Genomic DNA, 121,896 nt, shown 5'->3' on the forward strand with positions numbered 1-121,896 from the left:
AGCCAACAAATGCTCAGCATATCTGGAACTCCTTCAAGACTGTTGGAAAAGCCTTCCAGGTGAAGCTGGTTAAGAGAATGCCAAGCATGTGCAAAGCTGTTATTAAGGCAAAGGGTGGCTACTTTGAATGTAAAATATATTTTGATTTATTTCACACTTTTTTGGTTACTACATGATTCCATGTGTTATTTTATAGTTCTGATGTTTTTACTATTATTCTACAATGTAGGAAATAGTTCAAATAAAGAAAAACTCTTGAATAAATAGATGTGTCCAAACTTTTGACTGGTACTGTGTGTGATGTGTATATATATATATATATATATATATATATATATATATATATATATATATATACACATCTTGTTTGCCTATAATATTACTAGCCACCTAACAATTTCATGAAGTTGGCTTTAGCTAGCCCAGCTAGGTTCCCAATCTCCCAACTTCATAACTAGCTATGAAGAAGCCATTTCAGGCTAGCAATCAAGTTAGAGTAGCTGGCTTGTCAAACGATCTTAGCTGGCATGCCCGCTGGCAAGATTGGTAGACGTAAGAAAAACAGGCACTAACTAAAAGTACTAAATAAGACTCATTTCTTTACCCCGATTTTAGCAGAGATGCATATTTCGTTTCTTAAAAAAATTAAAAAGAACCAACAGTCAGGAGTATACAGACAGCTCAAGACGTATTTGTAGATATGCAGAAAAACAGTTTTTACATAGAATGACGCATAATGATTATGGTTGTAGATTGCAGGAAAAAGCTTTTTCAGGTGTTATAAAAATGACCCCCTCCGGACCACCCTCACATACTTTGTGCCCCGTCAGATTTTTGGGGTGCATGATGAGACATGACACATTTATGAAACATAAAAGTTAGGAAAGGTTAAAATATTACTTGTATAAGCACTATATGATAATTACTACAAATAACAGCCTTATAGGAATAATAATAATATCAGTCAATTGTTTGTGTGGTGTCTAGAAATAATTGGCAATCATTTTGTATAAAATAACATTTATTTCCAGTAATTTCACGTGACACTACAGCTTGTGACAGTGGAGCAATAGACCTGCAAACAAATGCAATTTCACAAAATAGAGAAGTGTTGTAGTGTAGTTGATAAATGCTGGATAAAGTACACAGCTAAAGTCAATTATAATATAATCAATCTCATATAATCAAATGCAATATACAATGTACTGTTGGACAAAAAGTCAGAAAAGGAATGCCAATACATAATTCGTTTTTACAATTAAGCTTTCGATTGTAATGTTCAACGTCAGTAACCTAAACGTTATGGAAATAACTTGATCCCACTTGAACGTTTTTTTTAAAGCTTGGCTGTCCTAAAAAATAAAAATACAAAATAAAAAGTGAGCAATAATTCATAATTCCTTAGTAACTAAGGTTACCTCCAGATTTATTTTTTTACTATATATTTTTTTTTAAGTAAGAATTGCACCAGGTTCACCAAACACAACAACCCAAATATTTCAAAAAGTGAAATTGGGTTGCACCACTTTTTTTCAATCTCACAAAACCCTACAATTTACATGAACCATATCGAAGTTATAATTTGGATGTGCTCCATATATGCACTTCAGTATTATGCTACTGCATACATTATGGTGTGATGAATAATTTGCCTGTCCGTTTTTCTGGAATTGCAACCCCTTTAGTAATGTTCCAGACAAAATACTTTAATTGTCGAGATATTTTCAGGTTACACACTATGATTGGCGGGGGACTTAAAGCAACAATTGTGTATATGCCCATGGAATAATAGGCTATCTCTGAGAAAAAGTTATATAAGTGAGCTTGGGTTCTGATGCCATTTTGGGCAAGTAAACGGACTAAAAACAAAGCATTATGTACAGCACTGGAGCATCAAACATTACTGATCTCTCCATAACATTCAACACTTGTGGCTACAAATACATTGTTCCTCTCTGAATGTGTCCACTTGAATCCTAGTCCCCACACGACTGAGTTAATGAAGCATTGCACATTCTCAGTCTAACGGTTTGTCTGGGTTATTGTTGACGAGGGGCCCGTACAGGCCATTGGTGTACCCTTGGTCTTTGTGCAAGAGTGTCCTGTCCCGTATGAGGTCACTGAATGAGTAGTCCATTGGTGGCCTGAAGCCCAGAGTTGGCATCAACCCCGTGGTGGAGTAGGGTGTCATGAAGGTGAGCCCTCTGCTGTGGGCCGAGTAGGCCAGCCGCAAGGGGTTTAGTCCCAGATGGGTGCTCAGGGGGTAGGTGCTGGGATCCGCACCAAAATGTGGCGCATTTGGCTGCAGAGGGGAGAAGGCGGAGCGGTTGCTCAGCGTCATTGCGCCGGGTAACATGGGCCTTGGAGTGGAGGAAAGGGGCGGCTGTGCGCTCTGGAGCATGCGTTCTGCTGTCCATACCTGCTCCGGGGCCTTGGCTTGTCCACTGTTGTTGAGAATTTGCTCGATGGCCTGCACCACGTCTTTCCCGCAGCCCTGTAGAACCAGTTCGAGAACACTTCGCTTGTGGCTGGGGAACACTCTGGTCAATATGTCGATGGGGTTCATTTGCCTGGAGGCGGCCGAGGAGGGGGATGGTTCTTGATCATCTTTGTCGGTCTCCGAACCCGAATCAGATCCTAAGGGGCTAATCGAACCCGGGGTGTCCTCTCCGTCTTTCAGTGCCTTGGAGACAGGAGAGCTAATGAACGACTCTCCGTCTCCATTCTCGGAGCCCGAGCCATGACGCCCGTCTGGTGATGAGATCCCTGGTTCGCTGTCAGTGGAAACCGATTTGCCCACCGTCTGCTGCTGGGTCACTGATACTGACATTTGGGACTTCGGAAACAATTCAAACTTCTGCATGCTTGAATCTGTGAAATAGATACATCAAAAAACGATGAGATGTCAGTCAAATAACAAAGAAGCCCAATACGCTCCGTTTGATTATTTTACCAAGATGGTCAGTGTCACTTGACAGTTCGGTAAATTAAAATGCCAACTTGTCATCTTGAAATATGCGTCACGTCAAACATTTCTCCATCAGGGTCCTTTACGTTACTCTTCAAAGTTGCGGAAAACACGCTTATGCACAAAACAATCTGACCTACATTGTGCCAATATCATTATGTCGGCCTATCAGTGTTTATGAGCAGGCTACTCTGAGCAGGATAATATATAAATCCACTTACCGGAGTTACTTTCGTTGTTGACAGAACCGAAGACCTCATAATTCTGACGAGGTGGTATGATGCCGTTGGCGGCCGCCAGAGCTAGCCCTTCTGCTGTCCCGTACAGGAGCTGCAGCTCCCGGGCTTCGTTCTCCTCCTGAGCTTGTTGTCGACGGAGAGCCACTTGTGCGGCCATTACGCGCTGCCTCTCAGCGATTAGGGTGCATTTGGCGCACATGCAGTCCTTCCAGCGGCAATAGCGTTTATGGCCCTTCAGCGCAGATACCACGCCATGATTCCTGCAGCGGGCACACTTCGGGGTGCGAGGATACTTCTCCGTTGCGCGATATAGCATTGGACCCCTCAGGAGGCTACTGGCCATGGAGACGGGGATGTTGACAGACGCTCCGGCTCCAGGGTGGACCTGGGAACCTGACGGCGCGGTGGAGAGCTCTGGTCTCAGATCCATGTCCTATTGCTGATCAATATCTACTATCAATTGGAAAAAGTAACGTGATGATGCAGCGTGTATTGATGCTGAGGAGTAAATTGTTCAACCGTTCACACCAGTCGAACAGTTGTCAACATCTCTGCACAACTTCTAAAGTAGGTTCATCTACTGGTGTTCTGTCCATTGAAGATAACGATACGTAGCCCCACCAAGATAAAGGACCGGTTGTCAACTTGCGCGAGTAAGGTATAAAAACGCCATGCAACCTGTCAAGAGTTGATTAACTCTGCAACAATCTGTACTGAAAAACGAACTTTAAACGTGTTATGTACGAGGAGAAATCCAAGAAACTTGCAGAAATTAGTGCCCTGTTTTAACTTAATATCACCAAAAAGGAGCCGAGGTTGTTATACTCGCACCAGCGTGAGACACTAACTTACTCAAGAGATTGCCACTAGATACAGATCCTCCTCTCTCTATTGTTACTCCTACGTTTTCATTAGACAAATTTGACAACAATGTGGCGCCTGTCATTGGCCAAAGGGGGAAGGTGCAATCTGATTGGCCTGTCACTTTTTCAACTGTGTCCATCTGAGTTCTTTCTCAAATAACAAGTGTTTAGAATCTGAAGGGGATCTGAAGAGCTAAAATACATAATTTTTTCAACTTGAATTCAAAAGCAAATAGAAAACTACGCATCAAGTAATATTTATAAAAATGGTAAATATTATGGAAACAGATTCCAAAGCTCAAATTAAATGTAATTATCGAGACATTCAGGGAATAATTTGATTTCTGAAGTTGATCTGTATTGCTTTACTTGATTATATTGCTTGATGTATCGTTACGTGTCTTTCCTATATAAAACTCCTTTATTGATCCTTTCATTTACGCTTTTTTTATTAAGACAATGTTTAAAGGCTCACTTACGTCACTGCCCTTTAATTCCGTCAAAGCACAAGGTAAGTACATTTACATATTGATTCAAATAGACTAGCTTATGCAGCGCAAGAGCTGGTAGAATGTTGTGCATGGAGTTGGGAAAAAAACGTCTGTAAGATAAATTAAAATACATAACTTTTTATCATAATAGTAATTAACGTGTTTTTATTGTACAATGATAGCACCATTACTACACGATTTTAATGCTACTCATGGACATTAATTATGCGATTTAATTGAGCCAAGCCGGACCCGTTGATACATAGGCTACTTATCTTATGTAGACTATTGTGCACTGACAATAATAAAAACGTTTCAGTGCGGTTAAGTTTAGGAATACAATTGACGTATCGAAGACCATGTCGAAAAGTAGCCTACATATTATTTACGTTGTCAGCAAACAGTGAGCCAACAACTATCCTTCCATTCTAATTTTTTTGGTACAATATTTTAATTCAAGCACATAGCTACCAAATACCTTCAACGTGCATAAATCAAATGGTAAAAAACGAGTAACCTTATGAGTTGATAGGCTATAACCTAAACAAATAATTTACTGTGAGTGAGACAGAAATTTAAAGACCGCATGTTTTGCAATTACAGTAACAGCATTTGAGGTCGTGAGAAAATATAAAATCCAACAACCTCGTACTTGACGGATTGGTCTTTTGCTTGGAATTATTTTTGAGAATAACCATCTTGAAATAATTGCTGCTTGTCACGTTGGCTTTTGTCAGTAGGCAATACCTCAAGTGAAGTGCAAACAGTAGTCAAAGCCTGTATGCAGCACCCCAAGAAAAAGACAATAGGCAAAATTCTTACATTAGTTCATAGACTACGTCTATATTTTCCTGCAATCAAGCTAATTGTTTTATTTGCTATTAATAATCCATGTGTTTTTATGGTTTAGCCTAATCTATTTCCTCTTTAGATGTAATCATTTAAAAAGGCATTGACTGCCAACGTGAGAATAAGTAAGTCGTGATTTACACAAATTAACAATTATATTACTAGCAAATGTTGAAATAGTTGTATATTGAATTATGACATATACATTCCAACTTAGCCTGTATATGAACCATTATTCAACTTGCAGCCTAAGTGTACATTGAATTGTTAAAAAAAAAAAATCACAACATACCAAGATATTAAATGTGTACTTTTGGACGACCAGATTGCAGGTGATACTAACTTGAAGGTTGCTGGCCCGCCATGGACACCAGAGGATGATGTTGCAATCGTTCATGTCACTCCAAGATGAACTTGGGATCCTGATGGTGTCTTGGATCTCTGCCCTCGATGACCTATGCCTACAATCAAATTGTAAACGATGTGGGTATGGTTGATAAATTGGATGAAACTTCGCCGATGCTACACTGGGTACATTTTCAACCGCAGAACTTCATTTTAACTTTGTACAAACCATTTAAATAATGAGGCAAATATCTAACGATAATGATCTATTATAAAATATAAAGGGGTGAGATTAAATGTCAATTCGAGTTGATCAATTCAATAAGAATATTTTATTGATTAATTTAGTCGACTCCAATAACCATTTTAAGTGGCACAACACTACTGGTAAACAAACACATAAATCAAGAGAAAATGGGTCTGTAGGCCATCATGTTTCGATCCTGGTGGATCATGCAATGTTGAGTGTTACGTTTTACTTGCACCAAATTAACTAACATAGGGCCTACAATTCTGTAATTTCACAGTGATATTGATGGACCGCAGAAAACCCAACATTATCCATGTCCCCTCTCTAGTAACCTTTAGTAATAATCCTCATAATTGACTAATACAGGTCGGCTAAACATTTCAGTTGTAGGCCTACATGGGACACTGCAATAATTGTATTTTAATGAATGTGGGTTTAGGCTATATTGACTGGATAGGGCTGCATGAGTAACTTCACAAAAGCAAACCAAAACATCATAACCTGTACCTCTATAACCCTGAGCACCTTTCCACATTTGGTCTAGGCTTTTCTGGTCGCCTCCACTGGAGGTGTATGCCCCACTCTGTTCCGCGCGCTGCGTTTCCCAGCACGCGGAACTGCCACTCATTGATTACCTACAGAATCACAGTAAGCAAATGACACCTGTTTCCCATGCAGCTGTCATCTGCACCTTTAATTAGCCTACCTAATAGAGAAGATATTAAATACATATTTTTTTTACATTAAGTAATTATGTCGGCAGTGATCTCACACGCATGAAAGAGGGGTTCATTGCGTTCACTATAAATCACGGTGTGGGTTAATATGTGATGTTTTATAAAAAGGTGGAGTTTGTAACCTGTAGTAAATGTTGAACACATTTGTTGATTAATATATTGACGATAAACATCAACATGCTAATTAACACAGGCACACAAATCCTTTTGGAGGGCTGTGTGGAACTAAGCATTCATCTAACAATATCGGTTAAAGTTGAAAATATAATAGCCTTGATAGAGTCCACCCAGAAACTATATTTTGCGATTTCATTAGTCCATTGCAGATATACTCCCAAAATGTTTTGCATGTCAGCAATCAAGTTTTAAAGATATAACTTACAAAATACATTAGGTATGATGCATTTTGCATCATACTGACTATATTTCTGTATTTTTAAAGTTCTACTCTTTAAAACTTAATTGCTGACATGCTAAATATTTTTGGGACTATATCAACAATGGATTAATGAAAGAAATACCAAAATATAGTTTTGGGGTGGCATTTTCCTTTAAAATAGTTTAATAAAAATCTTACTCATAAGAATTCAATAGGCCTACTACCATAAAACATTCTTATCTGGGTTCTCTCATGGTTTCCAATGAAATGCCCCAGCGCAAATAAGTGACTGTGGGCACTTAAGAAATTCAACATTCTATGAACTGTTCATTAGGCCTATGCATAAAAAAACATGTGAGGCTTTCATTTCTTTACGAAAGACTAGGTAACTGAGTTTTTACACCTTTTTATACAGCCACAAAATGAATGCTTGACAACATATGTAGCAGCATGTTTCTGCTACCGCAGAACCCTGGTGAAGTATTCGAGCGACCTCTTTCGCTGCTCCCGCCCTGCCTGAGCACTGCTGAACCAGGATTGCCTCCTGGGGTCTTCCGCTGAAATAGCGTAGTTTATTAAACGAGACCGAGGTGAGAGTAGCAGTTATACAAAGTGTAAGCGGTACCGGGTTTGGTGGAAAAACCACTGCGCATTTACACGCTTCATCTGTTCACCAAGTGCTCATTAGGTTGTTAACCTCTAGTTCAAATGAGGCTCTGGCGATGTTGAGTTTAAGCGAATGGTGGCATTTCCCTTAAGACATTTTAGATCAAAACCTTAAAATAACTGCATAAAAATTGCCCTTTGTTGCTGTGACCCACAATATAGGCCCTGAAATAGTTTAGCTATATCGAACCTCACAGGCCACCCCAGTAAAAATTGACTACGCTTGGTCGTACTTAGGCCTACCTTACTCTACCTATAACTCATGGATTACTCTTCAAATAATGAGTCCCATGGGCTCAATGAGAGACACTGGCATTGCTGTACATTTCTCTGAGAATAAGTGGAAGGTCGCAGTCCCTCAAAAAAACACTTGACAGCCCTTCTTCCCCACTCTTGACCGATGGAACACGCATTTCTAAATGGGGGATAACCCCGACATCACATAATTTTTATTGGTCTTTTTGCCAAACCTTTTGCCCACCTTTCAGTTGCAGTACACGCACCACGCACACACTCTCTGAAGCCCGGCCGTTTCTTCTGCCCAAGAGGCAGCGCGGCAGAGGTCATCATCAAATTCAAATTCAAATTAATTTATCCATAAGGAGATTAATTTGATAATGTCATACTGTATTAGGCTACTTAGCCTTATATACACCCATACAATAATGACAACAGTGTGCATATAACTACGTCAACAAAAGTAATCAAGCTATTAATATACAGTCATTCCACGCCTCCAATTCTAAAATGTTAAACAGTTTTAGAGTAGCCTAAATGTGTGTGTGTGTTACTTACGTCCGCACAGCCAATTAAAATGCAGACGTTATCCTTCCACATCTGTCTCCTTTGCAAACGAATGGCACAGAAAAGATAGCCCATGAATGGGCGTTCATTGAGATCACAGATGGAGTATGGGTTTTTGCTCGAAATTTGAGAAACACCATTGTCCCCAATCAAAACTCAATGTGTTGTCCTACAATGGGCTGGGCTTTGAGCTCTGCCGCTTCAATTGGCCTTGTTTTTTAAACTTGAAGTGTTCAGTACAAAGGCTTGCCTCCTAAATGTCACCTCCTGAATGCTCGCCTCAAGACCGTGCTCAAAAAGAAAAATAACACAATTATGAAGCAATAATTAGGCTACTCTGCTTCACTTCGCACGCCACTGCTCCCATTCAACTCCCTTTAGCTCTGCTTAATGCTTTATTCCAGGGCATGATAATCCGAAAGCAACAGATTTCATTTATTTGGGGTATATTTTTTTTGCATATAAATTGATTTGGGACTCGTTAAATAAATTAATGTTCTATGTCGTTGCAATACCAGCCTGTTGAATTATATAGCTTTTCGCTCAGTCCTAACGTTTAGCCGGATGTTAGGCCCATAATAAAAACAACTACAGTCAATTAAGCGTCAATTTGAGTTTAATCGATTACCAATTTACTACAATTACAAAACAGTAAACATCACCAATAGGCATGATGGTGAGTGTGCATTGATAATATTTATTCCTTATGTTTTTACAAGAGCTGAAATTACTGACACGAGTTCACAATTGTGTCAGATCTTGTAATAACTGAACCGCTATGTCACACAACATTTATATTGTCATGGAATTTACGTGAGGGTGGGGAAACAAACCTATTGGCTTGGTTTTTATGCGCCTTTAGTTTATTTTGGTGGTTGGCTATTCATGCATTCAGAAATAGGTTTATAAAAATCGCAATCTGCATATCAACTCACTATCTCATGCTTTTAGTGAGGAATAAAAAAAACCCAGAAAAATAACAAATCGTAAAAGCTACAACTAAGTAGGGCAACGAATGAGGAAAAGTTAAACAATTTCATAAATGGAAAAAAATATATATTTTTGTATGCTAATTGCTCCTCTAAGCACGCAGCGAAACGTAAATGCATCCGCGTTTGCCCTGATTAGCCTCATAATAGCTGTTGATTAAAATGCTGTTCACATGACATCATTTATAAGTGTAGGCCTACGGAGGCTGTAATTATTATATTCTATCAAAAATAAAAACGGCCTAAGAATAGAACATATTGCAAAGTTTTTCTTATATTCTGTTATTGACTGTACGTTTGTTTATTCCATGTGTAACTCGGTGTTGTTGTTTTGTGTCGCACTGCTTTACTTCATCTTGGCCAGGTCGCACTCGTAAATGAGAACTTGTTCTCAACTGGCCTACCTGGTTTAATAAAGGTGAAATAAATAAAAATGGCCTACAGTCCCTATAAACTACATGAAAAACATACTGTAGCTGTGCCAATGTTTGTGACCAATTGCATTTAAAATGGTCTATGCGTTATCCTAAATAGTTCTTATTCCTTTTGAATTTACATAAAGGATAAAATTCTATGAAAAGGCATTTATTTTTGTAGGCGTCAAGAGGTTTAATTAAGTTCTGAACTTTATTTACTTCTACAAATTGAATAAAAGACAGACCAACAATAATGCGAGAAAGACCTAAAAACAGAAATTATACATTTTTCATATGCTATAAGTCCTCCTAATTTCAATCGACAAACAGTTGAGTTTTATTACTAGGGGGACTCACTGTAATCAGTATTTAACGGTCCAATGTACAGTATACTTGTAAGCCTATAGATATACACCATATAAAATAAATATGCATGTCACTGATTAGTGTTCTACATAGTTACTTTACCCATAGAGAGTGTGTGTACATTCGTTTATTTTTTCTACTAAATAATACTTTTACTACCACAACCTTTATATTTGCATCATCCAAATCTATATTGACTTTAGGGGTGGGGTATTAGGCAATAATGATAGGCTTATCATAAGGCTGTTAAACCTAATGAATCATATATCTTCTGACGCTATAAAGGGAGGTACAATTAATATGCATTCATAAGGAAAAAGTTGTCCTTTCAGATTAACGTTTTTGACTCTTCCACCTCCCCTACTCACTGTCCATCGACCATGCACACATCCAGACTCTCCCTTGCTCTACCCCCCCTCCCAACCACACTCCCTCTTATTGAACAAGAACCCCAGAGAGAAATGAGCCCCCTTTTGTGCCCAACAGTTTAAGCTGCATAGATTCTGTTTCTTTGAGTGCCAACATCTCTGAGAAAGTAAACTTTGAGTGACCCTCCAGGTTAGTTTAGTCTGGGATCCCTCCATCACTTGGTGAGTGGATTTAAAAAGCAGGATGCTGTGGGATCACAACTTACTTCAAAAGGAGAGATCACTTGCATCAGGAATTCTGTTCCCTCACCAGGGGCCAACATTCTTGACCCTGGAAGACTGGTTAAACATTATTGAACACTTCCCTTTTGTTAGGGAAGAATAAAGTCACCACCTGATGTTGCCACCAGTGAATCTGTGTCATAGGAAACCAGAGAATAAGTCCATTGTCACTCTGCCACATTCTCAAAATGTGGGATTTAACGGTGGCGACATTACAAGATCAGACCCTGAGTGACAGCCACCGTCTTTAAGACACACTGACATCCAAAGGTTGACCAAGACGCCAAAGAAAAATTGGTGTCCTGGGAGTTCAAGCTGACATCACCAAATAGTCAAGCCATATTGACTTGATTTGTACATGCATTCCAATATCCATGGGCCAACACTTACCTTGTTATAATTATGGTACGGTCCAGTCTAAGAGAGATGGTGGAAAATCTCACACAGTCAACAACATAAAACAATATTTCTACTAAACATCATATCCATACATGGAAGTGGGACAGTGAAGTCAAATATTGTTGGAAGAAAGCAAGTTTTACAATTCTGAATGATCAACTCATTGACACTCACCTCACCCACTGTTTACTGCAACATTATGCTTGAGAACAGTTATCCTGGGGAATATGACTCCTACAAACTTCAACAATATTGTAAAAATAGGCCTTTACGGACTAATTATTTAGGGATAAAGTGGTTTTGATTAACCGTGTAGACATCAATACACAACCAATTCTCTGGAAGAGAAATCTTTAACAGGACAAATTGCAATTCTAGTACAGTCAAATGTTGTTTTAGCATGGCACAGTTAACATATACTGGCCTTCAATTTATTTATTTTTCAAAATCAGGTGACAAGTTGGATCAAGTTGAGAGAAATATCATAATATCCAATAGGCATTTCTGACTGAATCATCATCATTAGTTGCTGCTGTACAAAAGAGATGCCCAAGTGCATTAGTGAACCATTCAATGATTGAAACTGTAATATCACACACCAGAGAGTTGCACAATCCACATAGTTCCCTGGGGAAGAATGCCTGACAAGGATTATGCACCTGTCTCTTGATTAAGTGCACCTAGTATATGTTCAATGAAATCCTGACCTTCCAGTGACCTCTCCTCTGCCTTAAGCTCTGTTCAGGATTCCATACTTTTACAACCATGATGTCAACTCTGGGCCAAAACAGGTAGCTCTGTAACTGGACGTGCCCTCTGACACGCAGCAAGCTCCTTACATTTAAAATGATCATCTTACCTATTTAAACAAGTCAGTGTTGTGGGACCTTAAAATGGGAAAGCATGAGGGAAGTTTGTCAGTGACAGTTATTAGTTTCGCCAGGATATCAGGAACAGTTTTCCTATCTATGTATAATCCTCGATAATTCAAATGAGGATTTAAACGCTGTGAGCAGTATGTTACTGACAGGGTGTGTCAGGTCAGGTTGTGAAGGGGACCGACTGACGCATGCTCTGCTCGGTCTCACCAGGCACACACACAGCAGCCTGGGGAAGTCTGACTGAATGAACACATTAAACAATCAAATTCCTTGCGTGAGAACCAAGAAAGCGGTGGGTATGTTGCAGAGGGATGAATTCGCCTCCAGGATGGAGAGATTCTTCCCTCTCCACTTAAACAGAGGTCATATGAACACAATCTGACAAGAAGATAAAGATTTTCTAGATTTTCTTATTTGCTCACCACCTGTTTTAACCAATTAACATTCTCCTGCTCTGAAACACACTGCATGTTCCAAGTTAATGACTGACCCTCCACCCAAAGAATAAATAAGAATGCCAGAAATAACAAAATCTATTCTGGACATTTCATTAGAGGCATGCATTGAGAGTACTAATCCTGATTCCCAAAACCTGCCTCTTTGAGAAAAGGAAAAGTCCTCAGTGAACAGGAGGGCTCTACTGTTGGGCCCACTGTGCCGGCTCAAACGTTGCTTTTTGCTGTTAAAAGAACGCCATTTCAGATGGAGAGATAAGCCTATAAGCTTGTCGCGGAAGTGAGAAAATGCTTTTTGCCTTTGAGGCAGATAATATCAGTAGATGTCTGGAAAATATTGCTCTAAACCAAGACAATAAGGCAAATTACTTTTTTAGGAAAAGCAAACTAGTCTCTACCATGATACACGACATGACCAAAAGTATGTGGACACCTACTTGTCGAACATATCATTCCAAAATCATGGCCATTAATATGGAGTTAGTCCCCCCTTTGCTGATATAACAGCCTCCACTCTTTCCTATAGATATTGGAACATTGCTGCAAGGACTTGCTTCCATTCAGCCACAAGAGCATTCGTGAGGTCGGGCACTGATGTTTGGCGATTAAGCCTGGCTCACAGTCAGCATTCCAATTCATCTCAAAGGAGGTCAAGGCTCTGTGCAGTCTAGTCCTTCCACATAGATCTCGACAAACCATTTCTGTATGGACCTCACTTTGTGCAAGGTGGTATTGTCATGCTGAAACAGGAAAGGGACTTCCCAAAACTGTTGCCACAAAGTTGGAAGCACATAATCGTCTAAAATGTCATTGTATGCTGAAGAACTCCCTTCACTGGAACTAAGGGGCCTAGCCCGAACCATGAAAAACATCCCCAGGCCATTATTCCTCCTCCACTAAAAACTTTACAGTTGTCACTATGCATTCGGGCAAGGTAGCGTTCTCCTGGCATCCGCCAAACACAGACTCGTCCGTCGGACTATCAGATGGTGAAGCGTGATTCATCATTCCAGAAAAACAAGTTTCCACTGCTTCAGAGTCCAATGGCGGTGAGCTTTACACCACTCCAGCCGACGCCTGGCATTGCGCATGGTGATCTTAGGCTTGTGTGCGGCTGCTCGGCCATGGAAACCCATTTCATGAAGCTCCCGACGAACAGTTCTTGTGCTGACGTTGCTTCCAGAGGCACTTTGGAACTTGGTAGTGACTGTTGCAACTGAGGACAGACAATTTTTACACGCTACACGCTTCAGCACTCGGCGGTCACATTCTTTGAGTTTGTGTGGCCTACCACTTTGTGGCTGAGCCATTGTTGCGCCTAGACCTTCCCACCTCACAATAACAGCACTTACAGTTGATCGGGGCAGCTCTAGCAGGGCAGAAATTTGACCAAATGACTTGTTGGAAAGGTGGCATCCTATGATGATGCCAAGTTGAGTCACTGAGCAAGGACATTCTACTGCCAATGTTTGTCTATGGAGATTGCATGGCTATGTGCTTTTATACACCCGTCAGCAACGGGTGTCGTTGAAATAGCCGAATCCACTAATTTGAAGGGGTATCCACAAACTTTTGTATATATAGTTTATGTAGACTTCCTGACTGATGTCTTCAGATGTTGCTTCAATATATTCACATAATTTCCCTTCATGATGCCATCTATTTTGTGAAGTGCACCAGTCCCTCCTGCAGCAAAGCACCCCCACAACATGATGCTACCACCCCCGTGCTTCACAGTTGAGATGGTGTTCTTCGGCTTGCAAGCCTCCCCCTTTTTCCTCCAAACATAACGATGGTCATTATGGCCAAACAGTTCTATTTTTTTGTCATCAGACCAGAGGACATTTCTCCAAAAAGTACAATCTTTTTCCCCATGTGCAGTTGCAAACTGTAGTCTGGCTTTTTTATGGCGGTTTTGGAGCAGTGGCTTCTTCTTTGCTGAGCGACCTTTCAGGTTATGTCAATATAGGATTAGTTTTTACTGTGGATATAGATACTTTTGTACCTGTTTCCTCCAGCATCTTCACAAGGTCCTTTGCTGTTGTTCTGTGATTGATTTGCACTTCTCTCACTAAAGTACGTTCATCTCTAGGAGACAGAACGCGTCTCCTTCCTGAGCGGTATGACGGCTGCGTGGTCCCATGGTGTTTATACTTGCGTACTATTGTTTGTACAGATGAACGTGGTACCTTCAGGCGTTTGGAAATTGCTCCCAAGGATGAACCAGACTTGTGGCGGTCCACAATTTTCTTTCTGAGGTCTTGGCTGATTTCTTTTGATTTTCCCATGATGTCAAGCAGAGGCACAGAGTTCGAAGGTAGGCCTTAAAATACATCCACAGGTACACCTCCAATTGACTCAAATGATGTCAATTAGCCTATCAGATGCTTCTAAAGCCATTACATAATTTTTTGAAGTTTTCCAAGCTGTTTAAAGGCACAGTCAACTTAGTGTATGTAAACTTCTGACCCACTGGAATTGTGACACAGTGAACTATAAAAGTGAAATCATCCAAACAATTGTTGGAAAATTTACTTGTGTCATGCACAAAGTAGATGTCCAGACCGACTTGCCAAAACTATAGTTTGTCAACAAGAAATGTGTGGAGTGGTTGAAAAACTAGTTGTAATGACTCCAACCTAAGTGTATGTAAACTTCCGACTTCAACTGCTGTTCCTATGAAGTCCACATACTTTTGTATGTATAGTGTATATTGTTACTGAAAAGCAAATACTGACGCATGATCATACACTGATCACTAGTCACATAATATTTTTTATATTAGATAATAGAACTGGTTGTCCATCAGGAATTCAGTCACTCAGTACACTGAAGTTCATCCAAACAAATTGCTTTTAAAAATGTCTCAAATGTCTAAAGCAAACTCAGCTTGCATAGAGACATGTAGTCTTCACAGCTACTCCAGAGAGCCAATCACTGACCAGATGTGGTGTATTTTCCCCATGCCTGGCTTGCTGAGTTCAGCATGCTGACGTACACACTTCAGAGTCAAACACAAAAACTCCTATTCAGATCCTTCATACAAGGACAGCCCATAGCCTACTGGCCAAATAGACAATAAAAGGTTTAAATAATATAATAGCTTTAATGTTTTGTAGAAAGTTTGCTGAGGTTTCAATGACAGAAACCCTGAAATAATGACTTAGAAGGTGACAATTAAGGAATAAACCAAATTTAAATAAAACCTAATAGCCACTTAAAATACTAAATGTTCCAAGTCAGATTTACAAAATGAATAGCCTACCAATCTCTCCACTACAGCTCAAAACACTCACGGTCAAATCTGTATTAACGATACCACTTAAATTAGAAAAAAAAAAAAAATGAAAAAAAAAAATCACAAAAGGCCACAATAATACAAAATTCATATGACGTGTATGTGTGTGTGCGCGCGTTTCAAGAGAGTGCTGGCTCAGACGGATGCATGTTCATATATATTTTATATAATGTATATCAAACTAAAACTAATACAGCATCAAACTTAAAAAGGATCAAGAAAAATAAAGTAGTAACAGTTGGTTGTGGAGCATTTTGAAATTAAAACCAGACTGGTCGGAGCAGAGCAGGAGGGGTGCAGATCAGGAACATTGAGCCTCTCTGGCTGCGGGTGGGAAGGGGGTAGGAAGGGGTCCATTCCTGGTTGGGTGCATGAAGGAGCAGGAGGGAGCAATGGGGGTACGACCAATTGCAGGTGGAGATTAGATAGTCCAGCGTTCTCCAGGAAATGTCTCCTTGCTTATCTTATTCAAACAAAACATGAAAAAAAAAAAAAAGCAGCTGTACTGTAGTGGGAAGTCCTTGTCCGTGATGCTGTTCTTCTACTCAAAAGTGTCTTATTAATATCCTTTATCATACTGTAAGTGTGGACAGAGAAAACCATGACACTGCAATTAAGTGAGGGGCGAGTGTGTTTGGCTGTGTGCTTGTGGTAGCTTCTCTGTGCATACGTGTACACTAGGCATTCATGTACGATGCACAGGCCGAGAGCAGGGACGCTTACGCGGGGGTTTTGTGAGTGTGAATAGTGTACTGTATATGTTGTGTATTGTGTGTGTTTGAGAGTTCACCTCCATGTGAGAGGGTGGTCTGTCTCTGTAGACCCACTAAAACCATGCTAGAACTCTTCACTACTCTTCCAGCCAGTCCCACCACCACATGGCCAGGCTGTCCTACTCTTTAGCTTCCAGGAACAGGGTCTCCTGCGGGAAAAGCTTGGCCTCCAGTAAAGACGAGGCTGGGTCTAGCTGGGTGATCTGCAGAGAAAGAGAACAAGAGAAGCATGAGAAGAGGACACATTCATACAGGATACATGACAGTCATTACACAAGTCCTTGTTCTAGCTCCAGTTGGAAGTGACATTTAACCACATGTGCATACATGGAAAGTAGAGGTCGACCGATAAATTGGAATGGCCGATTAACTATGGCCAATTTCAAGTTTTCATATCAATCGGAAATCTGTATTTTTGGAAACCGATTTGGCCGTTTTTTTTACACCTTTATTTAACTAGGCAAGTCAGTTAAGAACACATTCTTATTTCCAATGACGGCCTAGTAACAGTGGGTTAACTGCCTTGTTCAGGGGCAGAACGACAGATTTTTACCTTGTCAGTTCGGGGATTCGTTTTTGCAACTTTCCGGTTACTAGTCCAACGCTCTAACCACCTGCCTTACATTGCACTCCACGAGGAGCCTGCGTGGCAGGCTGACTACCTGTTACGCGAGGGCAGCAAGAAGCCAAGGTAAGTTGCTAGCTAGCATTAAACTTATAAAAATCAATCAAGCTTCACAATCACTAGTTAACTACACATGGTTGATGATATTACTAATTTATCTAGCGTGTCCTGCGTTGCATATAATCGATGCGGTGCCTGTTAATTTCTCATCGAATCACAGCCAACTTCCCCAAACGGGTGATGATTTAGCACAGTCGTTGCACCAAACCTAACCATAAACATCAATGCCTTTCTTTAAAATCAATACACAAGTATATATTTTTAAATCTGCATATTTAGTTAATATTGTCTGCTAACATGAATTTCTTATAATTAGGGAAATTGTGTCACTTCTCTTGCGTTCCGTGCAAGCAGTCAGGGTATATGCAGCAGTTTGGGCCGCCTGGCTCGTTGCGAACTGTGTGAAGTCCATTTAATCCTAACAAAGACCGTAATTAATTTGCCAGAATTGTACATAATTATGACATAACATTGAAGGTTGTACAATGTAACAGCAATATTTAGACTTAGGGATGCCACCCGTTAGATAAAATACGGAACGGTTCCGTATTTCACTGAAAGAATAAACGTTTTGTTTTTGAAATGATAGTTTCCAGATTTGACCATATTAATGACCAAAGGCTCGTATTTCTGTGTGTTATTATGGTAATAATTAAGTCTATGATTTGATAGAGCAGTCTGACTGAGCGATGGTAGGCAGCAGCAGGCTCGTAAGCATTCATTCAAACAGCACTTTTGTGCGTTTGCCAGCAGTTCTTCGCAATGCTTCAAGCATTGCGCTGTTTAAGACTTCAAGCCTATCAACTCCCAAGATTAAGCTGGTGTAACCGATGTGAAATGGCTAGCTAGTTAGCGGGGTGCACGCTAATAGCGTTTCAAACGTCACTCGCTCTGAGACTTGGCGTAGTTGTTCCCCTTGCTCTGCAAGGGCCACGGCTTTTGTGGAGCGATGGATAACGATGCTTCGAGGGTGGCTGTTGTCGATGTGTTCCTGGTTCGAGCCCAGGTAGGGGCGAGGAGAGGGACGGAAGCTATACTGTTACACTGGCAATACTAAAGTGCCTATGAGAACATCCAATAGTCAAAGGTATATGAAATACAAATGGTATAGAGAGAAATAGTCCTATAATTCCTATAATAACTACAACCTAAAACGTCTTACCTGGGAATATTGAAGACTCATGTTAAATGAACCACCAGCTTTCTCATGTTCTGAGCAAGGAACTTAAACGTTAGCTTTTTTACATGGCACATATTGCACTTTTACTTTCTTCTCTAACACTTTGTTTTTGCATTAATTAAACCAAATTGAACATGTTTCATAATTTATTTGAGGCTAAATTGATTTGATTGATGTATTATATTAAGTTAAAATAAGTGTTCATTCAGTATTGTTGTAATTGTCATTATTACAACCAAAAAAATAATAATAATAAAAATAATAATAATAATAATTATTCGCCCGATTAATCGGTATCGGCCTTTTTTTTTGGGGCCTCCAATAATCGGTATCGGCATTGAGAAATCATAATCGGTCGACCTCTAATGGAAAGTATTAAGTTGCAATGTGCCTGGTAAAAAGTACAAACGATCAACTAGTCCAATTCTTAATCTTTATATGATTGAACACTTTTGTGTACCTTGGGACATGTACACAAATGTGAACGTACCAAAGTACGCCATGCTAACAGATGTACTGGAAAGGTGTTAACTTGGCCTCTGGTTGGGGTATGTCTCTAAGCTACATCATCAAGTGGAAAAGCTGTTGACGGTGAGGCAGTAATCTGATCATCTCTGTTGGTGGCCAGCGTTGCGTTTCCCAGAGAGATTGATCATTTCTGTTTTTCTAAGGCTTCCATCCAAACTAAACGGCTGTGGTTTCTACAAGGACCTGTCTTGAACTATGAGTGTTACGACCATAAACTAACCACCTTTACCTAGTGAATGAATGACCAAACAAAAAGACATAAGGTAGATGCTAATATTAAAAAAGACATACAGTATCAATAAGTGTCAAAATATTCATCATTCAGGTTGAGGGCATAGGCAGAGCATGATGGTAATAATGCATTGCCACCCATAATGCAGCTAATTTCATCAGCCATGTTGACACACGGGTAACCTATGCTGTTTAACACGAGACAACCCAGCCTGCTAGCTTATGAGGGTTAATCACCGTGAGTCTCCTGTTACATAGGCCCCCGTCATCCCCTTCCCCACACCTGGGCCCTCTGTCTACTGTGACGTGGGGGCCAGGCCAGGGCAGGGCTTATCTGTTGCCTGTGGTGACAGCCTCTGATTAGACTGCCTATTATGATCACTGGGGTGGTAATTAACAAGCAGGCATCAGACGACCAGCGCAAGAAGGTCCGAGTTCACCTCACACTGATGAGACCATCCTCACAACGACATTAGGTGGAGAAACAGTGCTGGATGATGTGATGGCTGGAAGACCTTTGAGGCTGAAACCAAGTTAAACACCCACCTCACCTCTCCTTTCACCATGGAGTCAGAGTTTTCTCTTTAACTATCCTGACAGATCTGTCCCTCTCAATCTCTGCTCTGGCTGGGGAAGTAATCCCTGCAGTTGTCAGTTGTCCTGCCCGGTTCGCTGTTGAATTTGGATGCATTGTGCCTGTTATGCCGCCAACAGGCTGATCCTACTCCCTGATATGACATCTCATGTTCTTCTGTTCTACCACACACATGGTAATAAACTAAATCTTCCATCAATATAAATAATGAGTCATATTCCCAATGATCATTGAATCATCAAAACCTAACCTTCAACAGAGCTACATAATTTCAACGGTATGATGCCGGGAGGTCAAAGAGGAGGAAGAATTCATCAGCAAACACAGCTATTCCCGGAGGAAAAGGGAAATGTCACACCAATGGAGGCTCTTTGACATCACGTTCTCATACTCATTTCTCCTGTCATTAGGGCTCCTCGCTCCCCAGCATGACCTGAGCTCATAAGGCAGCACAGGGAGGGGTGTCACGTCAACCTACACAACGCACCGCAGCCAGGGGAAAGCAAGATGGTGTGCTGCTAACAGATTACGTCCCAACGGGTGAACTGAACACCTTTCTTCCCCACCTTTTGCTCAGTATTTCACAAATGCCAGCTATGCTAATGAACCTGACAGGCTGTTATGACACCACAGCATCAGGTATGAGTAAATGAGGGTTTAGGGAGGATCAGGTGCGGCTGTGTGTGTGTTGGGGGGAGGGGAGAGCATCTGACTAAAAAGAAAGTAGAGAAACAAGATGCCACACTGACACAGGAGACAAGCGCCATCAGTGATTGTTTACATTGTTATCCAATTAAGAGACCATAAGCATTGAGGCATCTGTCAACAAACAAAGCTGTTGTTTTTCTCTCCACTCTGCGTCGCGATACCCTCTCTATATTTTCACTGTCTGGCTCTCCCTATATCCGATGAATTCTCTTCTCCCCTGACTGACACATACAGCAGCCGGGCAGAGCCTGACACACAAACATACACAGGCCTACATTATTCATGATATGGCCAACAAAGCAATCTTATCAACGAACAGCTCTATGATAAAGGCAATACACAAGCATTTAAACTGTACTGTATGACTTGTAATTACATTTTAGTGTAGTAGATAAACCAACTAGATGTCTGGCACACAACATGAAACTCTAGCATCAGTCTATGGAGGGCCATTTTAAGTGTTTTGAAGGTTCCGGTTTAATCCGTAGCAGCGGTGTTTTCTCAAGTGCTTGACAATGTTGGTGGATAATCATCTAACCCTATCACACTCATCCTGACAGGCCTCACACAGTTGCCAAACAAACAGAGCAGAACAAGATGCCACCTTCCTTGAGACACACTACTACTGACAAAATAGTCTAATTCCTCTGAAGATCTAAAACTGTTTTCCATCAAATTAAAACTAAATGGCAAATGTTGGTCTAAAATAGGCTCATTCACGTACACTACTTATGCAACTTACCCAAGGACTACGGAGGTTTCAGTGTGTGAACATCAATGTGGGTTGTATCAAGAAAATAATGCACAAGAAATGTTATGCCTACTATCGGCTGTTCCACCCTCCCACTAAGTAGAATTTCTAGATTTTATTTGAGATAATGTTGGATCTTTACTTCCAAGCTCTAGTGAAGGACTAGTAGGAACATTTCTTTATATCGGTTTGAGAACCTGCTATCACATCTCACAAAATAATGTATTAACTCCATGTCATTGTCTTCAGTGTTATGATTATCGTGCTTAACATAATTAACACTTAAGTTGAAGTAAAAATAAATATTGCAAATCACTTCATTAGTATGAATAAAACATTTGATAACTTGAGGCGAGTGAAAAAATAAACACCCGTCTCAAGATGTCAGTTTCCAACATAATCAAACGTGCAGCTGAAATAACATTTATTTATGAAGCCATTTAGGTTCTATGTTAATTCAAACCATATAGCTTGTCTGTTTTAAACTTGTGTTGTCAAGTGTTTATTTGGCCAATTACAAAAGCAGTGGGAGATCATTATGTGCTTCCAGGAACGATGACAACACGTAGAGCCAGGGCGTGAACAACACACTTCAAAGTGGGCCGCCGCCCGGCCTGGAGAGGGGGAGGAGGGTGAAAAGGGGGGCTGCCGTTCCCCAGGGGAACAGGCCCTGAGCTTTTAACTTCTCTGGAACAGGGAAGCAATCTGCTCTCAGAAGTCCCCTATATGCTGTCTAGAGCAGAGCCAACACAAACACCAGTCCCACACACACAGTGCATAAAGTGTGAGACTGAGTACAGTATGCATGTACAGGAGTGTGGGGGGCAGCTAGCCTAGCGGTTAAGAACATTGAGTCAGAACCGAAAGGTCGCTGGTTCAAATTCCCAAGCTGACTAGGTGAAAAATCTGTTGATGTGTCCTTGAGCAAGACACTAAACCCTAATTGCTCCTGTAAGTCGCTCTGAATAAGAGCGTCTGGAATCAGAGCTATAACCTACATGGAGCTATATCCCACATGCAGTCATACAGGTGGGAGAGGATATTGTGGAAAGACTTTTGGGGAAGGAGTATGAATTTTGGGACTATATCAATAAACTGCAATTGTTCTTCCTGTGCGTTTCACTGTTTCAGACTTGAAATGAACCAAGTTGTGCAGATGTGATGTCTAGTTCAGTTGGACACGAGGATCATTTCATAGCACTGTTTATTTTTCCTAAATCTAGAGTTTTGTCTAAATCATTCGACACATTGGTACTGTTCAAACATTTCATTTTCAGAAACCTGGAACATCAATTAGGGTAAGGTTAAACTCAGCACAAAGTACAGTATCACAACGTGAAGAAAAATATCCTGTGAAGACAATGTTTGGGGGTCTAAAACCTAGACTGAGCTAAGTTAACTCACGACTGGAACAACTAAGTATCTAGACCACATACACAGTACATACTGGTTCTGGTGAGTGTGAAGAGGCATGTTGACGCAAAGAGCAAAACATGTAACTTCCTCCAATAACTAACAAGCAGCCAAATAAACAAAAGTATAAAGTCAGCGATGCATTTTATTTCTGTTAAATCATCTTCCACTTAATTGCTTTCTTACTGCTGGCAATTATCTTGAGTTGTCATGCAGGGGAAGAAAGGAGAGAAGAAGTTTAAACATTTGCGGTGTATTACAAATGCAATAGTGGTACATCCGCTAATCCGAGCAGAGCAACAGTGGAAGCGTCTGGAGGAGATTGAGGCTCCTTTTAATTAGAGAGGAGAGCTGCAGGATTAGACGGACTGGGCACTGTTCAGATGCACAAACACACTGGCACACACTGCTTGGCGATGTCCACAATGGCACCCTGTTTTCTATATAGTGCACTACTTTTGACCAGGGCCTACAGGGTTGTGCAGTACTTTTGACCAGGGCCTACAGTGTAGTGCACTACTTTTGACCAGGGCCTACGGGGTAGTGCACTACTTTTGACCAGGGCCTACAGGGTAGTGCACGACATAGAGAACAGGGTACCATTTGGGACATACCATAAACTCTGTTCTCTCTTTCTCCTGTCCTCTGCGCCACGTTTCTACTGGAACTTCATTGAGATTAAGACATTTTTATCTTGGCCTAAAACACATGGATTTTAAAGTGTATTTAAGAAGATGTGAATAAGGCATGGATATGCTTCAATAGATGAAGGCATGTGTGCCCACCTGAGTGTGTGAGCATTTGTATGTGCGTCAATCTTTGTGTACTGTATGTGTCTAGTGTGCGCATGTGTATTAGTGTGGGTGTGCGGTGTGAGTTAGCTAGAGTGAAGTGTTTGTACCCCCATGTTCCCTACAGACTGGGATGGCAGGCTGTCTGGGCAGGCCTGCACACACACACACACACTCCCCTTGATTAATGGAAATCCCATTTTGTTTCCACCACTCCAATTAAGCAGGTAGTTAAAATGGTGCTCATTAGCTACCTGCCACAGCACAGAGCAGAGCGTGGCCAACAGCTCTAATTACTGGGAGGAGAACTCCAGTCGGTGCGGCACCGTGCACCGCGGCTGCAGAGGAACCAACCGAGGAGAATACTGTTGACTGTATCCTAAGTAGCCAGCGCTCTTCTGTGTATACGTACTGGCTAATTAATATTCAACACATTATAAATGCACTTGTGGATAGAAGTCACACACACTCACGCAAGCACATGAAAAAACACATTTCTCATTAGCCCACCATGGCTTTTAATTATACAGAAATCCTCTAACTATCTGAACAGTCACACTCTCTGGACACTGGGGATTGAGATGAGCAACAAACTGGAGCCACATGCAGGGGTGAGCCAATTATGACTGTGGACTTCTCCTGCAGAGATGTTACATTACAGGCTGCTGTGTTGATCACTGCTTAGTACCTGTAGTTAGCCAACCAGAGTTACTGAGCAAATAAAGATAAACATACTGTAGAGTTAAATAATGGTCATTAGTTACACTTTGGTTCCACCTTGTTTAAAGTAGGTATGCGTTCAAGACGATTCGATACATATCTAATTACACAGGCTCCATTACGATACAGGAACGATATGTTTTAGTTAGAAATGATTTGGTGCGATTAGAGAACAAATCGATGCGATTCGGTTCAACGCAATCCGATGCACTAACATTTGTTGCTGCTGATTGAGCTCATGACCTGGGCCTCTGAGCTTGATCTGTCTGAGCTGACTTCTGTGTTTGGTGTGTGTAAATGATTGTGCACTGAGTATACCAAATAATAGGAACACCTTCCTAATATTGAGTTGCGCACAACTCTCAGAACAGCCTCAATTTGTTGGGGCATGACTGTGTCAAAACATTCCCATATGTCAACTCCAATGCTTCCCACAGTTGTGTCAAGTTGGTTGATGTCCTTTGAGTGGTGGACTATTCTTGATACACATGGGAAACGGAGCTTGAAAAACCCAGCAGCGCTGCAGTTCTTGACACAAACTGGTGAGCCTGGCACCTACTATCATACCTGTCCAAAAGAACTTCAATCTTTTGTTTTGCCCATTGACCCTCTGAATGGCACACATACACAATCCATGTCTGAATTGCCTAAACATCTCCTCCCCCTTCATCTACACTGATTGTAGTGGATTTAACAGGTGACATCAATAAGGGATCATAGCTTTCATCTGGATTCACCTGGTCAGTCTAGGTCATGGACAGAACAGGTGTTAATGTTTTGTATAATCCGTGTAGGTCCATGTACTATGTAGGCACCTGAGTTGAGCCATAATAGCGTTGGGCCAGTAACCAATAGGTCGCTGGTTCGAATCCCCGAGCCGACTAGGTGAAAAATCAGTCAATGTACCCTTCAGCAAGGCACTTAAGCCTAATTGCTCCAGGGTCGCCGTCAATAATGGCTGATCCCTGGCCCCACTCTCCGAGGGTGTCTCAGGGAGAGTGGGATATGCAAAAAAAGAACATGTCCAATTCACACTAATATGTGAAATAGGACAAATGTAAGCACCCACCTAATAATAATAATTATTAGGGAGACCAGGCTTCTACCACCATCAGATTAGGGGTGTGCAATGGAGCCTGTTTTTTGTCTCCAGTATCTTACTTTTAATCCCGTAAAACACGCTTTTCAACAGCACATAGATAACCTATGTAATTTGCTCGGTTGTTACTCAACTAATAAAGCCTAATATCACGCAAGCCATTTTAGCATTTGAATGCTGAATGTGCCGCGCAGATGAGCAAGATCAGGAACAGACCGTCTACCTCGCGTTGGTCAGTGAGCGAAGCTGGCCACAGTGCTCAGTTTGACTAGGCTACTGACATTGCCTGGAGTTGTTCTGCATGCAAAATGACTTTTAGATCAATGACTGTCAACACAGTTAAGCCTACATGCAGTTCCACACTAAAGGAGAGGATGCATCAGTTGTCACAATAGAGGAGTTAATTTTTTGGAAGTTAGAAAGAACATAATATAAAATATTTTCTGATCGACGCATGCTACATTTCAATTGGTTTGTGGCTCGATGTACTTGTATCTTAAATATTTGTATTGGGGACCGATGCTCATCGGTGAATTGCTACATTCCTAATAGAAACACACTGTGGTCCCGTGTGGCTCAGTTGGTAGAGCATGGCGCTTGCAATGCCAGGGTTGTGAGAACGATTCCCACCGGGGGACCAGTACGAAAAAAGTATGAAAATGTATGCATTCCACTACTATAAGTCACTTTGGATAAGACAAAAAATGTAAATACTCACGTTTCTGCGGGGGAAGGTAGTGAGCAGTTTGAAGTCATCCCAGGGGTAGCCCTTGGAGGCCACAAAGTCAAAGAGGACCTGCAGCTTGGTGCTGCCCAGGAAGCGTCGCACCAGAAACTCACCACTGGGAGTTCGTATACGCAGCTTGCTAATTGGCTCGCCTCCCTCCTCCGCAGGCTCTGGCGGCAGGGCATGTTCCAATGAGAGACGGATGGCCTGAACAAAGGGGAGGGACAAAGCAATCATAGAGTAAGGTAGGGAAGGGGGTGATTATTCACAGTTGGACAATGACTTTTAAGTGTGATTAATTTGCTTACACTGACATAAATAACATGGATTCACTTTGTTTCATGGAACAAACTGTGGTAGAAAGGGGAACTTTAAAACGACTATTTATGAGGCAACATATAAATTACACTGAATCCACAAGGCATCAAATCCTCTGGCCTCTTCTTCCAAAACGTGTAGGCTAGTCTTTGCGTCTCATTAATAAAGACATGCAGTACAACGCTAACTCGTGCCGGGGTAGATTAGATAACTGCCCAGAACAAATAGGATCGCCTCATCAACAGCAGAGAAAATTAATCAGGTCTCCAGTGTCACAGAGCAGGACCTGCTGCTCCCACGGGGCTCTTTCCCTCCAGCTTGTTGTTCCTGTTTTGACAGAGGGTAGCATATGCTGTGACAACACACGGCAGCTTTATTTACCAACCATAATGCAATTATATTTCATAAAAGTGAACAACAGTAGCTCATTAGCAGCTCCAGGCTTTGAGTGGGAGCGTGCCAGAGGCGCTCCCCAGGTAGGTGCCTGGTAAAGGGCCCCCCAGCAGCACACTGCACTGTGGCGTCTGTAAAGCCACAGAGCACACGCCTCACTTACTTAGGGCCTGCTTCGCACAAAGAACACACAGGAGCATAACCACTCAACGCAAAAAACAAACACCACCACAGGAGGGGCGGGAGGGGGCAGGGGGGCAGTGTGCACACCTGACAGGAGCACCATGAGGCCACTAGTACCAGTAAATAATGACATCACCACTCCCCCCTCTGCCTCTCTTCCTTTCATCTCCCTCTCCACACAAAGACAAAATCACAGAAAGCATTTCCCCTTGTACTCATGGGTCTACTGAGCGGTTTGTTTCCCTGCGGGGCATTGTGACGGGTGGTGCAGGGCAGACAGCCGGAGACGTGATGCAGACTTGAGGTCTGGTCTGTGGGTACAGACAGTGTGTAGTCCTGGGCGGCTGAGTGGGTGGGTGTTTGGCTGGGCTCCAGGTGTGGGACACCATGCTGCCTTGTTTACACACACACACAATGTCAGAGAAATTAGGCATTGGAACAGCCAGGGATAAGCAGCACAACTCAATGGTTGGGACAGCTGTTGTCCTTCCTCTACACACCATACAGACACACTGGCTCTGCTTATTATCTCCCAACCTTCTACCTGATGACCGATAGCAGTAGTAGTGGGTGATCGAGCGAAACAATCTGGAACTAGGTCTGAGGTTAGAACTCTAGCCTTGTTTAAATACAGTTGAAGTCAGAAGTTTGCATACACCTTAGCCAAATACATTTAAACTTAGTTTTTCACAATTCCTGACATTTAATCCTAGTAAAAATTCCCTGTCTTACTAGGATCACCACTTCATTTTAAGAATGTGAAATGTCAGAATAATAGTAAAGAGAATGATTTATTTCAGCTTTAATTTATTTAATCACATTCCAGTGGGTCAGAAGTTTACATACACTCAATTAGTATTTGGTAGTATTGCCTTTAAATTGTTTAACTTGGGTCAAACGTTTTGGGTAGCCTTCCACAAGCTTCCCACAATACATTGGGTGACTTTTGGCCCATTCGTCCTGACAGAGCTGGTGTAACTGAGTCAGGTTTGTAGGCCTCCTTGCTCGCACACGCTTTTTCAGTTCTGCCCACACATTATCTATAGGATTGAGGTCAGGGCTTTGTGATGGTCACTCCAATACCTTGACTTTGTTGTCCTTAAGCCATTTTGCCACAACTTTGGAAGTATGCTTATAGTCAATGTCCATTTGGAAGACCCATTTGCGACCAAGCTTTGACTTCCTGACTGATGTCTTGAGATGTTGCTTCAATATATCCACATAACTTTCCCCCCTCATGATGCCATCTATTTTGTGAAGTGCACCAGTCACTCCTGCAGCAAAGCACCCCCACAACATGATGCTGCAACCCCCGTGCTTCACGGTTGAGATGGTGTTCTTCGGCTTGCAAACCTCCCCCTTTTCCCTCCAAACATAACGATGGTCAAACAGTTCTATTTTTGTTTCATCAGACCAGAGGACATTTCTCCAAAAAGTACGATCTTTGTCCCCATGTGCAGTTGCAAACCCGTAGCCTGGCTTTTTTATGGCGGTTTTGGAGCAGTGGCTTCTTCCTTGACGAGCGACCTTTCAGGTTATGTTGATATAGGATTTGTTTTTACTGTGGATATAGATACTTTTGTACCTGTTTCTTCCAGCATCTTCACAAGGTCCTTTGCTGTTGTTCTGGGATTGATTTGCACTTTTTGCACCAAAGTACGTTCATCTCTAGGAGACAGAACGCGTCTCCTTCCTAAGCGGTATGACAGCTGCGTGGTCCCATGGTGTTTATACTTGCGTACTATTGTTTGTACAGATGAACATGGTACCTTCAGGCGTTTGGAAATTACTCCCAAGGATGAACCAGACTTGGAGGTCTACAAATGTTTTTCTGAGGTCTTCGCTGATTTCTTGCGATTTTCCCATGATGTCAAGGAAAGAGGCACTGAGTTTGAAGGTAGGCCTTGAAATACATCCACAGGTACACCTCCAATTGACTCAAATGATGTCAATAAGCCTATCAGAAGCTTCTAAAGCCATGACATTTTCTGGAATTTTCCAAGCTGTTTAAAGGCACAGTCAACTTAGTGTATGTAAACTTCTGACCCACTGGAATTGTGATACAGTGAATTATAAGTGCAATAATCTGTCTGTAAACAATTGTTGGAAAAATTACTTGTGTCATACACAAAGTAGATGTCCTAACCGACTTGCCAAAACTATAGTTTAACTTGTTATGGATAGGGGGCAGTATTTTCACAGCCGGATAAAAAAACGTACCCGATTTAATCTGGTTATTACTCCTGCCCAGAAACTAGAATATGCATATAATTAGTAGCTTTGGATAGAAAACACTCCAAAGTTTCTAAAACTGTTTGAATGGTGTCTGTGAGTATAACAGAACTCAAATGGCAGGCCAAAACCTGAGAAGAGTCTGTACAGGAAGTACCCTGTCTGACCATTTCTTGGCCTTCTTTGTCATCTCTATCCAAAACAAAGGATCTCTGCTGTAACGTGACACTTTCTAAGGCTCCCATAGGCTCTCAGAAGGCGCCAGAACGTTGAATGATGACTCTGCAGTTACTGGCTGAAAAACAGTAGCGCATTTGGTAAGTGGTCGATCTGAGAACAATGAGACGGGTGCGCGCGTGCACGTGAAGAGTCCATTTTACTTTTTCAGTCTTTGAACGAAAACAACGACTCCCGGTCGGAATATTATCGCTATTTTACGAGAAAAATCGCATAAAAATTGATTTTAAACAGCGTTTGACATACTTCGAAGTACGGTAATGGAATATTTTGTATTTTTTTGTCACGATACGCGTCCGCGCGTCACCCTTCGGATAGTGTCTTGAACGCACGAACAAAACGCCGCTATTTGGATATAACTATGGATTATTTGGAACCAAACCAACATTTATTGTTGAAGTAGAAGTCCTGGGAGTGCATTCTGACGAAGAACAGCAAAGGTAATCCAATTTTTCTTATAGTAAATCTGAGTTTGGTGAGTACCAAACTTGGTGGGTGTCAAATTAGCTAGCCCGTGATGGCGAGCTATCTACTCAGAATATTGCAAAATGTGCTTTCACCAAAAAGCTATTTTAAAATCGGACACCGCGATTGCATAAATGAGTTCTGTATCTATAATTCTTAAAATAATTGTTATGTTTTTTGTGAACGTTTATCGTGAGTAATTTAGTAAATTCACCGGTGGGAATTCAAGTGTTCGGTGGGAATACTAGTTCTGAACGTCACATGCTAATGTAAAAAGTTGGTTTTTGATATAAATATGTTCTTGATAGAACAAAACATGCATGTATTGTATAACATAATGTCCTAGGAGTGTCATCTGATGAAGATCATCAAAGGTTAGTGCTGCATTTAGCTGTGGTTTTGGTTTTTGTGACATTATATGCTAGCTTGAAAAATGGGTGTCTGATTATTTCTGGCTGGGTACTCTGCTGACATAATCTAATGTTTTGCTTTCGTTGTAAAGCCTTTTTGAAATCAGACAGTGTGGTTAGATTAACGAGAGTCTTGTCTTTAAAATGGTGTAAAATAGTCATATGTTTGAGAAATTGAAGTAATAGCATTTCTAAGGTATTTGAATAACGCGCCACGGGATTCAACTGGCTGTTGAGTAGGTGGAACGATTTCGTCCCGCCGACCCTAGAGAGGTTAACAATTTCTGCTAGTTAGTTTTTGCTACCGTTTGGGGTTTAGCTTGCTTAAGCCTGCTAACTGAGGAGTGTTAATTCACCTGTTCCCATACATGTTTCATTTAAAAAAAAATCTTACAAAGGAGTTGTTTAATCTAACTGCTTAACTATTTATCTGTACATGGAATTGTATTTGCTTTTCTTTTACTCATTTTTTCCCTACTCTACAGGAAAATGCCACGGAAGTGGGAGTCCTGGGAGTGCATTCCGACGAAGATCAGCAAAGGTAAGGGAAGATTTATAATACTAATTCTGAGTTTAGTTGACTCCAGAACTTGGCGGGTAACTGTATAGCTTGCTTTGATGGCTGAGCTCTGTACTCAGAATATTGAAAAATGTGCTTTCGCCGTAAAGCTATTTTAAAATCGGACACAGCGGTTGCATTAAGGAGAAGTGTATCTATAATTATTTCAATAACTGTTGTACATTTTATCAACATTTATGATGAGTATTTTTGTAAATTGATGTGCTCATTTACCGAGAGTTTTGGTGGGAAAACATTTTCTGAACATCACGCGCCAATGTAAAATGGGGTTTATAGATATAAATATGAACTTTATCGAACAAAACATACATGTATTTTGTAACATTGAGTCCTGGGAGTGTCATCTGATGAAGATCAAAGGTTAGTGATTAATTTTAGCTGTATTTCTGGTTTTTGTGACGCCTCTCCTTGCTTGGAAAATGGCTGTGTGGTTTTTCATGTTTAGGCGCTGTCCTAACATAATCTAATATTCTGCTTTCGCTGTAAAGCCTTTTTGAAATCGGACACTGTGGTTGGATTAAGGAGCATCTTATCTTTAAAATGGTGTAGAATACTTGTGTGTTTGAGAAATTTGAATTATGAGATTTTTGTTGTTTGAATTTGCTAGCGTCCCACATGTCCCAGAGAGGTTAACCAGTATTCTACAAGAGGACAGACGCAAGGGACAACAAACACACTGGTCTCTACATTGCAGATGAGCTGAAGGAAGTCATCAATGACCTTAGACCATAGAAAGTATTTACATTGGTGACAGACAATGCTGCAAACATGAAGGCTACTTGGTCTAAAGTGGAGGAGTCCTACCCTCACATCACACCCATTGGCTGTGCTGCTCATGCATTGAGTCTGCTCCTCAAGGACATCATGGCACTGAAAACAATGGATACACACTACAAGAGAGCCAAGGAAATGGTTAGGTATGTGAAGGGTCATCAAGTTATAGCAGCAATCTACCTCACCAAGCAAAGTGAGAAGAATAAGAGCACCACATTGAAGCTGCCCAGCAACACCCGTTGGGGGTGGTGTTGTCATCATGTTTGACAGTCTCCTGGAGGGGAAGGAGTCTCTCCAAGAAATTGCCATATCACAGTCTGCCGATATGGACAGCCCCATCAAGAGGATCCTCCTGGATGATGTATTTTGGGAGAGAGTGGTAAGCAGCCTGAAACCTATAGCAGTAGCCATTCAACAGATTGAGGGAGACAACTCCATCCTGTCTGATATTCAGACTGCTTGCAGATGTAAGAAGAAATCCGTACTGCCCTGCCCACTTCTCTGTTGCTTCAAGCAGAGGAAACTGCAGATCTGAAATAGATCAAAAAGTATGGGCTTCTGCCTGCAGCCCATACACGCCGCAGCGTACATGTTGGACCCCAAGTATGCTAGCAAGAGCATCCTGTCTGGTGCAGAGATCAACAAGACCTATGGTGTCATCACTACCGTGTCTCGCCACCTTGGCCTGGATGAGGGCAAGGTTCTTGGCAGTCTGGCAAAGTACACTTTCAAGCAAGGGCTTTGGGATGGAGATGCAATATGGCAGTCGTGCCAGCATATCTCATCAGTCACCTGGTGGAAGGGACTTTGTGGATCTGAGGCTCTTTCCCCTCATCCTCCAAATTCCACCAACATCAGCCGCCTCAGAGCGCAACTGGTCATTGTTTGGGAACACAAACACGCAACAGACTGACAATACAAGGGTTGAAAAATTGGTGGCCATCCGGGCAAATTATAGGGTTTTTGAGCCTGACAACGAGTCATCCTCAAGGCTGGAAAGTGACAGTGAAGATGAGGCCTCAGAGTCTGATGTTCAAGAGGTGGACTTTGAGGTCCAGGGAGATGACATGGAAGCCTGAGAGGAAGACAACCAAAGCTTTAGTTTCTAGACTATCATTTTACAGATGTAACATTGAGAAAAGTTTGAGATGCGATGGATAATTGGGGACCATTCAATATTCCATTTTGTTGTTCAATGAAATCATCCCATGTGAAGAGTCAAATCAATTAAAGTTCAATTTGTAACTAAATTGTTTTTTTATTTGTATTGGAAGGATTTAATCATTTGCAATTACGTCTACTTATGATAAGGTAAAAGGTTTATGTTTGTCTCCATATAAGGTAAATATATCCAATGCAAAAAACATCTACATTTAAATGGTATTAATATTAAATTGAAAGTATTTCCATTAATTCCCATATATTCCCTGTTAATTCCCATGGAGAGTTTCCACCTCTGAATATTCCCCAAAATGTGAAACCCTATTAAACACACCACATGCCCTCCTGCCTGCCTCACACTTGACTAGGCAGACACACAACCAGACAGGTGAAACACAGTTGACCAGGTGAAAATACACCTGATACAGTCACACACAGGTCAGGATAAATGACTAGATTGTGTTTTCCCCTGCTTTAGACTTTAGGGCCACAATAAGGTAAGCCTGTCTGAGGTAAAGGATGTGGTATAGACTGCATGTAAACAACAGAGGGGCCATTGTTGGGTATCATGTTTCTGAATATCTACACTGTTGCATACAAGCAGGGTCGGTTGGTGGAGAGGAAACCATGGCAACAGGCTAGAGGACTACAGTGATATAATTAAGACTGGACAGAAAGGGCTTTTGTTTGGGGCTGTTTAACTAATGTGACAAATCATCTCAGCTAGCTGGTTCACCTGATCCCTGCCGTCTGTGGAGTTTGCTGCTGAGTAAATAGCCAATCAGCTAGCTAAAAGGAGCTATATGTACAGCATCCACCACTGCCATAATTGTTTTTCTTTGTCCCACCGTGCTTTGTGCTGCACCTTTTGTTCACTTGGTTTCAATATGAGCTTGTGTGTTGTAGGGAATTCAAACAGGACAATAACATCTCTGTATGACAAGCTTAACAGGGATAGGGCTTACTGTACACACAAGAGATTAGTACATGTCCCTCTGTCCCTCTGTCTCCACCATGGGGATCACATGTTAGCATACACTCCACAAACAACATATATGGACATGCAGCACGAAACAGACTCAAATACTATACAAAAGTATGTGGATACCCCTTCAAATTAGCGGATTTGGCTATTTCAGCCACACCCGTTGCCGAGAGGTGTATAAAATTGAGCACACAGCCTTGCAATCTCCACAGACAAACATTGGCAGGAGAATGGCCTTACTAAAGAGCTTAGTGACTTTCAACGTGGCACTGCCATAGGATGGTTTGTCAAACTTCTGCCCTGCTAGAGCTGCCCCGGTCCACTGTAAGTGTTGTTTTTGTGAAGTGGAAACGTCTAGGAGCAACAACGGCTCAGCCGCGAAGTGGTAGCCACACAAACTCACAGAACGGGACTGCCAAGTGCTTTAGCGTGTAAAACAACCCTGTCCTCGGTTGCAACACTCACTACCAAGTTCCAAACTGCCTCTGGAAGCAACGTCAGCACAATAACTGTTTGTTGGGAGCTTCATGAAATGGGTTTCCATGGCCGAGCAGCCGCACACAAGCCTAAGATCACCATGCGCAATGCCAGGCGTCGGCTGGAGTGGTGTAAAGCTCGCCGCCATTGGACTCTGGAGCAGTGGAAACGCATTCTCTGGAGTGATGGATCACGCTTCACCATCTGGCAGTCTGACGGATGAATTTGGGTTTGGCGGATGCCAGGAGAACGCTACCTGCCCCAATGCATAGAGCCAACAGTAAAGTTTGGTGGAGGAATAATGGTCTGGGGCTGTTTTTCATGGTTCGGGCTAGGCCCCTTAGTTCCAGTGAAGGGAAATCTTAACGCTATAGCCTACAACAACATTCTAGACGATTCTGTGCTTCCAACTTCGTGGCAACAATTTGGGGAAGGCCCTTTCCTGTTTCAGCATGACAATGCCCCGTACATAAAGCAAGGTCCATACAGAAATGGTTTGATGAGATCGGTGTGGAAGAACTTGACTGGCCAGCTCAGAGCCCTGACCTCAACCCCATCGAACACCTTCGGAATTAATTGGAACACCAACTATGAGCCAGGCCTAATCGCCCAACATCAGCGCCGACCTCACTACTGCTCGTGGCTGAATGGAAGTAAGTACCCGCAGCAATGTTCCAACAACTCGTGGAAAGCCTTCCCAGTCAAGTGGAGGCTGTTATAGCAACAAAGATGGAACCAACTCCATATTAATGCCCATGATTTTGGAATGAGATGTTTGACGGGTATGTGTCCACATACTTTTGGTCATGTACTGTATAAATGATGTATATTTTTTAAATCTAACAAAGTGACCATGTGTTTTCAGTTATCTAAGTAGGAAATGATTGTTTAACTCTAAACATTAACCATAATGTTCTCACCTCTTTCTCATCATCTGCTTCTTTCTGGATCTGTTGCAGGCGAAGCTGTTCTGCCTGCTCTCTCTCCTGTGCTTCTCTCTGAAACAGATATATTTTTATTCATCCATCCATCCGACATCAAACCATTACGAATAGTGATCAAACAATCAACCATGTGACTGTTAACAGGTTTACTGGGTGGTTTCACAATAACCATTAACGACACATAGTAATGGCCACAATCATAAGATGATTATAGAAGGGTATCCTATTTAAAGTTGTGCTCTGTATAATGTTTCACTTGAGTTGAATGCTCAAATGCATGCTAAAAACCCTCTAACATTTATCTGATGAGAATGGATCCATGCCATTGTGTTGTAGTTGATGCCAAACCTTTTTACGGTCAGCCTCTAATGACAGTTGGTATGCCTCATCCTGCTCCCTCTTCACCATTTCCCTGGCTTCACGTTCATCCTGGATAGAGATCGAGACCACGTTAGAAGAGAAGACAAATACCCTCAAGTTATGAGGCAACCAATAACAACAGAAGTAGTTAAAACAAAGTTGCTTTCTTCCACTGCCACATGTTATATTGTTCTGTGTTGAATAGCTGTGATACCTGGCAGCTGAGCAGCAGGAAGTAGAATGAGAGAACTGAATGCTTTGTGTGGTTTAGCCAGACAAGGCTTGAAAGAGTATCATGTGGGAGAAGGGAATCCATCCGGGCCTCGACTTCCTTAACAGACCTGAGGGCTCTTTTCTTTTCCCTCAGAGTTCCTGTTTGTACAGCGGCAGACGACTGCCTTTCTACGGGCTGTGTGTAAGAGGCTTTCTAAAGCAGGGAGAAAGAACTGTTTCCATTGTGTCAGCAATGGCATTTGTTTTGGAGCCTGGGAGACTACCTTTTATTTTCTGAACCCTGGACTTTGTGCCAATGAAGTGAAAAAGTTGAGCTATTGTGATTTGTGGGGTTTGTGCACAGGGCAGGCAGGGGGAGTGGTCAATTCTTGCAAGCCTGAGAATCAAAAGGATACATTTTTCTGTTGTCCTAAATCATATTGGTCGCTGAACAGACACTGTAGTTAGTAGCATGGTTGAGGACAAAAGAATAAAGGGTCACTTATCGTAAGTGCATTTGTCCAGCACTCACGCAATAACAGTTACTGTAAAGTATAATGTTCTGTATTGTGTGCATTCCCTTTGATAAAATATCATGAAACAAACAAACGTTGCTTTTACTACCCATAACACACATTATGGACAGGTACCTTTCTTCATTTACTGGGTATTGAGGTGATACAATACAGTTTCCAACTACTTATGTAGCCTTTATCTGGTATTAAAATAGATCAAAGGAATAAACAAAAAAGTATGGAACAGATTCTAACAGCCAGGTATTTCCTGCTGTTGATGCGCAGTCCATAACTAACTAAACAGACAATCCAGGTGTGTTTGGTGAAGTCAAGTTCGTTCAAATCTATGTGAAAGTAACTTTTTGGCTCTGCTGCAGTCTGTCCACCTCCCAGGCATGTCAGTCAGTTAGTGAGGAATGCGAGTGTGATGTTGGCAGATGTCTGGGTCTGTCCTCAGAAGAATGGGCCAGCAGAGCAGGACAGCCTCAGACAGTGAGTAGGTGTGAGCTCAGAGCAGTCTGGGATAGCGGGGGCTGTGGCAATGGGAGAACATCAGGTCGGAATATAGGGACTGAGGTTTCAATTTTTTTTGGGATCCCCATTAGCCGACGCCAATGGCGACAGCTAGTCTTCCTGGGGTGAACCTGAATTCTTCTGAGTGACCTGTACTGAAGGGTGACTCAGAGTACACCAACACCCCTAGCCTTAGGAGTCCTCTGCTTGAACTCTCAAGTCCAAATGATGACTGATTACTGACATGCTGTACATAAATCTGACCCAAGGCAATCGACTGATAAGGGGGCCAAGGGGCCAAACAATTGTATTTAAATATCTATGACTGTACACGTAGTGAGGAGATTTAGCTAATATGATAACTCTTTCCAATGATTGAAAGGCGGTCGGTGAGCTCAAGGAGTGACAAGTTCACTTCACAGCGAAGATGTATATGGTCTGGCATTTACAGGATGTGGTTGCAGATTCCTGTGGTTATTAATCACTCTGGTACATTACCCACTCATGATCATTTGTTCTCCTGATTTGTGACATTATCACTTCACATTTCCATCAATACTGACAGGCCTGTGTAATTAACACAACCAGTGACCTTTATGGAGCCAGATTGCTTGTCAAGGTGCCAGAAAATAATATACTACTTGTCATGAACAGAAACATTCTAAATGTGTCAAATTGAAAAGTCATTAACAACCAAATTGCATGGTATGTTAAGTGAATAACAGTATTTATGTAGATATCAAAAGCTGTCATATTCGCTTTGCATCTATGAAGACAATAGCAACGCAACCACCCAAGCTTCTACCCATGAAAACCTGTCCCTCAACTTCTCTAAACGGTGCTGTATCCTCCAGCCTGCTCACACAGGACATACAGCTTGGTGCTGTATCCTCCAGCCTGGTCACACAGGACATACAGCTTGGTGCTGTATCCTCCAGCCTGGTCACACAGGACATACAGCTTGGTGCTGTATCCTCCAGCCTGGTCACACAGGACATACAGCTTGGTGCTGTATCCTCCAGCCTGGTCACACAGGACATACAACTTGGTGCTGTATCCTCCAGCCTGGTCACACAGGACATACAACTTGGTGCTGTATCCTCCAGCCTGCTCACACAGGACATACAGCTTGGTGCTGTATCATCCAGCCTGCTCACACAGCTTGATGCCACACAGGACATACAGCTTGGTGCTGTATCCTCCAGCCTGGTCACACAGGACATACAGCTTGGTGCTGTATCATCCAGCCTGCTCACACAGGACATAAAGCTTGGTGCTGTATCATCCAGCCTGCTCACACAGGACATACAGCTTGGTGCTGTATCATCCAGCCTGCTCACACAGGACATACAGCTTGGTGCTGTATCATCCAGCCTGCTCACACAGGACATACATCTTGGTGCTGTATCATCCAGCCTGCTCACACAGCTTGATGCCACACAGGACATACAGCTTGGTGCTGTATCATCCAGCCTGGTCACACAGGACATACAGCTTAGTGACAAGTGCACAGTGTACACACTTCTTGTTGCTTATTGGTCTTAATGATTTTTTCTGAAAGGGTATGCATCCAATAAGAACCTAATGGGAACCCCAGTTGCAGACACTCATTGGCTCACCTACAGTTAACCCTCCGGCTATGCGCAAAACAACACTGTCTCACAATTCCCATGACGACATGCTGTAACTAAACTAATCAAACACTGAAAGGTCACTAAACTAGTATTGTTACGTAAACACAGTGGGAGTCTAACACATTCCTCATATGATGTGACTGAGAAAGACAGGCAACCAGCCAGGCCTAGTGCTGAGGAACATGAGACAATCTCAGGTTTTAATCTACTACAACACGCTGCTGCAGATGCCTTTCATCTCAGAGACAGTAACCACTTTGTGACCATTTCTTTCTTTAAATCTCTATCCCATCAACAAGAGTGAAAGGTCTAAAGATAAGTTGGTGAGAGAGAATGTGTACTGGTAGTCAGTCATCGCCCACTGACAAGTTGACACTAAGTATTGAGCACATTGGTCTGAGCCTGATGGCACGTCTTCCCACTTCATCTCTTCCAGACTGCTGATTAATGAGAGGTTTAAACAGTACAAAGAAACAGGGCATTGAGTCACGGGTATTCACTAACAACAAGAACTGTATGCCAAAGACATCATGGTCTAGTGTAGTCAGCTGAGGGGAACTACCTGTTTAAAGGGTCAGACCAAACTGGAATGCCCGTTCTTTGTTTATTTGATGTTGAGTAAATATCTGCTAGTGCGGGAGAATGATTAAATCCATCCATTTCGACACATAAAAGACAGCATTCATGAGGTCAGGTAAATGTCTGACACAGAGGGACCCCAGCCATACTGTTGCAAGATTCCTGTCCTCACATGAAAGAATACCGCTTCTGTTTCGCTGCTTTCTTCTCAGAGTGGAGCTTGGAATTTGTTTGTCGAGTTTCTATTGGATTAAAGCGGCAATGGACAGAGAATGGTGAAAAAGAGAACAATTTGTATCCTGCTCCCATTGTGAAGACCATAGGCACAGTTAACTAAAACCAAATGGGAGGGAAATTGATTGTGCTTTGCCCCCCCTACCCCAGACAATGGGCCTCTCAGATGTGTGTTCCTAGCCTTGGCCCTAAGTGGAGCTGGTGGCAGTCACAATGCCTTCCGATTTGTCTCCGCATATCCCCACTTAGCTCCGAGACAAACTATGGCATAATTCTATGAGAACGGCTCAATTGGCACAATAATTGGCTCACTCTTGGCCTCCTGTGATTAAACAAATCATAGTATATTTCAGTGGCCATGGCCTAATCATGGCTTACATTTCAAACATCTACTCCCCTTTAAAGACTCTGTTCTTCTGTGTGCTTTCAGAGTTCCTCTCATCTGTACCTCATCCTTGATGTCCTCTTGCTGCTGAGCTGAGAAGATTTCCATCGCACCCATTAGCCTCATCATCAACTCATCCACTGTTGTATTGCCTTCAAAGAATAATAAAAAACATGGGATAAAAAAAGGTGTTTTTCTCCTCCCCCATTCGCACAAATACTTACTATTTTATCATTATAGAAGGGTCATAGAGTAAATTGCTAAATTATAGCTACAGTTAAGTATAGCATTATAAACCCCTCCTTTTATCCAGAACATTACAAATATTCAACCCATCAATATCGTTGACATTCATTACCTTGAATAACATTTAAAACTTCATTTGATGTCCTCTTTCCCATGACAGTAAGGAGCAGGGGGAACTGATCGGTCTTGTATGTCCGAATCGTCTGTGCCACCACACTGCCAAAATGCCTCGTGCAAATGGTGAGTAGTCTAGGAAAGGAAAAGACAGGACGGACATTTTTCACATGAACAGCACTTGAGAGGTACACCGCTCATACCATTAAGGACTTTAAAACCAATTCTGCCTTTTCTTCCAGGAGACGTCCCTGTCTAAATAGGCCTAGTAGACAAATTAGTATTCCCCACCGCATGTGATGAATTGATAGGGCAGAGAGGATTTCTTATTCCATTACAAAGATAGAACTTTAAATTAACATTTCACTAGAAGGAAAAGGGTAGCAGGCAGGCCCTCGGAGCTCACTGTAAATGTCATAATATTAATGAATTGCTATAGAGTGAATGCAAATACAGATTATATTTTTTGCTCGCCTTTTAATAAGATCCACTTTAATAACTGGCTGGTAAAATATAGGAGTAATGAAATGGATGGAGGATGAGGTCAGAGGGGAGAGGGATGGAGTGATTGGTCTGGGCAGGGGTGCTACTCATTAATCATGAATTCAAAGTTGAGAGTGCTAGTTGCATTACTTTTCAAACTTTGAGATGGAACAGCATCAACTCAACGCTTAACCATGGGAAGCATTAGCTCCAATCTCCAATCAGGATTCCAGGAGAAACAAGGTCATTTCAACCACAACATTACTATTTTATTTGACCTTTATTTAACCAGGTAGGCCAGTTGAGAACAAGTACTCATTTACAACTGCGACCTGGCCACAACAAAGCAGTGCGACGAAAACAGAGTTACACATGGGATAAACATACGTACAGTCAATTACACAATAGAAAAAGTCTATGTACAGTGTGTGCAAATGTAGTAAGATTAGGGAGGTAAGGCAATAAATAGGCCATAGAGAATAAATAATTACAATTTAGCATTAACAAGGAGTGACAGATGTGCAAGTAGAGATACTGGGGGTGCAAAAGAGAAAGAATATATATATAATATGGGGAAGAGGTAGTTGGGTGTGCTATTTACAGATGGGCTGTGTACATGTACAGTGATCGGTAAGCTGCTCTGACAGCCGATGCTTAAATCAGCTCTTACCCTAAATCTACACCAAATAGCTCATGTACAGTTGAAGTCAGAAGTTTACATACACCTTAGTCAAATACATTTAAACTCAGTTTTTCACAAATCCTGACATTTAATCCTAGTAAAAATTCCCTGTCATAGGTCAGTGAGGATCACCACTTTATTATAAGAACGTGAAATGTCAGAATAATAGTAAAGAGAATGATTTCAGCTTTATATTTCTTTCATCACATTCCCAGTGGGTCAGAAGTTTACATACTCAATTAGTATTAGGTAGCATTACCTTTAAATTGTTTAACTTGGGTCAAACATTTTAGGTAGCCTTCCACAAGCTTCCCACAATAAGTTGGGTGAATTTTGGCCCATTCCTCGTGACAGAGCTGGTGTAACAGAGTCAGGTTTGTAGGCCTCCTTGCTCGCACACTCTTTTTCAGTTCTGCCCACAAATTTTCTATGGGATTGAGGTCAGGGCTTTGTGATGGCCACTCCAATACCTTGACTTTGTTGTCCTTAAGCAATTTTGCCACAACTTTGGAAGTACACTTGGTGTCATTGTCCATTTGGAAGACCATTTGTGACCAAGCTTTAACTTCCTGACTGATGTCTTGAGATGTTGCTTCAATATATCCACAATTTTTCTCCCTCATGATGCCATCTATTTTGTGAAGTGCACCAGTCCCTCCTGCAGCAAAGCACCCCCACAACATGATGCCGCCACCCCTGTGCTTCACGGTTGGGATGGTGTTCTTCGGCTTGCAAGCCTCCCCCTTTTTCCTCCAAACATTACGATGGCCATTATGGCCAAACAGTTCTATTTTTGTTTCATCAGACCAGAGGACATTTCTCCAAAAAGTACAATCTTTTTCCCCATGTGCAGTAGTCTGGCTTTTTTTATGGCAGTTTTGGAGCAGTGACTTCTTCCTTGCTGAGCGACCTTTCAGGTTATGTCAATACAGGATTTGTTTTACTGTGGATATAGATACTTTTGTACCCGTTTCCTCCAGCATCTTCACAAGGTCCTCTGCTGTTGTTCTGGGATTGATTTGCACTTCTCACACCAAAGTACGTTCATCTCTAGGAGACAGAACGCGTCTCCTTCCTGAGCGGTATTACGGCTGCGTGGTCCCATGGTGTTTAAACTTGCGTACTATTGTTTGTATAGATGAACGTTGTACCTTCATGCGTTTGGAAATTGCTCCCAAGGATGAACCAGACTTGGAGGTCTACAATTTTGTTCCTGAGGTCTTGACTGATTTCTTGTGATTTTCCCATGATGTCAAGCAAAGAGGCACTGAGTTTGAAGGTAGGCCTTGAAATACATCCACAGGTTTACCTCTAATTGACTGAAATTATGTCAATTAGCCTATCAGAAGCTTCTAAAGCCATGACATCATTTTCTGGAATTTTACAAGCTGTTTAAAAGGCACAGTCAACTTAGAATTATAAGTGAAATAATCTGTCTGTAAACAATTGTTGGGAAAATTACTTGTGTCATGCACATAGTAGATGTCCTAACCGACTTAAACTATAGTTTGTTAATAAGAAATTTGAGGAGTGGATGAAAAACTAGTTTTAATGACTCCAACCTAAGTGTATGTAAACTTGTGACTTCAACTGAGGTTGATCATGGGTTCTGACAATGTGGCTGACCAGTCTTTTGACCATCCAGCTGTGGTTAAGGAGGGGTTCTCCCCATGACACAATGAGGTTAAGAGGATGTCCAAGCCCTGTCCTTGTCCCTGCTCTAGGGGGCCCTGAAAAGGCCTCAACACAGCCAGGCCAAAACAATGGACAGAGGTAATTCTAACCTGTCACCAAGGTCTTGGGAACAATCACCACAGCCTTCAGAGAAACCCAATCTTAATTCCCATATTAAACACAACCTCCTTTGGTTCCAATCAAACACCTTAGGAGTCAACCCAACTACCATACATAGTAAAAAGATTAAGCAGAAGTACACTAACACAGGAGTAACCCTAAAGAGCAGAAATGTTTCTATATATGGCGCGCAGGTCGGCATTTATTGGGATGACTCATACTGGAGGCTGCTCTGCATAGTGGTCACTAGCTGGCACAGCTACAAAGTCAGTCAATCTGGTTTTAAACCTAACCACATTGCTACAGTAACCCTAATGCCTAACACTAACCTTAAATTAATTTGCACACATTTTTACGATAAACAATTTTGACATTGCATCTGGGCTATCTTGCGGAAATCACTCAGTTCTGCCTCCAGGGCAAGATTCATGACAATAAACATCAAACTGTATATGGTGCACAATAACAAGTACTGACACAGCATCACAAATGAAGGGTGAAAATCGTGTCTGAAGCGCAGGAAGTAGAAATTAAACCAAGGAATAAGGTCAATAAGGTGAGCGGTTCACTGCAGTCTCTTTCAGCCATAACATATCTTATAGAATGTATAGCTTTGCTTCTCACAAAATCCTTAAGGGAGTTATTTTTTTCTAACTACTGGAAACACCTGGTCCTTGAATATCAGGTCATGGTTGGTTTGGTAATGAGAGTGACAGCTTCTAATTCAGCTCGCTCTCTTCCTCTCCACATGGCAAAGTGTTAATGTTTCCCTGGACTGTCAGGTTCACTTATTTACATCAAAGTCATGCATGAGATGTTGAGAGACTGCTGCAACTTTACATACACTCCAGTGAGCATACAACAAACTCTCAGGTGTGCTTTAGTCAATCACGTGGAATAGGAACCGGATGCTACACAGAAAACACAGATACTCTGCGCAGACATGTTTTGAATGGAAAATAGCATTTCTCAGGCGATTCTCACGTTTTGAATACAGTGCTTCTGAACAAGTCAGATGAGTGCATGACACTTTCACTGGTAATGTGCTCAATTACAAGGAGTTCAATACCATTATTGAGCGGTACAGAACCGTATGATAAATAGATGACAAGTGGTATGAAAGTAGGCAGTCAAATGCAAAATCATGGAATCAAAAGCTAACAACTATCTGAAAGATGTAGTGTTTTGAGTATATTTATTCATAATGAAGTTCAATACTAGCTGTGCATGAGGCTCAGTGTCTGTGGTATTTCAGAGACATTTTGCCATGGGCAACAATTACATTGGCACGTATTCAACAGGTCTGGTTTTATGCATAATATTTCACTTAACTAAAGGATACGCTATGAGGCCCTATGAGTTAGAATACCTTCTTAATAGCCACTGTGACTCATGCAAATCACCAGTCACTCAGGATCAACCTAAGAGCGTGAGAATGTGGGAAAAACGTGTGTGTACGTACGTACGTTAGAGCAAGTAGCAGTGCACATTATGAAAAGCTCCAGATGTTGCCTGCCTTTAATCTGCAATAAAAAGGCTCAGCTGGGGTAAAAAGCAAGAACCAAAAGGGAGAAAGGGTGCGGAATGAGGGAAGGTCAGTGTCTGAGCCTTTCCCCCGTCTTTCTTAAAACGCCTCCTACCAGGGGGTGGCCTTAGCCCTGAAGTCTAGTGGAAGGAAAAGCTGGGGCCTGCCCCGGAGCAAGAGGCTGCTGCTGGGCCCCAATCAAACCTCCATCTGGTTACCGGCCCTCTCTCCTCCTCCCCACAGTAGAGACATCACACCTGGGACGCTGCCCCATTCTTGCCCTTGGCTAGGGGAGGAGAGCATGGCCAGGGAGGGTCAAGCCTGGCTTTGGGGTCAGGAGTTGAAGGCTTGAGAGTGTTGTTGGGTATTGCTAGCGCAGGGAGTCACATACTGAGACAGGCAGGACATTGGTGGAAATAATGGAATTGGGTTGAGAATTGTTATGGAGGAAATATGAAGTTGGGTTGATAAGGCTGCCATGTCATGAGTGCCCTCAGCCTTTGGGAAATAGAGATGTACTCCCAGGCAATGCAGCCTTCATGGGACCTTCATTCTAACTGACCCTCCATTGAGGCAGATTAGTGAAGATTTGGGGCCCAATTGGGGCCTCATACTGCAAACACAACTACTTTTGTTAGCACACATCCCCCCCCCCCACAATGAAGAGGGGCTTGAGTTAAAGAGAAACAGTGGTGCGGAGCAGGGGACTGGGGATGAATCTCAGCTATTAAGATAGCATCCACTTGTCAGACAATCTCTGATATTCATTTTGTTTTCAGGGCTACAGCGGTGGATTCCAGAGATGTGATGAGGGCATAGAGTACTCATACATACCTGGCTTTGTTAGCTTCTTTAGTGACATCCCATGCCCATGTGATGAAGTTTTGGCTCAGATAGGCCACTATGGAGTCTGCACACATCATCTGGGAGCAGAAGACGTTGCTGAGCACACTCTCGTCATTGTGGAGGTAGATGGCTAGCAGTTTTCTCTGTGGAAATGGACAGCAGAGAGGTTTTCATTAGCAGAGGTGTGAGGATTGAGAAGCTAATGACCAGCCAGACCCTGAAATACAGGGTGAGAAAAGTGTCCTTGCTCAGAGTCTGGTCCTTGCTCAGAATTTAATCATTGAAGGGAGAGGTTTTATACAGCTTTCACGCGTCGCTCAACAGGAGACCGTGAGTAAAGCGATTGCTTTCACCGACAGCAAGGCCAAACCAATGAAAAGCAAACACACAAAATCAAATGAACAGGGAGTAAATAAAAACTTCCTTTGAGAGGGCCGATGAGAAAACAAAAAGACAAATCACTTCATTTATTTTACACCAAATGCCACTGGCCTTCTCCTGCCTGCTCAGGTTAGCAGCAGGGGTGGGAAATATTGACGAAGCTCTAAAATACAAGGATATTGACGCCATCATATGAGCGACAGATTCTCAGGACTCACTGACAACTAATTTATAAAAAAAAACACTCACAAACATAAAAGGTTCTCTTGGATGGTGTAGGAAATAAAGCCCTCGAAATTAAATAACTCTAAATAAATTCCGACCCCTTACGTTCCTTACAAAACTCAAGGGGGTGATTTCTCAGGAGCTGTAGCTCCATACCAAAAGCAAAATAAGCACAGGCAGAAAAGTGAGGGAAAGTTAAAAGAAAGTTGTGCTATATTGTGGCCTGTGTAGAAAAGGAGTGGGAGAGCACTGCTGTGTTTGCTCAGCGATTAGAGGTTTAGAATAAGCTCCCCGGTTCCTAGCGGGAAGGAGCTTGGGGCTCATTCAGTGGCCCAATTGAACGCCCTGAAAAGATTAAACACTCATGCTGAGAAGACAAGCAAATGCAGCATTGAGAGTTTTTTTTCCCCTTCTCAAAAAAGATGAAATAAGACACACGCACACACCCTTGCACTCATTATCTTATACATACATGCACGTAGACGCACACACATTCGTTCCTCTGCAACTTGTTTTAAGTCTCCAAAAGGACATTTTCACAAACAGTAGGTTCAAAAACATACATCTTGTAAAGAGTGAACAACCCCTCTCCTTTAATAACACCCAATCACCAACTCCCTCACTTAAACTGTCTTTCCCTCTCTTCTCCAACTGTTCCCTATCTTCTTTCACCTTTTGTAATGCTTTCCTTAGCAGGGACAAATCGCCTGTGAAACCAAATTACTAGGTTCAACCTGGGCTAGAAAGTGACCCAAAAGGCCCTCTTTCTGGTGTGAATCCTCCCACCTGTTCACCATACAGAGGGGAGGAGAGAGTAAAGAAACTAGAGAAAACCGATCTGTTCTGTGAGCCAGACTGTAGTGATTTTCACACAGCACCCTGTCAGTGTTCACTTCTCAGTCACTCCGTCTGTCCATCTCCTAATGTAGACTAGAGCCATGTGAACCAGGTAGCCGTTGGCCAGGAGCTGGGGAAGCAGAATGGGCTCAGCTCACATCCGGATGGTCTTTGTGTCCAGCCTGGACCGTATGATTATCTGCAACATGAGCAGGAATTCTTCTACACAGGTGTGCCACTGGGGGATGAATAGAATGACAACCGAAAGATGCAGTAGACCAGTCAGAATAAAACGACTCGCAAAGTCGGTGAAATGTTGAACTCATCTCATCTTTAACCACACTACCGAGACACAGATTGTGAAATGCAGCACGACTCCAGTGAAAAATACAAGCATTTGTTTTGTTCTACAAAAAGTTTGTTGTACGGGTCATTATAGGACAATGTGAAAATACACCAGCTTGATAACCGTGGCCCCTGATAAACACACTGCCATATGACATTTGTGCCAGCCATCCGTTTTCATTAGTCTCATTCAGTTTATGTATTTGTGTTGTGGGAGAATGTTTTTAATTATAGCCAGTGTTGGGGAGCAGAGAAGCCAGGGGAAAGTGATCATCCACAGTAGCCCGAAGAAAAACAAACACTTCAAAATGAAGACCTCAAATTACTGCTCCCCTGCCACACACACACACACACACACACACACACACGGAGAACACACATTCGGATCAATGCTTTAACAGATGGTAGGTACATGATTGAAAAACACATTTTGTATTAATAGTAACCAGTTCTGATTTCATTTTTTTGAGGTGCCATAACCTAGTCAAAATACGTTGTGAAGACAAAATAGCACACAATTGTCAAATTGAATTTAAAGCTACAATACGTCACTTTGTGGGCGACCTAACCAAATGTACATATAAATGTGAGTTATAGACGTGAGTCTAAGACGCGGTAAATCTTCTCTAGGTATGCTATTCTATGTTCCCTGTTCTTCAGTTAAGTTCTTGCATCTTTTACTTTTGTACATCAGCTTCAAAACAGCTGAAAATAAAATATATTTCACAGTGGTTTAGTTGGTACAACGATTCTCAACACTATACATTGTTTTGTCACATAAGCTGAAATTAGGTGAACTATTTGAATTGTTGCAACCAAAGATCTATACATATTGCACCTTAACATAATAAACCTCAGTCTTTATAGTCATGAAACTATAGTCAAAAATATTCAGCTGGGCTTCAGTTCACCTGACTGGAACTGTTCTAGTAGAAACAAATAAAAACATTAAGACATTAAAATGAGATCACTTTCACTAGAGCAGGGAGAGATGGATGAAAATGTGTTTATCCATTCCCTACCCGTGGTATCGATTTCTCCTCTCTCCCTCTCATTGCTCTTTTGCTGAACTACGGGGGATTTAAGCGGATACTCGAGTGTGATAAAACCCTCACCCCGGCACTGCTATGAATTTTGATGTGTGTCTTTGTGTGAGTGAGAGAGCAGGGTTACTCCGATTAACCGCACCGTTAAGGGGATTTGAGGGGAGCCTTGGCAGTGATGGGTGGCCTGTCTGAAGGGCCTTACTGCTGATCCTCTGGAGGGCTCAGGGGCCCAAAGCATTTTCATTAAGGCTGGATTGAGGCGCATCTCTCCCTCCAGAAACGCTTCATCAAATGTAGTGTTTTACTTAGTGATTAGCCCATCAGACATTGAGTGAGACAGATTCCTCTGCAAAATCTCTCCCTGGTCCCTCCTTCCCCTGAAACCTGCATCATACCAATATCCACTAAATGAACAGCTAGTTGCGATGACAAGAGAGGAGAGATTTAGACCAATTTCTTCAAGAGGGAAGAGGGAGGTGGTGCTGGTTGCAGAGGGGTGTTTCGGAAGTTGACACCCAATGGTCACATCAGTGAGTCAGATGTGTGTTTCGCCAGTCTCATCTCCTCCAGGGCTACAGAGAGAGAGTAGGGGGTCAGCTGCATGTGTCCCTTCATATTGGTTTATTTTCATTGACACAATGTACAGTCTCCAGCTGCACCACAGAGAGATCAACGGAGAGGGGGCCATACTGAGCTGGCTTAGGGAAGAGGATATCAGCTGGGAGGCAAGCCGAGCCTCTGCCTCATGGTCTAAAACCCCCCAAACATCTTGCTGTATTCTCCCATTCTAATAAGACAGTAATCCACACAAGCTGTCAGTTGATACAACCCTCCTTAAAAGGACAAAGCAGAAAAATGAAGAAGAATTGTGGGCTAAAAATAAAAGCGGCAGCTGTCATGACGAAAATGTAATGAGGTTTATGAGAGGAATCAAATGGTGTCTCCTTTTGAACAAGCACTCCCACCTTTAGATGTAAAAAAAATAAAAAATAAAAAATAAAAAAAAATGGGACAATGGTCATTTACAGTGCCTTCAAAAAGTATTCCCACTCCTTGACTTATTCCACTTTGTTGGGTTGCAACCCGAATTCAACACACACAATACCCCATAATGACAAAGTGAAAAACTGTTTTTATAAATGTTAGTACATTTATTGAAAATGAAATGCATCATTTACAGAAGTATTCATATCCCTTTGCTATGACACTCCAAATTGTGCATCCATTTTCCTTGATCATTCTTGAGATGTCACTACAACTTGATTGGAGTCCACCTGTGGCCAATTCAATTGTTTGGACACGATTTAGAAAGAAACACCTGTCTATATAAGGTCCCACATTTGACAGTACATTTCAGAGCAGAAACTATACCATGAAATCCAGGGATGTCTGTAGATTTCAGAGATAGAATTGTGCTTAGGCATACAATACAAGTCAAAAGTTTGGACACACCTACTCATTGAAGGGTTTTTCTTTATTTTTACTATATTGTACAATAATAGCGAAGACATCAAAACTATGAAATAACACATTATCAATCATGTTGTAACCAAAAAAAAGTGTTAAACAAATCAAAATATTATTTCAAAGTAGCCACGCTTTGCACACTTGGCATTCTCTCAACCAGCTTCACCTGGAATGATTTCCACCAGTCTAATGTTCATCGCTGGTGTTTCTTGGCCCAAGTCTCTTTTTCTTATTTGGGTCCTTTAGTGGTTTCTTTGCAGCAATTCAACCATGAAAGTGCTCCTGAATGGCACAGCGGTCTAAGGCACAGCATCTCTGTGCTTGAGGCCTAACTACAGACGCCCTGGTTCGAATCCAGGCTGTATCGCAACCGGCCAGGATTGGGAGTCCCATAGGGCAGCGTCGTCTGGGTTTGGCCAGTGTAGGCCGTCATTGTAAATAATTTGTTCTTAACGGACTTGCCTAGTTAAATTAAGGTTAAATAAAAAATAAAAAATTTAAAAAAATTAAAAAATGAAGGCCTGATTCACGCAGTCTCCTCTGAACAGTTGATGTTGAAATGTGTCTGTTACTTTAACCCTGTGAAGCATTTATTTGGGCTCCAATTTCTGAGGCTGGTAACTAAGAAATTGTTAGCTCTGCAACAGAGCTCTGGGTCTTCCTTTCCTGTGGCGGTCCTCATGAGAGCCAGTTTCATCAGAGGGCTTGATGGTTTTTGTGACTGGAATGCAGCCAATAACTTTGAAAGTTTCTTCAAGTGGAAACACTTAAGACACACCCTATTCCCTCAGCCCACCAAATTAAGTGGACACTTTTGATGACACATCATGACGTCTGACGAGTTCACACTTGCAGGGCGAGAGAGGAAGGATTTTTTTTTTTTTTTTTTTAAGTGCTAACTGGCGTTAGCCTGCCTAGCTACATCTGAAGGAAAATGTTTTATTTCTACAATTTCACAAAAGCCAATCAAACAAAAACATTATTACTTTTACGAGACGTGTTTGTGCATTAGTAGCACAATTTCCAACTTACTTACATTCGTTTTACTTACACTTGTATGTTGGCTCCATATTGACGGTTTAAGTTTTGGCAGACTTTTCTTAGCGCATGTACAATCATCGCGAATTGAATTATGGGGAGTTTCAGGCCCTGAAGTTAACATAAATTGTACACTCGCAAACTCCATTACAAAAGAGGGCTGAGGGGCTCACGTTTCAAACTTCCCTTGCTTGGCTAATCATTTGGACCAATGACAAATATGGCCGCGGGGATTCCCCCAAGGGCATAAGGCGAGGGTAAGTGGACGAGGGTGTGTCTTGAGTTTGAAATGCAGCTATTGAAATTTTCACGACTGACTGACCTTCATGTCTTAAAGTAATGAACCTTCGTTTCTCTTTGCTTATTTGAGCTGTTCTTGTCCATACTGTAGTATGGACTTGGTCTTTTACCAAATAAGGCCATCTTCTGTATACCACCCCAACCTTGTCACAACAAGTGATTGGCTGAAATGCATTAAGGAAATCAATTCCACAAATGAACTTTTAACAAGGCACACCTGTTAATTGAAATGCATTCCAGGTGACTACCTCATGAAGCTGGTTGAGAGAATGCCAAGAGTGTGCAAAGCTGTCAAGGCAAAGGGTGGCTACTTTGAAGAATCTCAAATATATTTTGATTTGTTTAAACACTTGTGGTTACTACATGATTCCATGTGTGTTATTTCAGTTTTGATGTCTTCACTATTATTCTACAATGTAGAAAATACTAAAAATAAAGAAAAACCATTGAATGAGCAGGTGTGTCCATACTTTTGACTGATACTGTATATCTGGGGAAGGAGTGTTGAAAAGTGGCCCCCACCATTGTGAAATAAATTTACAAAACATGGAACTATCCAGACTCTGCCTAGAGCTGGCCGTCCGACCAAACTGAGCAACCGGGCAAGAAGGACCTTGGTCAGGGAGGTGACCAAGATGGAAGCCACTGCTGAGAAAAAAGGCACATGACAGCACGCTTGGCATTTCCAAAAATGCATGTGAAAGACTCAGATCATAAGGAAAAAGATTTTGTGGTCTGATGAGACAAACTGAACTCTTTGGCCTGAACAAAAAGCGCTGTCTAGAGAAAATCAGGCACAGCTCATCACCCGTCTAACAACATTCCTACCGTAAAGCACGGTGGTGGCAGCATCATGCTATGGGGATGCTTTTCAGCAGCAGAGAGGTAAGGATAGAGGGAACAATCAATGGAGCCAAATACAGGAAAATCCTTGATGAGAACCTGCTTCAGAGTGCAAACAACTTAGACTGGGGAGACAACAGGACAATGCATACAGCCAAAGCAATGCTGGAATGGCTTCAGAACAAGGATGTGAAGGTTCTTGAGTGTCCCAACCAAAGCCCAGACTTAAATCCCATTGAAAATCTGTGGAAAGACTTGAATATTGCTGTTCACCGGCACTCACCATCTAACTTAACAGAGCTTGAGAAAATCTGCAAGGAAGAATGGGAGAAAATCCCCAAATCCAGATGTGCAAAGCTGATTCAGAAATACTAAAGACGACTCAAAGCTGTAATCGCAGCCTCCCAAGTGGCGCAGCGGTCTAAGGCACTGCATCGCAGTGCTTGAGGCGTCACTACAGACCCAGGTTCGATTCCAGGCTGTGTCGCAGCCGGCCGTGACCGGGAGACCCATGAGGTGGCACACAATTGCCCCAGCGTCATCCAGGTTAGGGGAGGGTTTGGCCGGCCGGGATGTCCTTGTCCCATCGCGCTCTAGCATCTCCTTGTGGCAGGCCGGGCGCAGCACGCCGACTTCATTCGCCAGTTGTACGGGGTTTCCTCCGACATATTAGTGCGGCTGGCTTCCGGGCTAAGCAAGCAGTGCGGCTTGGCAGGGTCGTGTTTTGGAGGTCGCATGGCTCTCGACCTTCGCCTCTACTAGCCCGTACGGGAGTTGCAGCGATGGGACAAGACTAACTACCAATTGGATATCACGAAATTGGTGAGAAAAAAGGGGTAAAAAAAAAAACTAAAACCACCAAAAGTATTGACTCGGGTGTGAATATTTATGTAAATGCTATATTTCGGTATTTCATTTTCAATAAATTTGCAAAATTGTCTAAAAACATGTTTTCACTTTTATTATGGGGTAGTGTGTGTAGATGGGTGATAAAAAAATATTGAATACATTTGAATTCAGGCTGTGACAACAAAATGTGGAATAAGTCAAGGGGTATGAACACTTTCTGAAGGCACCTAGTATCATGTCCTGTTAACCTGTAAATTATACTACTGAGACCAGCTCCTCTACTGTTACTTACATCTCTGGCTTTGCCATAGAAGGCCTCTTGAGATGCTGCCTCCAAAGTACCAATGAAGAACACTGGATGACATTCTCCATACCTGCAACACACACACAAAGGAGATTGACCCGTAAAAAAGAATGCAAGGATCTTCCACATCATTGAGAAGCACAGGCCCCTTAAAACAATACTTAATACGTACCTTGTTGAAAATTCAGCAGTAAAGTGCAGTAAGGCATCACTTTCATTCTCACTATTCTCTGGCACTGCAGAGAAAAACGCATTAGCTTGATAACAATTAAATACCAAATCAACCTTTTTGAATCGAGTGGTAACATCATGCTAAGTGAGGTACGTACTCAAGGCAGCTTTCCGACAGCCTGTAGAAGACCCCATACCGAACATCTCTGATTCGTCCACTCCAAATTCAGACGCATCCTCAAAGTCATCCCCCTCGCTGTCGCTTACCATGTGGACATCTGCGCACTGTTCAAACATATTCGCTTCAGTATTGTTGACCTATCAAACACAATGAAAAATGTAAAACAAAGCCAAATGTACTGTGTGTTGCTCTACCTCTTCTGTGGGCTCCTGGTTGTTGGCTGGTGAGGACCTTCGACACACACTGAGGTGATGGCAGGGGTAGCTGATTCCAGAGGCAGCTAGTGTCATCTGGGGACAGAAACATTTTTTATTTTTTTTATTTTTACACAATACAATAAAATCTGAATAAGCTTACAATGCATTAACCTTCTATAAGGAGGCGTAAAGGCAGAAACAGATCCAAGTTGGAACGCCTTACAAAATACTCTTAAACTGGAAGAACTTGTCCAGATTGGCATTTTTAAATCACTGATGAATGATCTTGAGACTGATTCCCTGACATGTCAATGTTTTTAATTAGCTGTTTTTGATTTTGTTATGCTCTTGTGAATTCTATGGTTTTTACTAGATTATTTGTAGTTTTTCATGTTTGTCTGTAATTTTTGTAATGACTTGGTGCTGCCCATCTTGGCCAGGACGCTCTTGAAAAATAGATTTTAAATCTCAATGAGTCCTTCCTGGTTAAATAAAGGTTAAAAAAATAAAATAAAAAGGTTTAGCATTCACAGATAAACCATTCCGATTTACTGATAGGATTAGAACAAAACATTTATGAGGAAGGCCAGAATAAAATGTACAGGCATGGTTTATGGACAACCTTCTAATTAAAGACTGGAAATGTCACCAACCGCAGCACTGGAGGGACTCATTAAAGACTTTCTATATGGCTGAACCCAATGGGATAGGGTAAATATAGAGGCAGGGGCCATGGAAAATGATGGGGCCCCAGCACCCATCTTTCTACCTGTGCTACTCACTAACCTGCTCTCCCTGAGAGTGTAAGGGATGATCAGTGTTAAATCGATACTGCATGTCTTAAAAGGCTTTCATTTTAAGTATGACAGTCTAGGGGCAGATGATCTGAACCTGACCACAACATCCTACATTGCCCACTGAAGCCAAGCGGCAAATGAATAAAAGCATTATTGTCAAAACCTAGCAGAAATAATCTATACTTAACAATACTGTATTTTAGTCCGTTCATAATCAACGTTAGCAAGCCAACTCGTCCACTACAGTTCAAATAATACAGTAAAAATGTAATTTACCTACTGGTTCATCATTTGAGAAAACAACCTTATGTTTATTGCAAACAAGTGCTATAGTCGCATTAACTGGAGGTTTAACCCTAATGCCGTGATTGACACGGACAGACAAAAGGGAAAGTCCCTGGCCGTCAACAGCAGGGGGTGGCAATCTTTGCTATTGTCAGGTCCTCTAGCCAACAAAACCAGTTGGTAATTGTTGAATCAGGACCCGATTACATGTAATGGCAATTGAGTTTCAAAAGCAGAGTGACTGCTGGAGTTTTCCACATCTCTTTTAAAGTAATTCAGCCAGAGAATAGCGTAACCGCTAGTCCTCGTTGGGCACATGATTTGCTGGCTGATAAAAACATAACATATCCAAATATAGAGAGCCTTCATTCTCATTTGAGTCCATTGTTAAATTACTGCTGGTGCTAGAAATAAGGTTGTATCTTGACCATTGTAAGTCAAATTCCCACTTGCTCAACAGTTGAGGAAAAACAGCAGAAAAACAGTATTCCCTGGACAAATAAAGCATGAGCAATATCCTGCTGTGGCCCATAGCTATTTCCCTGCTGTGCAGCACAGGGCCAGGGGAAGATGCAGGAAAGCCGTGCAGCAGAAGCAGCAGAGTCCGTGAAGTCATGTTACCATCCTCTTGTCATGGTCTTCCCATTTGGCCTCGTTAGTTCCGCTGCCCACACAGACACGACAGATTGTGTTTGTCTTTCACAACTAACTTAAAGCAAATGTACTTCAAAAGAAAAAAATATTCATAAAAAGAGGCAGGACTAGGCTGCCATGGCTGGGACAGCTAAATGCAAGTGTTAATTAAAAGCATTAACACTTGCACTGAATAACACTGCAACGCCTAGGAAGAACACTTAGCAGAATTGCCTGACATTGTTCATGTAACAAAAATACTCCCACACTAATTCTTTAGCGGGTTAAGTATTATTGTATAATGGTACAATTACTATTTTCTCATTAGCCAAGTTGATCTTATTAAACCAAATGGAAATATCCTTGACTATAAATTGAGTCAGGTTGCCACACTGTTGGTTTGAAAGAGCATTTCTAAACAGTGCTCCATAGAAAGCCAAGTGCTGTTAAAAAATTATCGACACAGAGGTTTGAGAGGCTGACCCCTTGAGCAGGACAGAGATGAGGGCTTTGAGATGTGAAGGAATGTCTTGCTCTTTTCTCTTGCCTCTCCAATCGAGTGGCAATCAAACGTGAGAATCTTAATGGCGGCTGAGTGGACCCCCTTGACAATAAGAGGTTTTCTCCAAGGCCCTAATATGTGTATAAATAAAGTTGATCACTTCCCTTGTCAATGGGGGACATTGAGGGGAGGGCCAACATGTGCTGAAAATCAGAAATATAAAGTTGAGCGGTCATCCAAGCCAAGCTTTAACCCTGTGCCTTCCACTGATGCTGCGGGACAAGTGCAGCTTCCCGGCTCTGTGGCGGAACGCTGCGGGGCACAGGGGAGAGGTTAACCCCCCCACTGACCTTCTCCTCCATCCCAACACAAAGAACAAGCTCCTCTTTTTTGGATTCTTTTAATTAACACTTGCACTGAAGCTTCTAAGCATTGGGGAGCGATGCCAGGAAAGAATTCTCTCTCTGCCCCCCTTTGCCGCCTCTCTCTTTCCCGCTCTCCCTGTTTCTTTTTTGTCTGGGCAGTGTTTGGATTAGGTCGCTGGCTGTGAGTGTGAGATAATTATCACTGACAGCTGCACTGACAGTACCCAGAGCCCCAATACCACCTTGTTCAACAACTCTTTGATAAAGGGGGACAACGGAGCCTGAGAAAGAGAAAATAAAGACAGAAGAAAGAAGCCCCACCCTAAACACCTGTTGGTCTCTTATAGGTTCCTCCTTGCCTGTTTACAGTATGTCACTCCTGATTAAGATCAGGGGTCCTGCACCAAGTGTTTGAAGTTCACACAGGCTTCTCCACAGAGAGTCATAGTGTTGAAGGGAAATGCATGCCTGTCTGCTGCTGAAATCAACAGCGGGGCGTTTTACTACTATGCTCACAGAGCAGGGGATCCAAGAAGTGACCGAGCTAATGAGGAACATTCTGGAGATGGGGGGGAGACGACTTATGCATTAAAGCCCTCAAAGTAACAAATGCATTTGGTCAGAGGGAGATGGATAGAGGCTGAGCCTACACAGTCTCTCTTTCATGCAGCGCATGTCCTCCTCACTGAGTCTGGCCCCACTGAATGTTACCTGAAGACAGCAATCACACAGGGGGCTCTTTCTCGGCTTATCACTGAGCCCTGTCGCTACGGCAACCAGCAGGCCCCAATAAGCCTGCAAGGGGCTGTCAACCAGAGAATCCATTAAAAGCCGGGAGAGGAGCCGGGCTCAGAGCCCTCAGAGTGACTGCATTAATACATTAGCAAACACCATGAAACACTGGATAAATGTCAGCAATTATGGCGGAAGAGAAAAAAGCAGAGTCTAATAAGGATGTCTCACTGTCTGTCAATCACTCCCACAGGTGCAGGATCGCTCTGTCAATCAGAATGGCCAGAATACTTGCCGCCTGGCTCAGCTTGTTTCCTCAAAGGAGTACACAAAAGTGGTGGTAATAAGAAAGTCTCACAACAGATCAATCACCAAGGGAGTCAGTCAATGGCCCATTACCTCAAGCAACAACTGTTTCTCCACAATGTGCCTTTTGTTTTTTCAACCCAGCTAACCCCAAACTTTTGACTGCACTGCCCCTCTTTAATGATATTTCCAGAGGTCGGAAAAAACTCAAATTGTGACATTATGATAATGCCCTTTTTGTGTAAGAGTCGTTTGAAAAAAAAAAAAAAAAGGACAGGAATTTCAGTCTGTTCAGGTGAGATGTTTTTGGCCCAGATCATCAAAATATGATAGAATTATTCTGACCAATGACCAGTTATCTTTTATTTGCATATATATCCTCCAACTTTCAAGGGGTACGCTCTAGAGCAGGGGTCTCCAACATCAGGTGTGGAAGATTAGGGTTGGCGTTAAAACCTACAGGACTGTAGCTCTCCAGGAACAGGGTTGGAGAGCCCTGCTCTAGATTCTAGACAATCCTATCCGCCATTCAGGGATGTTAATGTAAACACATGATGACACTGGAGGGGCTCCCGAGTGGCACAGCGGTCTAAGGCACTGCATCTCAGTACTAAAAGCTTCACAACAGACCCTGGTTCGATTCCAGGCTGTATCACAACCTGGAAGTGGGAGTCTCATAGTGGGAGTGGGAGTCTCATAGGGCGGAGGCGTCACACAATTGGCCCAGAGTCGTCCGGGTTTGGACGGGGTAGGCCGTCATTGTAAATAAGAAATTGTTAACTGACTTGCCTAGTTTAACCTTTATTTAACATTTCAAATAGCAAAAGGAGGCTCACGGAAATAAATTAGAAAAAGTTATTATTTTCAAAACACACACAGTGATGACAGTGATTTAAAAACAATAATTTCAAGACTGCATGGGGACTTTAAAGCGTCAGCTTCATCATAATCTAAGGCATCATGGATATAGGCTTACACAGCCAAATGAGCATTACCCTCTTGTTTCTGTGGCCAGGTTGCTTGCATTTCCCTTTATCACCTTTTATATTTTCACATCCTTTTAATTTTTAGTATCAAATTACCTCACTGAATCACATTGCCAACCAAAACAAGAGGTGTTTCTTCCTGCTCCGATTTAAATTTGATGTAGGCTAACACTTTGTAGAGCAGTACACAATGAAGGCACGGAATCAGGGAGGTGAAGTACCAAAACAAAAAAACTCGTTTCTCCACTGGTAAGCGCCTACCACATTTCACTTGTTGTACAAAAACAAAAACAACCTAAAACTCTTTGAAGATGACGATTTCTGAGTGTAAAGCACAATTATAAAATAAGCAGTAGGTAAATAAGTTAATCAATTAGCTCATCTCTAATTAGACAAATCTAAGCCTTGGATGTGAAAACTGTATTTTCAACCTCTGCAAGGCTTTAAATAAAAATGAGTCTAGGTAATTGGTTGCCAAAAGGCAGTGGGTGTTGGAGTGGCTGGCACAAGTGGTGCCCAGCTGAGCTTGTGAACTGATCTTTAACTCCAGAGATGCTCCAGCAGTGTACAAAACTGTGCACCACCAATACAAGGCCTGTTATCTAACAGTATGCATGTTTGTGTCGTTTACCTGTGTCTGAAATTTGTAATTTTTTTTCCCATTCACTTGAATGTAGACAATCATTTCTGACATAGCTTAAGTTGGGTATTTAATTATAAAACAGCCTGGTGACAATAAAACCTCAAAGTTGGAACAATATTGATCCCTAAATTGAACAACAAAGATTACACTGTAAAAAAGATTTCTGACTTTCCCCCCACTAAATATTAAGTGAGTGCATTGAATGAAAAAATGCTGAGACTAATGAAAACAGAGCTAATTAGTCATCGATTCTGACTCCTTCAATTTAATTTTAAACCCTAGCTGCCATGTTTATTGGTACAAATCCCCAGAGATGAGGCGGGGTTAATGAGATATGCAACGGAACAGCCAGGCTGGCATGCAAGGGCTTTCTCTGTAATGCTCAGAGACATTTCAATAAGGGTTTGGGCTGGAGAGGGCTAATATTGCAGTCAATGCTTTTAATATCTCCTCCCAGGAAACATGGGAGCAGTGAGCCACCTTAGCCAGGCTATGGCCAGGCACATGGCTATGACCTAAAGCCACTTTCTATTCATCCCCAAGCCACCTTAGAGCTTTGGTCGAGCCAAGACTCATTGACAAGCAGCCCACCTCATATTCCGGAATATTGTGGGTTCCAAAGGGCTGTGGGTGAGAAGTGATAATGTACACATTACTGTGGTTTCAGGTTGGACTTGATCTCTGGGCTAGATTGCCTGTCTAAGGAAAGAGATGGATAACAATTAAATAGATCCATATCAGTGCTGTATAGGGTGTGTGGTTTGAGAGGCTGCCTTTGGCCACTGCACTTTACATTAAAGCACACAAAGAGCAAACAATTTAGAACAAAAAAGAAGTAGAACCTTTTGTCTCAGTCTTTCAGGAAAATAAACGGTTGCAATGTACGTATTTGCTTTGACAAGAGAGCAACCAAGCGAGACATAAAAGCTCCACTTAAAAACAAAACAAAAGATGCCGTGATTGTTAATTCAATTTTGCCAAAGTGAATATTTGAATGTAGATGGTAGATGGGAAAAGAGAGGGTTGCCATATGAACCACACAACATTTAGAGAACAGGTTCTCACCAGGTGACCACACCCTGTCCTACCACATCTAAAATAGAAATGTCATTGTAGATTTTAATCATGATCAAAGCAACAAAAAAAAAAAAAACAGTTCAGGGTAGTAAAGAGGATGCCACCAAATAATGTAATAAGAGGTAATACTTTAAAACAACAGCAAAGATAAAAGTTGAAGAGTCAACAGAATGTGTACGGAACAACCCAGTTGCACAATCATCCATAAAATTAGCATGGGAACATACAAGCTGTCAAAAGAAATTTGGGGGGGGGGGGGGGGGGGGGGGGTTTGGGGTCGGAGTTCCTCAGGGCTTCGTGTGAGGACCGCTTCTGATCACTTTGACTAAATTTAGCTGAATGGCTGAACCGTGACCCCGGGCGGGAGAGGTCAGTGACACTCAATGATTTGAGCTTTAATGTCCACAGATAGAAGGACCCTGCAGACTGTCCTGACATCTTAATTAGTTTCTACATCTTACTTTTAGACTGGACAGATGGTTTCAGCAGTGAAAACATTTAACAGTTTCTCTCAAACCGAGATTCACTACATATTGTAAAGTAATAGGCTTTTGTCAAGCCTTCATGGAATAAACTTTAACCCGGGCCTTTAACCTTCTTAAATCAAAATATATTCAGTAAATGAAAACATGGGTAACATATTTTCCTAATTTATCTAAAACTGCTGGTGAACAGCAGCTATAAGGGCCAAAGACAACATGGAAATGGAGTGGTGTTCCCAAGTCCAAGCCTGAGAGACATGTGTTTTTGTTCCTTACCGAATCGTCAGATGCTGCAGCAGGCCAGCCCTCCCATTGTTGGTGTCGCACTGGGATGTTTGTCAGGTCTGAAACATTCCTTTTCACCTGGAAAGACAAATGGCAAATAGATTTAATAATTACCATTTCAGATTAAAACATGAACACTTTTAATGGAAATCCTGAAGAAAATAACTGCAAATATCAGTAAGTAGCCTATACCGAACTATAACAGTAAACACATCATGAGAGACATTGGTGGGTCGGCATAGCTTTGAATGTCTCCTGTGGAGGTGTGGAAAGGAACTGAGAGATAGCCAGCCACACACACTATAGCACCACAGGGAATAACAAAGATGGAGGGAGGGCACAGGGCATTGGACAGAGAGAAAAAGCCCTGTGTTATCTGCATTCCACAGATGCCTTGCTTAATACACAGAAACAACAGAACCACACTCTCAAATGAACAGTATTTCTCTTCTCCCATTCATGACCGGTGTATCTGCACTTAACATTCCGTGCTTTTAAACAGTTAGCAGCGTCCCACGAGCACCAGGCTCCACCATCCCTGCCCTGTTAGTTTAAAGCCCAATGCCAGCCTGATGTGCGCAAGGTGAGGGTGATCAAAGCAGGTGTCGCCTGAGTGCTGGATTCTAGCGCATTACCCCTGCAGAATGCACTACCCTGCGGGGGTAGATACTGATGCTGAGCAAACTGGCCATTGTGGTGGAAAGCTCCCTCCACACACAGCCAAATCCTCCCTCCAACACTCAGAGGGAGAGATGTATCCTTGCCGAGACGGTGGTCTCGTGCCCATAGATGGAGTGCTTTTTTTATGTTGAATAAATGTCTACAATTATGCAGACGAGAGTGTCTGTGTTGAGGTCTGTGTCACTTGGTAAGAAGCAGACCAGCCTGAAAATGCCTTGGTAAAAGTTTAGACAATGCGTGGCTGACATGGGATCATGATATTCAAACCTCATTCTCTCCTCTCTGAAGCAGGACGCCAGTCCCAAACACACACATGCACAGTGCCTTTCTTTATGAAGTGGAGTGGGGTCAGGCCCGGGTGGCCAGTGTTATTACAGAGTGTAATATCTGTGTTTGACCAGAGGGCTACAGGGATTTCTCCTCCGAACGCTGACCGACAGGCAGGCATAAACACTAGCGCCCAGCTGTAATTAAGCGTCTCCAGTCAGAGGTTAAGGCAGCCTTAGAGAAACAACAAACTAATGCCCATAAAGGAGGTCCTGATGGCTGCAAGCTAGAAACAGCACCTTAACCAAAACCTATTCTATCAGAGCAGCTATACGTTTATTAGCTCAGATTTTACTAGACGCATTAAAATCTCCTGCTTTAATGAAGGGTTTCCCTACCACAACGTATCCACATCCTCTAACATGTGCATAGTAGACAGAACAGGAAGGCGAGCCTCAAAACCAACAAAAAAGTTGACAGAACTGTGACATGCAAAGAAAATGGCTTCAACAAAGTTTCTAAAATGAAGATACACAACGTGACCAAAGGTATGTGAAAACCTGCTCGTTGAACATCCCAAAGGTGTTCGATGGGTTGAATTCAGAGCTCTGTGCAGGCCAGTCAAGTTCTTACACACCGATTTCGACAATTAGAACCCCGACCTCACTAATGTTCGTGGCTGAATGGAAGCAAGTCCCCGCAGCAATGTTCCAACATCTAGTGGAAAGCCTTCACAGAAGAGTGGAGGCTGTTATAGCAGCAAAGGGGAGACCAACTCCATATTTATGCCCATGATATTTAAATGCGATGTTAGATGAGTAGGTGTCCACATACTTTTGGTCATGTAGTGTATACACGTCAGTCGATAAAAAAGTGCCATAAAATTAATTTATTGAAACCATAATATCAACTGGTTAAATAAGATGGCGCAACGCAATCTTCAAAAAGGCAGTAACCTCAGCAGTGGCGCTTGCTTGTAGAAGCCTAGGGATGTGCAACGGCATAACAAAATAAGGCTAATTTAGCAGACAAGACACCCATATTTCCTCAGCTCTCACAGTCAAGACAATTATTTTATAGTAAAAAAAAAAATTAAACCCCATAAAAAGAACTGAATATTTTTCCAAATGAAAAAAGAAAAGTTGTGATGCACATTTTACATCTGGACCAGTTAAACTCTAAAAGAATGATCAGATGTTCAATTTAGAAAATTCTGCCTGTTCTTTGACATTTTCTTTGGCCTATGCTTAATAAATCTAATGAAAATACGATCTGTCTTTATCAAACCAATGTTTTTGGCGGATTTTCAGTGTGGTACCGGTGTATGTTTAGGGGGGGTTATAGCCTAGGATAACCAATTCTAAATGGCTCTAGCAGTTAGCAAAGTAGCCGCAGCGGAAAATGGACAGGACACAATTATTCCAAAACTGCAACTCGTTGTCGGAACACATTTTCCTACTTCAACCAACCAGTCCATTTAGAATGTGATAAAACTGTCATTTGTCAAGGAATGTAGCTTGTGTGTACCATTAGTTATGCGTTTTGATAGGCATTTATTTCTGTAGGCCTAACTGGAGCTTGTGGGCACACTCCGCACACGCGTGTGTAGGGAGCAGTTGGAAGGCAATTGAGTGAATATGAGACTGAGGGGGGAAAGTAATTTAGGAAGAAGAACTGTGTGATGCTTGGCTTGGTTTCTTGTTTTTGTGACCCGCAAATGCACATGTACAAATGGAATGCTAGTCAAAGCAAATTAACTAGGTCTTCAAGACAAAATTTCATTTGCCTGTTCGGGCAGCCACACAACGCACATCCACCAAAAATGTTAACAGTATTTCTGGTGAAAGATGGAAATTTGACATCCGTTCAAGTACTCATGCCCATCCCTAATTAGGAAAGAACTGAATGAGCAATTAGGCTAATTATGTTTGCTTGTAACAACCATCTTGACCAATTCTCTCTGAAGCTGCCCTAAAATCAATATCAACATAAGAGGGATTCCTTTTTTATCAATATCTGGCTAAATAGAACCAGCATTAACTATTCATGATGATTTTATGCAATCTCTATGTACTACAGCCTTTTGCTGGGCATTCCAATTACAAATCTCATTAAAACTCAAAATCACCAAGCTCAGCTTTCACCAAAGCAACCTACCATTACCACTGCTGACCAAAGCGATATTACAATTCACTTTTTTAAAAAGCCCATCACATTACTAGTAAGGCCAGTTAGACACATACTCTGATAACAGTGCTGTCTAATGCTGCCCCCTGTGTGCCAGAGAACTGTATTCACTTTGAGAGCAGCTTGATTAGGGTCTCACTTCACCAGATACTACATTACATAAAAATCACACACAACTTGTACCATTTCTTAACATGTAGCCCAATCCCCTTTATGTAGAATGTTTATAATGGTACATGTTAAGAAACGGTACAAGTTCTCAGATTATTATATTATACATAAATATCTGGGCATATGGATTGATGAAAAGTTATTTTAAAAAGCATTTGGATAAATTAGTTAAATTGAGAATAAAAATGGGCTTCTTTAGAAATAGACTATGCCTCTCCATGAACAGGAGAAAACAGATAATTCAGTCAACTTTCCTGCCAGTGCTAGGCTACAGTGACACCATTTATATGAATGCAGCTGCCACTACACTGAAACCATTAGATGCAGTTTACCACAGCACATTTCCCTTTATTACAGGGGACAGGTTGAGTACACATCATTGCATCCTATATCAGAAAGCAGGCTGGCCCTCTCTTAAGTCTCGTAGATTGATACACTGCTCTCTTTGTTTATAAAGCCCTCTTGCAAACTTCCGCCGTAAACTTAGTTCATTGTTAAATTCCAGATACACGAGTCACCAAACCAGATCCCATGGATAGCAAACTATAAATATACTGAACAAAAATATAAAAAACCCAACATGTGACAATTTCAAAGATTTTACTGAGTTACAGTTCATATAAGGCAATCAGTCAGTTGAATAAAATGAATGAGGCCATAATCACGACTGGGAATACAGATATGCATCTGTTGGTCACAGATACCTTAAAACAAAAAGGGTGTGGATCAGAAAACCAGTCAGTATCTAGTGTGACCATTTGCCTCATGCTGCACGACACATCTCCTTCGCATAAAGTTGATCAGGCTGTTGATTGTGACCTGTGGAATGTTGTCGCATTCCTTGTCAATGGCTGTGCGAAGTTGCTGGGAACTGGAACACGCTGTCGTACACATCGATCCAGAGCATGAAACATGCTCAATGGGTGACATGTCTGGTGAGTACACAGGCCATGGAAGAACTGGGACATTTTCAGCTTCCAGGAATTGTGTACAGATCCTTCCAACATAGGGCCATGCATTATCATGCTGAAACATGGGGTGATGGCGGCAGGTGAAAGGCACGACAAGGGGCCTCAAGATCTTGTCACGGTACCTCTGTGCATTCAAATTGCCATCGATGAAATTCAATTGTGTTTGTTGCCCGTAGCTTATGCCGGCCCATACCATAACCCCAGCATGGGGCAATGTTGACATGAGCAAACCGCTCGCACACATGCCATACATGTGGTCTGCGGTTGTGAAGCCAGTTGGACTTACTGACAAATTCTCTAAAACGATGTTTGAGGCGGTTTATGGAAGAGAAATTAACATTCAATTCTCTGGAAACATCTCTAGTGGACATTCCTGCACTCAGCATGCCAATTGCACACTCCATCAAAACTTAGTAGGCCTAGGGTAAACTAGGCGTACTTTGGTTACACAAAACAAAAAGGACAACGTTGTCATAACCTAGAGCATTACATTCAAATAAACATTTTCTATTGCTCGATCATTAGCCAGCTTTTGACATTCTTTTTAAATTAAGTTATGGTCGGCATGGCTTGGAGTTGCTGTGGTAGTTTGTTGCGTGAAACAGTACCCATATATAAAAAGGTCTTCTTACCAGATACAATTAAATAAAAAAAATGTTAACAGGCAATAGTCATTGGCTTTAGTGTTGTATTGGTGGACATATCTAATAAGTCAAATAATTTGAAAGGTACCTTGGTCTGGTCCAAAATTACATGGACCAAACCAAGTTGAATTAATATTACACTTCTGTACAGAGAGCCAACCTAGCTGATTAAAATGCTTGACCTCCAGATGAGTACGAGGGGACAGTTGAAGTACAACTCACAAGCATGTTTTGTAGCTGGTCTATAGCTTATTCTTTAAATGTTTAGGCATGTGCACGCATAATCAAAGTGTCACTGAACTAGCGCACCTGCCAGAGTCTTTAGTTTGTCACTATCAAGATATTTTGAGGTTTGAGCTAGGATTGAAATGCTTTGGTTTATCTTTGTTAAAACCTTTAGGGGCATAGTTTCACCAGTCAGGTACTTATCCAATTCACACCCAAGGTCACTGACTGAAGTTTTTGGTGTAACCACCGAGTTGCCCACTTTGGCACTAAAATCAGGGGATCATGCAAGCTTTACTCTGGAACCAAATAAGATGGATTCTGTTTTTCCAAGATGCAGAGAAAGTTTGTTATCTGAAAGACATTTACTGATATTGGATAGCTCTGCACTAAGGAGCTCTTTGACCGAGGCTTTGTTCTTATGGGACACTAGTAGAGTAGTTACCCGCATAAAAATAAAAAAAATTACGAGAGCAGGCTGATTTTATCGTTAAATGTACAGTAGGAAGAGAAGTGGACCATGGATGCTCCTCTGCGGGACTCCACAGCTGATCCCTTTCGCACTAGAATGTTTTCCATTAACATCCACCATTTGGTCCTGCGGTTAAAACCAAGGGCTTTTATCTTGTAGCGCATGACACTATGCTCAACCGTGTCAAACGCCTTGTGCAAATCCACATTCCACAGAAATTTCCCCGGTCAACATCTTTCTAGAGGTCCCGTTGAGCTCTATGGAATTAGGTAAATCTGCATTCAGTTATTTTTTTGCACCCGTGGATAGAATGATCTGCAGAGCTCTCTGCACCTTGATGCTCTGGAGTGGGGAAGTTGTTAATGGAGGACCTCCTTGTTGAAGAATGGGATTGCATTTCTTAAATTGCTTGCAAATATTGGATGTTAATATTACATTGTATTTGTAAATGTGAATTTTGTATACATGCATGGCTCCCTATGCAAAAGATGCCTTGGTCTCAATGGGATTTCCCTGTTAAAATGTAAATGTTTAAGTAATAACAAAAGGGCTGTGACTAAAGGTAATAGCAGTTTAAGAGACGCAGACAATGAAAAAAAATTGTTTAATGTGACAAATGCTTTGAGGTGGTGTCATTTGACGCAAGGACATAGATTGAAAATGAATTATCCACTGTAATAACACATTTTAATAACTTAACAGAATTTATAAAACACAGAATGCCCTTCCCTGCTGTTAAGGCTGAGACCAGCATGCACTCGATATCACAGTACTTGGGCAACATACACAGAAACATTAATGATCAAATCATTCTAAATGCCAAGTACTAGTAATCCTTGGCTGGATCGAAATCAAAGAGAAGAAAAGGTTGCCGTTAAACAGTCACAAGCTCTCCAGCACCAGATGCTGTTCATTCAGTCACTCTCCCCCTTTCTTTTCTGTTCTCCGTTCCTCTCTCCAGCTGCAGAGTAGAAACGGCAAGGGCTGGAGAAATCCCCCGGACAACTCTTCTGATCACAGACACTCCAGACCCATCGGCCATCACTATTCTACCCGCCACTTTCCTGGCAAACATTTGCGCTCCAGCTTAGCATACCCCCACATTTTGGCTGTGAATGACAATCAGAGCCCCCGAGGCCGAACTGTGGCGAGCGAGGAGAGCAGGGAGCTGTTCCCTGGGAGCCACAAGGCAAAGCCAGAGCTTTTGGCAAAGACAAACAAGAGGACAGGACTCTCTCCCCATTGATATGCATAAGCAGAGACCATCGGCTGGTCTTCAACTAAGACAAAAGAGGATGAGAAAGATGGTTTGCACTGGGCTCCCTATGTGGCGGTGTTGTGGACAGAATGGACGAAAGGGGGCTGCATCTTTGAATATGGTGTTGCTTCTTTGTTGCGTTCTTATTTGATCATTCAGATCACCATCATGACTGCAATACAATCCCTTACATTACAACTTTTACTTGGCAAGTCAATTAATAGACAGCCAACTACATATTTCCCCACACTACTTATTCTAAGAATTTCATTGAGTTTTATGAAGTATTCCAAAACCCTTTGATGTTCTTTAGGCCTGGAACTTGACGATACAAATAGCAGTTTTCCACCTGTTAGTTTATGAAACATCACCTGCATCTTTCATTATGTTCTACACGTTTTGGTGCAAAAAATAAAATACTAAATAAAACTGTCAATGACCAAACAGTAAATATGTGCCCAACACGCAGTGAACCACAGATCGATGTACGGTGGTAAAGGTGCTGGGCCTCATATTCTCTTTTGGGGAACAGAATGCCTAAAAGACAAGCATGTGGGAGGACATGGAGGCCCGTTTGATTCTGCTTTGTCCCCTTGCCTGCTCCCCCACCAAGCTACCAGCCCTCTTCCTCTCCCCCTCTTCACAACAGGGACCCCTCCCCAGTGTTTGTAATCCCAGCAGAAACACTTAAGGTTCACAGTGGGTGCTCATCAAAACCATCTGCCTGAGGAAGGGGAGAGGACACCCTCACTCCGCTGCTGCTGTATTAATCTCTTCAATTAGCACCATTACAAACCCGTAAAGTAGGCTGATTACAGTAATGGTCACCAGCGCCATACAGGCAGCAACACCAAGAGCAGGGGACGCTGGGGCCCAGGAAACCAATCTAAGCGATGCACCAGCAAAACAGAATAATATGGTCTGTCTGCAGTCTGACTAATTATGAGACAGAAACAATAACCACTGGCGCTTTGGCGTCGCTAGAGTCACCAGTAGTGGAAATGCTGCCTTTGACATGAGCAGAATAGAATGAAAACAACTTTACCACAAAGGTGATACATTTGTACTTGAATATCATCTTGCAGAATGTTTTGTGCCTTGGGACTGTCAGAGGTCATTGCCGACTCAACATACTTACTTGGTTCCAACAAACTTTTGATTCAAACTTCAAAACGGAGCCTACTCCCCCCGAGTGCGTTACGTACCCCAGTGTCGCTCTCATTGAAGAGAGGGATTTCAGCGACACTGTCAGTCCATGGGGAGCTTATTACACTTAACGTGGACCAGACTACCTGCTGTGAATAAATAATGGAGCCATTTCAGATTGCTCTGCATATGCTATTAAAACAAGAGAAAGAGGATGAGGTGTGTCCTTATAATAGAACATTTTGTTTTAGTCCTCTGAGCTAACTAAGTGGAAACACTAGAGGCTAAAGCTTCAACGGATGAAAAGAGAGCAACTGCATTGATTCCCCTATTTTTTCAGCAGTGGCGGTAATGGTGGCCATCCTATTTGTATTTATCAAGGGTCGCCAAGCAGAAGCTACTCTTCCTGGGGTCCAGCAAAATTGAGACAGTTATAATGTTATGTAATATTTTATATAACACTTTTCCTAACACATTAAGTGTTGTCCTCTCTAGCATTAAGTGCTAGAGAGCAAGCTATGGAAAATACGTTTTGTTAGAGCTCTGCTCAATTTTGAAATAATTCCTATTAATTTCTCACCACCTATAATTTCAAACATTGTGGCAATATGACAAAAGGGAAAAGGCACCAAAAAAAAGGGGTCCCTAAACAAGAATTTGGATGAGACAGACAATGAACCGATTTCAACATGGTCGACCCACGAGGAGTTAGCTGAAGATGCTAGCTCCCAATAGCTCCCAACAGAACCTACTCCAATTGACCTACCGGCTGCTATAAACTCACTAAGCAAGAAGGTGGACACATGGTTGGCTGATATCTCAAAGAGTATTGGGACTTTGACTGAAACTGAAGGCAACCAAGGGCAGGGTGCATGGAGAAACAGTGCACGTAAAAAATTCACAACAAAACCATGAAAGTCCGACTGGAAATGCTCGAGTCGCATACAAGACACCGTAACATCCGAATATTTGGGATCCAGGAGGACACTGAGAAAGGGAAAGCGATTGAATTTGTTTCAGAGCCGATACCAGCATTGCTGGAGAGTGAACACTTCAAAACACCCATCCTGATCGACCGCGCACACAGATCACAGGCAACGAAGCCGGCCAAGGGCGCGCCACCATGGCCATTCATTGCGCTCTCTCATCCTCAAGCTGGCTAGTCAAACGTTCCCCCTTAACTACAAAGGAGCCAGGGTGTCTTTCTACCCAGATCTTACTAAAGAGGTGAGGAACCAACGGAAAGAGTATGATGAGTTGCGCGAGAAATGCAGGGTGGCCAACATGCAATATGGATTCCTCTTCCCAGCCCGGTTTAAGGTGACAGTCGAGGGATCAACACGTACATTTGACAACCCAAGAGAGGCTGACCTGTTCTTGTCAAGCAAGCTCCCTGGCTGAGGATATATAACTACTGTGTCAACCGGCTAAGTGGCCAAACAGAGGCCAGGAATGCGTTTGAATTTCCTACCGATGTCTTTTTGATCAGAAATTGGGACTTATGATGGGTGAGATGTTATTGCTTATATAGCATTGTTTAGCCTATCATGTTTTAGTCCCAATGTGAGAGTTGTGTTATTTAATATTAGTTTTTATATGCAGAGCCTATAGATGCCGAGTTAGGGTGCCTAGACATAAAGCCTGAACTAAGGTTTGTGTGTTAGTCAAGGAGTGCTTCTTTTGGGGAAGTCACTCAGTAAGAGAATGGGGGGGGGGGGAATGGGGTCTGTGTTTCATGTTTACTTTTAGTACAGGTGGCATGACAAATTCCCACACGGTGGGATGTTTTTCGTTTGGGTTTTGTATGACAGCAACAATTTGCTCTAAAATAAGAAATGCCAAAGTGACCAGGCAGAGTAGACCTGGTGGATTAAAGATAGTCATTTGGAACTGTAATGGCTTAGGTCATGTCATGAAAAGAGCTAAGGTTTAGTCTCATCTTAAAAATCACTGGGCGCTGACAGTGCTTCTTCAAGAAATTAATTAAAACGCTTGGCTAGGCCAAAACTACGAGTCGGCTGGATCGGTTAGATATACACGTCTAATTGTGATGCAAAAGCAAGAGGGGTAGCAATCCTGATAAGGAAAAACATTCCTTTTATTTACTCATCCTCGATTTCAGATCCTAAATGATCAGTATATTATTGTGGCTGGTACACTGAATTTGATACCAATAACCTTGGTCAATTTATATGGACCCAACTACGATGATCCATTATTTTTTCAAACGATATTTAAGGCCATACCAAATATCTCAGATATAAGTGTTATTGTTGGAGGTGACTATCTAAAAGAGGATCTAATGTACAGTTAAAACAGCTATCAAGGCCACTTCAACAATCAAATGCCAGTGTCGGTCTAAATACATTGATGACAACCTGTAACATTGTCGATATTTGGAGACTAATACCCATCTGTTGGGTGGGTCATTCTTTGTCAGTTCATAAGTCATATTCCATCATTTACTATTTTTTGTTGGACTCCAAACTAAATTTCAGCAGCTGCGTCGGTTACCCATCACCCGATTCTAATTACGGACCACTCTCCGTTGTCCATGGTGCTGAAACTCGACAATGTGTCTGCGACCGTGGCGCTTAGACGCATACTTGTTGAAAGATGATACTTTGTCACTATTTGAAGGAACAGATTGCTCCCTCCCCCCCCCCCCCCCCCTCGGAGCTAACGACACGGGGGATGTTGACGACTCTACCCTTTGGGAATCTCTCAAGGCTGTGATTTGAGGTTACATTATTTCATATACATCAGAGGAAGAAACGAGCCAATATTAGGCTGAAAGAAATTGAAAGAGAGTTAGGGGAACAGGTTTTATTACGAATTCCTCGAATACAGTCCTTGAGAAGATCAAAGTTGAAATATGAATACAGTACCATCCTTTCGAAACGGGTGGGCTCTTTACATGCTAGAACGCAACAGTTATTTTTAACTGGGTGACCAACTACATCGATTATTAGTAGGACATCTAAGGCATGTACAGGCATCTAGAGCTATTCATAAAATAAAAGAGAATGGTAAAAAAGTAACAGACCCGCAGAATATTAAATGTTTTGCGCAGTTTTACTCAGAGCTATATCAATCGAAATGCGATGCTACTGATCCACAAACTATGGAACGCTTTCTCACTGAATGCTAACTTCCTAACCTAGACAGGGGGCAGCTGCTGCACTTGATGCCAGGATAACTTTAGAGGAGATTAACACAGCAATAGCACAATTTCCAAAAAGCAAGGCACTTGGGCCCGATGGATATGTAATAGAATTCTATAAGAAGTAGTGCGCCAGTCTAGCTCCACTTATGTTGCGAATGTTTAAACAATCCAAAGAAAATGCCATACTCCCACAAACACTATGAGGCTACTATAGCACTGATTTTGAAAAAAGATCGATTCCATTGAGATGTCGTTTTATCGCCCCGTATTGGCAAACCGATAGGAAGAAAATATGTTTGACATCATACACCCTGACCAGACAGGCTTTATCCCAGGCAGACATATATACTACAATTTGAGATGCCTTTTCAACGTAATGTATCATGATCATAAAGTTGAGGCAGTGGTAATTGCTCTTGACGCAGAGAAGGCGTTTGATCAGAAGTATATGATGTCGGTTCTGGAGCATTTCGGGTTTGGAAAGGAATGTTTTAATTGGATAAGAATTATTTATGCACACCCAATGGCATCTGTGGTAACCAATCAGGAGATGTCGCAGTCATTCCACCTGTTCAAAGGCTGCCGACAGGGGTGCCCTATTTCACCTGCTCTCTTCGCTATAGCCATGGAACCCCTTGCTACTCTCAGACGTGTATGTGCCGAAAAAGCTCCCATTAAAATAAGACACGCAGCACAAAATTTCCCTCAATGCAGATTGTTTTTGTTTTTATCCAAGCCTAAAACGTCTATTCCCCCTTACTTAACTTTATGAATACATTTAGCTCACATGGTCTCTCCTATCATTGCTATGCAGACGACACACAATTAATCTTCTCCTTTCCCCCTTCTGATAACCAGGTGGCGAATCGCATCTCTGCATGTCTGGCAGACATATCAGTGTGGATGACGGATCACCACCTCAAGCTGAACCTCGGCAAGACGGAGCTGCTTTTCCTCCCGGGGAAGGACTGCCCGTTCCATGATCTCGTCATCACGGTTAACAACTCCATTGTGTCCTCCTCCCAGAGTGCTAAGAACCTTGGCGTGACCCTGGACAACACCCTGTCGTTCTCCACTAACATCAAGGCGGTGACCCGATCCTGTAGGTTCACGCTCTACAACATTCGCAGAGTACGACCCTGCCTCACACAGGAAGCGGCGCAGGTCCTAATCCAGGCACTTGTCATCTCCCGTCTGGATTACTGCAACTCGCTGTTGGCTGGGCTCCCTGCCTGTGCCATTAAACCCCTACAACTCATCCAGAACGCCGCAGCCCGTCTGGTGTTCAACCTTCCCAAGTTCTCACGTCACCCCGCTCCTCCGCTCTCTCTACTGGCTTCCAGTTGAAGCTCGCATCCGCTACAAGACCATGGTGCTTGCCTACGGAGCCGTGAGGGGAACGGCACCTCCGTACCTTCAGGCTCTGATCAGTCCCTACACCCAAACGAGGGCACTGCGCTCATCCACTGCTGGCCCCCCTACCTCTGAGGAAGCACAGTTCCCGCTCAGCCCAGTCAAAACTGTTCGCTGCTCTGGCACCCCTATGGTGGAACAAGCTCCCTCACGACGCCAGGACAGCGGAGTCAATCACCACCTTCCGGAGACACCTGAAACCCCACCTCTTTAAGGAATACCTAGGATAGGATAAAGTAATCCTTCTAATCCCCCCCCCCCTAAAAGATTTAGATGCACTATTGTAAAGTGGTTGTTCCACTGGATATCGTAAGGTGAATGCACCAATTTGTAAGTCGCTCTGGATAAGAGCGTCTGCTAAACGACTTAAATGTAAAGGCTCCCCTGGCTACACTGTCAAAAAAGCAAATTGATGCCGATATCACCGCCTGTGGTTATGCAATTTCTACAATCTACCCCATTTAGAACAGTGATGGACAAGTTCACAAGCCTTGGCATCACAGTGACAAAACTTAAATCAGCTATTGATAACGAATTGGGATATGAAAATTGATCAGCTTCAACAAAATACAGATTTTTGGAGAACTCTGCCTCCCTCCTTGGTTGATCATATAAACACTCAAAATGGTTGTCCTACCCAGGTTTCTTTACCTCTTCCAATATCTCCCCATTTCATACCACAAAGCTATTTTAAGAAACTGATTCAATAGTAATTCCATTCTTATGGGATAACAAGGCAGCCAGAATTATAAAGAAGCATTTAAGAAAGTACAAGTACTTTTGGGCTGCTAATCTGAACATTGTGTCTTTCTGGAGGGAAAGTTTACCTGGGATCTGACAGAATGATATGCCTTCATGACTTTTGACTGAGCAGACCTTCGGTCAACGTTCCTCACTCCCTGCACTTGTTAACAGCCCAGCATATGTGAAAAAAAGCCACTTACGACTAACCCAGTCATTTGTCACACTTAGGATCTGGAAACAAATTCGTTATTTTCTTAACATACCCACTGTATACATTGACAGCCCGATTTGCCTGAATCATGCTTTCCACCATGCATTGGATGATATGGTGTTATCATAGTGGAGAGAGAAGGGGCTCACAACAAATCGGTAACTTATACTTTGGTCATTTTGCTTCATTTCAACAATTACAGGGTAAGTTTAACATGTCAACAACACTTTTTCAGATACCTCCAAATCAGGAATATCTTAAGGACACATCCCATAGTACGACATTAAGCCAAAGAATCCTACATTAGATAGCCTTATCCTTGTCAAACCCCATCCAAAAAGAGTCATCTTTAGACTACAGGCCCAGAGGTACAGTTGAAGTCGGAAGTTTACATACACCTTAGCCAAATACATTTAAATTCAGTTTCACAATTCCTGACATTTAATCCTAGTAAAAATTCCCAGTCTTAGGTCAGTTAGGATCACCACTTTATTTTAAGAATGTGAAATGTCAGAATAATAGTAGAGAGAATGATTTATTTCAGCTTTAATTTCATTAGATTCCCAGGGGGTCAGAAGTTCACATATACTCAATTAGTATTTGGTAGCATTGCCTTTAAATTGTGTAACTTTGGTCAAAGTTTAGGATAGCCTTCCACAGGCTTCCCACAATAAGTTGGGTGAATTGTGGCCCCTTCCTCCTGACAGAGCTGGTGAAACAGAGTCAGGTTTGTAGGCTTCCATGCTCGCACACACTTTTTCAGTTCTGCCCACACATTTTCTATAGGATTGAGGTCAGGGCTTTGTGATGGCCACTCCAATACCTTGACTTTGTTGTACTTAAGCCATTTTGCCACAACTGTGGAAGTATGCTTGGGGTCATTGTCCATTTGCGACCAAGCTTTAACTTCCTGACTGATGTCTTGAGATGTTGCTTCAATACATCCATGTAATTTTCATGCCTCATGATGCCATCTATTTTGTGAAGTGCACCAGTCCCTCCTGGAGCAAAGAACCCCCACAACATGATGCTGCCACCCCAGTGCTTCACGGTTGAGATGGTGTTCTTTGGCTTGCAAGCCTCCTCCTTTTTCCTCCAAACATAACAATGGTCATTATGGCCAAACAGTTCGATTTTTGTTTCATCAGACCAGAGGACATTTTTCTAAAAAGTACAGTCTTTGTCCCCATGTGCAGTTGCAAACCGTAGTCTGGCTTTTTTAATGACTGTTTTGTTGCAGTGGCTTCTTCCTTGCTGAGCAACTTTTCAGGTTATGTCAATATAGGACTCGTTTTACTGTGGATATAGATACTTTTGTACCTGTTTCCTCCAGCATCTTCACAAGGTCCTTTGCTGTGGCCCTGGGATTGATTTGCACTTTTCGCACCAAAGTACGTTCATCTCTAGGAGACAGAACGCGTCTCCTTCCTGAGCGGTATGACGGCTGCGTGGTCCCATGGTCTTTATACTTGCCTACTATTGTTTGTACAGATGAACGTGGTACCTTCAGGCGTTTGGAAATTGCTCCCAAGGATGAACCAGACTTGTGGAGGGCTACAATTTATTTTTCTGAGGTCTTGGCTGATTTCTTTTGATTTTCCCATGATTCCAAGCAATGAGGCACTGAGTTTGAAGGTAGGCCTTGAAATGCATCCACAGGTAGACCTCCAATTGACTCAAATTATTTCAATTAGCCTATCAGAAACTTCTAAAGCCATGACATAATTTTCTGGAATTTTCCAAGCTGTATCAAGGCACAGTCAACTTAGTGTATGTAAATGTCTGACCCATTAGAATTGTGATACAGTGAATTATAGGTGAAATAATCTGTCTGTAAACAATTGTTGGAAAAATTACTTGTGTAATGCACAAAGTAGATGTCCTTCCCGACTTGCCAAAACCATAGTTTATTAACAAGAAATTTGTGGTGTGGTTGAAAAACCGAGTTTTAAATGACTCCAACCTAAGTGTATGTAAACTTCCGACTTCAACTGTATCTACATACACTATTAAAAAGGGATTTCTGAACATGGTTCAGAAATCTCCGATGAGAACTAGGTAGAAGCTCTCAGGAATATAAAACAGTTCTGTGAATGCCAGGCACAACCTTGTTCAGTTTAAGGTGATACACAGGTTACATTTCTCAAATGTGAAACTGCATAAAATATTCCCAGGCACCTCACCACTGTGTGAGAGGAGCAAGCAGGATGAGGGGACTTTGACCCACTTACAGTGGGCTCCAAAATTACTGGCACCCCTGACTGGCAATGCACAAACAATGCTTAAACAAATATAAATAATATAAATTAGAGAGAGAAACTCAAAATACCAACATGTGAGAAATACTGTACTTTATTCATGTTTCAATGGAACCAACCAAAATAATGTATTGATTTAATTAAAAATCAACATCCTCCAAATCAAGGTTTCACAATTAATGGCACCCTCAAAGATTATTGTAAATAATATCTACCAAAATAAAGCCACAAATTAAATTCCACTTATTTAAGTTTATCTAAGTCTTAAAGAACTATATTGAGCCATTACATCACTTCCTGTTTCACTAGGGTATAAAAATGAGGTAACACACATGCAATATCCCTTTGTCATCCAACACCATGAAGAAAACAAAAGAACTAGTAATTCAAAAGAAACAGATGGTCGTAGACCTTCATAAATCTGGTAATGGCTACAAGATCCACAAACGATTGAATATACCACTGAGCACTGTCAGGGCAATTATTAAAAAAATTCAGAAGATATGGAACAGTTGAAAACCTCACGGGTAGAGGACGCAAATGCATTTTGCCCCCCAGGATAGGGAGGAGGATGGTGAGAGAAGCAACAAAACCCCCAAGAATAACTGAAAGAATTGCAGGCCTTGGTGGCGTCTTGGGGTCACCAGGTTTCAAAAAGCACCATCAGACGCCACCTCCACAACCACAGGCTCTTTGGAAGGGTTGCCAGAAGAAAGCCCTTTCTGACCCCAAGACACAGACGCAAGCGCTTGGAGTTTGCCAAACGCCATTTAAATTATGACTGGAAGAAGGTGCTCTGGTCAGATGAGACCAACATTGAACGTTTTGGTCAGATACAGCATTGGCATGTTTGGCGTCGAAACAGATGCATACAAGGAGAGGCACCTCATACCCACGGTGAAATATGGAGGGGGGTCAGTGATGTTTTGGGGCTGTTTTAATTCCAGAGGTCCAGGGGCACTGGTTAAGATTGAAGGCATAATGAATTCTACCAAGTATCAGGCAATTGGTTGCCTCTGCCAGAAGGCTGGGGGGCTAGGGTCAGTCTGTTATATCTGGAGTATTTCTCCTGTCTTATCTGGTGTCCTGTGTGAATTTAAATATGCTCTCTCTAATTCTCTCTCTCGGAGGACCTGAGCCCTAGGACCATGCCTCAGGACTACCTGAAATGATGACTCCTTGCTGTCCCCAGTCCACCGGCCGTGCTGCTGCTCCAGTTTCAACTGTTCTGCCTGCGGCTATGGAACCCTGACCTGTTCCAGACCTGCTGTTTTCAACTCTCTAGAGACAGCAGGAGCGGTAGAGATACTCTCAATGATCGGCTATGAAAAGCCAACTGACATTTACTCTTGAGGTGCTGACTTGTTGCACCCTCGACAACTACTGTGATTATTATTTGACCATGCTAGTCATTTATGAACATTTGAACATCTTGGCCATGTTCTGTTATAATCTCCACCCGGCACAGCCAGAAGAGGACTGGCCACCCCTCATAGCCTGGTTCCTCTCTAGGTTTCTTCCTAGGTTTTGGCCTTTCTAGGGAGTTTTTCCTAGCCACCGCCACCGTGCATCTACACCTGCATTGCTTGCTGTTTGGGGTTTTAGGCTGGGTTTCTGTACAGCACTTTGAGATATCAGCTGATGTAAGAAGGGCTATATAAATACATTTGATTTGACTTGGCCATAGGTGGACTTTCCAACAAGACAATGACCCGAAACAAACCTCAAGATCCATACAGAAATGGTTCTGTGACAACAAAATCAATGTTCTGCCATGGCCATCTCAGTCGCCGGACCTCAATCCAATCGAAAACCTGTGGGCTGAGTTGAAGAGGGCAGTTGATAAGCGCAAACCCAAGAATGTGAAGGATCTTGAAAGGATCTGCATAGAGGAATGGTCCAAAATCCCTCCAAATGTGTTCCTTAACCTTGTCAAACATTACAGGAAAAGACTCCATGCGGTTATCCTTGCCAGAGGTGGTTGCACTAAGTACTAAATGAGTAGTGCCAATAATTATGAAACCTTGATTTTGGTAAAATTTATTTTGTATTAAATAATTGAATGATTTTGGTTGGTTCCATTGAAACATTAATAAAGTATCGAATTTCTCACATGTTGGTATTTTGAATTTCGCTCTATAATTATATTGTTTATATTTTAAGTATTGTTTGTGCATTGCCAGTCAGGGGTGCCAGTAATTCTGGAGCCCACTGTATTTTGGACATCCTAAGATGCATGTTTACTGGGCTCTCATTTCTGATTATTTACCAAAAGCCTTTGATGGAGTTATAGCCCCAGACCCATTGATCACTCTGTTTGGTACAGTTGATGGGAATAATAAGGAAGGGAAGGCTGTCTATCTTTGTACTCTATTAGCCAAAAGGCTCATAATGCAATTTTGGAAATTGAGACGGTACCTACCTTTGAAGTGTGGTTACGGGATTTAGGTAATATAATGCATATGGAAAAGATTCAATACAATACCTCCAATAGAAGTCTGTTTTCCAAAATATGGCAGCCTATACAGGATAAGTGTCTAGTCCAACTTCATAACTGGGTTGATGATCTGCTGCTACTCTGTGCTGTACTCCACTCAGTATTTAAATATGTTGCTTAACTACACTGCTTGTAATGACTATGCTATCTTCTAATAATATAACACCTAATAGGATTATTTTTGTATGCGTGAGTTAAGTTTTGGCCTCTAAATTTGCCATCCCATGCAACAGTACAATGAAAGTCAATGTTAGCATCTGTCTTTTTTTTTTTATTGGAAAATAAACATGATTAAAAAAAGTGCGCCTTCAGGCCACTGCTCTACTACCCCATACAGTGCATTCGGAAAGTATTCACAACCCTCGACTTTTTCCACATTTTGTTACGTTATCGCCTTATTCTAAAATGGATTAAATTGTTATTTCCCCCCCAATATACACACACACACAATAGCCCATAATAACAAAGCAAAAACAGGTTTAGAACTGCTGAAATACTGAATAGTGAAAAAATATACATTTACATAAGTGTTCAGACCCTTTACTCAGTACTTTGTTGAACCACCATTGGCAGCGATTACAGCCTCGAGTATTCTTGGGTATGATGCTACAAGCTTGGCACCCCTGCATTTTGGGAGTTTCTCCCATTCTTCTCTGCAGATCCTCTCAAGCTCTGTCAGGTTGGATGGGGAGCCTCGCTGCAAAGCTATTTTCAGGTCTCCAGAGATGTTCGATCAGGTTCAAGTCCGGGCTCTGGCTTGGCCACTCAAGGACATTCAGAGACTTGTCCGAAACCACTCCTGCAGAGTGCATTCTGACGAAGAACAGCAAAGGTAATCCAATTTTTCTTATAGTAAATCTGAGTTTGGTGAGTACCAAACTTGGTGGGTGTCAAATTAGCTAGCCATGATGGCCGGGCTATGTACTCAGAATATTGCAAAATGTGCTTTCACCGAAAAGCTATTTTAAAATCGGACACCGCGATTGCATAAAGGAGTTCTGTATCTATAATTCTTAAAATAATTGTTATGTTTTTCGTCAACGTTTATCATGAGTAATTTAGTAAATTCACCGGAAGTTTTCGGTGGGTATGCTAGTTCTGAACATCACATGCTAATGTAAAAAGCAGTTTTTTGATATAAATATGAACTTGATTGAACAAAACATGCATGTATTGTATAACATAATGTCCTAGGAGTGTCATCTGATGAAGATCAAAGGTTAGTGCTGCATTTAGCTGTGGTTTTGGTGACATATATGCTTGCTTTGAAAATGGCTGTGTGATTATTTTTGGGAGGGTACTCTGACATAATCTAATGTTTTGCTTTCGCTGTAAAGCGTTTTTGAAATCGGACAATGTGGTTAGATAAAGGAGAGTCTTGTCTTTAAAATGGTGTAAAATAGTCATGTTTGAGAAATTGAAGTTTTTGCATTTGAGGTATTTGTATTTCGCGCCACGCTATACCATTGGATATTGGTGAGGCATTCCGCTAGCGGAACGTCTGTCCCTAACAGGTTTAAGTAATACAGCAAAAATTTCTAAAAACCTTTTTTCACTTTGTCATTATGGGGTATTGTGTAGATTAATGAGGGAAACAATTATCTAATCAATTTGAAAAATAAGACTAACATAAAATGTGGAAAAAGGGAAGGGGTCTGAATACTTTCCGAATGCACTTATCTACAATACAAAATCCATGTGTATGTGTGGGTAGAGTGCGTGTCTGTGCGTGTGTCTCTTCACAGTACCTGCTGTTGCATAAGGTGTATTTTTACCCGATTCTACTGCTTGCATCAGTTACCTGACGTGGAATAGAGTTCCATGTTGCCATGGCTCTACGTAGTACTGCGCGCCTCCCATCGTCTGTTCTGGACTTGGGGATAGTGAAGAGACCTATGATGGCATGTCTTGTGTCCGAGCTGTGTGCTAGTAGTTTAAAAAGATAGGCTGAATGCACCGAGCTGTCAACACTTCTAACAAAAACAAGTAGTGATGAAGTCAATCTGTCCTATACTTTGAGCCATAAGAGATTTACATGCATATTATTAATGTTAGCTCTTCGTGAACATTTAAGGGCCAGCCATGCTGCCCTGTTCTGAGCCAATAGTAATTTGAGGTCCCTCTTTGTGGCACCTGACCACACGACTGAACAGTAGAACAGGTGCAACAAAACTAGGGCCTGCAGGACCTGCCTTGTTGATAGTGTTGAGGCAGAGTAACGCTGTATTAAATGGACAGATTTCTCCCCATCTTAGCTACTGTTGTATCAACATGATTTGACTATGACAGTTTACAATACAGGGTTCCTCCAAGCAGTTTAGTCACGTCAACTTGCTCAATTTTCACAGTATTTATTACAAGATTTAGTTGAGGTTTAGGGTTGAGTGTTTTGTTCCAATTACATAGCTTTTCGTTTTTTTTAAATATTGAGAAGTAACTTATTCCTTGCCACCCATTCTGAAACTAACTGCAGCTCTTCGTTAAGTGTTGCAGTCATTTCAGTCACTGTAGTAGCTGACGTGTATAGTGTTGAGTCAACCGCATACAGACACTGGCATGACATTAGTAAAGATTACTTTTCTCAAAGGGCCTAGACAACTGCCCTGGGGAATTCTTGATTCTACCTGGATTATGTTTGAGGCGCTTCCATTGAACTAACACCCTCAGCGTTCTGTTAGACAAGTAACTCTTTAACCACAATATAGCATGGGGTGTAAAGCCAAAACGCATACATTTTACAGCAGCAGATTATGATCGATAATGTCAAAAGCCGCACTGAAGTCTAACAAAACCGCTCCCACAATTGTTTTACCATACAGTGGGGAAAAAAGTATTTGATCCCCTGCTGATTTTGTACGTTTGCCCACTTAAAGAAATGATCAGTCTATAATTTTAATGGTAGTTTTATTTGAACAGTGAGCGACAGAATAACAAAAATATCCAGAAAAACCCATGTCAAAAATGTTATAAAATGATTTGCATTTTAATGAGGGAAATAAGTATTTGACCCCTCTGCAAAACATGACTTAGTACTTGGTGGCAAAACCCTTGTTGGCAATCACAGAGGTCAGACGTTTCTTGTAGTTGGCCACCAGGTTTGTACACATCTCAGGAGGGATTTTGTCCCACTCCTCTTTGCAGATCTTCTCCAAGTCATTAAGGTTTCGAGGCTGACGTTTGGCAACTCAAACCTTCAGCTCCCTCCACAGATTTTCTATGGGATTAAGGTCTGGAGACCAGGACCTTAATGTGCTTCTTCTTGAGCCACTCCTTTGTTGCCTTGGCCGTGTGTTTTGGGTCATTGTCATGCTGGAATACCCATCCACGACCCATTTTCAATGCCCTGGCTGAGGGAAGGATGTTCTCACCCAAGATTTGACGGTACATGGCCCCGTCCATCGTCCCTTTGATGCGGTGAAGTTGTCCGGTCCCATTAGCAGAACCCCCCCCCCCCCCCCCCCCCAAAGCATAATGTTTCCACCTCCATGTTTGACGGTGGAGATGGTGTTCTTGGGGTCATAGGCAGCATTCCTCCTCCAAACACGGTGAGTTGAGTTGATGCCAAAGAGCTCCATTTTGGTGTCATCTGACCACAACACTTTCACCCAGTTGTCCTCTGAATCATTCAGATGTTCATTGGCAAACTTCAGACGGGCATGTATATGTATTCTTGAGCAGGGGAACCTTGCGGGCGCTGCAGGATTTCAGTCCTTCAAGGCATAGTGTTTTACCAATTGTTTTCCTGGTGACTATGGTCCCAGCTGCCTTGAGATCATTGACAAGATCCTCCCGTGTAGTTCTGGGCTGATTCCTCACCGTTCTCATGATCATTGCAACCCCACGAGGTGAGATCTTGCATGAAGCCCCAGGCCGAGGGATACTGACAGTTCTTTTGTGTTTCTTCCATTTGCGAATAGTCGCACCAAATGTTGTCACCTTCTCACCAAGCTGCTTGGCGATGGTCTTGTAGCCCATTCCAGCCTTGTGTAGGTCTACAATCTTGTCCCTTGTCCCTGATCTTGTCCCTGGTCTTGGCCATGGTGGAGAGTTTGGAATCTGATTGATTAATTGCTTCTGTGGACATGTGTCTTTTTTTACAGGTTACAAGCTGCGGTTAGGAGCACTCCCTTTAAGAGTGTGCTCCTAATCTCAGCTCGTTACCTGTATTAAAGACACCTGGGAGCCAGAAATCTTTCTGATTGAGAGGGGGTCAAATACTTATTTCCCTCATTAAAATGCAAATCAATTTATAACATTTTTGACATGCGTTTTTCTGGATATTTTTGTTGTTATTCTGTCTCTCACTGTTCAAATAAACCTACCATTAAAATTATAGACTGATCCTTTCTTTATCAGTGGGCAAACGTACAAAATCAGTAGGGGATCAAATACTCCTCCCCCCCCCCCCCCCCCACTGTATGTGCCGTGCTTGCTGAAAGTCTGTTGTCAATTTGTTTACTGTAAAATAGCATTGTTTCTGGTAAAAGAAAAAAAAAGAAAAAAAGGTTTACTAAGATTTTGTAACAGGCTGATTGGTCAGCTATTTGAGCGAGTAAAGGGAGCTTTACTATTCTTGGGTAGTGGAATTACTTTTGCTTGCCTCCAGGCCTGAGGGCACGCGCACACACACACCTTCTAGTAGGCTTAGATTGAAGATATGGCAAATAGGAGTTGCAATATCATCCGCCATCATCCTCAGTAATTTTCCATCCAAGTTGTCAGACCCCAATGGCTTGTCATTGTTGATAGACAATTTTCCACCCCTTCCATAATCACTTTACGGAATTCAAAATAACAACGCTCGTCTTTCAAAATTTGATCAGTTATACTTGGATGTGTAGTGTTTGCATTTGTTGCTGGCATGTCATGCCTAAATTGGCTAGTCTTGCCAATGAAAATATAATTAAAGTAGTTGGCAATATCAGTGCAATTTGTGATGAATGAGCCATCTGATTCAATGAATGATGGAGCAGAGTTTGCCTTTTGGCCCAAAACATAATTTAAGGTGCTCCAAAGCTTTTCACTATCATTCTATTGGCTGCAGAGTTTTTTTTCTTTCTAACATCCTACAATTATACACGTGTTGTTGTTATACTATGAGTGACTCAAACAAAACAAGGTCAATGGCCCGATGCTATGACATTTGAATTTTAGATTCTCCGACTGTCTAGTTATTTTGGTTATTGTTTAAAAAAAAAAAAAAAAAAAGTGTATACAAAAATTATAGCTCCATTATCTTTTCTACATACTTTGCATCTGGTTTAAGTTGTTTAATTAAAGTTAACACTGAAAAAATATATATATTAAGAGAGAGCGAGATTTTTTTGTATATATATATATATATATATATATATATATATATATATATATATATATATATATATATATATATATATATATATATATATATATATATATATATATATATATATATATATATATATATATATATATATATATATATCTTTGAGGGGCAACAACGATTTAGCAGGGGCAGACCACCACTGCTAAATGCATATAGGGAAAGATGCACTGACTGAATACCCACCCAACCACCTTCAACCCTCAGATCGAGCTGCAGCTGAGACTGTAATAAGTAAAAAGAGGGGCAAATAGGAAGCCAGTGGGCCCAGTATTAATATTTAATCTGCTACCAAATCCAGTGTTTGGTTTCAGATAGAGAAAATGAGCATGACCCGTTCCCAACCCATACTACACAAACACATTTCTCCCCAATGTTGCTTGCCAATTTGTCCTCAAACAGCTTTCCGCCCATTTAGAAAGTCACTGGCTGTGTGGACCTGATAGATGGGCAATCTTGGAGAAGATAAATTATAACTACCAACTCTATTGAAGTGCTGCAGTAAGCTAACAATGCATCACAGCTGTGTGTAAAATTTGATCATTCATGTAGAATATTGATATTAATTCCTATTGTAACATGGCTGAGCAACACTTTGTGATTGCAGTTGGCGTTTATTAGAGTTGTATAGTCAATTCAAATATTAAAAATGTTCCTACTCAGTGATGGCAGTTATGTTTTATAAGAACTGTAATATCAATCAAACCTTACAACTATCCTACTGGTAGAAGGCCATATCTTGAAGACCTTTCAGCGCTGACAGGACATTATGTGAAGAGACAGAGGGCGACCCACCTCCTGTATGGTTCTGCTGCCAGGGAAGTTGAGGTTGTAGTCTCTCTGGGCTTCACGGTGGCTGATGACAAGCAGGAAGTTCTGATTTAATGACTCCTGAAGAACGCTGGAGAAGGAGGAACAAATAAAACAGAGTCAAGTGGAGAACAAGCTGAGACTAGTCAGACACTTATCCCTGCAGTGAGATGGCTCCCTGCGTCTCCCCTGGGGCTCGTGCCCACTCCTCCGTCTCTGTCCAGACAGGCCTGGTGCCGGGTCGCTCTTCTGCTCAGCAGTCTGCTAGCCTGCTCCCTGAGCCAGCATGGGGTGGTCAGGACACGGGGCCACAGCAGTGACATCACACACAATCTGTTCACAGCCCCCTCAACATTGCTGGTCTGGGAGACAAGTCAATGTATTGATTTGTCAGACTGATTTTTCTCAGTTGCTCCTATACATTGGACCAGAGTAGTTAAGGGCAGACAAGTGGAGAGTTCTAGGCCCTAGCTTGCAGCTATGAGCAATGACTGAGGATGTGTACAGTACAGGAAGACACTGTGTGCTTCACAGAGAGATTAAAGTTTTGGACGCTTCACTTATAATAAACGTTGAGGTTAAGTAGCGGTTTGAGCAAACGCTCAGTCTGTGTTCGTGAATATGAATCGGAAGCTTAGTCCAAGCCAGGCAGTTAATCAGAGCTCAACTTGAAGCGAGGAGGAAAAGGATAGTCGGAATTAATATGTAGCACACATTAATTATGCAATCACTGCCTTAATCTGCGCAGATCTGGACGAGCTTATGTTAACAGAAGCTCAAATTTACTGTAATGACAGCATATTTACATTGACTAAAACTACGAAATCAATATGTAAATGTAATGTTTGTTGTAGCTAACCGGGAAGATTGAGAATGTGTGGTGTGGAAGGACTGGATGCATATGTAATGGGTTGAGCAGGGAGAGGCAGGCAGGAGAGAGGAATGGGAACTCACATAGGGGACCTAGCTAATATCGGCATGATTTGTTTAGACACAGTCCCGACTGATTCTGGCAGACGAAACAGCAAAGGGGAAAAGTGGGTAGCTGTGTTGTAGCATTACCATAAGCCATTGTGAAGACAGCAATAATAATAAATAATATGGGGACTTATGGCTTTACACAGTAAACACTTTGAACGTGAGCGGACTATGTGGCCCATACTGTGAGGCATTTGTCTCCTCTGTTACTTAGCGATTTGGCTTCCAGCAAGTTGGTCGTATTGAGATAAAAGACCTAAGCAAATATACAGAGGACAATTAATATCTTTGCTTCCAGGATCCTACTACTGACTCAAAGTGAATTCGCTCCTCTCATGATGTTCTCTCTACACTTGACTCCCATCAGGCTCTCCTGCGTCTGAGCGTTTGCGCCAGCCGTCAGTGACCTCTATATGTGGAGGCACCGGGCCGTGTCCTCTCAGGAGTACTTGACACGGCATGAGGTGTTCTGAGTAAAATGTCACTTAACTTTATAGACAAAAAAAATCTACCATTTTGCAGGGGAGGAGCAGTCTCAACAGATTGGTTTTATTCTGAGATAAGCCTCTGAGGGTCCCCAGGCACAGAGCAGACACACAGACCTTATTAAAACAGCCCTGCCAGAGAGACACACACTTTTCCCTTTACGTTAGAACACCACACAGACTGACCATCTCATCTGCGATGTATGCTCTAAAGAGGTCAAACTACAGGCAGACATACATAACCATCCTACCTCCACATTCTGTATCCGCAACATAATACGCAATCTCCCATGATCTGGTATGTCTTGGTCTGCCATTTTGTCTCAAGACCAAACTAATTGTTAATAATTTCCACAGATTTTTGCCAGCCAGAATCTGAGGCATCAGTATCTCTGAGGGGATAACAGACTGGGGAGGGACGCTGCAAATTAATACCAAATGTCTAATAATCCATTTGTATTTCACATTCAGAGTTCAAATTAAAATAACCTTCAATAAAAAACACTTCCTGGAAGCAACAGAAATGGATGAGTCGCATTCAAATATAAATCACCCTACATTATTTATGCAAGCGATTAGCTCCATCTAGATACCCTCCTGTATTCACCGTCAGTCAACACAGACACCAGGAAACGTTTGTTTGGCTCAGGAGTGGATCTCGGTAACTACCTTTGAGAAGGGAGCGCTTGTCTGAAATCTCCAAAGCCTCCCAATTTATTTAAAATCAAACAGAGGTTTGACTGAGTGGGCCTGGTGATATGGATAACTATTTGATTAGTCTGTTTGGTTTAGGTGTGCAGAGATGTGCTTTGAAGTAATTGCCTACTGTGGCTTTTATTTGTTAAGTTATGTCCCATGTTCAGAAACTGCTCCCAATTATTACAAAGGAATAGGAACTAAATCAGAGGTAAAATGTTATTTTAAACTCAAGCAATGAGTATATTACATATGGACACAAGTACTCCTTGCATAGTAATACACATACAAACATCCTAGTGAAGTACTAAATACTGAAGGTCTATTCCAGCAAGCAGTCAATATGATCTTGGAATAAATAAATTGCCACCAAACATAATTGCCTTTCATAACTTAAGGTAATAGTTAAATAAATGTGTTAATGACATATACTAATCATAATTGATTTAGGCCTACGTATTATTTCCAACTTGTATTTGATTTCATTGGCTTTTCAGCTTGCTGCCTACTACAAAGTCTAATTTCAATTAGAGTTAAGCAGGCTTGAATACACCCTCTTCAGTACAACTCAGAAGGGCTACTGTACATCTTGGTTGTTCCCTGTGATTTAAAAAGGTGGTACCTAAGCTAGCCCTGCTAGTAGTGCCCTGTTTCAGCAGGTATTAGTACAGTGTTTGTCAGAGCGGTGGGATGGCAGCTCTGACAGCAGCAGACTTCCAGCTCTGTGAATGCGCTGCAACGGTTATTTTTAATGCCGCTGTGCTAACAGCTTGCCTGCCCTCCCTGTAGGAGGCCTGCTCCTCTGAGTGGTGTGATCTGTCACCCTCTTCCAGCAGCAAAGATCACAACAGGGTCGCCAGACACCCTCACCAAAATAGTTTATGGAGGATAATGAGCGCCTAACACTGAAAATGATAGCTATAGCACTAAGAAAATTGTACCACTAAGAGACATTGCAGTGGCCACGGTTAGCCAGAAAATAGTCATTAGCTGCCTGCTACACAGTCAAACCTCTACTTACTGGTTGTCAAAGCAGCACAGCCAACAGCAGCAGCAGCGTTCTCTCTTTTTGGATATCAACCCCCTACATATTTGTGAGATATTATAGAACCCTAACCATACAAAGCATTTCAATACTTGACCCATGCCGGTATCTGGCCATTTCTCTGTGTTTGATTCAATGGGTTCTGAGATGAACACGGGGGAAGAAACATGAGGCCAGCTGTATTGACTGTTGTCCTCCTGTCCGACACACGTCGGTGCACAACGACTGCCGTAGAACCGGAGTGACTCTTCATAATGCATGGCAGTGCCACGTGTCTGTCTCCTCTGCAACCCCTCTGGGCCCGACAACCTCCCTAATCAACACAGATAATTACACAGACACGTCCCCTCCTGTTACAACCGACAACAGACACACTCCAACAGCACTTCAGCTCATCAAAAATTACAGGAGCAATGCCTTAGTGCCTTTCACACCATTCTCGCTCTACATTCGGTGAAATCTGAATAGGATGTTGCTAAAGTATGCTCAGATAAAGATTGAACATGTGTACAGCGTACAATCCTGACAAGCCTTATTGGGGTGGTTTGTTGCCATGCTGGTGAGCAGATGCACCAGAGAGAATTATTACAGTGAGTGGGATTTCCTTATTAGTATGAACTTTACCTGGCTGATATAGATGAAATATCAGATAAGTCACAAAACCAGCCTTCGTGACAGGATTATAGCTCAATGATGAATAGTATGACATTTTAGAAGGAAAAGTGGCTAAAGCCTCATTGGATTCATAAAGCTTGGTAGAATGACCTTCTAGAGTGGCTTAATGGATCCTCCACATTGAATTTCAAATTTCTCTCAAAATTACAGAAGTGAAAAAGCTGCTCTACTACTTGTATAGGAAGAGAATATTTTCAGCAACAAAATAAAGACTGGAAATAGCAACAAATACAGCAATGAAGAGCATTATTTACATTACACAAAGAATATTGCAGTAGGATTTCAGAAGCCTTCTGCGCACAAGGGTCAAATATCTTTGTTAATATTCAAATTGGAAGCTATTGTACAATATTCATGGCATATATTCCGTAAACTATTTGTAAAATTACTTGGTGTACAGTGCCACCTAGTGTTCAACCCATATGAAAATGGCTTTGCTGGCAAAGTGGTGCAGTCCTGTTGATGTACCAGTCCTTTTGATGTGGGTAGCAATCAATGCTGCTGCATATTGAGGTACCAAAGGGTATTGGGTAAACAGTGTCAGTTACCTGCTAGGAATTGTTTGCTGGAGATAATGTGACTCAAAACAGGAAACAAAAGATGAGTGTAAGTGAGTCAAGTTGGGTACCTGTTTTGGCTGGTGCTGGCAGTGGGGGCGATATCTGGGGTCAGCACATACAGGCTGTTGTTCTTGGGCAAGTGTAAACTTCGTAGAACCGTCTGAGGACACAGGGACAGACCAATAAATAATACTAAGTGGTACTTTATCCATCCCCACTAGATGGGTGTGAGTGACATTTGTGAAACCTCATCCAATGTAAAAGATAAAACTAAAAAGGTGGCAAAGAGATGCTTTAAACATGCTCATTTCAAGAGATATTACATTAATCGAAACAATTGTTTTGAGAGAAATACTCACAATGTCAGATACGTCTCCACTTTTCCAACCCTTTAACTGCATTTTTGATATGGGGACCTGAAGCTCTGTCTCAAGAATATGTTTGATTTCCCCTACAAACAAGAAAAGGAAGAAACAAGTTGTAGTATTATGAACTGGCAGTTGGACATATCCCCACCATATGATGTCAGTAATAGATGAGAAAACGTGTTTTCAACACAAAGTACAAAATTCATTCTGTATTCATGAAATTTTACACCTTACCAGCAATTTACATTTGATTAAAACATTCGTAATACACACTTCCACTACCTTATCTTCACAACATAAATAGTTTCAACACTGGGTACAAGTGTGTAGATTCTGAGAAAGGGTTCAAAGTCTAAAAACGAAAGCACTATACCTAGGTGTTGTACTGACCAACATCGACTCCTTTTACCAGAAACACACAATATTTAGGATTCTCAGTAACACCACATCTGTAACACCCACATTTTCTCTGAGTAAGTAGTAAGGGTGTGTGATGTATTGTATTTATTATGGATCCCCATTAGTTCATGCCAAGGCAGCAGCTACTCTTCCTGGGGTCCAGCAAAATCAAGGCAGTAATACATTTTCTTTTTAAACATTACATTCACAACATATTAATGTAGTGGAATATTAGTGTAGGAACCATAGTATGAAGAGTAGTGTATGGTGAGCGCATATCCTCACCAACTGCACTGCCCTCCTCCACGACCACTTCCACAGTGCGCTGGCGGTACTCCACCCGGAAGTTGAGCATGCGCGGCTGCCGCTCCACAATGTGTCGAGAGGGGAGGACAGGGCAGAAGGCTGAGGAGGAGGACGGCGGAGAGGAGGAAGACGATGAGGTGGCTGGTGGGGCCACTGCTGCCTCTGCTGTTGCTGCTTGGCTGTGAGGCCCATAGATGTTGGCCTGGGACGCCTCGCTGGTGAAGTTTTTGTGGGTTCAGACAGTAAGCAGAGGTTCAGAAAACATCAACACAGGGAGCATCATGTAGTGCAGTTCAATATCATATTGAATTGTATACAGAGTTAATTGTGTCTATAAAAGTAGAAAGTCTACCACCAAAATGGTGTAATTCTCAGACGAGACCCTACATGTGCAATTTTACTCAACACCATTGAAATACAAAAACAAAGCAAAATATTTCAGTAAACTCAAACATTTAGCCTGTGCAGATTTTAAAGGGTGTCTGAATACTTTATCCACTGCAGGAAAAAAATGATTGTCCACAAAATAGGCTAAAGCAGGGGTGTCAAACCAGGGATCCGATCCGGCACACGGGTAGTTTGAGCAAAAAAATAAAACTCATACTTTAAAAACTACTAAAAACCAAATAGAAACTGTGCAGAAGTGATAAAGGACCTACATTCATACAGTTTCTTGACTGTGTCCAGCAAACTAATAATCACAGAAATGAAAGCTAGACAGTGAGAGAGCATCGAAAAATTCCCAAAACGATGTGTAGAAACTATATAACACATTTTCAGGCCGGCCCTCCGGACCTCATTGAAACCCCTGGGCTAAACCTTGAAATAGCTTGAATATGATTTTAAAAATTATTTTTCATGCTTGTTGCTTCTTCCCCATCACAATGGTACAAGCAGCACTGAACAGAAATATTCAAAATCCACAAAATACCCACAGCCCCTTTTAAGGCAACAACAAGAGCCTCTCAGCAGCAATACAAACAGTTTCAGAGTCAGTGTAAACAGGCTTTAGTGGACAATATGGGCAGGGCCCAACAGATGCTGAATTGTCTGCCACAGAGCAAATTCAGTCTTATTTTGCTGCAGAGGCCAGAGACACAAAACGTCTTTTTTCTCAGCCTCTCTCCATGTCTAAGGCCTGAATTCCCTCGAGGCTCTGTCCCACACGGCAGTCAATAATGTATTTTCTCTCTCCCAACCCAGACAAAGACGCTTCTCTTTTCCTCGTGGGTCAGCACATATCGTGCTGGGAGAGAAAGCAGGGTCTTGCACAAAGGCTGTATTTATCCAACCTGATTACAATACCAAAAAGGTTAAAGACGTTGGGGGTTCTGAGGGCACGTAGGAAATCATTAGAGATCAATGTTCCATGATAATGGCATAAAAACAACATACCGTACACAGAAACCACTTGTGAGGCTTGGATTCACCCACATGCAAGAATTAGGCCTACCATCATAGGCAGGTGGAAATGATGTTCAGGGAGAACAGAGGCTTGCTGTTGGCCATATACAAGGGTCTAACCCTCTGTAGGACAGGTGTTTGTCCATGCAGCCTTAGAGATCTGCACAGGTGCATAATGACCTCTTATAAACTAAGAACCATAGAATAAGAAGTATACATGCATGGATTTTAGGAAAATTAGATCAAGTCATAAATCAGCTATGCAGTAAGCATTTACATATAGTGAGAAAACAAACTGACAGTTTGAGGTAACTCACCATTAGCTAGTAAATTCAGTGAGTGAAATAACAGCCAATACCGCAAATAAACACTTCCTGTACCTACACAAATTAGAAAACTAGAGTGCACTGATATTTCAGTTTCAGTATCTTGGTGCAAAACTGTTACACAGATGATTGTCATTCATATCCATCATAGAAGATGTTGGTGTGTTTGAGTTGTACTCTCATCAGGGGTGTAGACAAAGAAACCATAACATGGTCTAACAATGAGGACATGCTACACAATTTCTTAAACAGGATGAAAGAAGCAAAGTCAGAATTCACCCTAGACGGTAGGCTATACATTTCCCTTGCAACGTGATGGAAGGTTTTTGTAAGCATTCTAAACTACAATTTGAAACTTGGCACATTGATACTGAGGAGTGTTGACTATTATGAGTGTTAAAAATAATACAAAGGGTTGTTCCATGGCATACATCTAGATGGCACTCTCCACCTAGTCAGGAGGCAGGCTTGGGGCTAAGAGCAGGCCTCCAGCTGGCTCCGGTCACCTCAATGGAGCCGTTTACTGAGGAGGAGTGCCATCCTACGAGAGCAGCCTGGTGCCAGCCAGTATACGGGCTGATTGCAAGTCACACAGCCAGGCTCCATTCATAATTATGTGTGCCCTTAAGAAACCATGTTCTCATGCCCAAAGTCTTCAGAAACTCACAAAATAAATCATTTAACAGAATGTGCCCAGTCAATGTATTTGTTCTTCAGCCCAGTGTATTCATGAGTTCGGACTGACCGTTGAGAAAAAAACGTGAGCCACAATGCCTCAGAGGCTTTTTTCTCAGTAACTGTTTTAATTCCAGTTTTTGGGAAGATATTCCTCTCTATGTTCTTTCACATAAAAACACTTTTGCTTCTGTTGATACTCTATACTCAAAGAGCATACCAAATACACCGAGTTATATTTTTCTGCCTACCACTGAAATGCAGTAATTCAAAGCAATGTCAAGCCTACAACTTTGAATATCACTTCAAACTATAACCACCCATACAGTATTAACCTTGATATTGCCCAGCTACGGGCTACAAATCTGGTTGTTTGATTTCTGCCTAATTTGGTGTTCAAATCTTGACTGAATAACTACATGACACTGAGCTTTGTGGGGGAAAAGAGATCCAAAGCCTCAATTTCCTGCACTGATGATCACGATTGTTTCCATCGTGTCACAGTTTGTGTCTACTCAATAGGCTTTGTACAAGAACTACAAATTCAAGAGGTCAAGTGACTGATGTAGCCATTGATTACTACATGTAGCCTGAATCTTCTGAACTCCTCAAATCGTCATCAGGCCACAAGGTTATTGCCGTTTTAAAACATAAAACCTAGCTCTTGACATCTAGGCCTACACAGAAGAGACCACAGCTGCACTTTATAAAATGATAAAAATGTAAATAATTATTTTGCAGGAGCATGAACAAGTAACCACCATTGCTCCAAAATGTACTTTCACTGCGAGTTCTAGATACTACATTTCTATAACCTCTAGCAGAATTTCATACAAAATGATGTACTGCTGCTACACCTGCATTGCTTGCTGTTTGGGGTTTTAGGCTGGGATTCTGTACAGCACTTTGTGACATCAGCTGATGTAAGAAGGGCTTTATAAATACATTTGATTGATATTCAGGTCAACAAAACAAGGTTCTCGGCCTAGCCCACACCTGTGCTTACATAAAGTACATGAAGAGCATGTGCTATGGTAGTTTTGCATTCTAGTTTGTGAATTGAAATGAGAAATAAAGTTGATTTTGGTTTGTTTCTGTGTAGCAGGTAGAACGTCACATTGACGGCGACGCGTTTTTGCATATGATACTATGCCATATGATTCAGAGGGGTTGGGTTAAATGCGGAAGATACATTTCAGTTGAATGCATTCAGTTGTAGAACTGACTAGGCATCCCCCTTTCCCTTCCCTTATGCTTACCTCCCATGTACAAGTTGTGTTTCCTATTTTGGTTAACATATGACTTCTTACAATATGGTCAAAACATTATTTTGAGGGGATGTTTAGAAAATGCACAGTGAACACTTGATTAACTTCTGAAGATGCAACAGTCATTTCTGGCATATTACCTTTGCAAGATCCCATTCTCTTGTGGCATCACACCATTGATGGCTGCCTGTAAAAAGAGAAATGACCATGGAATAAAATGTGTCGCAAAGGATTACACTCTTGAGAGCGTGCATGTTCAAACAATGATAATCAACAGTAAATGTTCCCATAACTATCGACTGCCAGTTCCTGCCAATAGAACTACAGTCATTTGAATTTCAAAGGCAACTTTCGGTAGCCATACGAGTGGCTGTTGGTGTCTCTACAGCAAATATAATTCTGAAATGAATGTTACTGTACTAAGCTAGGATGATAGTCAGACACATTAGGTATAGGCATGCATTGATGGGCTATTCTTTTTTCTTTTAAAACAATTCGATTTATATCATATTTGGACTCAACACAAAGGGAATGTAATGCAAGCAAATGAGGGGGCACTGGTGCCCAAACGATGATAAGACATTAACACGAGAACATATCATTGATGAGAAAGGAGGTTGAAGCATGTCGTTGGCCTCAGAAGTGTGTGTGTGTGTGTATGTATGTATGTATGTATGTATGTATGTATGTATGTATGTATGTATGTATGTATGTATGTATGTATGTATGTATGTATGTATGTATGTATGTATGTATGTATGTATGTATGTATATATATATATATATATATATATATATATATATATATTTGTTTTTTTTTCTTCTTTTAAACAGTGAAAGTGATTTAGGGGAACTGTTGAGGACAGAGCAGCGAGAGAGGACAATACTTGCAATGAGTTTATTTTTGGCCCATTGTTAGGAGACCTATTGAGATGAGTGCTCTAGAACACTAGGAAATGTCCAGCAGTGTTTCAAAACATTGCAGAATGTACCATCAACTAAGAAGTACATGAACATAAAATATTTTAAATTGACAAAAATACCAGAGAAAATTGTAATTGTCAAAAATTTGGCAAGTATTTTGAGAAAAGTTTGTAAGTAGGTCTACTAGTGAAGCCACAAATCCATGAGAAAGGGCCACCGAGTATTTAACACTTGTTCGCTGTCCTGTCCCAACACACAGGTTTCTTTTGTACATTTTGCTCAACCTAACAGCACCGAAAAGGAACTGCAAGTCATCACATTTACAGGTGCGTTTAACCACAGCTTAGGCTCTGCTTGCTTTGAAAAGCTGCCAGCACAAGAACAGCGCTCTGATAAATATAGCCCACCCCATCCAACACACACTTTATGATAAAGTAAAACCGTTTCATACCCCCCTTTGAATATCAAACTTGAAATCAAAACTGACAGAAGACTTCCTTTATACGCCCATTAAAGAGGAGTGGTAGGTAGCCCAAATGATGTCTCACTGATAAACGGAGACACATGGCAATGATGGTGCCTTGTTGATTGAAACGTCACAATCAAGGTGACGATACATCTCAGTAATAAGTGTACCATTTTAGTTTAAATAGGAAACAAACTGAAATAGGTAATGAAATCACATACTGTGTGCTTTTAGCAGCTATGCTTTTTGCTTCTTTGGTCATTTGAATTGGCTTACAAGTTGAAGTAACTAGAAAGCACCAGTGCTCACAGTTGTACTGTAGCATGATTTGATTTGGTCAGGTTCACCATGTAGACTAAGCCTTGGTGGATGAGAGGAGTAGAGAGTTGTGAATTAGGCCTACAATTTATATAAATAGGTCTTACATTTATCAAATTATCTCAGCATAGAGTAATTGGAGTATCAGTAGACATTACATACTAAAACCAAAAAAATATGGTTAAGCATAATATTCTAGAAACGACAACATTAGTTCTTTCAACGTAAAGCACATTCTGAAATCTATAACTCACATTACACAAGGGTATGTGCAACACTAAAGCAAGGTCCCCAATAGGCGGTCTGGTGATTTTATTTGGCACCCCAAGTTGAGCAAAATATATTTTTTAAATATATAATTTGTTTCGTATAATATTTGTTGTTGGACATAAGACTATAATATCACCAGGAAATCTACTTAGTGATTTTAATTTAGGAAATCTGTTCAAGTATTCAAACACATAAATAGGAGGCATACGTGATCGTATTGCAATGTAATCAAGGTCCGATTCTGTTTTTGTCAAATATTATATCCATTTGGGATGGTTGCGATCAAATTTGCAATGTACAATTTATTTAGAACTCTAACTAGGTTTCCACACAACCTATTTATGCGAGTAAAGTACAAAAATATCACGACAGGCCTGATGGAAATAGCAAATTCATCTGTAAACTTTGTAAATGGCAACAAAACAGGCTAGACAACATGGGATCTTTTGGGGTCTAAAATTCATTATTCGAGAAATGGCGACGGAAATGTCTTTATGCGCCAATATTGATATACGGTGCTCTCAGAAAGTATTCAGACCCATTGACTTTTTCCACTCTGTTACGTTACAGCCTTGTTTTAAAAATGATTAAATAGTTTTCCCCACATTAATCTACACACAATATCCCATACTGATAAAGCAAAAACGGATTCATATTTTCAGCAAATCTATAAAAAATAAAAGACATTTACATAAGTATTCAGACCCTTTACGCAGTACTTTGTTGAAGCACCTTCGGCAGCGATTACAGCCTTGAGTCTTCTTGGATGACACTACAAGCTTGGCACACCTGTATATTGGGGAGTTTCTCCCATTCTTCTCTGCAGATCCTCTCAAGCTCTGCCAAGTTAGATGGGGAGCATAGCTGCACAGCCATTTTCAGATGTCTCCAGATGTTTGATCGGGTTCAAGTCCAGGCTCTGGCTGGGCCACTCAAGGACATTCAGAGACTTGTCCCGAAGCCAACTCAATGCAGGAGTGGCTATGTGCTTAGGGTTGTTGTCCTGTTGGAAGGTGAACCTTCACCCCAGTCTGAGGTCCTGAGCGCTCTGGAGCAGGTTTTCGTCAAGGATCTCTCTGTACTTTGCTCCATTCATCTTTCCTTCGATCCTGACTAGTCTCCCAGTCCCTGCAGCTAAAAAACATCTCCACAGCATGATGCTGCCACCACCACGCTTCACCGTAGAGATGGTGCCAGGTTTCCTCCAGATGTGACGCATGGCATTCAGGTAAAAGAGTTCAATCTTGGTTTCATCACACCAGAGAATGTTGTTTCTCATGGTCTGAGAGTCCTTTAGGTGCCTTTTGGCAAGCTCCAAGCCTTTTACTGAGGAATGGCTTCTGTCTGGCAACTCTAGCATAAAGGCCTGATTGGTGGAGTGTTGCAGAGATGGTTGTCCTTCTGGAAGGTTCTCCCATCGCCACAGAGGAACTCTGGAGCTCTGTCAGTGACAATCGGATTCTTGGTCACCTTCCTGACCAAGGCCCTTCTCCCCCGATTGCTCAGTTTGGCAAGGCAGCCAAATCCAGGAAGAGTCTTGGTGGTTCTAAACTTCTTCCATTTAAGAATGATGCAGGCCATGGTGTTCTTTGGGACCTTCAAAGCTGCAGAATTTTTTTGGTACGCTTCCCCAGATCTGTGCCGCGACACAATCATGTCTCGGAGCTCTACGGATAATACCTTTGACCTCATGGCTTGGTTTTTGCTATGACATGCACTGTCAACTGTGGGACCTTATATAGACAGGTGTGTGCCTTTCCAAATCATGTCCAATCAATAGAATTTACCACAGATGGACTCCAAGTTGTAGAAACATCTTAAGGATGATCAATGGAAGCAGGATGCACCTGAGCTCAATTTCGAGTCCAATTGCAAAGGGTCTAAATACTTATGTAAATAAAGGTATGTTTCTTTATTTTTAATAAAGGTGCAAAAATTCCAACAAACTGTTTTCACTTTGTCATAATGAGTATTGCGCATAGACTTTTTTTTTTATTAAATCAATTTTAGAATAAGGCTGTAACGTAAATAAAGTATGGAAAAAGTCAAGGGGTCTGAATACTTTCCGAATGCATTGTAATAACCATCAAATCAAAGTAAACTTGGAGTCTCATGATGATACGTTGTGTGGTCCTCCCACAACAACTTAGGAAAGCATGTAGTAATTTGGTTACAGATTAAATAAATTATGATAAACTTCACAGGGTGGTGAAAGTCCACGGTGATTTGCTTGATGCTCCTTTCCAATAAATGTTGAGGGTCTTACTCTGGTGACATGATGATCGTTGATTGGCTGCAGTTTGACAAATAAAAATAATCCTGCTCTTTTGACCATAATAATAATAATAATAATAATCTCATAATGTAAGCAATGCCCACACCGCATCTGCGAGCTGTTGGCTAGAGCCCACGTGCCATCTGCCTGTGAACGTGCCTTAGGCATGCTGCAAGAAGGCATGAGGACTACAGATGCGGAGCAATAAATTGCAATGTCCGTACTGTGAGACGCCTAAGACGGCGCTACAGGGAGACAGGACGGACAGATGATCGTCCTCGCAGCAGCAGACCACGTGTAACAACACCTGCACAGGATCGGTACATCCAAACATCACACCTGTGGGACAGGTACAGGATGGCAACAACAACTCCCCGAGTTACACTAGGAATGCACAGTCCCTCCATCAGTGCTGAGACTGTCCGCAATAGGCTAAGAGAGGCTGGACTGAGGGCTTGTAGGCCTGTTGTAAGGCAGGTCCTCACCAGACATCACCGGCAACAACGTCGCCTATGGGCACAAACCCACTGTCGCTGGACCAGACAGGACTGGCAAAAAGTGCTCTTCACTGAGGAGTTGCGGTTTTGTCTCACCCGGGGTGATGGTCTAATTCACGTTTATCGTTAAAGGAATGAGCATTACACCGAGGCCTGTACTCTGAAGCGGGATCGATTTGGAGGTGGAGGGTCCGTCATGGTCTGGGGCGGTGTGTCACAGCATCATCGGACTGAGCTTGTTGTCATTGCAGGCAATCTCAACGCTTTGCGTTACAGCGAAGACATCCTCCTCCTCCATGTGGTACCCTTCCTGCCGGCTCATCCTGACATGACCATCCAGCATGACAATGCCACCAGCCATACTGCTCATTCTGTGCGTGATTTCCTGCAAGACAGGAATGTCAGTGTTCTGCCATGGCCAGCGAAGAGCCCGGATCTCAATCCTATTGAGCACGTCTGAGACCTGTTGGATCGGAAGGTGAGGGCTAGGGCCATTCCCCCCAGAAAAGTCCGGGAACTTGGAGGTGCCTTGGTGGAAGAGTGGGGTAACATCTCACAGCAAAAACGGGCAAATCTGGTGCAGTCCATGAGGAGGAGATGCACTGCAGTACTTAATGCAGCTGGTGGCCACACCAGATACTGACTGTTACTTTTGATTTTGACCCCCCCTTTGTTCAGGGACACATTATTGCATTGCTGTTAGTCACATGTCTGTGGAACTTGTTCAGTTTATGTCCCAGTTGTTGAATCTTATGATCATACAAATATTTACACATGTTAAGTTAGCTGAAAATAAACGCAGTTGACAGTGAGAGGACGTTTCTTTTAGTGCCGAGTTCATAATGAAAACGCATACAAAAAAATACATATTTTTCTTAATTCGGTACATGAGAATTTAACCGCCAAAGTCATTTTTATGTGCACCACGTCGTCACACAGCCTTTTATGCGCAAAAAGTACATTTGAGGGAAACATCTGATGGGAAAAAAGTACATTTGAGGGAAACATCTGATGGGAAAAAAGTACATTGTTTTTATGCGGATTTCAGAATATTTGCATGGAAATCTTTGCCAATTTGATAGAAAACTAGCTTCTGTTCTGGCCCCCGAACATCTGCTCAAGAAAAAAAATAAAAATAGGCCCACGACTGTGATTGGGGACCAATGAGGTAAAGGCTATAGTCACTACAGTGGCCAGGTTGTTTAACAATTTTAATAGCAAAATAAGTATATAATATATTTTCAATTTAAAAGAAGAAAATGTCAGGTTCGTATGAGCTACTGTTGTGTGAACTTACCACTAAATCCCAATTATTGAGTTCTAAGAGCGTGATTGCCTCTGCAATGTTGTCAATGCCAGTGCAAGCCTGTGAGAAAAACAGAAGAGGTAATGTACATAAAACACAAGGACCAATAGAAAGTGTAATTGAGCAGTTATGATGCTGACCGAAAAAAACTGCATTATAGATTTGATTCCTGCATTCGCAACATATACTGAATGTGCCACTATGACCTGTTCTGTAGCCTAAGTCACTTTGGATAAAAGCATCTGGTAAATAAACCAAGGCCAACTTTGACATCTTCTTAAAAACTGACGAGTTTTAGCAGATTTGTTTGTTGTCCCTTGGGCTCGTGCGGTGGAGGAGATCTTCGAGGGCTATACTCAGCCTTGTCTCAGGGTAGTAAGTTGGTGGTTTGTTGATATCCCTGTAGTGGTGTGGGGGCTGTGTTTTGGAAAAGTGGGTGGGGTTATATCCTGCCTGGTTGGCCATGTCTGGGGGTATCGTCGGACGGGGCCACAGTGTCCCCCGACCTCCCCGTCTCAGCCTCCAGTATCTATGCTGCAATAGTCTATGTGCCAGGGAGCTAGGGTCAGTCTTATATCTGGTGTAATTCTGCTGTCTTATCTGGTGTCCTGTGTGAATTTAATTATTCTCTCTCTAATTCTCTCTCCCCCCCAGATGACATGAGCGCTGGGACCATGCCTCAGGACTACCTGGCCTGATGACTCTTGGCTGTCCCCAGTCCACCTGGTCGTGCTGCTGCTCCAGTTTCACCGGACACGCTACCTTGTACCAGATCGGCTGTTTTCAACGTTCTACCGCACCTGCTGTCTCGACCTCTGAATGCTTGGCTATGAAAAGCCAACTGACATTTTCTCCTGAGGTACTGACCTGTTGCACCCTCTACAACCACTGATTATTATTTGACCCTGCTGGTTATCTATGAACATTTGAACATCTTGAAGAACAATGTGGCCTTAATGGCTGTGTACTCTTATAATATCCACCCCGCACAGCCAGAAGAGGACTGACCACCCCTCAGAGCCTGATTCCTCTAGGTTTCTTCCTAGGTTCCTGCCTTTCTAGGGAGTTTTTCCTAGCCACCGTGCTTCTACATCTGCATTGCTTGCTGTTTGGGGTTTTAGGCTGGTTTCTGTATAGCACTTTGTGACATCTGCTGATGTAAAATGGGCTTTATAAATACATTTGATTGATTGATATTAAGATATTGGGTTAATAGCTAACTTTCAAAAAGTTCCACATTCCAAATGTTCCTAATGGACAGTGAGCTGAAAGTACACTGCTCACATAAATTGCCATTATCAATACCATAACACTGAATGATACTGTAATTTACCTGGTATCAACCACCAAATTATTCTGGTCCTCAAAGAATGAGGGTCCTCCACTCAGTATATCACTGGGTGGTTTCACTGACTGGTCATTATCAGTATAACGACATGTTTCAGTGGCCTATAAGTATTTACATTGCACCAACCAACTATGCTCAAGCTAGTATTAGTGCTACATTGAAAGAATGCTTTTCCAGAATTATTATTTACCTCCATGTAGCCTAATGTGGATTAACGAGAAGCTAAAAAGGAGTGCATGTAGCACTGACAGCTTAAACTGTGTTCCTAAGTTTTTTGTGGCCCTGTTATTTATTCAAAGACCTGTAAATTGTCAGGATGAGGAGCTCAAGCGTTCAACACTAACGTTACATTTACAGAGCTTGGAAACATGCACAAGAAATGCACGCTAGTGATGTCACTTGATAGTTTAGCTAGCTAGCCTACTCAATAGTGACCAAGCAAGTAACATTAGTTAGCTACCTAACGTCAGTTGGAGAGTTAAGACAACACAAGTTAGCTAGCTAACCAACTCAGTTGAGAACATTTACAATTCATACAGCATATATAATCGCTGAGAAATTACAAAGCAAGCTAACGGTAGCTATATCGTTTTTAAATTCCTCTATAAATAGCTACCCATCTATGATGAGCCCAGCTTTTACTAACTAGCTAGCTTTTAAGCTAACAACTAACGTTGGTTCGCTAAATTGACGTCTAACAGTACTGTTAGATAGCTACCAGACATACTGGTAACTCATATTGCTGACTTCAGATAATTTTGGGGCAGACAGCTTTACGAAATGCTATGCAACAATGTAATTATTTAGTAGCAAACTCGGTCTTGCGTCTAGACGTAACGTTAGCTAGTTAACGTTAATTAGTAACGTATCTAATGTTCGCTAGCTATCGTGCTAGCTAGCTTGCTAGTAAGCTAATGTATTTGCCGTGTCAGCTGGCGAGCCATTGCTGTTGACGTTAACACTGCCTATTGTTTAACGTTAAGGTTCAACATAAACTAGCAATCTAGATAGTTTTGTATCCTGAGGAAAGTCGAAACCCACCTGAAAGTCAGCAAGAATAATTTCTCTGTCCATGCTATCGGAGGCCATCGCAGTGACTGCTTAAACGCTATTCTTCGTCTAGCTATCGCTTGCTTTCTCGCCTCACTCACTCAAGCAAATGGTGAGTACGATATCATGTAAATATCTGCTTAAGTAAACAAAATACACAGTAAACTCAATACATACATATATATATATACGGCAGCTATGTAAGTTGCAAATGCCGCACTTTGGGTTGGGTTTTACGACTTAATGAATTTCAATTCTCTGTTATCGTCACTTTTTTTTCTGGTTGGTATTCACGGCTTTGTCTTCTCTTTACGGCAATCGCAAAGTGGGATAACGTAATAGAGATTGATAGAGGACTCAATCTTTATATCTGTGCCATAGAGCTCGCCAACTTGTAGTCCTAAAACCCGGAAAATAGTTATCTCTGGTTCTTTCAGCTATCGCTATATGGAAAATTAATGGGGAAAGAATATGATTTTGCAGTAAACGCAGAAAATAAGGTCTTAAGTTAACACAGGCTTAGGAGATCGTATACGTTTTGTTCTATGAGATAATAGTAGCCAGTTAACATGACTATGAATTATGAAGCCTTTATGTGCTTTTTTAAATAACATACATTCTTCAAAATGCACAAAAACTGATGTTAGCTGATTAACATTATCTCAGAACAAAACATATAAGATCTCCTAAACCAGTGTTTAGGCTACCACAGACCTTATTTTCAGTGTTTATCGAAAAACCCTAATAAAACGCCATTCATTTTCTAAATAGACTTTGTTCAATGAACCATAGCGGAGTTAGTGCCCACAAAAAGACGCCATTACTATTTCTCTATTATAGACGGGTTGAATGTTTTGCAACACAACCGACTCGTGAGCAACTATGGGGAAAAACAGACAGGGTTGGTTTAGATTATTATTCTGTTATTGACTGTACGTTTGTTTATTCCATGTGTAACTCTGTGTTGTTGTTTGTGTTGGACTGCTTTGCTTTATCTTGGCCAGGTCGCAGTTGTAAATGAGAACTTGTTCTCAACTGGCCTACCTGGTTAAATAAAGGTGAAATAAAATATATATATATATAAAAAAAATTAAGATTGTTGACAACATGTAAATTAGATTTTGTCTCCAATGTTTATTGAAAACACAAATACATTTGCACAGTGAGCATTTGTTACCTCTCAAATACATCATTACAGTTGTTGGTTAGCTAGCTAGCGAATTTGAGCCATATTAGCATTGACATGAAATCAGCCAAAACACCTCAAAACAAGACATGGTATCAAGAACAAGATGAAACTAGCTCAAACGAGTCACTTATGATTCCCATACATGGCAGTTTCTTGTAATAGTTCGTAGCTATCTGGCCATCCAGAATCACAACTCCCAATTGAAGCGTGCACATCCTTTTTGTGACGTTGTCAGCTAACCCATCTATAGTGTCTGTGACAGCATGGGCACAGTGCCTATGAGGCAACAATCCATAGGAATCCCCACCAAGTTGACTGGGCCTACTTTGACTACTTTAAAATGGTGGAAGCATAGTGGAAGTCCTCAATGGCGCTGCCCATGCTAAAACGGCCTCTAGAAGCCTCTTTTATTTTCTATGTATATGGTTCATTTTCCCACAATGTTCAGAATGTTGCAGATAGAATGCAACGTATAAGGCACAAAAAGTATCCAAGAGGGCTCTATCTGCAACATTGTAACTTTGCGCCTTCACTGTATGCACAACATTTAACCCTAAACCTCTTAAATGTAAAGTCCCCATACTTGAGGATCCTTTTTTGTTGTTGTTCAATTCAGTCTGGTATGTGAACGGTAGCCCCTATCTGCAAAAGCAGTGTGTCTGCGGAAAGCTGAGTGTCTTGGTTATTGATCTGTGCATAATCTTTGGTGTGACTTACTACCATATATGGGCATACAAATGCCCGTATACAGACCTCATTTCAAGATGGCTGCTACCTACATTCCGGTTAGCGCTGTGAAGCATGAACGAAATAAACACGGAATACGTTGATTCACACCGAAAGCCGGGACTCCACAGATCATGAGGATGTCTTATTTGTCTGCCTGTGACCTACTGTTATTGATCAGCAGCCCTGAGAGTGAAAATGTTTATTTTACACAACGTTTTCACCAAACAGGTCTGTGTTCGAGCAATAGCTACATGGGGGGTATGAAATGAATGCTTAGGTTGGAACAAATCTAGCCTATTGCCAATGTTATCTGATGATGTATGACGTAATCTTTGTGCATGAAAAATATGATGAAAACACTTGGATATCCCCTGTATGTCCCCCTACACCACCACAATGTTTGAGATAGGTTGGTGTTGTAGACATTCGTTTTTATAGTGAACAATAACTTTAAGGCACATCCAGTGTGCAAAAACAGTACAATTACCACATTCGGACACTTTGGAGATGTTGTAAGGACACTTGAATGTACCCTGGATACCCCATAACACCACTACAGTGTTTGAGTGAGGTTGATATGGTATAAATTGTGTTTTTATACTGAACAAATAGAGTTTAGGGATTACAAACATGTAATAGCACAATAGCAATTGTCTCATTTACAGACATATGCCACTTACTGAAAATGGTGCCTATAGAGAGGGCAGCCGTGCTTCTAGCCCCTAGGCAACTTAACAATTTTTTTCGAATGTGTTATTTCTTACATTACTAGGCCAGACATTTTTTGGTGTTATTACATATAGCCGGGAAGAACTTTTGGATCTAAGAGCAGCGACAACTCACCAGTATTACAACCAGGAGTATGACTTTCCCGAATCGGATCCTTTGTTCATATCCCCCAGGGCAATTGAACTGATTCCAGAGGCAGATCCAAAATATTTTGGATTTGCTTACCGCCCCAATAGATCCACAGACGATGCCCTATCCCATCTGGACCTATGTAAGAATGCTGTTCATTGACTACAGCTCAGGATTCAACACCATAGTACCTCCAAGCTCATCATTAAGCTCGAGGCCCTCGAGGTCTGAACCCCGCCCCGTGCATTTGGGTCCTGGACTTCCTGACGGGCCGCCCCCAGGTGGTGAAGGTAGGAAACAGCACCTCCACTTCGCTGATCCTCAACACTGGGGCCCCACAAGGGTGCATGCTCAGCCCCCTCCTGTACTCCCTGTTCACCCATTGCTGCATGGCCACGCACACCTCCAACTCAATCATCAAGTTTGCAGAAGACACAACAGTAGTAGGCTTGATCACCAACAATGATGAGACAGCCTACAGGGAGGAGGTAAGGGCTCTGGGAGTATGGTGCCAGGAAAATAACCTCTCACTCAATGTCAACAAAACAAAGGAGCTGAACGTGGACTTCAGGCAACAGCAAAGGGAGCACCCTCCTATCCACATCAACAGGACCGCAGTGGAGAAAGTGGAAAATTCCTCGGCATACACATCACGGACAAACTGAAATGGTCCACCCACACAGACAGTGTGGTGAAAAAAAGAGCAACAGTGCCTCTTCAACCTCAGGAGGCTGAAGAAATTTGGCTTGGCACCTGAAACCCTCACAAACCTTGACAGATGCACAATTGAGAGTATCCTGTCACTCTGTATCACCGCCTGCTACGGCAACTGCACCGCCTGGAACCGCAGGGCTCTCCAGAGGGTGGTGCACATCCAGTGCGCAAAAATTCTGACACTTTAGAGAAGTTGAAAGGACACTTCATACCCCATAACACCACCACAATGTTTGAGTGAGGTTGAAATGGTAGAAATTGTGTTTTTATACTGAACAAATAGCATGGTGCGGTCTGCACAACGCATCACCGGGGGCAAACTACCTGCCCTCCCGGACACCTAAAGCACCCGATGTCACAGGAAGGCCATAAAGATCAAAAGACAACAACCACCAGAGCCACTTCCTGTCCACCCCGCTATCATCCAAAAGGTGAGGTACATTAAAGCTGGGACCGAGAGACTGAAAAACAGCTTCTATCTCAAGGCCATCAGACTGTTAAATAGCCATCACTAGCACATTAGAGGCTGCTGCCTATATAGATAGACTTGAAATCACTGGCCACTATAATAATGGAACACTAGTCACTTTAAAAATGGTTACATATTTTGCATTACTCATCTCATATGTATATACTGTATTCTATTCTACTGTGTCTTAGTCTATGCCGCTCTGAGATTGCTCATCCATATATTTATATATTCTTAATTCCATTCCTTTACTTAGATTTGTGTGTATTGTTGTGAAATTGTTAGATATTACTTGTTAGATATTACTGCACTGTTGGAGCGAGAAACACAAGCATTTCGCTACACCTGCAATAACATCAGCTTAACACGTGTATGTGACTAATAACATTTGATTTTATTTGATTTGGAGAGGTTTAGGGACACTTTGAAACGTTCTGTGACCACACCTGACACCACTTACTAAAACATCTGCCCATTTCTAGTTGTTAGTTCTATCAATCCCATTTTTTTCTGATATTGTTCACATGATCTGATGTGTTTCCAGCTCTGGGCATCAATAATTCACTGATAGGTTGTCAATTAAAGATTACTTTCAAAATAAATGTATTTTTTTTAAAACTGTTACTTTGTGTGTGCTTGATCTTGTGTATTCTGAACTATGTAACTCATACCTTCTGATCATTTCCTCATAATCTCCCAGATATCTTCTTTCCAAATATCCCAAGTTTTGGCATGTCAGAATCATGCAATTACACATGAATAGCAGTTACTTTTGGGTATGTCTATTTAGGAGGAAATCAACATTTTGCCATTACATCTAAGAGGTTAAGAAAATATGTACTTTTTACTCCCATACATTTTCCCTGACACCCGGAGGCTCAGGCAGGACAGTAATGTGGTCCAATTCACACGTATCAATATAACTCGTCATTCCTACTGCCTCTAATCTGGCAGTCACAAATACTGCGTTTGTAAATAATGTCTGAGTGTTGGAATGTGCCACTGGCTGTCTGTAATTAAAAAAATAATAACATGGTGCCGCCTGGTTTGCTTAATATAAAGAATTTGATGTCGGGTGAATACGGAATAAGTGGGAGACTTCTTGCAATTCAGTCTTCTGTAACCTCCTTCGACATCTATCCAACATATTAACCCAACACGTGATACATTTCTGAAATCCTCGAGATGTTTCCTAATCACACACAAAATAAATGTTGATATCAAATTCACAGGAGGCATGACACACCGTTTTGTGTACAATGAGTCAAAATCCTATTTTCAGTTTGCATTCGGTAGACTGGGACAGCAGGTTAGATAAACTGGGACACCATTCAATTCAATTGTGTGTGATTAGGAAACATCTGACGATTTCAGAAATCTATCATGTGTTGGGCTAATATGTTGGCTAGATGTCGGATGACAGAAATGCAAAAAGTGTCCCACTTTTTCTGAATTCACTCAAATAACAGTACAAGAAATACATGAACAGGATATAGTCGTACAAGAACCCGAGTTCTGCCTAACCTAAGTACAGGGTAATATAATGTGAACTGGATCTCTTTCCTCCATTGAAAAAGCTTATACTGTAAGTCTGTCCCACTTTAGCTATTCCATGCTGTTTTACTTTAGCTAGGTATGGATGGTAAAGTGGGATGACAAAAAAAATAACAGAATTACAAAATTGAAACCTAATATTGGCAACTCTTTTATGTGTTTTGATTGACCAGTTTATAGTATGCACATTTACATCACAATTTGGCACAGTGCATTATTTATCACCGTTTTATAACCTTAACAGAAAAACAGAAAAAAAGCTGTCACTGAGCTGGGTGAGCTTCCAGCCCTCTATGATGTCACACCAATGAAGGGATGTAATTTTGGTCATGTGGTTTAGAAACAACATGTAAGATTTTTTATGTCAGATCAAGAAATAAACGTGTCAGGATTAAGCTGTCCCAGTTTATATGATGTCCCACTCTTTCTGAATTCACCTGAAGTATGACTGTTGTACTTTTCCACCACCACATACTTTTAGACTGTTGCTCAAGTAGTATTTTACTGGGTGACTTTCACTTTTACTTCAGTCATTTTCCTATCTTTACTTGAACAATTGAGTACTTTTCCACCACTGGAATTAAGTAGGCTAGGCTATTAATCTTACATAAAAGTCTGACAAATAGGGATGCTAACAAAGGCAATTTCCTCCTTTTCTATGCATAGCTGCGGGAAGTAGGCAGTGCTGAGTGTGCTGCAGCACCCTGATAAATCAAAATGATAAAATATATATTGAAAAAAAATATTTAAAACATTTTTGGGCCACCAAATTAGTGCACTAGGCCTTTATTACTCCTATGTGAGGAGAAAAATACTGGTCAGCAGAGCGGAGAAAAATACTCCTGCAAAAATATTATTATTCATGATTTATGGTGGGTGATTGGTTGAGCCTTCTAGGGTGTGACATCACACAGATGCGGTGCAGAGCCGTCTGTTTAGCTTGCTTGCCAGCATGAGCAGTAAGTCAATCAATCAATCAAATTTATTTATAAAGCCCTTTTTTACATCAGCCAAGGTCAAAAAGTGCTGTACAGAAACCCAGCCTAAAACCCCAAACAGCAAGCATTGCAGATATAGAAGTACCGAACAACTCGGGAAACCGAGCTTCAGCTTAATTAACTGGAGAATAAATGAAAGCCTCACCAGCTAGCTACATATCTATTTTAGTTTCCCTGTCCGATTCATAAAACTAGTTCACTTATTGTTATTTTTACCTTTCCACAAACTGTTTGTTACTTGATATGAGCAAGTTAACCCAAATGTATCAAAGAATATGAAATCATGATTAGTTTGCTAGTAACATTTTAGTAATTTAGCTATCCTTCTAAATGTGGTGGTCAGTGGATAAACTATGAGCTGAACATATTTGTCTGAAAACAAACTTGTTGCCAGTTGTTGTTGCCCGTGGTGGAATCATATCTAACCAGCTAGCTCCTGAAGCCTATGTCTATGGGTTCCTGAGTGGCGCAGTGGCCTAAGGCACAGCATCTACAGTCCCTGGTTTGAATCCAGGCTGTATAACATCCGGCTGTGATTGAGAGTCCTATACGGCGGCGCACAATTGGCCCAGCGTCGTCCGGGTTTGGCCGTGGTAGGCTGTCATTGTAAATAAGAATTTGTTCTTAACTGACTTGCCTAGTTAAATAAAGGTCTAAAAATGGCTGAGGTGACTCAAACCCTGTAGCTAACTAACAAGCCCACCTCGGCATCAATGTTATTGGGGTGTGGGAATATTAGATATGTCTTTTAATTTTAAGATAACTGTCATTGAAGTTGGTGGTTAGCTACTACTGGTTTTAGATCCAAGGTGAGAGAAATTGTCTGCCATTGTTTTGTGTTTTGGTAAGGGCTCGGAGTGATGTCAAGCACATAAGAAGCCTCAACTAATCACCCGACACATAATAATGACTTTGCCTCCGGCTATCCTACGAAAGGAAATTTCACGTACACTACAGTAGAGTACAGTACAGTAGAGTTTAATTCAGTAGAGTACAGTACAGTTTAATATAGTAGAGTACAGTACAGTTTAGTTCAGCAGAGTTTATTTTAATTAGAGTAGGGTACAATACAGTCTATTATACTGTACTGTACTATACTGTACTAAACTATACTTTTATTTACTTTACAGTACTCTATTGTGCTCTTTTGTTTTGTACTGTACTGTAATATACTCTACTTTTCTTTACTGTACTGTAATGTACTGTAGTCTGCTGTGCTCTACTGTACTGTGCTGTGCTGTCCAAACTTGTGAAATATAGATGTCTATGTTTGGGCCAAATTAAGGCCCGCACCAAATCTAAACCAATTATAGATGTCTGTATTTGGGCCAAATATAGGACCGAGGTAAAGTTGGTTTTATATTCACACATTCGGACATTCAACAGACATTCGCCAAAAGCCATTAAAAAAATGTAAAAATCAATAACTAATTCATCGTTTGTCACAGAATCATCAAACTAGATACGATTTATTCAATAAATGCCTAGCATACTTTTACAACCTTTGTTTGGAGGAAATATTCCAGTTTTGATTTTATAGAAATACATCAAATCTATAAAATGCCATTTAAAGCAGTATGAACCAATAACTAATTCACTGTTTGTCACAGAAACATCAAACCAGGTATTATTTATTCTATAAATGTCCAGCATACTTTTACAATCTTTGTTTTGACTAAATATTCCAGTTTTGATTTGATAGAGGGCATGTAGTCCGTCTAGAGGGCCTGGCATAAACTTTTGCATCTTCAGTCATATTAAATTAGATTACAGGAAAAAACAACGGGATGTGGGGGGTCAGGTAGGACTAACAAAGAAGACAGGTGGATGGATCAAGAGGACCAAGACAACCAAGAGGATCAACATGGACATTTCACAGTGGAGATAAGGAAAACCAAGAGTGAAACATATCAAACACTACCGTTCAAAAGTTTGGGGTCACTTAGAAATGTCCTTGTTTTTGAAAGAAAAGCAAATTTTTGGTCGATTAAAATAACATCAAATTGATCAGAAATACAGCATAGACATTGTTAATGTTGTAAATGACTATTGTAGCTGGAAACGGCAGATTTTTTTATGGAATATCTACATAGGTGTACAGAGGCCCGTTATCAGCAACCATCACTCCTGTGTTCCAATGGCACGTTGTGTTAGTTAATCCAAGTTATCATTTTAAAATGCTAATTAATCATTAGAAAACCATTTTGCAATTATGTTAGCACAGTTGAAAACTGTTGTTCTGATTAAAGAAGCAATAAAACTGGCCTTCTTTAGACTAGTTGAGTATCTGGAACATCAGTAGTTGTGGGTTCGATTACAGGCTCAAAATGTCCAGAAACAACTAACTTTCTTCTGAAACTCGGCAGTCTATTCTTGTTCAGAGAAATGAAGGCTATTTCATGTGTGAAACTGCCAAGAAACTGAAGATCTTGTACAACGCTGTGTACTACTCCCTTCACAGAACAGCTCAAACTGGCTCTAACCAGAATAGAAAGAGGAGTGGGAGGCCCCGGTGCACAACTGAGCAAGAGGACAAGTACATTTGAGTGTCTAGTTTGAGAAACATTCCTCACAAGTCCTCAACTGGCAGCTTCATTAAATAGTACCCGCAAAACACCAGTCTCAACATCAACAGTGAAGAGGCAACTCCAGGATGCTGGCCTTCTAGGCAGAGTTGCAAAGAAAAAGCCATACCTCTGTCCAGTGTCTGTGTTCTTTTGCCCATCTTAATCTTTTCTTTTAATTGGCCAGTCTGAGATATGGATTTTTCTTTGCAACTCTACCTAGAAGGACAGCATCCTGGAGTCGCCTCTTCACTGTTGACGTTGAGACTGGTGTTTTGCGGGTACTATTTAATGAAGCTGCCAGTTGAGGACTTGTGAGGCAAACACAACGTGCCATTGGAACACAGGAGTGATGGTTACTGATCCTGGACTGGACTTCCTGACGGGCCGCCCCCAGATGGTAAGAGCAGGCAACAACATGCCTGCCACGCTGATCCTTAACACTGGGGCCCCTCAGGGGTGTGAACTTAGTCCCCTCCTGTATTCCCTGTTCACCCATGACTGTGTGGCCAAACACGACTCCAACACCATCATTAAGTTTGCTGACAACACAACAGTGGTAGGCCTGATCACCGACAATGATGAGACAGCCTATAGGGAGGAGGTCAGAGAACTGGCAGTGTGGTGCCAGGACAACAACCTCTCCCTCAATGTGACCAAGACAAAGAAGCTGATCGTGGACTACAGGAAAAGGCGGGCCGAACAGGCCCCCATTAACATCAACGGGGCTGTAGTGGAGCGGGTCGAGAATTTCAAGTTCCTTGGTGTCCACATCACCAACGAACTATCATGGTCCAAACATACCAAGACAGTCGTGAAGAGGGTACAGTCTGTCCCTCAAGAGACTGAAAAGATGGCATGGGCCCCCAGATCCTCAAAAGGTTCTACAGCTGCACCATCGAGAGCATCCTGACCGGTTGCATCACCGCCTGTTATGGCAACTGCTCAGCATCTGACCGTAAGGCGCTACAGAGGGTAGAGCGAACGGCCCAGTACATCACTGGGGCCAAGCTTCCTGCCATCCAGGACCTATATAATAGGTGGTGTCAGAGGAAAGCCCATAAAATTGTCAAAGACTCCAGTCACCCGAGTTATAGACTGTTTTCTCTGCTACCGCACGGCAAGTGGTACCGGAGCGCCAAGTCTAAGAACAAAAGGCTCCTCAACAGCTTCTACCCCCAAGCCATTAGACACCTGAACAATTCATAAAATTCACCACCGGACAATTTACATTGACACCCCCCTTGTACACTGCTGCTACTCGCTGTTTGTTTGTTACCTATGCATAGTCACTTTGCCCCCACCTACATGTACAGATTACCTCAACTATCCTGTACCCCCGCACACTGACTCGGTACAGGTGCCCCTGTATATAGCCTCATTATTGTTATTCTTATTGTGTTACTTTGTATTATAACTTTTTATTTTAGCCTACTTGGTAAATATTTTCTTCTTCTTGAACTGCACTGTTGGTTAAGGGCTTGTAAGTAAGCATTTCACGGTAAAGTCTACACTTGTTGTATTCGGCGCATGTGGCAAATAAAGTTTGATTTGATTTGATAATGGGCCTCTGTACGCCTATGTAGATATTCCATAAAAAATTCACCGTTTCCAGTTACAATAGTCATTTACAACATTAACAATGTCTACACTGTATTTCTGATCAATTTGATGTTATTTCTAAGTGACATTTCGAAGTGACCCCAAACTTTTGAACGGTGGTGTATGTTATGGTTCACTCTTAGTTTTCCTTATGTCGCCTGTGGAATGTCCATGTTGATCCTCTTGGTTCTATTGATCCATCCACCTGTCTTCTTTGTTAGGAAGGCCTGACCCCTTCATCCCATAGTTTTTTCCTGTAATCAAATTTAATATGACTGAAGATGCAGAAGTTCATGCCAGGCCCCTTCTAATAGGGTATAACAGACTCGTTAGAACTTTGACCTAGACAGACTACATGCCTTCTATCAAATCCAAACTGGAATTTTTAGTCAAAACAAAAGTTGTAAAAGTATGCTATACATTTATAGAATAAATCATACATAGTTTAATGTTTCTGTGACAAATGGTGAATTAGTTATTCATTTATACCGCTTTAAATGGCATTTTATAGATTTGATGTATTTCTGTAAAATCAAAACTGGAATTTTTCCTCGAAACAAAGGTTGTGAAAGTATGCTAGACATTTATAGAATAAATATCACCTACCTTGATGTTTCTGTGACAAACCGCAAACTAGTTATTGATTTATACTGCTTTAAGTGGCATTTTTTAGATTTTATGTATTTCTATCAAGTCAAAGCTGGAATTTCTACTCAAAACAAAGATTGTAAAAGTATCCTAGACATTTATAGAATAAATCATCTCTAGTTTGATGATTCTGTGACACACGGTGGATTAGTTATTGATTTTTACATTTTTAAATGGATTTTGGCGAATGTCTGTTGAATGTCTGTTGAATGTCTGTTGAATGTCTGTTGAATGTCTGTAGAATGTCTGTTGAATGTCTGTTGAATGTCTGTTGAATGTCTGTTGAATGTCTGTTGAATGTCTGTTGAATGTCTGTTGAATGTCTGTTGAATGTCTGTTGAATGTCCGAATGTGTGAATATAAAACCAACTTTACCTCGGTAAATATAGGCCGGTCCGAACCGGACCAAAGATTAAGCAAACATAGAAATCTATGAATGTTGAAATCAAGGCGGGTTCGGACCGCGCCAATAAAATAAATTTAAAAAGACGGGCGGTCTGGATAGGACCAAAGAAATGCATCCAAAAGACGTCTGCGTCGGTCCGTGCTTAGTGTGATAGGCCCTACAGCTGCCCCCCATCGTAACGCAAAATGTACGGTTGTTTTTTTATTGTCAATTGAGCCTTTTAACAATGTAGGTTAAAAGCTATAGCTTTAAAATATGTTCAAATTATCAATCTAATGGAATATCAGTCCTTGCATCCTAGCTCTGCCTATGAATATTTTCCAGCCCTCATTTTACCAAAGGGGTGTTGAAATTATAAACACTGGGCTTTCAATACATCATCTAGGCATACAGACCTCATAGCAAAATAATCATGCTTATGATATAGGTTATCGTTGTTGTCTTTGCCAGAGAACGCTACCGAGACTAACCAGAGAGCAATATTAACTGTTCTAGAACAACACTCCGTGGCATTTTTCGGTTATGAAAATGTGATCTTGCAACCGGGAAAGAAGCCCAGGCTATCGTCACAACTGCAGCCTTTTTTTGTCCCGCCCTCCTCTTGCTCTCATCGACTGTTATGTGGGCGTATGGCTCTGTATTTCAAAAATAAGTGATGTCAAAACCAGCGTTTTTTCCCATCTAAATATTGACTACCAACCAATCAAATGAGTGAACTCATTCAACAAATGATGCTGAGGTGTTGTATCTAGTAAGTAGGGGATTGTTATATGAAGGCTAGGCTATAAATCGAAAATCGTGTAAGCTTTTCTGTTTAATATTCCTACACGACTAGGCTACACCTACCCGGCATATGCCTATTGCAGGCTGAACTTGAAACGCTACTAAGTCCCGTAAACTCCGTGGTGTGGCTGATTTTATTTTATTTACCCACCTTTACAAAAGTTTAGTAGCCTAACTATTTGAATTGTAACAGATGGTCGCCTATACTGCTACATTGTGCTAAGTGGAAGAAGAGAACGTTGCTTATCAAAAGACGAAACTGTTCCCGCGCACTGTCTGAACAAACGCTTTACTATTAATGAACCAAAAGAAGGACGATATCCAGACCAAGTATCATCATTTGAAAATGGGCGGGAAGTTTACATAAAAGTCTGAACAAGCATCTCTCCAAATGTCATTGGATAACCTAACGTTGTCAGAATATTTTTTTCTTCTCTTTCTCAGCCCGGACTGGTGAGAGAGCAAGTCCGCAATCAGACGCTACAAAGTTGCAAGCCATTATCGAAACGGCAGCCATGGATACAGTTACAGGACATAGGCAACGCTTTTGAGAGCAGCAGACCAGCATTTTGGGGAGTTGCAGAGGAGTTGCACCTGTAGGCTAACCTATATTGTCAGTCCCAGAGTGAAGTAGACTATCGAACGGAGTAGGCTGTCTATGTAACAGAATAGTTTAATATGGGTTTTTACTCTAGATCGAATTGGACATTGAATGTGAATTGTAGCCTAATGCGTTGTAACTGTTTGATGATATCATTTCATGGACATAACCCCCCCCTCCCCCGCATTTAGAATACATTATCAGGCTATAGGTTAAAATCTAATGAGGGTAGGCTATGCTACCTGCAGAGTTGGGTCAAATCATCTGGAATAACACCGGTCTAGCCTATACATAAACATGGGGAATATCCATGAACTCTATTTTAGAATCTCAAATGTTACCGACTGCACGTGAACGGGGTTCAATAATAAATATGAACGTCAACTCTGCAGCTGGACGATTGGTTTTACATTTTTCAAATTCGTGCATCTTGGTCCACTACTGGAAATCCCAAACACCAATTCAACGTGATGAAAATATATATTTTTAAGGAAGGTGATGATGACCATGAATTTGAGTTAGAAATGGCGTGACATCCCTGTTGTTTTCCGTGCCGAAGCGAGTTGTTACAGTGGGATGGCATTAAAAAGGGAGGCGGACCCTGGCAGTGTAGCCTACCAATTTCTTTTAGAGGGCTACAGACTATTTACTACACTTTAGCAGTGCCTTGTGTCACAACCAAGACTTACCACCAAAATCAAGCACATACAGAGGAGGCCTATCAAGGTTTTTAACCTGTATTATATAACCTTATTCTCTTTATTGTTTTCGTCCACCAAGAATGACTGGAGAGGCAAACAGACTGAGCAGTGCATCTGCGAGAGGAGACTTGGCAAAAGTTGAGATGTTATTACAGAACGGAGCAGATGTTAATGCAAACAATGTATTCGGCAGGACACCGTTACAGGTTGGTAAAGCATTTTATATGAAGCCTAAATCTATAAATTCATTATTCAGTCTATTCAGAAGTTATATGATCGATTTCAACTCAAACTACAACATCTTAGCATATTTGTGCATTGACATAATGTAAAATAGACTAAACGGTGTGCTTTGGTGACAAAGTGGTAAAGGTAGGCTATACAATTTCTGAAACTTGGACTTACTTGAAAAAATCCAAGTGATTTTCAAGGCCTTATAAAGCATAGACTACTATGTTGGATGTCATATTGTTATTGTATGATTTATGGAATTAGAGGGCTTTAAAGTGACTTATAGGCCTTAATTTAGTAGCACTATCTGAACCACTAAAAAACCCAGTGTAGATTAATGATTTATATATGATTTACCAGAGACGTGAAATACAGAATACAACACTATAAATGCAATTTAATGTTGTTGTTGTTTTACACATTCTGTAGGCTAAAGGTTTTAGCAGCGTTATATTTCTGAATGAAGATGGTGAAGATGGGTTCACTATGAAAACTCGTTGAACAATGTGATAATGTTTTGGTATTTTTAAGAATAATGTGTGCCTTAGATCATTGATCAGTAGTGATAAAGAAGATAATATAGAAACATCAAGACCCTGCATGACCCCATGCACCACTTTGGGCCCGCATGCACACTCAAATAGGCCTATGAAAACTTTTATAGTTTTCAACAAGAATATTTCTCGAATTATAGACCTATAGTTAAAATGATCTGGTTTTTCATCTCATACTTAAATGATGGTGGTTGAGAACTTATACGGTACTGCTTTGCTTGTATTGTTACCTCCTTGACCGATACCTTTGAATAACTTCCTTGAACCACATGGGAGTCCCAAAATGCTATGTTTGCTATAGGAATGTAACTACAGTTTATTGTTTTGTCAAATTACACAATCAAACTAATATGAAAAACGAAGAAATTGCAGATTGTGAAAGACTTGGATGATTTGGACAGCCTGTTCATATGACCATGCTGCATATATTTACAGATAGGCAAATCTCTTACCATGTCATAGGCCAAAGGGCACAGATGAAAATGCTAAACGTGGTTCAAGTATGGTTCATTGACTGAACCATAACACACGTTTTTGAGAGATTTAGGACAAGTTGCTTTAGCCTGTTGAATGTATAATAACAATTTACAAATTGGCATACTTTATTCAAAGCGCTCAAAGCTTGACTTTATTTAAAAAACGACCATCTAAGTGGGCCTACGACACAAAACTGTCATACAAAAAACTGTCACAAAACTCTAATAAGCTATTCGTATCGCTCCTCTCTTCCAAATGAAAAATATATAGGCCTATCATGAAACTTAGTTATATACTGATGATCAACTAAGGCTCTATGATTTAATTAAGTGTACGGCTGTTTATCCGACGGTAATTGGTCTACAGCATTTAGGTCTGAAGAAGAATAAGAAAGGTTAAGATAATAAATTATATCCCAGGACTGATAAATCTTTTTGTGGGTTCGATTTATTTTTTATCATTCCTTTTGAAAACATAGGTGTAAATCTAGACCTGTGTCTCTGCAACATATCCCTAAATGATTTATATTTTCTATTAAAACCGTAGCTTTTACTTCCTATAGGGTACATTTTGTCTTTATATTCTTCCTTGTGTGTAATTATCCTGCTCTATCCCTCTTCTCATTATATTTTACAGGTGATGAAACTTGGTAACCCAGCCATCGCGGAGGCGCTGCTGAGGGCGAACGCAAATCCAAACGTGCGCGACCATGTCAGGGGTCTCACTATCACTCATGATGCTGCAAGGGATGGATATGTGGACACCCTACGCGTCCTGATAGATCATGGCGCAGACGTCAACCTCTTGGACAAGGACGGCAATCTTCCATTGCATCTAGCCGCAAGAGAAGGCTATCTTGATGTGGTTCAGCTTCTTGTTGGTTGTACGAAGGACGCCGCAAGGCACAACTCCGGAGGCCATACACCTTATGATTTGGCGACTATGAACAATAAAGTATCCATTGCGCAATACATTCAGGCGCACATGAATTTATGAATATACATGGGACAATCCTTACTGGGATAAAGAGGTGGACAGAGAGTAGCAAACATGTAATCTACCTCTCCTTTGTTACAATGTGTTTGGATGTTTTCAGACATGATAGCCTCAATTTCAACCATAAAGGCTATTATGAACTCAGGTCGAGTTACGTTTCCTTGTAACCTGATAAGAACACATTCCATATAGGTTTTGACTCCAGTTTGCTCCATTGCGAAACAAATGTGACAAGATTATATGCCACTGGAACTATAACAATAATTTTAATCCATTTAAAACTTTTAGGCCCACAACAATACCCTAACAACTCAACATCTCGAACGGCAACATGATGTCACGTTTTGGGATGTTGCCTATAGTGGTATAAGCCTAACGGCTGGTTTAAAGTGAAGAGGAATTTGTCTTTCAAATTCAATTCAATCCCAATAATATAAAAACTGAATTTGAGATGGGTTTAGTAGGCTATAACGACCATTTCAAATGAAATGAGGAACAACGTTGTATCGTTTAACTTCTGTAGGCTGTAACAATTAAAAAAGATGACCCTCTTCATCCATTGTACTCTTGTGCACCATAGCAAATGTCTTATTTTGTCCCATTTGTCATGGTTAATTCAACGTATGATATTTTGACTAAAAAGCTGTAGCCTATACCTTTCTTCTCCTTTTCCATGCAGACCATTGGTAATAAATGATCAATCTAATGGTAGCCTGACTGATGTGGCGATTCTCTTCGATTTTATTTGCACTTTGTAAATAGGGAAACAAGTACATTTTGTAATGAACTGTGAAAGCATGCGTTTGCTAATATTGACGTTTTATTTTGTACCAAAGACAGCAACTGACTACAGGTCTGCATTGTTTAACCTGTTTGTTTAATTTTCTGATTGGCGTGTCAGGTCAAAATTTGGTTGAAATAGAATGTAAACGGCCGTCATTTTTCTGTATTGTCTTCTATTTGAATATTGCTAATCAATGCACTGTTGTCATTTGTGAGACGAATAAATTCAGTTGTCTACTGCTTATTCGATTGTTTTGTCGTTTTTTTTTAGCATTTGACCTTTTTATCTAGATCCCCATGCTTTCATGATAGCCTAGGCTACTCAGCACTACAGTTGTGATCAATGCACCTACATGAATAATTGTGCATTACACTATACCCTTTCCTTTACTGTCATTAGAGGAAAATATAGGCTATTGAAAGTAGGCCTATATATTGGAATTAAATATCTGAGCTGGAGCGCAAATAGCCTACATAGTGTTCAAAATGAAAAATGCTGTCAAATATTGTTAGTCATATCCAAACATGGCCTATATGACATCCCCGTTACTTCTGAATTGAGTGTCTTGTAATATCAGTGTGATTACGAAATCACATAATGTTAGTTTTGATGTGACTATATGTTGCTTTATTTTATGGGGCTATTCAAGCCATCGAATGTCTGTCTATAGTCCACCCTAATTTCACATTCAAACAGATTTTGAATCAGTACATCATCTCGGCATGCCTCACAATTACAGTAATACTTATAGGATACTTCAGAAGCGATTATAGCACATGTTAGACAACATTATTTGATATATAACCAACACTAATGATATCTGCATGAAATAATAGGCCACTCACCACTTAGATAGGCGATTCTTATATAATTGGTATATATATTGTTATTCCTTTGCAAATTGACAGTGCAATGAACATTAAAACACGAACTTCAAACAATCACACGCTTGTGCAGGCCACATGGAGAAAAGCAAAACCATAGCCTACAACCGTTAGGTGAGTAGGAGGAACATGTCCTTTTTTTGTCCGACAGTCATATTTTCGAATTTTGGCGCTTTGAATGGCAGTGTTATTTTTCTTTCAAAAGCGAGAAAACGTCAATATTTATTAGAAGAAAACACACCGCATAAATATCAGTGTAGTCAAACTGTGAATGGCTATGTAATAGCTAATATAACTATTTGTTTGGCTTCTTCCTGGTTGTGTGCATCTCATCGTGTTGTCGCTTAAACAAGTTTGATAATTATTGCAAGCAAAGTGAAGAGACTGCTTTAATAAATCGGGATACAGTCACTAAGACACAAGTAGTCAGGTAGGTATCCGATGGAACGTAATTATCAGTTAATCTTCACGGTTGTCCTGAAGCGCAGCCGATTCAGATGTAGGCTAGATTTGATATGGTTTGAAATGACAAATGTAGGAATCCTGTCCATTAACGGATGTCAGAACGTGTATAATGGTTATGGATTTTAAATAGGCTGTTTTTCAGATACTCCTGGATTTCTGGCAATTCTGAATTGTCAAACAGTTTTCCACAACTTGAGCGCGCAAGAGGTGGCGGGGGCGGGGGGGGGGGGGGGGGGGGGGGGGGGGGGGGGGTGTATGTCGCATGATGTATATTGAAATATGATACAGTATTACTGTTGAGAACTTCTGGTGCGAATTGGAAGGAAGTTACATCTAAAAGTGATGACCCTAAACATGGTTTCGATAGAAAATACATTGATAACACTGATTGAGATTCCACATGGGCTGATTAATAATAAATAATTCCAGGTTCATTTTCCCCATATCTTTAGACATCCTCACTATGATTCATTGCTCTTATCAATACCTTATTTTGACCATTCTCTCACTCACCCTCATACCAGTGTCACCCCTTATGTCTCCTTCCTTTATAGCTGTTTCATTGCCTCTGCAACTGAGTCAGTTGATTCTATCCAAACACAAAGCAGTGGAACAATCATTTTATTTAATTTTATTTAATTAACCTTTATTTAACCAGTAATAGGCCCATTGAGACACATAGAGTCTCTTTACAAGGGAGACATTTAGTTCCAGTAAGATGTGGGCTGTCTAGTCATTATCCAGGGTTCAAGGTGACGAAAG

The 121,896-nt window shown here is 41.5% G+C and overlaps 3 protein-coding genes across 8 annotated transcripts; 1 reads left to right on the forward strand and 2 right to left on the reverse strand.

The window, feature by feature from the left end:
* Positions 1–1,003: 1,003 nt before the first annotated feature.
* Positions 1,004–4,279, reverse strand: dmrta2 (DMRT-like family A2). Its single transcript, XM_014216633.3, has 2 exons — positions 3,190–4,279; positions 1,004–2,871 (listed from the first exon to the last, which is right to left on the reverse strand). The coding sequence occupies exons 1-2, from the start codon at positions 3,635–3,637 to the stop codon at positions 2,018–2,020; spliced, it is 1,302 nt and encodes a 433-aa protein (XP_014072108.1). The 5' UTR covers positions 3,638–4,279; the 3' UTR covers positions 1,004–2,017.
* A 7,522-nt stretch (positions 4,280–11,801) lies between these two features.
* Positions 11,802–103,214, reverse strand: LOC106613896 (FAS-associated factor 1-like). Of its 2 annotated transcripts, none has more exons than XM_014216634.3 (19): positions 102,919–103,214; positions 100,521–100,589; positions 94,614–94,660; positions 90,780–91,015; positions 90,087–90,178; positions 89,796–89,887; positions 85,274–85,379; positions 60,797–60,883; positions 53,710–53,805; positions 53,493–53,619; positions 53,336–53,399; positions 53,152–53,233; positions 45,517–45,671; positions 40,197–40,333; positions 39,902–39,990; positions 35,754–35,834; positions 35,382–35,459; positions 26,238–26,453; positions 11,802–17,021 (listed from the first exon to the last, which is right to left on the reverse strand). In XM_014216634.3, exons 1-19 carry the CDS (start codon positions 102,964–102,966, stop codon positions 16,938–16,940), a joined length of 1,986 nt encoding a protein of 661 aa, XP_014072109.3. In that variant the 5' UTR covers positions 102,967–103,214; the 3' UTR covers positions 11,802–16,937. The 2 variants fall into 2 exon arrangements, with proteins under 2 accessions (XP_014072109.3, XP_082812988.1); XM_082956862.1 differs by having other exon boundaries at positions 103,105–103,212.
* A 12,049-nt stretch (positions 103,215–115,263) lies between these two features.
* On the forward strand, positions 115,264–120,028 carry LOC106613897 (cyclin-dependent kinase 4 inhibitor B). 5 transcript variants are annotated; one of them, XM_014216640.3, is made up of 3 exons: positions 115,264–115,409; positions 116,823–116,949; positions 118,642–120,028. In XM_014216640.3, the coding sequence occupies exons 2-3, from the start codon at positions 116,824–116,826 to the stop codon at positions 118,999–119,001; spliced, it is 486 nt and encodes a 161-aa protein (XP_014072115.1). In that variant the 5' UTR covers positions 115,264–115,409; position 116,823; the 3' UTR covers positions 119,002–120,028. The 5 variants fall into 5 exon arrangements, with proteins under 5 accessions (XP_014072115.1, XP_014072114.1, XP_014072113.1 ...); XM_014216639.3 differs by lacking the exon at positions 115,264–115,409 and adding an exon at positions 115,429–116,054; XM_014216638.3 differs by lacking the exon at positions 115,264–115,409 and adding an exon at positions 115,429–116,037.
* The last annotated feature ends 1,868 nt before the right edge of the window (positions 120,029–121,896 follow it).

The sequence above is a fragment of the Salmo salar genome, chromosome 10 (genome assembly GCF_965601325.2).
Source record: "Salmo salar chromosome 10, fSalSal1, whole genome shotgun sequence".
Taxonomy (NCBI): Eukaryota; Metazoa; Chordata; class Actinopteri; order Salmoniformes; family Salmonidae; genus Salmo; species Salmo salar.

Bases quoted from the DNA above. Each gene is read 5' to 3' on its own strand.
- dmrta2 (XM_014216633.3), bottom strand. From the start codon at position 3,637: ATGGATCTGAGACCAGAGCTCTCCACCGCGCCGTCAGGTTCCCAGGTC. The intron at 2,872-3,189 runs GTAAGTGGATTT...TCTATTTCACAG, and splicing joins CAACAACGAAAGTAACTCCG to ATTCAAGCATGCAGAAGTTT.
- LOC106613896 (XM_014216634.3), bottom strand. From the start codon at position 102,966: ATGGCCTCCGATAGCATGGACAGAGAAATTATTCTTGCTGACTTTCAG. The intron at 60,884-85,273 runs GTGGGTCGCCCT...TTGTCTTTCCAG, and splicing joins GCAGCAGAACCATACAGGAG to GTGAAAAGGAATGTTTCAGA. The intron at 40,334-45,516 runs GTATGTATGAGT...TTCCTTTCCTAG, and splicing joins AAAGAAGCTAACAAAGCCAG to ACTACTCACCATTTGCACGA.
- LOC106613897 (XM_014216640.3), top strand. From the start codon at position 116,824: ATGACTGGAGAGGCAAACAGACTGAGCAGTGCATCTGCGAGAGGAGAC. The intron at 116,950-118,641 runs GTTGGTAAAGCA...TATATTTTACAG, and splicing joins TCGGCAGGACACCGTTACAG to GTGATGAAACTTGGTAACCC.